This window comes from Aplidium turbinatum, chromosome 1, assembly GCF_918807975.1.
Source record: "Aplidium turbinatum chromosome 1, kaAplTurb1.1, whole genome shotgun sequence".
Lineage (NCBI taxonomy): Eukaryota > Metazoa > Chordata > Ascidiacea > Aplousobranchia > Polyclinidae > Aplidium > Aplidium turbinatum.
In genome coordinates, this window is record NC_137472.1 from 19,190,620 (window position 1) to 19,334,798 (window position 144,179).

Consider the following 144,179-nt stretch of genomic DNA (forward strand, 5'->3'; position numbering starts at 1 on the left):
CTACTGGTACCGGTACCTACTAATCATACTGAGGTGGTTGAACTTGCATTGATGTCTTAATCACTTAGCAGGTAGGAAGCTTTAGATCACTGAATCCAAAAATGGTCACCAACACCTCTTGGAGAACTGTAAACAGGCTTTGGCCACCAGTAAACGTTGGGCAACTGGTTGAGGTCAGAGTAAAAATGCAGAAACGTAGAATGAAAAGACAGAGCCCTTCAACTCTAGGAGTGGCAAAAGAGATAAAGGCTTATACAAAAAAAAAGAATGCAAGATTTTCCAAACAACGAACTACAGGTAACATTCTTTTTTAGCACTTGTCAGTAGTATAATCAAACTAATATTCTATACTTCTCAAAATGTGCTCTTCTAAATTCCAATCTAACTCATTCGCAATTCAGCAATACCCACCATTTTTTTATTGCAAGCAAAAATGTGACGGATTTTGCTGTCTGGGTTTTTCCTTTTTCTAGACCTCTGTTTTTTTCTTTGTGGTGATCAATAAAAATAAACTGAACTGGGTTGGTTGGTCATTCCAATTTCCAATCCACCCAGTCCAATAAAAGCCATTAAAATTAGTGTTGCCAGATGTTGTTTAATTTTGAGCACAAATACCACTAAAGATATTTCAAAATTTACCAATCGTTTTCAAGTTGAAATCAGCTCCAAAGTGCGCAATAATTTTAAAACCCACACAAAGAAAAATAAATAAAAGCAAAAACTTTGAATACTTAAAGTTGACTTCATGAAAGTTGATTTGAAATTTGGTGAGACTAAACGAAATAACCAGTCTATAATCCGCCGCTAAAACTTTTTCGCCACTCACAAATGCAAATTTTTCAAAATTTCCCGAGACTGGGTAAAGAGAATAGCCCAATTCCGTAGAAATTCTTAGACCTGGCTACTTTACTTAAATATAACCAATGGTTGTTGTGAAGAACATTAAATTATAAAAACATTTGGCATCCTTAAAAAACTAAGTCAACCGGAACTCACGGAAAACGATCCTTAATGTGCACCCAAGCGTAAAACACTTTTTTATGTTTCTGCACAGTGACAAGTTCAAATTTGGGGTGAACGACAAGAGAGAAGAAGTTCTTTTATTTTGCATCATCAGCACATGTGAAAAAAAACAAAACAATACAAGGTTATAATGGGAGCTAGGTTGTTTGCTGATGATGATGGGAATGGCAGAAGGACCGAACTGGTCATCAAGTCTGCCACACCCGTGGGGCCGTGTGGTGTCACAGCTTATTTGACATGGAACAGTGACGGAGTTGAAATATACAACATAAAAAACAATATACATACGACATTTAACAGTACAATAGGAAAACAGGAATACAGAAATGATGCAGAAATACAAAATGGCATATAGCCTACATACAACACAAAACACAGCATACTGGTAAGACAAAAACGAACATACAGTAGGCTGAAAGTGAGAAAAACTAACTGGAAAAGGTGATCAGGTACTATGACACTTCCTCAAATGGGCGATCAACCTATCACAGAAAGCAATCATTTAGAAAATAAATCAATAGTTTTTTTTACAAGTCTAAACCTTAAACCATTTGACCAGGTTAACACTCAGAATAGAATTTCAAAAAAAAAATTAATATAATTTATGTTGTGGAACCGGTTTTCTTCCATTAGGAGTCGTCAGCACAACTGAATCGAAACAAAAACATTACAGTAGCAGAGAAATATCAGCACAACTATTTCAAAAAATTTTATTTACATATTAAATAAATAAAAAGTCACTGAATGTTCAAAACCTTCCCTTTGCTTTATTCTTTTTTTCTTCATAGTATTGCTAAATATGCCAAATACAGAAAATATTGCAACAATCAAATACGGTAACTTGCTAAAACTGTCCCTACACGCAGCAGTAAAAAGTAGAATAACTGAGATGAATTTTACAAGTACGATTAAGAGATGCTTATGAGGGTAAAATCTAGAACAAACTCTTCTATTACATCATCATGCTGAACTTGCAAGATGCAAACAGTTTAGCAATCAATGCGGCAGAAATAGGTGACAAGGGATGGAAAAACTAGAAAAACCAATCTATGATCAAAAGTGAGAAAAATTAACTGGAAATTTCTTAATCGTACTTGTAAAATTCATCTCAATTAATCTACATTTTACTGCTGCGTGTAGGGACAGTTTTAGCAAGTTACCGTATTTGATTGTTGCAATATTTTCTGTATTTGGCCTATTTAGCAATAGCCTACTATGAAGAAAAAAAAGAAATGAAAAAGAATAAAGCAAAGAAATGAAGGTTTTGAATATTCAATGACTTTTATTTATTTATTTAATAAGTAAAAAAAATTTTTTGGAATAGTTGTGCTGATATTTCTCTGCTACTGTAATGTTTTTGTTTCGATTCAGTTGTGCTGACGACTCCTAATGGAAGAAAACCGGTTCCACAACATAAATTATATTAATTATTTTTTTGAAATTCTATTGTGAGTGTTAACCTGGTCAAATGGTTTAAGGTTTAGACTTGTAAAAAAAGCTATTGATTTACTTTCTACAGTAGGCTAATTAGCGAGATACGGTGAGAATACGTAAAAACAGTTTGATGGTATTATGTAGCCTACTAGTTACTTATAGCCAGTGTTGGGCGCGATAACTCATTTTTCAGTTAAGCGATAACGATAATCGATAAACAATAAATCAAAAAAAAGTTAAGCGATAACGATAAACGATAAATTATCGCCGATAATGTCCGATAGCGATAACAATTTTTTTTTCTTGATTAGCGCTGCCCCATCCCATGCAGCACGAACTGTTTTCATCAACATGACGAAAAATCGAACATAATATAGCCTACTGTAAAGGGACAAAACTTTTGTAAGTTATGCATGAATAGAATCGCAACAGCGGTAGTGGGTATCGAATCTTCAACCTCTTCATCCAGAATCAAACCATTGAGGTAACCGCCGTGCTTATAATTATATACCGTCAGATACCAGTTGGATGCTTTTATCAATTGAGTTACATTGCCGCTTACGTGCAGTAGGCAAAATTATTAAATCAAATGAAAATACCTTAAAAAAATCCAAACTTTGTATTTTGCTTTCTGCTTAAAGGGCTGTTTACAGCAAAGTCAGCAATAATTGAAAAAATTCCAAAAAACGCAAAATGCTTGAAAATTTATTAGTAATCTCAGGCGTTATTGGTACCGTAGTAAAAATGTGCATACTGTGAAATCCATCAAGCTTGTCAAATTAGTCGTGTTTGTTGAAGAACAATAACATAGGCATACCAAGCCGAGCAACGTGATCAAGTTCAACATCTTCAAGTTTATTACATTTACAAAACACAAAACTACGCAACAAATTAAGTATTGCACGTTTTCGACATCACAAGATGTCCTCTTCAGGAATAATATACATAGCCTACATGATACATCTTAACTACATCTGAATAAAATAAAATGGTTAACTAAATCTATAAACAGAAAAAGACAAAAACTGCACAATACTTCTGACTAGCTCAAACTCAACGATATTGTTTATAGATTTAGTTAACTATTTTATTTTATTCAGATGTAGTTAAGATGTATCATGTATGTATATTATTCCTGAAGAGAACATCTTGTGATGTCGAAAACGTTCGATACTTAATTTGTTGCGTAGTTTTGTGTTTTGTAAATGTAATAAACTTGAAGATGTTAAACTTGATCACGTTGCTCGGCTTCGTATGCCTATGATTCAACAAGACAAACTCTCTACCGAAGCTCTAACAATAACATAATTATCACAATTTACTGATAATTTCAGATAATTTTTTTTGTTTTCTTTGTGAACACCATCATTAACCACTTCCCATCGGCGGTTTCGCTTACGTCATGGTGCCATCCGAACGGCGTTTTTTTTTGTTTTTTTTTGCAAAATTTTTCGCCGGCGTTTCGGCTGTAATATGGGCTTGTTAACTCATTTTAAACTACTCCAAATGGCATATCTTCTTCTTCAAACCGTAAATCAGCTTCTTTTACATAGATTCAACGTATTCAGGCCTTCAATAAATGTAAAATGACTTGTTCAAAAACCCTTGTGATGAAACAAATCTTGACCTGCTTTTGAAACTCCTTAAAAGGCAAATGAACTCATGCGAAACGTATTCAGCTTCGGCAATTCATTGGGCATGGAGTAATCAGCAGTTTTTACATGAATTCAACGTGTCCAGGCCTTGAATCAACGTGAAAAGACTCATTGAATAGCCAGTTTGAACTGAATTTCTCAAACCTGCTTGTAAACAGACCAGCTTTTTCCTTACGAAGCAAAACTATAACGATGATTTATTGAAGCCAAACTATTTCTGATAGATAACAGAAGCTTTAGGGTATTCACCGAAACGATACAAGTTGTATACGACCGTACACGTTGTTCCAAAGCTAAGCAACAAAAATTTGCGTGTATACACGCTTGCCGTGTGGCGCAGCATAAAGCGCGCGCGTCTATACACGCTTGCCGAGCGGAAGTGGTTAAAGCAATGGCAGAACGCTGAGATGTTGAGATAAGAATTACACTATAGGCACTGTATTAGTGGGAATAAAAATATTTGATTGAGGTAGGCTATGTTGCATAGGTAAATGAGAAAAGTATACTGTATTTAGCTTAATTTTACCACGCAACTCGATGCGCCAATTGTCATGCAAAAACTACTACAAGATGCACAAAATGTGATGTCAGTCTGCATGTCAAATGCTTCAAGCAATATCATATTCCGCAATGACTTGTTTCAGTGATGTTGTGTTACTTTGCTAATTTTCATCTTCATATTTTTTGAACTTTCATTTCAATAAAATGCTCGATGACAATAATGACATGACAAGACATGAACAAGACATATCCCATTTATCACTTTGAGCGATAAGTAAAACGTAATAACGCTTAGGCCTACGCATTACGCACAAGAAATTGTGAAATTCGATAACGGATTTGCCTACAGAGTCTTATATATAGGACGGCTTTTTCCTCAAAAAGTACAAACACAATTAGGAAAAAAATAATTGTGATATGTTTTTTAGGTCATAATTATGCAATAACTTATTTAAATTTTCCGAATTTTTTTTTAAGTACTTTCACTTTCGGCACAAATGGGTTAACTTTTTAAGTAAAATGGCACTTACGCATTTGGTTATTATTTTTGGATTAAAGTTATATCGCCAAGCTAGAAAAAAATCGATCTTACAGTCTATAACCGATCTTGTGTTGTTATTGTGTGTGAATTTTGTCTTAACTGAGTTTGTGACGTAACCGCACGTCTCAAGGCAAGTTCTTGCAATTTTAGTTAATCTACTCATCTAAAGATTTAATGCGCTTAAAACAGTAAGTTTCATGTTTTGACGAGAGAGATTTTATTTTTTAAGACAATTACTAAAAACTAACACTTCCAACGAAAAAAGAAAACACAAGCATAACATAGTTGATCGTGAGGTGGCGCGAAAGACCATGTTTCCGATGAAAAAGCGGCCTCGTATTGCGACACTTTCACAAACCCAGGGATATCTATAACTACGGGATTGGAAACTCTGTGGAACTGAAAACCATTTTATACACCAGTAGGGTCATTTTTCTTTGTGCGCTGCTGTGACAAATAATCACATAAATTGACCTCAAAGGGTAGCAAGTAGTAGGCTAAACGAACAACCAAAAGTGTAATCATCAATTCACCTGTAAATTGTAAGGTCTGCTTGCCTGGTTTGTTTATTTGTTTGTATTCCATTAGTGCAGTTATGTTGTATTTTGTTTGCTGCTTAAAAAATTTCCAGAATGACTATTGGTTTTAGTTCTGATGACATCGTAAACGGATTGGTTTCGTACTGGATCGATCAGTGAACAAGTTGATGATACAACAGCATATTTTACTGATTGCTTGAACACTCCTCATTTAGGCTACTTCTGATCCGATCTGCAGTATGCTAAAGAACAACAGTAGGCTGTTTTTGGACTCGTTGCATTCATTCATTTTTTTGGATTCATCGTTTTTTTCTAGCAGCGTAAATGTACTTTTATACATCAATTAAGTTTCATGTGAGTGTACATTTTGTATTATTATTGCAAAATCTAACTTTGTAGGCTATATCTTTTAGTCGGTATTTTATTTTGTTAATCTTTCTGTAGTCCTAGTAATGTGATGACCCTACTGATGTATAGCACTGGATAGAGTTTCCAATCCCGTAGTTATAGATATCCCTGCACAAACCACTTGCCAATTTCTTTCGCTTCGCTTCAAAGGAATCTGTACCGCCTGTGCGCTTACATTTTAGTTGTAAAATTCACTCCAGATTGCCGATTGCAGCAAAACAACAAGAGACTTGTTGCATGCATTTTATTGCATTGCAATTTGCAACTCTAAAAATTATTGTGTTGTCAGGGCCGTCGCTGCAGGGGGCGTGCCCCCTCCCCTGACAACGACCTGTGCACACACACTTCAGGCACTGAAGAAGAACTGGTTTTAAATTTAGTTTCATTAACTAGGTGCCTAGTAAAAATATTACTTTTCATGGTCTTTCCACTTATGTGTTAATCCAAAATAAAATTTATCGGCGATTAATTATCGGCGATAATCAAATATTGCCTTTGGCGATAACGATAAACGATAACTGAAAAAATAATTGAGCGATAACGATAAGCGATAAACATTTATAGCCGATAATTATCGCCGATAATGCCCATCACTGCTTATAGCCATACATTAAGTGCAGTTTCAATTTTTTAGAAAACATGCTAATTGTTTGAACTTTTCTTAGCTGTTCCTGTTGCGGACAATCTCTGTACAAATCAAACGTCACATAAAACCGTTGTCTATCACCTTTGTCACACCTGTGAAACATTACATAATCGCTAAATCTTGAATTACGAGATATGGTGTAAGCCAAAGCCAACAGGTGTTTGAATAGCTTCATAATGCTTATCATTATTACGTCACAGAAGATGCTTACGTGCGTTTGGAAGATTGCAATCTATCTATTCTTGTCATTCTTAAAATTGTTGCTTGAAAAGTTAGTCGCATATTAAAACGGTTTTGTTTGTGCTTATACCAACTGTAGAAATCCTGTCTACAGAGACTATTTGAAATGAGCGCTAGCAAACTTGTATAAAAATGCAGTGTATGAATGGGAGCTAGCAAATATGTGCAACAAAGGCAAAAACTTGGTCACCCAGATATTACATGGCCAAGAAGCATAAAAGGAAGAAAGTACACAAACAAAAATGAAAAACAAAAGGTTGAAACCTAGGCAAATACCAAATCACCAGGTGACATCAAACAGGAATCAGAGAACAATAGCCAACAATGGCGTTTATGACAAATTAACTGTGTCTTTCAACATGTGATCAAAAACTGATTTAAATTTATCAATGTTCCAGTGTTGAAACATAAAAAACAATATTAATAGATTAAAACACACATTTACTTACGGTGCTCTTTCCATGGCCGACAAAAATCAAAAACTAAATTTATCGAAATCTACAAGGCGTCAGGCGTGCCTTGCAGAAGGCGGTAGATAGCACCAACAAAACAAAAAAGGGAGCAAATGAAACTGGCCGCTACACCCGCCCCAATGTAACCATGCCATCCAATGGTTATATTAAAGTCAAAGTACACGCACAGAAGTATGGCCAACATCCAAAAAAAAGGATTACAAAAAACAAAACAAGAAACATTAATGTAAGATGACGAGACAGGTTCTGGCGTTACGACTGTCTGATTGAAGACACACAAGATCAAAACAGGCCAACAACACAAAAGTTTGGAATACAATAAAAACGCATGCACACGCATAATAGAAAACAGCGATGAATAACAACAATTTGTCGTACAATAGTCTTTTACTCCACGGCCTCCAACAGGCAGAGTTTTCGCACATCTCGATAGTAAGTCGAACTTGCAGTTTTAATCTTTACAGTCCGCACCGTACCGTGCTCGTCGGGGTAAGCTTCGATGACACGCGCTTTGGGCCACAGTCCTCTATTCAACGACTCGTCGACCATCAAGACTAAATCATCATTACGAAGATTCCTGGCAGGTTGGAGCCAACGCTGTCGGACTTGTGGTGTTGGCAGGTAACTCTTCACCCATCGATTCCAGAACTGACTGGCGAGGTAGTTCACCAGTCGCCAGGACCTCTTGTAGCCATCTGACTTCAGAAATTCGTCTGGTGGTAGAGAATTGTCTATCTTCCCAAGCAAAATGGCGTTTGGCGTCCATGTCGTCCCAGTCGGAACTCACTGGTGTCAAGGGCCGCCCGTTGAGAATTCGCTCCACTTCGGTAACAAACGTCAAAAGTTCTTCATCATCTAAAGCCTTTTCATCAGTTAATGCACATAGGATTTTACGAACCGATGTTATCATTCTCTCCCATACGCCATCTTGATGACTCGCGGCTGGAGTGTTAAACTTCCATTCGATCCCACGGCAACTCAGCTTGTTGGCAATTAGGTTTGCATTCATCTTCTTCAGACCTTCTTTGAGCAAGCGGTCAGCGCCAACAAAGTTGCTGCCATTGTCACTGACAACCTGATTTGGAGTACCACGGCGACAGGTAAACCTTTGCAAGGCTTGAAGAAAGAAAGCAGTTTCAAGAGAATGAGAGATTTCTAAGTGAATGGCTCTAGTGGCCAGACAGGAGAAAACACAGATGTAACGTTTAACCATGCTTCGACCAAGTTTGACGAGGATAGGCCCCATGTAATCTACCCCAGTGCACGAAAATGCCGCATTCCCGAGAGCTACACGGAACTCAGGAAGGGGTGCCATTAGTTGTTGGCCACGAGAGGCGCCAATGCTGCGACATTTTAAGCATATCCTTAAAAACTTTTTACTGAAGAGTGGCCCTTAACAATCCACAATTTTTCACGGGTGGCATTAACCGTACCTGTTACTGGCGTAGACCCTATATGGTCTCGCCCTCTGCTAATTCAGAAATTTCACATAGAAGCAGTAACGCTAGAAACCTGAGATTTCTTGACTTTTACTTTTTTTTCTTGCTCCAACTTTTAATTCCGATTATGTGGGTATCGGATAATTGTGAAGTTCACAATAAACCTTTTGTCACAGCCAGTTATGAAGTGCAAAAAAATTGCTGATATTCAATAGCTTGATTGACAGTTTACTATTAGCGTGCGGTTTCATTTTGTGTTTGTCGGCGGCGTTAAAATTCCATTTTGTACCCAGGCAGCAAAATCCGTCATTTTTACATTGATTCAATGTCGATTTTGCTGTCTGGGTAGGGAGTTGCGATCTGACGCGATATGAGTCATTCTTTGCTGGCAGACAATAATTAGGAAGGTAATTTGTTATTTGCACAAATTGCTTTATAGTGCAAAAAGTGCATGGAATACTGCTTGCACAGAAACAGAAAAAAAAATTGATGAAATTCTGTGTTCAATGCAAGAAGACTTTCAAAATAAAATGTGAACTGAGAAATTTGACCAAGAAATGGCGAAAATAGGTCAAAAACCGAGTCTTTATCACCTTTTCTACCTAAAATACACAATCACGAATATATTTTGTGAAATAAATTGATTGAAGTGATAGATAAGGCGTTTGACCAACGGCATACTTTTTCCCGTTGTTATTTGATATAAGCCGACGGAGTAATTAGCAATGAGAGAGACGTAGACCTGATGGTCTCGGCCAGTAATTCTTGCCGCCAAAAGGAAGCAGTAACAGATACGGTTAAGTGTGTGTAATGTGCCACAGTGTCCTTCCCTACGATGGAAAAAAATCCTCAATGAGGCCTGTGACATGATGATTACAAGGCAAGATAATGGGGTGCCTCAATTCCAAGCAAAAAAGTGATCTCTGCAGACGACCCCCACACGTAAAATGCCATGCACAATGATGGGACAAAGCTTGCGCAGAGGGGGGAACTTAAGGTTCACTGCAGGGGTATGACTTGAAGAAGCATTAAAGGTCCCGTGATCAGGCAGCTGCGCCATCTCTCTAGCAAAGGTCTGCTTCTGCACAAGCTTCACCATGTCGTCTCCTGCCTCGTCTAGCTCCTGGGCAGTCAAGTTTGCTTTCCTTGGTTCCTTAAAGGTACTTCCCTTGACCTTAGATTTCAAGAATTGCTTGAAACATCGCATCCAAGCCACAGCTCTTGGCGAAGATATGAGGAGAAGTCATGCAACAGGCGATCTAGCACGGTGGTATGATCGTCAGACTGCATGGTTAATGCATCGATGCGATACTGCTTTTTCAACTCGGGATCACTGCTTGCCACAGAAGGCATCGGATTGGGAAAAGAAGGCCAGTCAGTTTCAGTCATTTAAAAAAATGCTGGACCCGTAAACCAGTTTTTAGCTTTGTCAACTAAGTCCGGCATGATACCCCTAGAAGCCAGGTCACTTGGATTGTCTGTGGTATTGACATACTGCCACTGAGAAGGTTCTGACCCAGAGTGGATGGCAGCAATTCTGTTAGCAAGAAACACCTGAAACCTAGTTGAAGTATTTTGAATGTACTGCAGCACCGAAGTTGAATCTGTCCAAAAGGTTGTGGTACTGATCACTACATCAAGCTCTTTCCTGAGAAAAGTAGCAAGTTTTACTCCAACCACAGCAGCAGTGAGCTCCAACCGAGGAATGGTCTGAGACTTTAAAGAGGCTACTCTCGACTTTCCCGTAAGAAAGGAAACCTGCACATTGCCACAACTGTCAACCACTCGCAAGTAAGCCACTGCGCCATAACCTGTCTGACTCGCATCACAAAAACAGTGTAATTGAGCATTGTCAACTGCTAAACTGGTATTGCAGAGGCAGCGTTGGATTGAGATGCTCTCCAACTGAGGGAGGCGACTCAGCCATTGTTTCCAGATTTTATGCTGATTTGACGGAATAGTCTCATTCCAACCCAGCCCATCAGCACACAACTTTTGCATGAGTACCTTCACAGGGATGACAAAGGGCTGCACGATGCCTAACGGATCATACAATTGGCTAACCATCGATAGAATTCCACGACGGGTGGCCGGGCGTGGCTGAATGTTGACTTTAATGACAAGACTGTCTGTCTGGGTGTTCCAGTGCACGCCCAAGGTCTTCTCGTCCTCTGTTGCCTCCAAGTCCAAGTTGATGCTGGCTGATGAACAGTGCTTATTTGGAAAGGCCTCTAGTACCTTACTCGAATTGCTTTGCAGTTTTACAAGATCAAAACCAGCACACTTTAATAAGGCTCGCAACTGAGTTACAATCAGTAGGAAGAAAGTACACAAACAAAAATGAAAAACAAAAGGTTCAAACCTAGGCAAATACCAAATCACCAGGTGACACCAAACAGGAATCAGAGAACAATAGCCAACAATGGCGTTGATGACAAATTAACTGTGTCTTTCAGCATGTGATCAAAAACTGATTTAAATTTAACAATGTTCCAGTGTTGAAACATAAAAAACAATATTAATAGATTAAAACACACATTTACTTACGGTGCTCTTTCCATGGCCGACAAAAATCAAAAAACTAAATTTATCGAAATCTACAAGGCGTCAGGCGTGCCTTGCAGAAGGCGGTAGAGAGCACCAACAAAACAAAAAAGGAAGCAAATGAAACTGGCCGCTACACCAACTAGACGAAATTTCCGTCTTTATCTCAGTAATTTGTATTGTAGTGACAAGTTTCAGTGGATACGGTGTTGTCCGCATTTTTCGACAGCCTTGAGGCTATTTTTACAGAAATACAATTCTTGAATAGACGTTTTCAGAAGAGTGTTTCTTTCGGTCATTGCATACAGACGAACGGATCCGAGAAGTTTATGTTACAAATTTCCCACGAAGAGATTATGGTTTACCGTTGTGACCAGTTCCGGTAATTTGTTCCAAGTGTTTATTCCAAGAAATTTAATTGAACATTGGCCAAGCTTTGTATAGGCTATGCATTCTTCTCACGATTAAGCGACTTCTCACGTCTCACCCTGGCCTGTGATTAACATTTGCCCCAAAGACAGTGGCGTACGCAAGATTTTCTCAAGGGCAAAAGGAAACGAGTTGAAATTCTTTTTGCATTGAAACGGTAAGAAGCTGCAGGAGCATTTTTGTTACACATTACAGTGATCGCTAGTTAAATAAACAAACAAACAAACAAACTAAAAATTGACACTTGACGCCATTTTATAAAGCTACACTACAATAAAACAAAAAACGGTAGCCTACTGTTTTTTTCACGTTTACAACACTGTTTTATCACACGGACAGCGGGAACTGTACCGGGATGCTTTGCGAATGGATGTTCACTTTTTGTTCACACACAGCATACAAGTAGGCTAGGCTATTTAACCGCAAAACAGCAGAGGATTTTTTTCTGTTTTTTCGGCGATTGAACGACTTAAAATTAATTTAAGTTTTGCACTAGCCTACTTTTGAGAAAATAGAATTGGTCTACCACAGTTAAAAGGTGACAGCAATCAAAAGATGTAGCTACAAGAGATGCATTATAACATGAAGGTAGAGGCTTGTTTGCTGGAGTTTACACTGGTTGAACTTGTTGGGTTGCCAAACAAAAAATAATGATTACGAAACATTGCAAACTTGAGACATAAATGAAAATCGTCTAATTGGCCACACATTATTAAAAATCCGAAGCTTTCCTCGGGCCAACAAAGTTTGAGCTCGCTGGCCGCATTTTCCCCGCAGGTCACATTTCGCACACCCTTGGTCTAATGCATGGTAATGTTAGGTTAGACCAGGGGTCCGCAAATACTTGTTGGGGCGACCCAAAAAACAATCGTTCGAAATCTTCGCCACTCAAACGTTTCAGAAGCATATAGGCCTAGCCTACTGTAATTTTGCGCAAAATCCTTTGCAATTTAATATCAATTCCAACACGGTCGTCCCCGCTTATTAAGTCCACTTCGGGACCGGGCGATTTTGGGCTGATTAAGCGGGACAATTTTCTACCTATCTTCAGTAATTCCGGAATGGAACAAATTTCGTCGTCGTCGTGTAAGCTTATGGGGCCGAGGGTCTATTCTTTTACCACCCCAGACTCACAATTTTTCCGGACTACACTGGAAAGCTACTATAGAGAGCAGCCAGTCTTTGATTTCATCATTCACCATTCACCTTTCACCTTCCACTCCGTTAGGTGGCTTGAAGATGGTACAGTCATTTCTGATGTGGTCTGCGGTCTGTTCCTCGGCACCACATTTAGGCTACAGGAGGAAGGAGAGACCATTCCCCATTGGTGCATGGGTGAGCCGAAAAGCCCGAACGAAGACGGCTGAGGCGCACCCATGCGTGTTTTTGTAGTGTCATGCCCATGGGGCATGTGTCGGCGTCGGAGATGAACGAATGGAGTCTGGTGGTAGCTACTTGACTTCCATTCAGCATTCCGTTTATGGTCCGCCCAAATAGCCGAAGAGATATCTTGTTCATCAGCTTTGTTGATCAGAAGTTGAGCGGCTGGCACGAATGGTTGTCTTGATTTCAGTCGACTGGATGTTCGTTTTGGGGAGCAGAGATCTTGTGGTGGAGAAGATAGTTAGGCTCCAGTGCCCGCCGGCCGAGAGACAGAGTGGATTCTTCGCGACGAAGCTTAGTAGGTTGGATAACAGCGATAATGGGAAAATTGTCCAATATGTCCAATGGTGTGGGACGCAGGCATCCGGTCACTTTGCGCACGGCGCTGTATATGGCACTGTCGATGTTGTGGCAGTGAACAGAGCACTGCAGCACAAAATAGGTGCACAGCACTCTTCTGAAGAGTAGACAAGGGCTTTTTCTTCTTGCATTTGAAAGAATTTTTCTTGTTGGACACCGGGGCCTAGAAGAAAAGTTTTACCACCCGTTTTACCACCCCGGGTACCCTGAGTTGCGGTCTCTGATTGTTGCCATTCGCTTCATAAATTTGAATTACCAGGACTCACCACAAGAAGCTAAGGCTGCTATAGACAGTGTCAGCCCTCGTCCTCCAGCTGGAGTCTACCAGGCGCTTGTGCAGCGCAGCGCTGAATGTTAGTTTCTTGCGCAGTGACACCAAATGGTGGTGGTATGTAAGCGATTTGTCTTGTGTCACCACAAGATATTTTGGTTCGGGACAGAAGACAGAAGTTTTCCATTGTTCTGAACATGTAGCTCACTATCAGTTTCCGATTGTGTAGATGGAAAGCTGCTGTCACAGTTTTGCTTTCACTGAGTTTCAGCCGTCAGTTCTGGACAGGCCCGCAACCAGGGGGGGGGCATTGGGGGCATTTGCCCCCCCCGAAATTTTTTGAAAAAATTTTAAGCGTTCTATGCAGTATGAAATGTAGGCTACTATGAATAGTACGTCGTACACGTAAAGCCATACTATCGAAACCGAAAGTAGGCTACGCTGGTTGGAAGCCATGCTAACGATTTTGTTCGATAAACTATAGGCTGGCATCCTCATTATCTGTTACTCAAATTCCAGGCGCGGAATTGGTGTTAAACAAAATTGCCAAATCAAGTAGAAAGTTAGACATTATGCTCTAAATTAAAATGTCATTTTGCATTTGCAAAGTCAACTTCTTTGGGCCTACAAACATAAAAGCTTGTTGAGCCAACAAAATGTTTCAGGATTGTAATTTGTAATTACCGTGTTGAGTTTATTCATATGTACGGTATCTGTTTGTTTATGTTGATGTAAATATATGTTATTGATTAATTTATGACTCCAGTCGTGCCAATGCAGTTCGTAGCCTACAGATGTTGTATTTTATTTGCAACCGACTGAACACATTACTGTAGCCTATTATCGTAATTTTCTTCCTCGGGTAGTCATAGCTAAATGAGAAAAGGTTACAAAGGCTAGTTTGCTTTAATGCTGTAGCCTACTAAACAAAAACGTGATTGACATAAGTTATGACCATTGAACCGTAATATGGTAGTGTCACACATAGGCGTAGCCAGGGGGGGCGAAAGGGGCCATGCCCCCCCCAAATTTTCAAAGTTTGAGTTCCGAAGTTGAACCCTTTGTTGAAATATATAATATAATTTGTAGAAATTTATATCGTTTTTCAAGACATCTGGCTATTAACACCCCCCAGGACTTGTTTTAGGCACACAGAAAGACACTAATAAATTTTGTAAATCGTAAATCGCGCAAAATTTACGCGATTTACGCTTCTTTTAACTAATCTGTTGAAGCAATTTCAGAATCGCTTAGGCTACCGTACTCTGTTGGGTTTTTGTGTAGCTGAGTTTTTTGTGTTCTCTAATTTTAGCCGCAGTTTTTGCCCGTTCGTGTTTAACAGCTACCTTTAATAAATTAATAGCTGTTTATGTGCTAATAAATTTGATACAAATATTACCCTGAAAGTGTTTCCAGAAAGCGCTATAATCCATTATTTGAGTGTAATTTTGCAAAATTTTTCCGGGGGAGCATGCCCCCGGACCCCCATAGAATACGCATGCCTTCGGCACGCTCTAACCCCTCACCAGCTTTATTGCTTCCCTTGCCCCACCAGGATACGTCACTGCACATCAGGTGGCAATGTTTTAAATCAAACACTTTGTTGTTCTCTTCAATTCATCAAATATTTGGCCGCCCCAAAATTTTTTTTCTGGCTATGCCACTGGTGTCACACACTCTTTTCCCTTATCAATGGGCGTGGACATTAACATAAAAATGTCACAATGCATCATTTTAATGTTTGTTCTTTGATAAAAATTAAATGCCCCCCCCGAAAATATTTGCTGGTTGCGGGCCTGGTTCTGGAGATAAGCTGAGAGAGTTTTCATGTCCTGGCTCAAGGTGTTTTCTAGGCTTTATAACTGTGAGCTTAATAAGCAGGAAGTTAATAAGCAGGGACTAATGTTGCCTACTACAATCGAAAGTATAAATTTTCTTGTACAAAATTGTACAAAACTCAGCACATCAAAGATTATATGATTGTATTTTTTTTTACCATACAAGTTCTATTTATAGTAAGTTTAAACCGTTTTGCGACCCACTGTGGATGGTCTCGCGACCCAATTTGGCTTGCGACCCACTATTTGTGGATCCCTGGGTTAGACAACAGACTCGGTTACATGTTGCTGCAGTCCAGTAGTAAATCGAAACAATCGACAATCAATTGGAGTGTTTGAGTTTACTACTAGTCCTAAGACCTAAGGTATCAATTGAATAAGTCTGTTGTGGAAAACCGATGAAATATAGACTCAGTGGAATATCAAAATAATTTAGAAAGGTAGGCAGAAGAAAAAAATGTGACAATAAGGCCAGGGGCGGATTAGCAAACTGAACCGGCGCAGGAATTTACAAACAAAAGTGGTCCACTTTCATCAAACCAAATCTTGTAGTTCATAAGACAAAGTTACATTGTTCATATTAGGGGAGACTCGGGTAAGTTGGCCCAGCAAAATGAAAAATTAAATTTGTGAGCTAATCACAAAACATATGTTAAAGCGAATGCTATTGAAGAGTAAAGAATTTATCACTCTAGAAGTGGACATATTCTTGCATCAAACAAACATTCTTAGGTATATAATTTTTCAAGTTTTCCGAAAAAAATAAAATGGACCATCTTGCCTTCCTGTGCGGGTAATTTGGCCCACCATGGAAGGTAAGTTGGCCACGTGGGCAACATGTCCATCTATGGTATATTAAATAGTGGAAAAGTTCTCTTTCTCCCCAATTTTATTTTCTTTCTAATTATTTCTTGGTTTTATAGAGGCATACATAGCCTACATTGTATGCATTCATGTATGGTTTATAATATAATCTACTATTAGGCTATAACTTAATTACTTAATGCTGTATTTTACCTCAGTAAACTTTTTTTTACATGAGTAGCCTACACCAAATATGCTTTCGAAAATAACAAAGGTTGTATCAAACATCATGTAGTTGGAACGGCATGCCTTTATTCCTAACGATTTGGTAACCTTAACGATACTGATAGGCAGGACCTTGTTTGCAATATAGGCTACAAACCCCATTTTTGCATGGGTAGGTTACCAATATCAGAACATTTTTTAATGTATCTCTGAAACGAGGTACCTTTTAGACCGTCGCTTGAGAAGTGGTTGATACACATTTCCGCGATTGGTTTTCTTGATTACTTACCATTATTCTATTATTAGCCTACCATATGGGTTATTAGGTTAGGAATAAGTTGTCGCAATTTGTGGCATAAAAACGATGTAAGGAAGTGTATTGTTGTTATTGATCGTTTAAAGCCGATGTAAAACCGGGATTTACTGACTTTGGATACTTGATGATAGGCTACTTCAATCTTGCAAAAATAAGTCATCGTATTAATTATTATTATTCCATTATCATTTCATATAATACCTCATGAAGGCAAGTTGGCCATGGTGGCCAACATACCCACTCACGATATGGGCCAACTTCCCTGCATGGCAACCATATTGTAAAAACTAAAATTTATGTCAAACTATCGAGCTTTTAACAACGGTTTCACCGTCAAAGTGAGCCTTAATAACCACTCTAGCGCTGCACTCACTAAATAATAACCTTTCTCATATAGTAAGAAAAAACTCACTCGACATCTAAAAAATTCTAAAATCCAAAAATTTTAAAAATCATAATTTTTCATACAAAAATTGTGCTTACATGTTTATACTGCTTGCTAGAGCCTCCCAACCTGGTGATAAGGTAGTTTCAACAGCACTTTCTCAGTATGCGTACGATACGAAACAATAACTATTGTAGTTAAAAAATTATTTAGAGTGGGCCAAACTTGCCTATTGGGCCAACTTACCTGAGTCTCCCCTACATATTTTATAAACCATTTAGAAAAAATAGTTTGCAGACTTTTCAGCACCTGAAGATAATCTGAGAGAGACACGTCTTAGCCTAAATGATTGGGTCACGTCGTAAGCAGAGACGAAGATTATGTCTTAAGAAGAATGAAATAATTGGAAGTTGGGAAACGAAATCTGGGAAAGCTGACAATAAGATGGATGGATTGTGTGGCAGAAAATATGGAAACAGTAGAAATAAAAAAAAAAAGATGCTAGCCTACTGACCATTAGATGTGGTGGACTGCAATCTGCACCGGCGATCCCACTTAAAGTATAAATGAAGTCAGAAGAAGTCTGTAGGTTAATATCTTATGCAAAACAAAACAATTTTTAACTTCATCTTTGTCGTGTGAGTCTTTCGGTCCGAGGGTCTATCTCTCTACATCTCTAGATTTACGTTGTTCCTTGACGCACTGGAAGGATACTAAAGCGCAGCCAGTTAATGATTTCATCATCCAAGATGGGCAGACCTTCCACTCCATTAAGTGGCTTAAAGGTTGTCCAGTAATTAATGATGTGGTCTGCGATCTATTCCTTGGCACCACATTTACAGGAGGAAGAGGAAGAAGCCATGCCTTATTGGTGCATGGTTGAGCCGAAAAATCCCGACGCCCGTGCGAAAACATTTGAGGCGCACCCACGCCCTTTATTGTAGTGTCAGTCTGATGGAGTGTGTGTCGGCGTCGGGGATGAACGAACGGAGTCTGGTGGTACTTGACTTTAATTAAAAATTCTATTTATGGTCTACCCAATTAGCCATAGAGATGTCTTGCTCATCAGCTTTGTGGATCAGAAGTTGAGCGGCTGACACAAATGGGTGTCTTGATTTCAGTCGTCTGGAGTGCTCCCTTGGAGGAGCCGATATATTAGAATGGAGGGAATGTTTGGGCTCCAATGGCGTTCAACCGAGAGAAAGAGTGGTTTCTTCGCGACGAAGCTTAGCAGGTTGTATACTAACAAGGATAGGAAGACTACCGAATGGTGTGAGACACAGGTATCCGGTCACTGTTCGTAGAGCGCTGTTGATGGGAGTGTCAATGTTGTGACAGTGAGGACTGTGGCACCAAACAGGTGTAGGCTACAGTACTCTGCTGAAAAGTAGACAAGGGCTAAGTCTGCTAGTATACACAAAGTGTCAGCTCTCGGTCCCAGCTCGAGCCTGCCAAGCGCTTGTGTAGCGTAGTGCGTGATGTCAGCTTTTTGCGCAGTGACACAAAATGGTGGCGTTATGTGAGCGATCTGTCTAGCGTCACTTTAAGATATTTTAGTTTGGAGCAGAAGGACAGAAATTTTCCATTGTTCCGGATATTTACTGTAGCTCACGATCAGTTTTCCGATTGCGTCGATGGAAAGCTGCTGCTGCAGTTTTGGTTTCACTGAGTTTCAGTTGCCATTTGCGTAGATAATCTGGGATTTTCTACCTAGAAGACACACAAAAATTGTAACTTATGTTATGCAACACTACAGTCTTCGCGTTTAAGCTCTCGATATCGTTCGCTCATCAATACTCATGTCATTTGAAATTCTGAAAATTTGAAATGTTAGAATGCTTTGTTTGACGCAAATAAAAACAAGTGAGTCGAAACTGCCGTCGCTTTGCTGATGCTAACAGTCAAGCTGAAATTCTGAAGCTAAGATGTGATGAAAAATCATCTATTCTGTAAACAAATTGCTGCACAGAAAAGGTTGAAATAAAAAAGGCTTCCTAATACACGTTCAGCCACTCATCTCAACGAAAGAGGAAGCAATAAGTCTTTGCCTGCGCAATGAAACAAAAAACTCGAAAATGACCAATTTTATACTGATGAAGATTATATTATCAGAGTCATTCCTCCCAGGAGCAAACGCCGCTTGGGCAAAGGGAAAAATATTAAATCGACTCCCAAAAAGTGACAACCAGTGTTGTCAGTATTAGGCTAAATCTGCAATGGTAAAGGGAGACAACACAGGCGACAACACCGGCCCATGCATTTATGGCACCAAGCCTTAAACAACGGACCATCTTCTTGTGTGCTGCTTATCACACAGGGCAGTAATAATGGAACTTTTTAGTATACTACTTCGTCACAAAAGAATGTGTCAATCTGTGAGATATCAATCAAATTCAGAAAACGCGTCAAAGTAAGCTGCTTTTTTAAACAACGTCCCTACGGTATCTTGTTTACTGAAAGTTCTTTCATAACCCACTTGTTTAATGGGAAGAGTAAGAGTTACTTTGTATGCCTACTGCCTAGTAGCCTATAACTTACGAGAAAATAACTTAGCCTACAATATATAGGCCTACTATGCTTATAACCGATTACTAGGCTTATGCCGATTGAGCACTTTACTGGAAGCATCTTGCTGTGCATTGCGCAAAGCTCACTGCTTGCAGTTTGAGCACTTTGGCAGGGTTGGAGGTAGTACTATTTCCGTGGCCATACCCAGTGTATCTACTGCACCGAGAACTTGAGGAGGCCGGAAAGCCGTAACGGCGTGCACTGTCTGCAGTTACTACATAATTATATAGCCTACAGTACACTACACATATCCAAACGTTCAAACAGAACCACATTAAAAAGTTCAACCGGCCCACATGGAAACTTCCCGAATTATTGGTGGGTTAATCCGTCCCTGAATAAGGCATTGTGTACCGGTATGCAAAAAATTGAACAACTTTTCTAAAATCCGCATATCATGTTTGTTCAGTAGCAAGGACGCGTTTCCCTTTGTCAGCCTAGCGCTTTATTCTCACCATTATCTGCAACAGACGACACAATTGCTATTTTAAAAGTAGATTACTTTAAATTGGTTTCCATATGCCATCCAGATGGCAATTGCCAAAGTGCAGCAGATAGCCTACAAACATGTGACGCCTGATAACTTATATGAAGTAGCCAGCCACAGTCTCTTCTTCCAATAGCGTAGTGATATCAGCCACGCCTTGATCAATGTCTTTAAAAAAAAATTATAAGCTGTATTTATCGTAAAAAATATAAAATCATGTTTTAGATAGAATTTACACGCAATGCTAGTTGTTGATATTGTCTTATTTTGACAAGAAAATATTGAAACAAAAAGCTACCGTCCGGTCAACGAGTCACCTCGGAGACCTTTGGAGGTGCAGAACTGTTCAATAAAGAAAATCTTGAAGCAATGTAAATTTGCAACAATGATTCACATACAATTGACATTGTTGTCTCTTTGCAAGGGTGAAGGGTATGTAACTGACAAGCTCCATAATTATATGGAGATTATTTTGGTCTGGAAGCAGGCGAAGCAGCTTTCAAAATATGGGCGTGGTAATGTACTGTATTATAGTATCGTAGGCAGCTAAAAGGTCGAGGGGGAGAAAGCGTCTGCCCTCTTTTTAGCTTTAAAGCAGTCCTCAACCTCTTGATTTTGGAGAATGACCTAATCCACAGTGGATTTTCTTTGTTGAAACCCAACTTACTTATTCGCAAAGGAAGAGTCGATGATAGGGTTAACGAGTTAGAGCAGGGGTGTCCAACCTTTTGGGCCAAAGGGCCACATGCAGTTTACGAATGATTGCGCGGGCCACTTGAGTATTTACTGCTAATATGTAATCTTAAAATGACTGTCTTATAATTTCTAATTAAAACTCTCACACCAAAATTCTAATCTTAGAAATGTCTATTATTTTTATTTTACAGCTATAAGAACAATAGACAAACCAAGATATAGTAAAGTCAACAAAGTTTTTATTACAGGTCGACATTTCCATGTGAAGTTTGGCACTGTTTTTCTCTAACAAGTTTGGCCATATGCGGTGAAATGGACGATTTAGCAATGCAAAGCGAGTTTTCCATATATAGCTCTCAGAAATAAGTGATCACTCAGGGGATTTGACATGGTTCATCCGCGAAAAAACTTACTCGCAAAAATAGGCTATGTGCTGCCGAATAATGATATCACGAAAACTGCCAATCTATAGATTCTCTGATATTTTTCTTAAGAGACAATTTTTTGTAAAATTCTAGAAATAGAAAGTTTTGAACTTCTCCCTTTAAAACAAGAAATATTACTGATTAACTGACTCTTGAACCACGAGTACGATTGTGTGGAAAAAGGTGGACGTAACAGTGGAAAATGTGATGCATAGTTATCATCGATGCATAGTTGACATCGTGATGCAGTAAAATTAACTTGAACAGTTGCGCTCCCCTGCATTAGGGATTATACAATAATAGACAAAGAAAGCAAACAATAAATGCCAATTTCTCGAAATGTAAGTTCGCCATAAATTACGTAGACGATTGAGTTGATTATATATGTCATTTCGAAAAATATTACACGGGCCACTCAGAACCTTCTCGTGGGCCACATGTGGCCCGCGGGCCACGGGTTGGACACCCCTGAGTTAGACCAAGCGCTCTTGGATTTTTTTAAAGTCCAAACAGCATAAAAAAAGTTTTTTTTGTTTGTTGTGGACATCTAGTATTTATCTGATTTTGGTCTGGAAATGTATAGACTTTTTTTCCAAACTTCTTTCTTCTTCTACAACTAACAATAAGCCGATCTATTATCCTGAACTCATGTTACATGCGATCAACGATTACATTCGTTTTTTCTTTCGTAAACCTTGTGTTGTTTACAGCCTGCTAACACGATCTCTAACTAAGCGTAAGCACTAGGGTGTACCATTTTTCAAAAAGTTTTTAGAAATCAGTGCGGCTATGTATTACGGGTTTCCACTTTTGTTATAAAGTATTTTGGTGGGGTTTCAGAATTTTCCCGCTTCAACTGTGGTTCTGCCGCCATTTTGAAAAAATGGCGACCAGATAAAATATCATGAAAATCTACAGCCTTAAACTGGCGCAAAGTGATCATGTAATATGTCGATTACAGGGTTTTTGGGGTCACAGAACACGAATCTGAAGTCAAAAACGCTCTACGACAACAATTTTGAAAAGTGAATTTTGACATATAGATGTGACCACACTGTTTTGGACTGCAGCATCTTATCGTCATTTTAACCTTGAAATGTATGTATTGTATGCAAAAACTTTTCTAGTCAGTGTGATTATATCAATTAGTATGAGGGAAAAATGAACATGTACTTTCTCGTGTAGGCCTACTTCAGATCCAATAAAAATCTACTAACTTAACTAGTCTACAGTAGCCTGTATATTAGTTGCTAACCTATACCTACTTACTAACTAATGGGCAGCAACAGAGTACCCCATGGCAGACCAAAAGGTTCGAAAAACAGAAGTAAACTCTCCAAACTGGGTAAATGCCTTAGCCTACTTCTGCACGACGAAGATCATCATTAGCTACAGTGACTCGAAGAGTAGCTAGTGATCCTACCCAAGTTACAAGATTCAGATCAGTTATGCCACTGAACGAGACGGCCGGTGAAGCATACCGGTCATTGGCACAAACACCAAAAATAAAGTACTTCCTCATTGGGAACACTAGCGAAGACTAGGTGTTTCTAAGCTTCCTAAAAGCTCTGACGTTCTAGCTAGGCTGTTGTTCCTCAGAGACGAAAGTCACAGAACGATCAACCAATCCATCGTGATAACAAGGTAGGAAATTTGCCAGGTACGGAAACATCATTTTGGCCTGGGTTTGGTATTTGGTAAGAAGAACGAGAAGCAATCTGGAACAGAGAAGGAATCATGTAAAATTATTGCTAAAAAAGCGGATATAGACCGGCATCTGAGGAATTTGTATGAAACTTGGTATCAACTAGCTAGAACTTGATTCCAGGCGTGAGAGGAATAATAGCGATTCATTTAAAAAAAAGTTAGCGTGATATGGAAGAAAAGCTCAAGGATGCTCTGAATATAATATAATATGTAAGACTACCTCACAGTCATTTCTCATGCATTCTGGTATCATTGACTGGGAGACAGATCTGGAACATCTGAAAAATCAGCTCCAGCGAGATCAATTAGCTTGCGCATTGTGCACAGATGCTCTGCAGAGGAGAAAGGACTTAGCTAGAGAAAAACGACACAGTACAGCTGGTGAAAGGAAATAGAAAGAGGATTTTGCTGACAATCTTAACTCTTTCGCGACCACGGACGTATACACACGTCTTGAGATTTTAGCCGTGATGACCAAGGACGTATCCATACGTCCAAGTTTAAAAGGTGTTTCAAGCCAAAAAACTGTAAATGATGGCAGATCCATCCATAGTCTTTACCTGTCCTTATTCATTCTGCTGCATCTCCCAAAGCATTGTGCGCAGAAACGAAGTAAAATTTTTCTCATGTACAGAATTGTTTTGGCATTCGATTAAACTACATATATTTTCATATTATTGTATCATGCTTGGGTAGTAAAGATTATAATGAAGTACACTTTTCTGCCAATTTTTAATCTTTTTAGAAATTAGAAAAAATACCGTTTGGAAAGTTGCTAGTTGTACATTGAATGTTTTAAATTTTATTGCAAAACTTTTCATCTTCGGATAGCTGAAGATGTATGCTTCCATTTGATGTCAAGATTGTGCGTCTACGTCGATCACATGAGATATTATTACGGCGTAAATACAACAGGTTTTTGTGAAAAATGTCTGGTTATTTAGATTTGGAAATAATGATTTGGAAATAATTCACTGGGACGGTAAGATTCGGAAAATGAGAGGATATGTTTCATCAGAACGGTTAACTGTGTAAATGTGTCTGGCGTTAGTTTTGATGATGAAGGTAACGCAGAAATGAAGCACCTGCTGGGAGTGCCTGAGATACCAGACGGCACCGAATCATCTCAGGAACAGGCCGTAATAAAATTGGTGGAAGACTGGAGAGTAAAAGGTGCCATTGGTGGTATGTTGTTGATACGACTGCAGCCAATCCAGGGAAGTGGCAAGTTGCTTGTACAATGTACTGTACATTGCTGTAGGCAACGATTTGGAAAGCAATTTGGAACTTACTGATCAAGATTGGCTGAAAATGCCAGTATCAGAATGGAAAAATTTCTAAAATTTATAAAAAACTAAACAAATTCGCTTTGAACGTAAGGGTGGTAAGTGTGGTCAACGATATTGCGGAACGCGGGATTAAGCTATTCACTGATTTTATTGACAGGTGTTCTGACGAGCTCTTGCTTGTTGTACGGCAAGTACTTGCTTGTTGTTGTCTGGCAAGTACGTACTTGCTTGTTGTCTGGCAAGCTCTTGCTTGTTGTACAAAGGCACAAAGAACAGTTCTCAGATTACAAAAAGCTACGTTTGCCAAACTCAATTGTTGAAGAAATTCGTCTAGAATTTAGTGACTTGGGTGTTTGCGTAACTCTGGTATTGTGTTGATGAAATACTGGGGATTGAAATCAATCAGGACTGAACCATAAGGAATAGCATACAGAAGAAACAGGGATGGATCATGTCTGCGGAGAGTAATTAACTCAATTTGTTTGTAAATGAATCGTGTTGTTATTTCAAAAGCTTGACAAAAGTTCAGGATCATTCATTCCGGCGTGAGGTATTCTTGGTCAGGTTGTGTCCATGTCTGTAAAATTTCACCATAAATTTCAAGGGGTAAAATTTCACTTTGCAAAATTGTTTCCGTAGAACGTTTTTGACTTCAGATTCGTGTTCTGTGACCCCAAAAACCCTGTAATCGACATATTACATGATCACTTTGCGCCAGTTTAGGGCTTTAGATTTTCATGGTATCTGATCCGGCGCCATTTTTTTAAAACGGCGGCAGAACCACAGTTTAGGCGGGAAAATTCTGAAACTCCACCAAAATACTTTTTAACAAAAGTGGAAACCCGTAATACATAGCCGCACTGATTTCTAAAAACGTTTTGAAAAATGGTACACCCTAGTAAGCACCCTACCACAGTGCAACCTTTCAAAGATTTGGATTTAATAAGCAGGCCCGTTGAGAGGATAATCTGGGCCTGGTACCAATGAAATCTTCGGGCCCTAAATGAAGAAACTCGTAGAAAAATGCATTATATCCAAAGAATACGTGTTTTTTTCATGTTTTTGGGGATCTTGAAAAGGTTATGGGCCCCTAAAATCATCGCGTGCCCGGATCCAAAGTAACCACTTCAGAACTTTCCTGTCAACACTGCTACTAATAAGCTGTCACTTCAAACAATGCCATTTTAACTGCGCTTGTGCAAAAAGTAAATAATCAAAAAATTTGCAATTACCAACGACCAAAATAAAACTGACTGAAATAATTTTCATGAAAGAAATGAAAAACAATGATACTATTTACAAACATTCTCGTCATACTAAAGCCAATCGTCGATTTATCTCTTTACTGATTCTCTCAGTAAAGATATCGGTAGTTTTAGGTTAAAAATGCTTTTTGAAAGTAGGCTAAATATAACTTGTGTTCATGACCGGATTCTTTCAAGCAATTGGAAAAAGGTTTCAAAATGCGTTCTATAAAAAAGGAATGTGGTAAACATAAAAATGATGTTCGCTAAGCTTTGTCATCGCTAAATATTTCATTAAATTGTGTAAAAAAAAAAAAAAAATCGAGAAAGTAAAAATATGCTTGGCAACTTTTTATTGATGATATTTTTCTGCCAATTAACCTTTGAGGAAAAGCAAGTCATCAGATCGTTATTATTTCCAGCGCTAATTATGTTCTTCCTGGAATATACTTGGCTTAGTACAGCTAGCGAAATCCATTCTTTTAACATTAGTTCAAGATCTGTAAACGTTGTTCAAAATGATGTGTACCTGGTTGGTTGGTTTTAAATCTTTATCCTCGGACTGACAAAGCCTTGATTGGTTATTCCTGGTAATTTCGCATACTTGTAGAGGCTCTTGACACAGGGCCGGTTACCGAGATTGGCAGAGTGAAGTTTCCGATTGTTGAAGTGTTGTTGCCGGGGAATTATTCCATTTACTAGGTGCCGCTAAATGGAGAGCAGTCTTGAAGTGCGTTACTCAAGCGCACAGCCCGAGACTCGAACCAGCGCCGCGCGATCTTGAGCCGGACGCGAAACAACTGAGCTAACGGGACGGTTCAGCTCATCTACTTTTCATTATGTCAATGCAAATAAATATTTTATTGAGAGCCCAAAGGTAGTCTGCTTTTCTTGTTTTGCACATAAGTTTCTGTGTGTATGATGCAGAAGGAAAATAATGGTGGTTACCGATTACATTTTATAGCCATAGAAAGTGTATGATAAAAGAGTTGTCCTGCAAGAGTCATTCGCACAGTTTTACTTGAAAAAGAACTTAAAATCTTCTGAAGAGTTGCATCGGAAAGTATCGTTCACTGTGCAAATAATGACTTCCGCTTGGGCGACGTTGATAGCTGGGTACAACTAAGGCACCTGCAGCTTATAAGGCGTAAGCAGGCCCGCTAATTTTCAAACCTTAATATTTTTCTAAATACTGCATAATTTTGAACGAAACTTGGAATGAGGATACTTTGGGTCTATCTAAACAACATATCTATGAAACAAGTTTCTAAGTAAAAGGGGTTGTAAAATATTAAAAAATAAAAAAAATTTCAAGTGGGCCTTATTACAATAGATGCACGTGTTGTGAATAAGGCCCGGTTTGAATTAGCACCAAAAGTGATGGAAAAGGTGTATTTTCACTATAACAACACCACAACACAAATTCTAATCGACAACACAGGCACATAACTAATAATTAAATACACAGAGACAACTATTCCCTCCCCCGCCCCATGCTCCATTTTTTAAAAAGCGACATGGTGTTTTTAGATATGGTAGGAATGATAAAGTATTTTGATTCTGAAATTATGATATTTCCATTGCAATAACAAATTGTATTAATGGTGTAACAAGAATTGTTTAGGTCACTCAAGTCTTTAACCCTCACTTTCTTAACCAGGGGTGCACAACGTTACCCCAGGGGCCCATGGGCCTCATTACCAAAATTAGCCTAGTCTGATCATCATTATCAGTCTTGCTTTAATTAGAAAAAAAGTTCAAATTTATTGGTTTTACTGCATCAGCATGCACATTATCTTTCACATAAAATGCAAAAAAACGGAAGTCAAAGCGGTTTGTTAACTGCAGAACAGTCTAAAATATGTGAAAATTAATAAAACCACTCAATTTCAGTCCCCTCAAACTTCAACTTTTTGTAACTCAAAAAGTTCTCAACTTTAGTCTGTGAAACTTTACCAGTTAGTCTCAATTCACCATAGCAGCAATCAGAGCTTCCAATTTTCTTTAAAAGATTTGTAACAACGGAGATCCAGGAGGTGGGCCTTATTACTGGCAGGCCTTATTAGCTGCAGGTGCCTTATTGGATACATGAGTTGGCTGGTAAGTTTTTTTTGTGATGTGGCTTAGTTTATTGAAACATTTTAAAGATTGAACTTTCTTAGTGATATTTTCATCCTTATCCTGAATGCCAACAAGATATTACCGGCTTTGTATGTTTGAGAGCGTGCGTCATTGAATGCGTCAATAGTTGTAGAAATGAGCGCATAAATCTTAGGCTACATTCTTTTCATATTATGTTGAAATGACTCTTTTGTGTTAAGATCCAAGAACAGAAAACTGGCTTTTAGTGAAATCGCCATGGAACCCAGTTTTATTGACTGCATGTTACTTGTACTTGTGCATAAATGCCAAAGCCTTGACTTCAAAAATGCCAACTTACCAACTGCGATCACTCATCATCTTTTACAATGCTACATTGGTAGTTTTATCGAGCTACATGTCTATAGAGGTAAGGAACATTTGTGTATGGAGTCGCAACCGTTGAAACGACCTCCATATTTATTGTCTAAATGATTATGGGTCTAAATAAATATGGGTATAAATGTCAAGTCCGTTGGTTAAAACGGAGAGAATTGTATTTTTAAATTTGTAGTTCTGACGGATTTCTATGAAGAATCTAATTCATCAGTATAGTAGCCTAACCCATGTCTTCGTATTTTTATATTTGGTATCATTTGATGTGGAATCAGTACAAAGGCCAAATTAAAATATAAACTTTTATTTTGACCTAAAAACGAGTGGCAAAAATGAAAACAGATATGAAACTGCGGCATAATTTTTGGTTATAGATAATCTAAATGTAATGCTTTACTATTTTTCACAATTTATCGAATAATAATAATCATAATTAATCATCTAATAACCATTACCATAATCTAAGTAATCTATGCTTACGATTACATAAACAATGCGGACTATTCGCTTTATTACAGTTAGTTTCGAATCCCTGGTTTCGATTAATGATTTGCAACTATGCCATATCTACAGGGCCGGATTAACCATCAGGCTAATAAGGCTATAGCCTTAGGCCCTGGAAAAATTCGGTCCTCAATTTTTGTAGGGCTGATAGTGATACAGATCCAGTACCAGAACAGTTTTTGCTCAAAAACGAATGACTGAGTTGAGTCAATACATATGAACAGCCCATTGCCAAAACCACGTAGGCGCCACTTTTACCGAAATTGAATTTAGAGCAGGGCTTTTCAAACTGGGGGTCGCGAGCCGTTTTCAGAGGTTCGCGAGGCGCTTGAAATTCCAGAGTATTGTTTTCAATTCTTAACAATGGCGTGGCCTTAACAACACGTGTACTACTTCTCTAGAGCACAGTACCTAAACCTTTGGACCAACCAATACGGCACACCGTACAAAAAGTAGCCTATAACTAACTCGGGAATTTCAATAAAAAATGTGTGTGGGTACAATTGTACCCATATCGCCTGTTAGCGGTGTAATATTATGCATTCGGAAGAAGGTTAATGACAATTGTATAACAACAGAGTTGTAATACTTCATCAACTAAATGCAGTGAGTTTTGATTTTGAAAGATATGAGTCCTGAGGTTGGTTCATCGCAACTAAGGTTAGACGCAATCTTTGTCAAAATGAAGCAATTTGTTTCTTGGTCTTTTGAGATTTGGTTTGAAATAATACACAATACAATTTTCACTAAAAAATTGTACTGGCAAGAAAAAAAGAGGGTTTTAATGAGATAAACAAACTTATTTCGCCTCAAAAGATTTTATCTCTTGATGCTGCAAACTCTTGTAATCCGAATAATCACTAGCTTTAGTTTGTTTTGACAAGATGAGGCCATGCAGATTAAATCTTATCACGTTCGAGAAGCGGTTTAAAAAATCATGCATTTCAAGATTTTTGTGTGTTCTCTTTCCGTTTTGAACGCTTAACAAAACGAAAAAAAACTCAGATTACAAACCAAAAAATCAACATTTACTTGTTTTGAACTGCTCTAGTAGTAATTGAAAGAAGTTTAGAAAACTGCAGCCTACTGTGTTTTATCGACGTGGTTTCAACACGTCAACTGCGGTACAGTATATAATTTGATGATTGAGATGACTAAATGATTGCTGCAAAAGTGTTTTCTTGTTTTATAGTTAAGTTGTTTTTTTTTAACTAATTTGATCTCTTTTCAGTGTATATATTTGGGGCAATCAATTCATTCGTACAGTAATGTATACTTACTACTGTTTGAGTGCGTGTGGACCTTGGATTCAGAAATATTTGTGGTGGAAGAAATATCTCACTGTGCTTCAACTTGTAAGTTTACAATAGAATTGATTATTTTTTGTATTTGTAGAATTGGGCTACTAGCTTAAGCTTCTTGCCTAGGCTATCAGATAACATTTCAGGTAAGACTTTGCAGTATAGGCTAACACTGGCCAACAAAAATAATTTCCTAAAAGCCACAAAATGTGAAAGTTTAGGGGTATTTCGAGACTCCTGATTTCGAAAATGCATTTTTTTCAAATTGGATCTAGTTTTGAGATATAGCAAAATATTTTTTTTTTTTTCAGTTTCTAGTTACCCATAGACTTAACGTCGTGTTTAATTATACAGACAAGGCCGTGTGAGCACCATGTCGGGCCCCTCGAAATTCACTAGTGGGCCCTTATGTTTAGTGATGGCTCATAAAAATAGCCAAGAAATCGTGAAGTTATGGCGCAAACAGTTTCAATGTAAGGAAAAGAATTCACATTGATAATTTCAGCAAGTCGTAAACAGCCGTGAACTTTCCTGGGTCGAGCGGCATGGGGGACGATTAACACAGCCCTGCTCTCAGCTTTGGTCTTAATGTCTTTCGGCATACCGGCATAAACAGTGTTAATCAAAAATTTCTCAAAACGATTTATTGTATTTCACTTTAAATTGGAAAGTAGCTGGTAGAAGAAGTGCAACTGAACAAAAAGTAGCGCTCATTTGCTACCTTTACATTGGGGAAAAAGTAGCGTCACTACTGCAGCCACTGCTCTAACACAAATGAGAGATGCGCTAGCAGTAGTGCTACAAAAGTAGCGCACTACAGATCACCTTTGGTCAAATGTCAATATGACCACGCTTTGCCATTTGAAACATTTACGCTCAAAGTAAGAGCATGAGAAACTATGGAAATTATGCCCAGAAAAAAAAACAGCTTGAGCAAGGTGAAAAGAACATTCTGATCTTGTCACAAAAACAATACTCAATAAATCATTTACAAACTAGTTGCGTACCGGCACCGGTATGCATACCACAGTTTGAGTCGCACTGGACTACATAATCCCCGCAAATAAAACACTGTAGAAAAAAGTCAAAAGTAGGTCATATTACCAGTGAGCAATCGTGACGACACACCGTAAGGTGTTACCAACATTTCTGTTAACACCTAGACGATACAGTAGCATACTAGTGCAACAGTCTACTACTACTTTCCCGCTGCCTTTGGAGGATCTTCACACCGCCCAAGGGGGCTGTGATTTCCACTTTAAACACTCTCGAAGGACTCGTATTTGACTAACCATTTTCTTGACATGAAAATGGTTACCTATTATTTCTACTCGAAAATGGGCGTAATCTTGATCTTGAAGATCACAATGTGATCTTGAAGATCAAGATTGTAACCCAATCTTGTGTGTGTGATACAAAGTGTTTTATTATCTCTAAGTTTTTATAAATCAATACTTTTGAAAATACTTCTATTTCTACATGTACTGTACAGCAGCCTAGTTGATAAATTTATAAAAAATTGTTCATATAGATATAGACTATTTCATTTGAATAAGAACACTCTGAAGATCGCACAAAGGGTGAAACAAATTTTAAGTTTGTTATTGATTGCATACTTATGAAAATTGCTATACATACATCACATATTATGCTTTATACACTTTTTTTTTCAGAGCCAATTCGTTATTTTGTTCTTCTTCTGCATACAAAGTGTCACGACTGACTGTAAATTTTCCAAAGGATATGCTGTGTAATGGTCGGATATGCAGTTACTCTGCTAATTTTATTTCTCAACTTTTACTTCAAATCTTATAGGCTTAAGAAAGATTTAAAATCACAGCATCAAATTGACTGCGTTCAAAATGAAGTGAAAAAAGAAAATTAATATCTATTGAACTGGATTGAGGCTAAAGGCTAAAGTTCCTCTACTTTCAGTAGTGGTTTTTACTTGTAAGAGATGATAGAATTACAGCAGTTGATTACAAAATTGTCTATAAAGCTTTAATAACTGTTTATACCTTAATAATATAAGTTGTTACCTACTTTTAGGGCTGTTTGAAACCTATTAACCCAAACTTGAAAATGTTAAAATCAATTTGTTTCCTTTTGTAGTGTTGCTCTTTTATCTGCAATAGATTACGTAACCCGAACCGAAACATAGAGTCGTCTTCGTCTTGGAGACTTTGACACTTGCACAATTCAAAGTGTAAATTCGTCCTTTACAAAAGTTACATTTATGAAATATTTATTTTTCCACTGTGGTTTTTGTCTATCAATATTTTTATAATTTTCTTTATGAAATAGGCTACTTCTCTAAAAATTATTGATCATTGATTATTATAATGCCAAGCACAAATATTCTGCTATGAGCCATAAGGATTTATTTTGACCATCATTTTTAAATGTAAAATCTACAGTTTTTCCTTTCTTCAAGAAAGAGATTTTTAATCTATTATAACTAACGATTTATTTAAACGGAGTTAGCATTCAAAACAAGACTATGCAAGATTTATTTCCACACGTTTTCTCATTTTATACATTTCATTTTTGATGTCTTTATTGCCAAAAATTTCACCAGATAAATTTACGATTGTTCGTGAAAGCTATTGAATGGAGATGGATATGAAAGCAACTTTAATGAAAATCATGTTCTGGGAATATAGTGTGCCACATATTGAAATATTGATATGTACACAATAAGCTACTTTGTCATTTGAATGTTTGTTTGATTTTTGAAAATTTTTCAACTTTTTGATTGATTGTATATCAGACATTTTAAACACATCATGTTTTATTGTTGTGCTTTCTATAAAACCTTTATGTAGTAGTATAATTGATATTTGTAGGCTATAAAAAGCCGTTGCCAAATGCAAAAATTGCAATAGTACACCCAAGAGATAAGTTTATAATTTATTTCTACAAAAATTGAATGGAAGATGAGTTACTGATATTCCAAATTCCCATTTTCTTTCTTATCTCACTTGATATGAGAATTGTATTGTAAGTTTTACAATGTGCTGTTTGGAAATTTATTCATGGGTTTATTAAAGGAAGATTGATACACGGTATTATTTGATGGTTTGATGGTTGGTTTCAGGTGGGCTTAAAACTATAAGAATATATACAAGGCCGTGTTAACCGCCCCCCCATACCCCAAGGCCAGATGGGCTCTCAGCTTTTTAAAGGCTCACCTATTTTTCAGTCTGTTTAATGCTTTTCTATTATTAAAGAAACAGTTGCAACAGAAGCTTAACACGGCCTTGAACATGTATTTGACAAGACATTGAATGGTATCCTGCAAGAAAAGAAATGAAAATTGGCTTCCATATGCCTACTCTAAATCAAGGCTTGATAAGTTTAAATAAATAGAAAAGATTCAAAAGCTCATAAAAGTTAGTTATTGAACTCTCTGGATGAAAACACGTACTGTTATTGCTAGGAAGTTAAATAACCTCACAACATCCGATGCTGTCTTTTTTTTATTATACATCTTAGAGTACGGACGTTAGTTCTGTTCAGACATCATTTTTTGAAAAATAAAAGTTTGACAGTTTGTTTATAAATTATGATTCTCTTCACTTAATCATTCCTTGAATAATTTTAATGGTAAGCTTTGAAGACCAATCGAATTTTCCAATAGTTGCATTCCTGTCGTCGATGATATACAACATTTCAAAAGATGATAACCACATGAAGATGCTCTAAAGTCGTTGTTCATTGAACTTGATTGGATTAGAGTTTATTTCGAGATTCAAACACATTTTTAGTACATTCGGTGGAAACCTATCAGGTCAAAATATATAATTTGTTTGGTTTTATTCAGTGAACATCCCAACTCAACGTGAGCCGGTTTACCAGCTTGTGGAGGTGCACAACCTGTAGGCTTGGGTACAAAACCAACCTCAAGCAACTGGTGTCTTCATAAAACCACTCTAAAAATAAAGATCTTCGTTGGATACTGATCGTGCTCCAAACCTCTATACTTGTTTGCTGAATCTTTACGTTTAGTTTGTTAGATGTAGAGCTGAATTAAAGAGCTAGTTTAAAGCCTGAAGCACAGCATGCAATAAATTGTTTCTTTTTTGCCATTTTATCAATGACTCTCAATTATATAACTTTTACTAGTCACTCCTATACATAGAATGGAACTGTTCACCGGGCATTATAAATTATAGATTACTATTTTGCGTTCTTCCGGTGACTGTAGACCAGTGATTCCCAACCGCGGCTCTTAGAGCCGCATGCGGTTCCAAGCTAGCCTTCTTGCGGCTCTCATTGACCCCTGAAAATCCCACAAAAAAAATATAAAAAAATCTATTTATAATAACTAGGGCGATTATTTTATGACTTGTCAAAATTGTTTGCGAAGTCAAAATTGTTTACAAACTGTATTGTTGTTGTGTCGTAGAGGTTGCATTGTCAGTGAAATTTTCATTTTACATCTTACACAGTGATGTCAGGTTGTTTTTTTGAAAACAAGAAAGTGAATCTAAGAAACAAGCCCAAAACAGGCAAATCAACACAAAGACAAGCCCAATAATTTGCAACCAATACCAATTAGCACAAAGCACGCTTAAAGCACACATAGGCTATCCGCTAAAGCACACGTTAATTACTTGAGTGTTTTCATGCAGCTCCATACGTACTCTGAAGTTTGAAATTCGGCCCCGACACCAAAAAAAGTTGGGAACCACTGCTGTAGACCATACACGAGACTATCACAAGATGTTGAAATGATAACCTAGCTTTTTATTTCCGACGTTTCGTCAGTCAGCACGACTGACTTTATCAAGGGAGCTGAAACAGGTAAAACTACATTGTTTAGCAGTAAATGGCACAACCAACACACAAGCATATTAAACGAATTAAAGCAGTGGTTCTTAACCGAGGGGCGTGAAGCATCTCTCAGGGGGCGCGCGAGCTCTACAATAATTTCAATTTTTTTAAATTACTTTAATATCCTACGACCTATGCTGTTCGTCATATTTTGTATTTTATCTTATTTTATATTGTATTCAGTAATTCTTGCTTTATTAGTTAGACCAGAACTTTACAAAACTATTTTGCGCTGAACTCCTTCAGATTTATCAAATTTTCTCGACGCTGCTTCATTTTTACTTTTTTGTTCAAATTCCTTTTTTACAGTTTTATTTACTTAATGCCTTACTTAATATTAGCGGTACTATAATGGCCTGTTTTATTTACTTAATGTTGGCCTGTTTTATTTATTTACTTTGTTTTATTTACTTAAATCATTTTACATGTTTTATTTACTGTTTTACTTAATGCTCGATTGCTTTTTTACACTTTTATTTAATGCTCGATCACCTTATCAGGTCACAAGAGTGCTTAGCTCACTCAGTGGCCTATCGCCAGCCTAGTTGCAGTCACGTGGTACTATTCACAGAAACAGGCTGAGAGTTGAAGGAGACTTACGTTGTTCACTCTCTGAAGTTAAACCTCGCATTAAAAATCTACTCGCTAAGAAGCAGTGTCAAGTATCTCACTGATGTGTACAATAAACAGACAAAAATGCAATTTTTTTGTATGATACTTATTTAAAATGTAGGGGGGGCGAGGCACATGACCATTATTGAAGGGGGGTTTGATAGAAAAAAGGTTAAGAACCACTGAATTAAAGGATACAAAGTTTAAAAACGCACAAAAACTTTGTATCTTATCTTTGTATTCTTTAATTAGTTTAATATGCTTCTGTGTTGGTTGTGCCATTTGGTGGTAAACAATGTAGTTTTACCTGTTTTAGCCCCCTTGATAAAGTTAGTTATGCTGAGTTGCGAAACGTTTCGGATATAAAAAGCTTGTGATAGTCTAGTCTGCGGTCACCAGAAGAACGCAAGATATTAATCTCAATCCTATGTCAGCTTTTATATAGCCTACCACGTTGTGAAGCTGAACAGACGCATAGCTGGAGGGAATTCGATGAAATAAGCATGCTGCAAAAACGCGAAAGATGTTTCGAAAACATTTAATGTTACGAATAGGCCTACTATGGGACACGAAATTTTATTCAAATTAATTTGACTTTAGTAAAAACAATTTTTTTCCTTGCTTATATGGTGTAGCTTCCACATGGGCAACAGTTATAGGTCTATTAGGCTACACTACTGTGCTTTTTACTATGTGCATTAAGTGAAGCTGCACTAAAATAAACTTCATGGTTGATTGATCAGACTGGCTAGTGGCAAATTTCAGTACACATTACATTAATTTCAAAACACCAGCCCGTTAGCTCAGTGGTTACGCGCCTGGCTCAAGATCACGCGGCGCAAGTTCAACTCTCGTGGTGTGCACTTGAGCAACGTACTTTCAAGACTGCTCTCCATTCAGCGGCACCCAGTGAATGAAATAATTCTTGGGCAACAACACTTCAACAATCGGAAAACTTCACTCTGCTAATCTCGGTACCCGGCCCTGCGTCAAGGGCCTCTACAAGTCTACAAGTTAGCGAAACTACCAGGAATAACCAATCAAGGCTATGTTAGTCCGAGGACAAAAATTTAAAACCAACCAACCAACCATTACCAATTGTTTGTGTTCATCTCCGGTAAAAATATAAACCCCACGAATAACTAACTACTACACTTATTTACCATTCCAACATTTGTTAACTTCCCAAGTGAATTTATAAAGTACGAACTAAGGGACAACGAGTAGTACAGTGTGGATGAAAGACATGGCTGCTTACACAACTGCAACATGATACATTTAAGGATGAAATGTCTAGCCTGATGTTAATTCTTGATTAAAAGAACAGGGTTGAGTGCCTTAACTGAAGAAGTCATCTATGCAATGAATATGGAATATCCTTTTAAACCACTATATATATTTCACTTTGCATTGTACCGTATTTACTTTGCTGTATAAATAATTGATTGGGATGTTTCTCTACCGATCAAAACCTTATTTGCCCGAAACGGATTTGAGCAGAGCTTTGAAAAACGTGTTGGCTGTAGTGGTTTCTTGAAAATCTTCACTTTTGCAGCCGATTACGTATGATCAATTTAACGTTTTAAGACGTTAAAAAGAGAAAATTGTAATTTTGTTGTTCATAAACAGCTTCCTACAGGTCAAACCTTACTCATCAATATTAATGAAGTGTTTTCCATCAAAACGCGCCATTCACAATATATTATTTAGGCTTTCGGTGACATATTCAATACGTGAGATTTATCGTGTGGTTGAAAATATAATAAACAAACTCGGAAAATTGGGAAAGATTGTAGTCAAGGTTTATTTTTGCCAGGTGGGTTAGCGTGATGTGGTTGTTGCATTGTCCGGTTAATCAACTGAAGAATAAGTGAGAATCGAAATTGGCGGAATGTCGAAATCAAAAACTTTATTTTTTTTCTTTTCAAAATCATTACGACTTTTTACAAAAGCAGTCAGTTTTTAACATTTCCAACTGCCGTTTTGCTGGAGATTTATCGCAGCCACAAAGCATAGTAAGGCAAAAAGAATGGTTGATGCGACAGGAAGCTGTGTATACCAAAAATATTTAGTTCATGCATTCTTAAAAAGTGCCACGACAGTCAAATAGTTACAGTAGATGAGTAGTCAGCAGCATTTTTCTTAGGTTTGTCTTTCAGACGATCGTCTTCATTTCTTGAAAATAACAGTAAATCAACACAATATATAACGCACCATACCTACGGCAGAGACATTGCTGCAACAAACTTCAATAGCAATAACAATACCAGTTGATTAAAGAAAGAAACAAATAACAAGTTAAAGGTACATGAAAAAACTGATATGACGAAACAAACGGAACAATTCATTTACAAACTAACAATGTTCGGTAACTAAATAAAAGAACAATGATCCATCATTATAGCCTACGTTATACGCACAAACAATGAGTGCATAAAACAAATTAGGTTGTCACACGTTTAGAGAATATTTTTTTACGTATAATTGACATTCCCCAATGATATTGCTGGTGACTTCTTATTTTTCTTTGCGACCCTCTTTTGAGCTGCTGACTGCCTTTACTGCAGGCCTTTGAATAAGCAGCAGTGTTTTCTACTGTAGGCCTATGATGATAAATTCTCTACTCGTATTGTGTTTTGTGTGTCAACATTTTGTTTCTTTCTCACATCTAAGCTGTTTTATTGTAATTTTTAGCAAACTCATAATAGGCCTCTAAATTTTATGCGATTTTTATTTATTTTATTTTTTCTTGGTACCATTATCAATTCTGGATGCATTTACAGTTTTTTTTTCTTTTTTAAGTTTGCCATCAATTGGCTGGGCTACTTCCTATTGTATTCTTACGTAGTGGATGTTTGTAGAATAAACACCTTGTTTCGACTAAACATGTGGTAGGCTAATATATTTTTTTAACCGATCGTTTCAATACTTTACTTTTGCAGCAACATTTCTATTTTTTAATGCGCATACCAGAAAACTTAAATGTTCTCTAATTGCGCAAAGTTTCAGCAATGATGTAACAGACCTATATCAACGTAAATTTGTATCAGAGAATATCTACTGAAGGCTGCTAAATTTACTGGTAGAAAGTTTTAAGTTATAAGGATGATGGCCAAAAGTCCATTCACGATATCGAGAATAGTTGAAGTATCAAGAGAAGCAACAAGAAAACAGGTAACGTTAAAGTCTTTTTTCACTTGATCAGGTAATTTTTTTTGTTATTATAAAAAGGTTTAAAACGCGCATGCATCGCACATGCATTATCACCATGGTTGGTGACCAGTGCAGTGCTTCCACTTTTACAAAGCTAGATTACCACTTGTATTACCACATTTGTCCTCAGATTACCACATTTTTTACTGTGATTTTTTACCCGATCTTAACCGTATTTCGACTTACTTTTACATTAACACAGTGGCTATTTTTACCCACTTGTTGCCATAGTTACTATCAGGTGTTGTCAGAGTTAGAATTAAAGTTAGTAAGGGTTAAGGTAAGACTTGGAAATAAGGTTAGGGTTTTGATCTTTACCCAGAACTAAAAATTTTTCTAAAATGCAAGTTTTTGTTTTCAACAGCTTTAAACTTTTCTCAAATTACGACAGAATTCCTTATCCGGCAACGCTATTATTTGGTTATATTTACACTAGGCTATATAGTGTAAGATAAGGCCTAAAACAACTACCGTACTCAGTTTATTAACAGAACGTCCGAATTAAGAAAGAAAAGTACCAGTAGCTAAGCCAAGAATTTTGAAAGGGGGGGTTTTGACGCCCGCCGGCCTCTTCGCCAAAGGCGACACCCAGAGGCGGGGGGTTTGGGGGCCTCTCCAGAAAATTTTGAAAAATTACTTTAAATTTGGTGCATTCTGAGAGCATTTTCAACAAAAATGTGGGTATAAATATTCCTGTAAAATGATGCTGTCTGGTGGCATAGCAAAAGAATAAGATCATGTTTTCTTGGGCATTTTTCGATAATAAAGCTAATCTCTATGTTTTCTTGTTGCTAATTCCTGGCTGAGATATTTGAATGTTTAGCATTCGAAAAACTCGCTCTTTTAATGCAGTTTCGTTTAAAATTAGGCAAACTTTGTTTTAGAGACTAAAAGCATCATTCTCAATATCGTGACGTCACACGCGTGCCAAAGGGGGGGTTGTAACCTCCCCCCTGGCTACGCCACTGCAAAGTACTGTACTTGACACCACAGCTAGAATCGGAAAGACATATTGACAATGAATATGATCACATGGTCACCTTACCTTCAAAGTCAAAAGTCAGGACGCATTCCAAAATCAAACCGAAAACAGCGGAACACGCTAGTCACATGCTATTATAAGTAGTTTTTTGCATATCTGTTCGATTTTGGAGGACAACAGTTTAAATGCTCTTATTTATTGATAGTATTTTATGTCAAATTTTCAAAATTTATAATTTCCGCATTTCCACACAAAATTTCCATATTACCACATTTTTACCACAAACTTTTCATTACCACATTTTTACCACAAGCATGATGAAAATTCCACAATTGTGGTAATTACCACAAAAGTGGAAGCGCTGGACCAGTGACAGCCACAAACCAATGCAAAATAAACTACTGCGTAGTGTTGCCAGATCATGAATTAAAAAAGTATGACTACTACAGTCGCATTTTTAGATAAAAAGACTATACAAAAACGATGCATTTGCATTATTTTGGGGTTTGGAATTGATTAATAATACAATAAAAAAATGTACAAAATATTTGGTGCCATAATGCTTTATTACGATAATTAATCATCTTAAAAATGTATTGTTATAGTGTGTTGAAGCAAATTGTTTGCAATGTGGTTGATGAATTTCATTTTTCATATTAATTAAGTTTTTCAATTTTTTTGCCTTTGTAAAAGAAAAATACTGTTTTTCGCTTTTTTTTTGTGCAGAATAAATTAGTAGCCTATCTATATCGAAAAAACAAGATCACGGAACTATTCCGGTATCATTTTTCAAATTTGCTTCATTTCTTTCAATTATAAAAAAGTAAAATCAATATATAAAATAAACTAAAACTATCCCCCACCATCGTTTTACAAAGTTTTTACAAGTTGTGTTTGACAGCTACCATCATTTATACTTTATCCAAAATAACTTTCGGCAATTATTTGGAAGCGTATGTGCTGCAAATCAATTGCTTAGTATTTCAAAGGCCAGAGGTAGTCCCTTTGGCGCGTACATAAAAGTGCATTTTGTTATCACTATAAGATACGGTATTTTCAGCTTAGTTATTGATGGGGTAGTTTGGACAGTTCAATTGACTCACCTATGAAAACCAGTTAGCATTGAAAGACAGCACAAAAAATGGTTAAAAAAATTTATTTCGTTTCTTATTTAGATTGTCTTTGATTTAACTTTTTTTCGTTTTTCTTGTACAGTAGTTTTGTGTTGTTTAAGGCTATAGCCTACACCTTGTTCGCAAAGCTTTAAAATCGCAGCCGTTTTCCTTGACTTCAACGACATAGCTCCGACATGCTTTTATGGCAAACTTAATAAAAGTTTACTGAGATTTTGTTTCAACCTTTCAATATTTATAGATTACTACGCATGGTTGCCTGAGAAATCTTAACTGTAGCTGTAAACAGCAGAAGGTCATCGAGTGGTGTATGGTTTCACCAAATATTCCATTGTATTTCGTGGAGCCATCTCTGCACACCTTTCGTATTTGCGTAAACCAAAATTTTTCTGGTTTTCTGTTTTTTGATGTAACAAACTCAACAGACAAACAATAGTCTAGGTAAGAAAACTAAAATATTGTTACCTAACCTAACCCACAGCCGTCTACCCCAGGCGCTGAATGCACCCTAACAGCATGAGCGGGCAACGAGAAACTGCATAGAGTTTTACCAATAGGGAGTGTATGTCAACGACAAGACCTGCAAGGTTCCATGTTCGGTAAATCAACTGAAATCGTCCTAGCAAAGCGAGCGAGAAAATTTTAGCAAAAATGGAAATAAAATACATTATTAAATGTTTAAAATTACAAGCCGAAAACTCTGCACGAACTAAACATGCGTGGGTCCCTAGACAGATGTGGACTTTCAGTCTCACACGAAATTTCGGGAAGCAATAACTAGGCCTACTGACTAGGCCTAGTGCAATTTAAGCCATTAATTATTGAGCTTCTGTAGCAGCTTTTTCTTTTTTAAAGAGCCCAAAAACATTAAACATGCTATAATTAGTGGACCCCTAAATGGCCGTGCCCTCCCCCGGCTGTTTGGCACTGCGGGCGGTTAACAAGGCCCTGAGTATTGTACTATGTTGTGAAAATGATGATGATGTAAATGATGACATGTAGGTTTACATTAATCAACTTCATTACTGTCATTATGTAGCCTAAGCCAAAACAAGCGGAAAGGTTTTTACTGGGCTTTCATTCGTAGACTACAACAATAATAATAATTCAAGATTAGAAGATGTAGTGAATTTAGGTAGATTTAAGTCAAATGTCTTGCTCTCATTTCGGTCTCCCCCAAAGATTTTCGGACGAAAGAAGTAGGGTAATGTTCGTTTTGGCTTATGTGACAGTCACTTTTTTCTCACTTATCGATGTGCCTGCAACCTGGTTCGAACAAGACATTTGAAACATACAGTCCCGATCTGAAAGTTGCATGACAGTGACGTAGCACTGCATTTACACTTTACAATGATAATTTTTTTACAAAATGCTGCCCCATTTAAACGATCTTTCTCTCAATGGTAAGCTTTCAAAAGTTTCTCACACTATGAAAAAGTAAGCTTTCTAATTCAAGAAGTAAGCTAATAACCGACACACATAAAATACAATAAAAGTACAACTAATGCAAGAGAAATAATCTCCCCTTTGGTGTTTATATGGCATATTGAATACCACATTAGGAAACATCATATGGTGGTATGATGATGACGAGGATGCATCTACCATTGAAGAACGTCAAGAAGCGTAGAAGATGATGAAAGCAATATATAAAAATCAAGTGATTCTAATTGAATAAGGATCTTCTGATGATCCTCCTTTTAGGGTGAAACAGGCTGTAAAGGTTTTAAAGAATGATAACTAGATTTGTTTTAAAAATCAAGTGGGTGCCGATCAGTAAATCAAAGCAAAAATCCTTCGACTATTGAGGGAAACAACAAAGCCATGTTGTTACGGACAAGAGTGATACCAACACCAGTCACGCCTCTGACGATGAACTTTTTGGTGTGTTGGACTGTTGGTGTCATTGCATGAAACGTTGGTACGGAAAGAAAAGTCAATTGTTTTATTCGTGTTCAAGGTGATTGTGACGTCACAAAGAGCTTCCTGTGTCAGATTAAGTTAAGCCAAAAGTAGCGGTAGAAGTAGCGGCAGCGCGGGCTACTTCAGCCCGAGTAGCGATAGCGTGCTACTTTTGAAGTAGCCGATGCCCACCTCTGGAATCCATACAGAACAATTGATTATGTTGTACGTCTTGGCCGTGAATTACGTAAATTTCCTAGAATATTTTAACTGCAAATTTGAACTTTCTCTTACACATTTCCATTTTGCGGCATGATAATGTACAATAAACATCCAGTTTAAAAATTAAAATTCATATTTTAAAATAACAAAATGCCAATACATCTAAATTGAATAAACACAACTACGAGATTGGTGTACTGTAGAAAAGAGGCCTGACTGATGGTCTCGCAAAAAGTTTAAACTGTTCCTGCGACGTCATGAAATGTTGCGATAGACTTTCCCCACAACGTATTTTGCAAATGACTTGGCTCTGTTGTTACAAAACAAAGCAGAAGTTTCCCTATTCTGATATCTGACATACTGCTTTACCTTTGCAAGCTCTTGCGGTACGCTTGGAAGTGTGAAGGTGAGAAAGTTTTTTGAAAGACAGGAGATTTTCTCAATTTTAGTGAGATAGGCTTAAAAACGAAACAAAACATATAAACATTTCAATTTGTGTCTTCTTGCTATTTTTTGCATCCTACAATACAATAACTCTGTTAAGAACAACACTTCTATTACTTTTTTTCTCATCATGAACCAGTTGATTGTAGAAAAATCAAACGCTTCCAACCATTTGCAGCATTGTCACACGAGGTTTGGTTCCAACTTTCCCTGACCTTAAATTTACTCTGAGAGACATCTAATTACTAAAGCAATGTAACCTGTCACTTGTGTCAACATTTTGATCGACTGCTTGCACTGCTTTTTAATACAGAGGAAGTTGATTTGACTTGAATTCAACAATAAAAGCGCCAACAAACTTGTGCTTTGCCAATTCTATGCTACAGTTTAGTTCAAGCGACACTCTTCATTAAAATGTCGGGAACGGCAGAGAATCTATCTTTGAGACGAAAAATTAAGCATAGAAGAAACAGTTCATTGCTTAGAGGCTTAACGTTAGCTTTCGACACTAATAATTTAAATAGAGACAGCAGAATTGAAGCAACAAAACGCTGCAGATATGGAAGTGAAGGAAGCTTAATTTGCAGAGTAAGTAATCAGCTATTATGCATTTTTAAGGTTTTCATTTTATTCTATTATTTTATATCGACAGTATTTCTTGGAAAATACTTGCAGTTTCAATCAGTTTCACTCCGCTTATTTTCGAGATTGAATTGACCAAAACCAAACGACCAGCCGGTTTTGAATGATTGTGGCTTAATGTTGAATTGCAGTAGTCGACTTATGTGAGGTATAGCGCAATCATTACGATATCATCAGACAAGAACTTAAACTTTGCTTCATTCCTTGTTATTTGAAGAACTAAAATAAAAAGTTTTTTTTTTGTTTTCTCAACCAAAAGACAAAGAAATCAAAACATTTTTACAAGCATCTAACTTTTGGCACCATGCTATTTCTTGTGTTGAGATAAGACTTGTGATTCATAAATAAATCCTTTAGGATTTAAGAGCGCCCATTTCTTTACACGATAGCTCAAGCATTAAAAATTACAGGCTTTGCAAGATATAATGTAGGCCACTGTAAAGCTTATAGTAGATATTGACTTGATTCATTAAAAGTATACTTGGCCTACCCTTCTGAATTTTAGCAAGACAGGTTACGACGTGCCTCTAAACAGCAATCTTTAATCTGCATTGGAAATGTAACTTCTGTTTTGTAAAATGTTTTCTATCTGTAACAATCATGTTGATTAGGCTTAATATAGAAAATTGTGTTAGTATGATCAAGAAAGTAAACGCTCCATCACCAAATAAAATTTATTTTTCTTAAATTAAACATTTTTAGAGAAAATCAAGTACGACTGCTATCAGAGGTGAGGAGTACTAAAATAGCTTTTGTATTGGATTACTTTCGAAAGTACCGACACTTATACCTGAAGGAAGTTTATTTTGGAACACAGTACTGAGTTATTTATAGGCTCCTTTGGCAAAATCAAAACTTTTTTTCATTAAGACAGATTTTCTTTGTATTAACTTTCTTCCTCTTGATTATGAGCAACATCTCAAGCAAAATCTCCCGACTGCTGCAACCAGTGCACTGTCTCAGTGTTTTTGGAATCCATGTCCTGTAGGCTAAGTCAAAAATTTATGTCAAAAATGTTATTTTGGCAGCACAGAAGTTTGACATTTATTGTTCTGTTTCTGTTTACGAGTTCATTTTGAGACTTGCTCTGTGTCTGAATCTGTCGTTGTCTTATGCTATGCTTCATAATTTGTATGGTAAAAAACCTTCATACAATAGAGAAAAATCAACTGTGTGTTTCCCAATTACGCCGGAGACTAAAGTTAGTTGGCCCAATTAGTTTTAAAAAGGTAGAACTGCAGCTTGTTGAAAGAAAATGAACACTACAAAATAAAAATATTCTCAATTGAATAATTGCGAGTTTTTTCTACATTTGTAATTTTGACATACTATTGCGTTCAATCCAACTGTATGCAGCAAATTGCTAATGGAGTAGAAATTATTTTAACTCTTTCAAAGAGTGGGCTTCTGCAATGCCAATGGCAGGCCATGAATAGTTTTCACAAGATCGTTCAGCAAGTTTTTTATTTTATGAGTGAGTTCGTATGAAAACACAGTGAGAAGCTAGAATCACTGCGAGTATACGTCATTATATTGCCGTTGTCATCGTTCGTTACTTTCAAAGACATATCCTTTGTGATCTTTTAAAAAAATTATCCTGATGAAATTCCAAAAAGTGTGTCGACACCGAGCACCGTTAAAGTAATTGGTACTTGTTATAATGCGAACCAAAAACCGATATCGAGTTACTTTCAAAGCATCGATGCGAGGTAAACTGTAACCTAATTGCAGTATACGAGAGTTTCTGAATGGAGTCTTTGAAACATTTTTTTATGAATGAAAGGAAAAAAGTCATGCTTATTATGTTTTACTGCTCCTTTTATGCTGGTGTGTTACCAGATTTTATTTGCTGCTACTTTTTTGAAGGTTAAACGAATCGAAGCACTTTAAAATTGAAAAAAAGCAAACAAATTCTATCGAAACAAAAGAAAATTTCGCTGAAGTGTTTTTGCACTCAACTTGATTAGATCTGAACGTAGCCAAATGATTCGATGCCTGTCGTTCAAATAAGCCTTGATATTTGCAGAAAATAAGATGAAAGTAGCACAATGACAAGGGGTCTCATTTAGCCTGCCTGCTTGTGTGAACTGTACTATTGTGAGTGCCGTACATCCATGTGATAAACATATTGTCTTCATTTGATTACTCCGGTTTTATCATCAGGCTTTCATTGACGCTTTTTACAGTTGCTTACCGTTTTGTTAGTAACATAGCACATACCTTCCTTAAAGTATTCCTACTTTTCTATATATACCATGCGCTTTAACAAACGATTTTTCAATATACAGTACTACAGTAGTTTATAAAAATGTTTGGCTTATACTTTTTCATTTCAGGTTAGACTAGTTTATATTCAAGGCAAATGTACAACAAGATTCAAATGACCTTGGTTTTGTTTGAACTTTGTCGTAGTCTACATTTGTCTTGAATAATATAGAATTTCCAGGTTTCGCATCCTTTGGATTCGTGATTGGGCTTCTCTCTCGCACTGGCTTAACTAAGCATGCAGTTGTTCTCTAATATATTGAATTGCCTACCCCATTTTTTATAGACCAGTTTATTCTGTTTTAATGGTATTCTGACAAATGAGAAAATTTTCCCATTTTGTGAATTTGCGCAAGGGATACATTTCTTTACAAGTTAAGCTTTCTTATAGCAAAGTGATATAAATAGTTTTTATAATATCCAGGCTTATTGGTAGTTCAAGACTTCGATGAGAAAGCTTAAAACGTAGGCCACCTTTGTGTCCACCATCAAGCGTTGTTTCGAAATTATTCCTTTCAAAGTTATCCAGCTTACCTTCTTTGCTGTTGGTATCATTTTGTTCTGGTAGACACAATAATCAATTTTGTAATTATCAAACAATTAAAGTTGAAAGATTTGTGCGAAAAGTGTCCCATTACTGTTTAGAAGTGAAATTTAAGTAATTTAATTACATCATTATTAGATTCTCTTTTCATAAAATGAAGCGACTCGTCAATTGAATCATTAGTATGCTGGATTAAATATTTAACAAGCTTTAATTTAGAGTAAAGATTGTAAATATTTTGTAATGGAAAAAAGTAAGCCAAATCATTTGACTTTTTCAGGAAACATCTCCAATACAGACGACGCGACAACTGCCAGCTATTATTCCACTTCCAGTTTTTAGGTATACAGGACCAGCTTCTCCCCCCATATTTGATACTGTGGACAGTCAGCCAGGGTTTACACCGACTAGCTCAAGGAGAAATACGCTGGCCAGCATAATCCTTGGTAAAAAATCTCCTATACGGTCTAAAAGTTTTGGCCAGTACTCTGATCAAACTCTTAAGAAATGTGAGTACATACTGTATAAGTCAGGAATGGTATTGCCTTTTAGGCTACTGGCCTTTTAACATTTGCCGCGTTTAAAATTTACAGTGTATTAGACGAAGTTACTGTCAAATAGCATTTTTAAATGTACAGGACCAGAATTGGAAGTAATGTATTGCAAGTTGTAAAACTATAAGTTGTGCGGAAATGAGTATTGGGGCCTTCTGACCTGATTCTGCATACGTTTGAGAATTTTTTTTTTTATAGATTTTTGTATAAGTTAGCTTGCCTTCTCTAATTTGAATCATTCACAAAGTTTAACTTACTGACCTATTTTGGTTTTTAATAAATTTTCTGGTTTGGGCAAAATATGTATGCCCTATGTGCAATTTTCATTTAGATTGCAAGGGTGAAACAGGAATAAATGTCTTAGATTAGAAAAGTGACAGGGGTATGATATTTCTCTAGAATGTGAAGAGACGGTATTTGACGTAATGTGGTCATTCAGGTTTTTAAAAGACAAAACATGAAGGATAAAGTACTATCATAAAAAAGCGAAAAAAATGAAGCCGACTGATTACATCATAATGTACAGTAAAAGCCAACAAGTTACCGTGAGTTATACCAACAACAGAAAGGAGAATGCTTTGTCACAGGAGTGTAATTAAAACACTATACAGCAGCTTTACAAGAAAGATGATAACGTTTAAATAGTTTGGTATTATTTTAACTATTTGTTAGATATATACGATTTGTCTAAAGCGGCTGTGTAGAAGATTTCTCTTAATTGTGCATTGTTGATTTTGTCTCAGGCTGGTGTTCTCTTATCGCTCGGTGGCTAGGAGTTTTTTTTAAAGAAATTTTAGTTACTGCAACTACTGTAATAACACGATTACAAAATTAAACTATACAAACAATCTAGTTATATTAAACAAACAATATGAGACTAACATTATTTAAACCGTACATTGCGTGTTAATTTATTTGAACAAAAATTCTCGACATAGGACATCAATTCTAAATTTTTACTTTTTCTTTACTCAGATAGGGACGTCAGCTTCAATATAGTTTTGTTTACTGTTGTGGAAAAAGCTAGGTCGAGCTACAGGTTTCAGGAAAATCCAAAAGTAATTTGCTGTTGACAATTCAACACTTACTTTGTTTTACCATTTATAACTACACCAGGTTTTATCTAAATGACTGAAGTTGAAATGAATTAATTCTACCGAAGCTCTATCTGAAATGAATTACATACCGATGTCTTTTATAAGAATCAATGCCGTTACAATTATTTGTACTTTTTCCATTAACCCTATCTGTAGCGACACGGGGTTTTATGAGGACGCCCCACTCTAGTAGTGAAATATTTTACAGAAGGAAATATGCTAGAAATGTGAAATTTCTTGGCTTTTAGTTTTTATTCTTTGCGAATTTTTTAAACCTACACTGGTCATTTTTCTACCTTCCTGCTTTTCACAATAAGCGTTTCGTCTTAGGTAGCTAGACATTTTCGTGCAATGGTAGCTACACAATTATACATATGTTAATGTTATTGCAATATAAATATTAGTGCAATTGCTTTGAAATGTAAAAACGTTCAAAAATGTCTCATAGTTATGAGCAAAAGTAATTTTTGTTTAGTTTAGCATTAATTCAAAAATTTCAATTTTGAAGCTATTTTTGGAAAATTAAAATAAAAACCGACTTTCTGACGTTTTATTTTCATCCCAAACAATTCATTTCAATAAATTTGTTGAATAAAATTTTTATTTCTATACGCACAATACACATGGCTATTATCTTGTAAAATATTTTGGTTCTGTGATTTTCATAGGTCCCGTTATTAGCGATTAATTAGCAAGGGGCTGAGATAGTCGTGACGTGCTTTTCGCGTGCTAAAACAGCTCGTATTGAGATAGGGTTAACTTTCTTGGTGTCTTTGTTTTACTTTGTCCGTAAATCGTACGAAAGTTATTCCAAGCTTCCAGATTCAAAGCTTTGAGCACAAGTGCCCGTCGTGCCTGTTGTTGTGTGTATGCGTGTGTGTGTTATTTTGACTATCAAAACTGTCAAAAGTTATGAAATATTTATACGGTTTATATTTTCAACCTTTTGATACAAAACACTTAGTCTTTTCATTGCTCCAGTTAAAGATTAGCAATTGATGAGGTCATTTTTTTGCAATTTATTACTACTCTATATATACTGTATATATTAATAATATTTGTATCTGGGTACTGTGTCGCTCCATGCGCCTAAACGCACTGGGTGTTAGTTTACAAAAGATACCATATGCTATTATTATTAGAAACTTGCAGGAAAGAAGAACAACATTATGTGTGACATCAGCAGTTTAGACAGTTTGGTACAATACTAAAACTAGTTATCAATACGAGCTCATCAGTTTTTAGACTTTATACAGTAGATCGATTAGTGTTTTCGTAACGGTCTTACAGCGATCTCAATATCGTGTATCTAAGCAACCCAATGATATTGTAAGGATGATTTGCAATGTTTTTAAAAATGATTATCTGATCACAGAAAAAACATGGTGGAGATTACACCTAAATTGCGTCTAGAAATTGTATCTGAAGGCAAACCGTTGAAAGGACTAAAAAGTAAAATAAGAAACCAGTAGGCAAAATATATACTATATTTAAGCTGAGGCTTTTAAGATTTAAAAAAGACATCGCAGTAGTGATTCTTGATGAGGCTGTTTGTAGCGTACTTCGTGGAAAAAAACAACTTTATTTCATGTTTGCAGTAACCTACATTTGTTGTTAGGTGATAGTAAAGTGGTTTTCTTGCAATCTTTTAAAAGTTTAGAAATTCGTAACTGTGGTAACGATAAAGCCTGATGGATGTCCAAAAGTATTACGTACTACGAAGGAATACTATACAGTAGCTTGTGTTTTGATACTTTACTACACCATCCATTTACCAACTGTTTTGATATCTATCATTATCAACACATATTGAAATAAGTTAATAAAAGATGATAAACATAATAAGTTTGTAAAGAACTCTACTCTTCTTATTTCATTTGTTGGTATTATATCTTCCCTTTGCACATTTACCTGGTGTAGCATGTCTTAATAAGTATTTCAAAATCAGTTATTTTGGTTAGTTTATTGATAATATTATAAGAACATTTTTAAATCTTTTTTAGGCAAACTACCGTAAGTATACAGCAGCATAAGTATTCCAAGAGTATTCTGTAATGGAGCACAATGAAATATATCGATCATAGATTTGTAGTGTTTTTTGTTGTTGATGTTTTTTATTGACCTGCTTTACTTTTTCAGGTAGATTCAATTGCTTCCTATTAAAAGAGCTTTGTGTAGCCTACCGTACAATAGTGTTTCTCAACTTTTTACGTGCAATCACGGGCGCCGATCCCTATAGGACAGTGGGGACATGTCCCCACCATCTTTTTACATGTCCCCACCATCTTTTTACATGTCCCCATCATCTTTTTACATTATTTTTGTAACGTAAAGGGAAAATATTACCCGAATGTCACAAATTTACCAGTCCAACGTTTAAAATATATTGAAAGGAGGGGACAACATTTTTGTTTTATGCGAGGAAGCCCCAACCGTAGTAGAAATGTTTTATTAAGCAGAGAAACCCTGGTGTAACTCGCAAATTGTATTTAATTTGGTTACGCCAGTGCCACACAGTGCAGAGTTTTAGAATTACTTTGAAAGAGTCGTACAAGCATGTAGTGCAGTAAGTGTAGCTTGTGTTACTTTTGTATAAGAAAAAAGCTATTTTTTAAGTTATTATTACATTGAGGTTAAGAGCTGCTGAAATGTCTTTACCGGTTTGGCAAAAAATTGTATATAGGAAAATCAGCAGTTGGAAGGCTGGCAGGCAGCTTTTTTTCGATTGAAAAAACTCTTACCCTACCCAATTTTTAAAAGACTTGTCACGTTCCAAATCGTCTTCAGTATGGACATGGCCATGGTCAACCTCCTAAACTTCAAGATCGATCGGTCAGAGTATTTTGCAGTCATTGACAGCTCGCAGCAAAATCTTACTGACTAGGCATATTTCAAGTCGACCGATCTTGAGCACGACAAAATTCTACAAGAATCACTCTTTAGTGGAAAGCTACAGCCTACAATCACATTTGGTAGACGATTATCTTCAGTTCTTTGACACAGAGTCCCTTGCACAAGATTTTCGAATGATATTCAAGAAGATACCATCCGCTGTTCGGCAAATGTTTCCGCAAGTGGAACTTTTGCTCATATCACCAGCCCGCTCGTGTTCAGCTGAACGCTCATTTTCAACTTTGCGACGTATCAAAACTTTGTTACGATCTACCATGACACAGAAACGGCCAAATCATGCAATGGTCTGCTATGTGCACAATAAAGTTTTGAATTCGATCAACCTTCATTACAAGCCAAGGATCAACCAAGGACTTCGTTTTTAATTCGCCGGAGACTCGTTGCCGAGTTGCAGTGTTTGGACTTCTGCTGTCCAATGCTGACACTGACAATTAAAATACATCGCATTAGACTTGTAGCCTATCTACTGTAGGCCTATTTGTTTGTTTGTTGAACAGACCCCAATCTTTCAGCTCGCTTCGCTCGTCTGCCCTTTCTTTCCTAGTAAATGTCCCCACCAATCTTAGAGAGCGATCGGCGCCCATGCGTGCAATTATGAGACTGCGTTTGGCTCACTGCGTGCATTCCAGCTAACCGCTGTACTTATCCACCTACTGTGTAGATCCAGACCTGGTAAAAAGAAATTCCCTTCCATGTGCTAGTGTCTTGTCAGTCTTAGATAACTGCAACTCGGCGCGTAAGACATCTTCATCTGGTAAGTGTGTGATAGATTGATTATTGTTCCAAATATAACAGTTTGCAAACTTGAGAAAAATGCTGGAACTAAGCTTCGGTTGCAGAAACCAAACTTATATTTCAGCAATCGAAAAACGTCTCTACATTTAAGCCTATATAATGCTTCTGTAGTGGGAAAGAATAAGTAGTGAGAGTCGAAAATAAGAACTCCTCAATTGATGAATCATTTTTTCTTTTACACAGCATATGAAAGTTGCGGATAAAATCTACTCTAAAGTGACATTTTCTGGATAGCTTCTTGCAGTGCAACAAAAACTACGCTTGCATTGTGGCACTTCTGCTGAAAGGAGCAGTGTATCTAAGCATTTAACTTCGGTTAATATTAACAAAACATAAGCTATTTTAATACATATTTTGTATTGCTATGCACTGAACATTGAATATTCTCAAGTGTATTACGAATTTCGATGGATTATGTTTCCTACAAAAAAGTTGGTAATATAGGCCTACAAGCAAGTCTATAAAATAACAGAAAATTTGTAAAAATGATAAAAGAGTAATACATGCTTTACAGAACAAAAATAATAGTAGGCCTACGTGAAAAAAATGAGTGATCACGTTCTTTTGATGCTGATGAATTTATTTAACTTTCAAAACTTGTTCAAGGCAAATGCATCATGCAAGTAACCGATAATACATTTGAAGTTCATTAATAATAACAGTCTACGCTTAAATATCGTGCGCATCTGCTGTATCTTCTTTCACTGATGAGTATCCCCATTTTATTGTTTATTTACTTTAACTCAAAAATTAATAACGTGTTATTATAATTAATGTTATCATGTTGGTGTTATTTTTGTTGTTGGTATTAGTATTGTTACTTCAATACTAAATTTTCTGTACTCTAATCAAAACAAAAAGAGCCCAAAATATATATACTCCAACAGCGGTTCTCAATCTGGGTCACGCTTCTTCTTCTTCTTCGTCGTATGAGCTGTTCTTCTGGACTATATGTTTGGGCATGATGTCATCAGCCACTCGACAGTTTCGTCATCCAGGGCCTTCAGTCCAAGCGCTCCATGTGGTGGTTGATGGATTGGGCAGTCATGGACGACATGATCTACTGTCTGGTCTGTGGCGCCACACTCGCATCCCGGTGAGGGAGCCAGGCCCCATTTGCACATGTCTGAACGAAAGCGACCGACGCCGGTTCGTAGGCGGTTAAGCCGGACCCACGCAAGTCTTGCGAGGGACATTCCCGGAGGGTGGGGATCGGCGTCGGGTAGGAAATCACGGAGTCGGGAGGTGTTGTTTTGCCACTCCATGTTCCATGTGTAGTTCGTCCAGTGTGCCGCACTTATTCCAAGATCTTCAACGTTGTTCAGAAGCTGTCGTGCGGCGGGCACAAATGGGCGTCTTGATTTCAGTCGCTGCTGTCCTCCAGGTAGGCGCTGGAATGTACTGTGGAGGAGGTGGTCGGGGTCCAGTGCGCGACGAGCAAGGGAAATCATGGCTCCTTTACGGCGAAGCTCAGCAGGTTGGATGCCTGCAAGGATGGGAAGGCAGTCCGTTGGAGTGGGACGCAGGCATCCAGTCACAGTGCGTAGTGCGTCATTGATGGCGGTGTCAATGTGGCGGGTGTGAGAGCTGCGGCACCACACTGGTGCGCAGTACTCAGCGGTAGAATGGACAAGGGCCAAGGTAGCTGTGCGAAGGGTTTTCGCATCAGCTCCCCAGCCGGAACCCGCCAGCCGCCTCAAAAGTGCAACGCGCGCAGATAGTTTTTTGCGCAGTGACTCCAGGTGTCGTCGGTACGTGAGTGACCTGTCCAGGGTTACGCCGAGGTAGGTGGGTTCGGCGCAGTAGGGGAGGTGTTCGTCATCGGTGGTAATGTTGATCTCACGTTTTGCTTCCTTGTTGTTTAGGTGGAAGGCCGCCGACACTGTCTTTGCCTTGCTGAGCTGTAGCTTCCATTTCTGGAGATATGTTGATATAGTTGACATGTCCTGGCTTAGGTTCCTCTCCATTGACTGCCAATCTCCGGCTGGATGCAGGAGAGCCAGATCGTCTGCATAAGCATACTTCCTGGAGATGGTGTCAGGCAGGTCATAGATGTAAGTGTTAAAGAGGAGGGGAGCCAGGACAGAGCCCTGTGGGACGCCGTTCCTGAGTCGACGTAGTCTACTTCGTCGGCCGCTACCGGTGGAAAGGGTAAAGCTGCGGTTTTGCACAAGTTCCATAATCATATGGACCATGTGCCTGTCAGGAAGGAGACGGAGTAGTTTGCAGGTAAGGCCGCTGTGCCATACAGTGTCGTAGGCAGCCGTGAGATCGACAAACACGGCGCCAGCCTTCTTTTTTGCCGAGAAGCTGTCCTCGATGTCTTGGGTCATCAGGGTGACCTGGTCTACAGTTGATCTTCCGTGGCGAAAGCCGGCTTGTTCCCGAGGGAGCTGAGGGTCTATTATCGGTTCGACACGGGCGTAGATAAGTCTTTCGAGTATCTTGAAGGGGATACAGAGCAGAGAGATGGGGCGGTAGCTCTTCGGATCCCCTGGGGGCTTCTTCGGCTTTGGGACTGCAACCACTAGGGCTCTTCTCCAGATTCTTGGGATGCGCAGGTGACGCAAGCAGCAGGAAAGGAATTCTTTTAACCAGGACCTCATAGAGGGGGCAGCTTGGAGTATTAGTTCCGGGCATAGGTGGTCAAGGCCCGGGGATTTGCCTGGCTTTAGGTGCTGGAGGGCGGAGGCAAATTCTTCTGGGGTAAACTCACCAGAGATGTTGCCCTCGACAGGTGTTGGGACCTTCCAGAGGTCCGTCATTTCCTTGAGGACGGACTTGTCTGATTCACGGTCTCTCGTTCTGTGCACTCCATTTTTCACAAGTTGTGAGGCGATGGCATTTGCTGAAATGGGGCATTGGCGACGAGAGGCACGTGATCTGCCAGTGAGGTTGTTGAGTGTACTCCAAGCTGTGCGGCTGGAGTGCGTGAAGTCGATTGAGTCTATGGCTTCTGTCCAGCGCTTCTTCCTCTTTGAATCCAATCTTGCCAGCAGGGCTGTTGCTGAGTTGGTGGTGGCGGTACCCTGGGGGGAACGGAGGAAGTCGCGGTAAAGCCTGTCGCACTCCACATCCCAGCAAGGTATGTAGTTTTTCCGTCGACCTCGCGGGATGGAGTCTTTTGCCGCAGATATGATTGCATCACAGAAGTCCTGGTAGGCTTCATCCACTTTGATGGTGTGTGGGGATGGGAGGTACTGCGTAGCTTCGTTTGTGAGGAAGCTGTAGTATTCCCAGTCGGCCTTTCTGAAGTTCCATCGCTTGACAGGCTTGCTCGGAATAGGTGTGGCAAGCAAGGGGGCCGTGATTAGCGAGGGTCGGTGTTGAGACCTTGGGAACTTCTCTAACACACGTCTGTCCGGCTGGCGATCATCGGGGTCATCACTTGCGAAAGCCAGGTCTGGGTTCGTGCCAGTGTTCCAACGACCGGAGTGGAAGCTCGGTGCGCCCTTAGGATCGTGTAAGAGGGCGAGGTTGTTGTTGGTTGCCCAAGCGGCCAGACTATCTCCGTCGTTGTTGATGGAGTTGTATCCCCAGTCAGTGTGGTGGCAGTTAAAATCGCCAGCATAGAGGCTGGGGTGGGGGAACACTGGGATGGCTGTTGATGTTATCCGCGAAGGTGGGGGCTTGTAGACATTGACGATGTTGTAGCCTGCTACATCTACACAAAGCCACTCGATCTCCGATTGAGCTTGGGATTGGTCAACCAAGGACCAGCTCAGCCGGTCATGGACAAACGTGGCGAGGCCGTGTTTCCTGCTGCAGGTTGCGCCTGCGAGTGTGAAGTTGGTTATTACCAACTTATCCACAGATGTACAGTGAGTCTCCTGGAGGAGGATGATGAGGGCTTGATGCTTGGTGGCCAGGTGCTCGATGATGTTGAGCTTGCTGGCCGTGATGCCCTCGGTGTTCAGCTGCAGTACGGTGGGTCGTCGGTACTTTTCGACAGTGCGAGCACTGCCGTGCCCTGAAAAGGGCATTTTCCTACCCACCCTGCGCTGAACAGTCTCATTAGCTCTTGTTTGACAAGCTTCGTTTCGCATACGTATTTTGTATAATTTCGTATGTTACTGACGGGGGGGACCACGTGAAGGTGCTTGTCTTCCTCACGCTGATCCCAAGGGATTCGTGAAAGTTCCCAAATTACCGCGTGATTGCTAAATTATGACATTTTGAAGTTGGTATTGCTTTATTTGTGTATTACATTTTGCAGTGATTCACAATCTGGAATCGCGACGTCCCAGTGCGTTGTTTGAAAATTTCAAAATGTGTAGCACAAAGATTCGGTTTCCTCACTAAAAACATTTATATCAAAAAATTAAATCTTTTATATGTATGGCTACGTATGTTCAACTTAATTTGTTTGAGACAGCAGATTGTTGATCAATGCTTAATTTAGATATGCAAACGTCAGCCAGCATTTCATTAGCACACACAGTTTTGCTATGACTTTGATTAGTGACTACAACAAAAGATTGATTACAAGTGAGAAAAGGAAGAAATTCTTTGTAAAGGCCTCAAAATTCTACAAATCTTCAAAAAAATTATTGAAAAACGTTAGTGCAAGTGTAAATCAGGATAAAGATTCCTGTTTTTTTTTCCGTTCTGCCAACATAGGCCTACAGCTTATAACAATAACTTCGTCAATGTCATGTATTGTCATGAGTGCGTCGCGAGTTCAACAAGTTTTTCTAATTGTGTCGCTTCGATACATTTGTTTCCGTTAGGAGACGCAATGTATTAAAGTTTCAGATGAAATATTTTTTAGGGGTCAGCGACCGCTTTGAGAGCACTAAATGGAGTACGCCATAACAAAAAAGTTGAAGACTAGTGCACTAAACTCATGTTCAGCAAGCAAAAGTTTCAAACATTTCATCTTCAGTGCTATAAATGAATTTAATATCTGCATTAGGGTGGGCCAAAAAAACCGACTTTGGAATTTCGTTCCAATAAATTGGAAAAAGTTGCCATTTTCTATATGATTAGCGATGGTAAAAAAAATTTTTTAATTGAAAAACTTTTAAGGGTCCCGCAAACGCCTCAAAGTGCCCCAGTTTTGTCAAATTTCGCAAAAAAACGACATAAAACGCCAATAAGACCTTCTAAATTACCACCAATCTTCCTCATATTTGATACGCGTATGAAGCAACTGGATGCGCAGCATATTAAAAAAATTTGATGAACATGGCTCAAATACCTTGTGAGATATTCATGTGGAGAAGATGTTGGAATATTGAAAATTTCAACCACATGGTGGCGCTGTAGTTTTATACTTACTTTAGTAACTGGCGACACACTGAAGCTAGCGACACATTCAAGGTATCAATGGAAAGGTAATTAGCAAGGCTAAGCGATCATGTATTAAACTTGGCCAAACTAATATTTGATGACGTCACAATGAAGTCATACTATTTAAAATTGTCTTTCTGCAATTAATCAAATAAAATGTATTCAAAAAAACTATGGCTAATTGACGAATCACCTTTGCTAAATCTCAACGCTGGTGTCCATAGACTTGGATTTATTGGAAAGTATCCTCCATGTGGGAAAGAAGTCTTGCTTCAGTTCCATGGTTATCACACAATTAAGCAAGAAGAATCTAAAGGTACTTCCCCGAAACGAGAAGCAATAATTCTAGTTGTCGAAGATATTAAACAATGGTGGAAGAAAACAGGAATCGGTCTTAAAACCACAGATGCTATAACTTACATGGTCAAGAAGTTGACAGACCCGTATGAAAATTTGAAAAAATGCAAACCCAGAGAAGGAAAAGAAAGAGAAACAGAAAGAAATTTTTAGATGATCTGCAAGATACGCTATGGGTTGTTAAGAAAAACGTAGAAGACGATTTGAGAACGTCTACCAACCCTAAGAAAAAGGAGGACTAGCATTATCTTGAAGCAATCCGGGGTAAAAATCGAAAAGCCACTTTGGGTTCTTTAAATATTCAAGACCAAATAAAAATGAAAAGAAAGAAATCGAGACAAGATCAAGGTATAAAACGTAAACTTAAAGATGCTTTAGATACACCACTTCCGCAAGATTTGTTGCAATCCAGTACTTCTTCAGAAAAAAGTGAAGAAGATCTGGATCAAATTTATGTGGGGGAATTGTCGGCAAAAACAAGCAAGACAACGGAAACCAAGAAAAAGCAAGTTCTTAGACCCCAAGTTTGCAGCCTGGCAGGCAAATATTCTTTGTCGAACAGGCAAGTGTTTGAAATGTAAGTGCCGCGACGGCAGAAAATAGTCTTAATAACAAAATCCTCTCTGTAAATACTGTACGCCAAAAGCGGATGAAATTTTCTACTGAAGCAGAAAGAAATCTCTTAGCTAATGAATTTGCTGCAGCTACTGGTTTTTTCACACTTCACTGGGACGGAAAAATATTCAAAGCTCTCACTCACTGTGCTGACAAGGAGCAAGGAGGAGCGAGTGGCCGTGCTACCAACCACTTTTGAGGGAGACGAGATATTACTCGGAAGAATACCTGCGAAAAATGGATCTGCAGCTGAAGAGCACTCCCAAATTCTTAATCTGCTAATAGAAAAGGGCATAGATCTAAACAAAATAATCGCATGCGTATTTGACACTACCGCGGTTAATAGCCTACTGGTGTAAAATTTGGCATTGTGAAACGCTTGGAAACTTCCTTATCCCATGCACTGTTGGAATTAGCCTGCCGGCATCATGTTTACGAATTGCTTTGTGGTGCAGCAAGTGAATCCGTCCTCGGAAAATTGTCTACAACTATAAGAAGAAGACCACAGCACCTTATGAACCACTTTTTAAAAAGCTGTGTTCTGCTTGGAATGATATTAATACAGATACACAAAATCTCGAACTCTTGGATAAGAAGAAACTTTCACGCACTTTATTCCGCCACATTGAAGAAGTTAAACAAATTTTGAAAAGTTGGTTGAAAAATGTCACAGTGTTAAGGCATAATTATTTAGAAATGGCCCAACTTTGCTACGTGTATCTTGGTGCCATTTAAGCTGCGGACACCGTCTGCCAACCATCATGCAAGATGGGTGTCTAAAGTTCTCTACGTTATGAAGTTAGCAATGCTTAAGCCATATTTTGCCCATGACATAGACTCCGGAGTTTGACAACATTCTACAGCGTTTACTATGCCACAGCGTGGCTAACATGCATGTTTGCTTCCAAAGCTCCCTCAAATGACTTGGCTTTCATCAAAGCACTAGAGGAAATCTGCAGTGCTAAAGGAATATTGCCCTATGAGTTTTTAAAGATTGTCCAACCTGCTCTAGATAAGATTCAAGATACACTTGGTACTTGAGTGAACGGCTGGTAGGTCTTGCTCTTTTCGATACGGTACATCAGTGGATAACTCAACCAAAGAAGCAATGCGCTCAGCTTCGTTGAAATACAAAGGAAAACCTCTTTAAAAATGTCAGGAGAGGCCACAATGCTCTTCATTCTCCAATAAGCAATTGAAAGATTTTGTTGGGGCCGACACATATAGACTTTTTGATCTTCTACACTTCCTTGAAGAGTTGCTAAAACTGTCAGCGTTTAAATGGCCTGAATCACCAGACTATCAATATACCGTATCTGTTGTCAAGAATCTGTCAGTGGTAAATGATTGTGCCGAAAGAGCACTTGGCATAGCAACATCTCTTCATGGTCCTACAAAGCCAAAAAATGAAAAGCAGCTACAAGCAACATATAAAGTGATTGATGCAGTTAGAAAATGCCAACGATCTGCAGCTACTGCATCTGAACGAGTAGGCCTAACCAAAAAAACTTTGGCTGATTTCTTGACTTATAGTGTTGTGCATTAGTATCATTTACTGTCTGTATAAGTGTATAATTACAAACCACGTACTTCCGATTACCTGCATCCAAAAGAAAATGTTACTTTAAACTGGGAAGAAAATATCACTAATTAAAAGTTGAACTTTAAGAATTCGATATACTGTAAAAGGCAAATGAATCGTTCATATACTCAATTTCCAATATATTACGTCATAATGACGTCATCAAACATTGTCATGACCAAGTTCTATGCACAATCGCTTAGCCGTGCTATTTACCTTTTCATTGATACCTTGTATATGTTGGTAGCTTTAGTGTGTCACCAGTTATTAAAGAAAATATAAAATTATAGCGCCACCATGTGGTTGAAATTTTCAAAACTTTAAACATGAATATCTCACTAAGTATTTCAGCCATGTTAATCAATTTTTTTTTACATGTTGTGTATCAAGTTGCTCCATATATTTGTCAAGTATAAGAAAGATTGGCGATAATTTAGATGGTATAATTGGCGTTTTAAGTCGTTTTTTTGCGAAATTTAACAAAATTGAAGCACTTTGGGGCGTTTGCGGGACCCTAAAAACTTCTTTATTCAAAAAAATTTTTTTGCCATTGTTAACCATATAGAAAATGGCAACTTTTACCAATTTATTGAAGCGATTTAAAGATAAATTTGAAAAACGCTCAATTTTGGCCCACCCTAATCTGCATTTTGGGCTCTTTATTGTTTGGTTAAACACTAACCGAGGTTAGAGTAACAAGGCGTTCCGACCATTTTGCTCCTAAATTTTGTGTATTTAAAAAAATTGTTTTCCTCTTGATTGACCGCAACCACGTCGTAATTTGTACAACCAAACACCAACTTCTTTAATCTTCAGATCAACAATTGGTCGCTTTTATTTTGATTCAACGAGTACAAATGCTGAATCAAAGTAAAAAAAAGATTGATTTGCTGTCTGGGTTTTGTATAGCCGACCTTGGGTAGCTAATGTGGCCAATGTTATTAGGAATACACAAAACGCTTACAAAGCCGGAAGTTTCTCAAAGATCTAAAGACATTTCTCAACTGACTGTAAACAACGAGATCAAACCGCCTTCACAGAGCAGCATCAAATCGACAAACAAAATGTCTCAGAAGGAGAATGGTGGTGGTTCAACAAAAGCAAGGTCAGTGTAATCAACAAATTATGCAATGATGAATAACCGGAGTTGACTGTGATAAATGGTAGGCAGCTTTTTCAACCGGTAGTGCTGTACCTACGCCGTACTGCATAGTGTCGACAAACAAGTGTTATATTTTTTGTGCTCGTCATGATCGCCCATAGGGCTTGGATGTGCTCCATATACAGTTTTGTGCTCCATATACAGAGATATCTTCTTTTGGATGATGGTATGCTTGGCGACATTACTCATGGTGAAAAAACTTGGTTCTCCTTTGTCCGCCGGAGAATTGATTGTAAAGGATCATGTCCTTTGTTAATATGATGTCCGCGTTGGTTAGGCCAGAGATTGTTTTTTCAGGCGCGCTCCCATATTCCTAGCGCAAAGGAGCACTCGGTAAGGACGTGGGCCACGTTGCCATCAGGTTTTCTGCAGAATTTGCAATTTTTTATTCTATCGATCTTCAAGTTCTCCCCATTTGTATCCTGCACGAGCATTTGATAGGACGTGAAAAATACGTAAGGTGACAGGAGGAATTTAATTTTCTTGTTGTTCAGAAGAATTTCGTTCCAAGGATCTGTTTTTCTTGTAAGTCAATCTTGTGGATCTTCTTTTCATTTTGGGTTTTCAGATGAAGATAAATGTTTTTATAGGAAGTGTTTTCCCAATCGTGTTTCAAGCCTTTGAGTTTGCAAAATGACTTGAAGATGTCAGCATACATTTCGTTTGGGTAAGGGGCATGCTGAACGCTGTTGGAAAACAAAAGAGGATTTATGTGCCTCATTTTGTAGCTCAAATTGAACAAGGCCTATGCATGACGGATTTCGGTGGCGTCTTCTATGCGAAGGAGATGGAGAATTCTGTCGATGCGGCTTGTTTAAAATTTTGATTGGATGTCCAGTATTGTCCACCTTGTTGATGCCCCCATCTTCAACGGCAAGAAATGTTTTGCTTTTTTTGAGTTGTTCGAATGGTGAGGGATACCAGAAGAAGTTGAAGAGGATTTTGTTGAGGTCTTTGATGTGTTGTTGTGTTGGCATCAGCACTCTACTCTAATGCAAAGTAACGGGTACCATGAGAGAGTTGATGATGAAAATCTTTCCATAGAGGGAGAGTTTTCGAGATTTATGGATGTTGACGATCGTCTGAGTTTTTCTTGTGGCCGTCTGCCAGTTCATTTTATCTAGTTCTGTTTTGTGTTTTCTTAGCCAAATGCCCAGGATTTAGATGTTGTTTAAGATCGAAGCTTGAGGAAAAAGCTGTTGAGCTTACTGGGCCAGATCAGATTTGAGAGCCAGGATCTGGGTCTTTCTCCAGTTCGCTTTCTGGTCGGACACAGCGAGAAGAACACAATAAACATAGCCAGGTAAAAGACTTTAAAGCACCGGCATGCCACGCGAAGAGCGGCGTGATTATGGGGTGGCCACCCAGAAGGGAAGTCCACCAGCTTAGGTCGCGGGGCCAAGCTGGAGAGTCTAGGTACCTGTGAAAGGAAAGCGTGGATCGAAAATTTTATATGACTCCCTTGCAAAATTTAGAATGGCGGAGCGGGCCAGAAGGCAGGCTTAGTTTTCCGCAAACGCAAAAAAGGTCGGCCCACGACGGGCCGGGCGGCCTGTTGTGTAGCGCGACTGGTACCGACAAAAGTTTTAAAGCGCCCATGTTTCCATCACGTGACCATAACACGTGACAGGTACGTTTGACCTCTATACCCGGCTTGCCCATAGGCAGAACGGATAAACTTTGGGGTCTCCCACGAGGAAGAGAAGCTTAGCTACAAGGAAAATTTAAATACTTGTGGGGGACAAAAATTAAATAAAATCTGGATCAAAGGTTCAATTAATTGGTGTAAAAAAGGTAGGTGGGAATATATTGTATACTTTACCTACAGAAACAGTGTTGAACCAACGTGCACAAAGTTAAACCAAGGAACACGAATGTGCATTGGCCAAACGTTGGGGAAGTTTCGCCCAGCTGGGTCAGGAGTACTAGCAATCGAAATGCAGATATGACGAGGCTACGTTACGAGGACAAATATAGAATTCTGGCATGAAACTTTGAAGGCTGCATCGAGTTGATCGGGAAATCATGTTTATCGATGTGTTAAAGCAACGCGAGGTTGATTCGAGCCGGCAAGAGCAGCATATCAGGACAAGGTATAGTGTGGGATATACCAAAATACTTGAAGATGAGAATACAGATCCACTGTTGTTAATGATATTACGTAATTGATAGATAATATGAATCCATTCACAATATGCAATAAATATTTTGTATATTTTTTATTGATGATGATTGTATTCTTCATTGGGCTACAGCTTGCTGATGAAACGACAATTGTTTATAGGTAAATTGATAATAGAACTATGGATTTAACATACTATGACGTCACACAATTACTGGCAGGTTGTAAATTTTTCTGTCTTGCGCGCTCGGATACTTACTGCAAAGCTTCTGCTGTTGGGGAATTGAGCTTCTGATCACTGGAGTCGTCTTTTCTATGACTTTGCCCCCCCATGAGTGAGCTCGGAGTTCCAAGCTTTCCACAAACAGAGGAAACCCTCGATTGAGAGCATTTTTCTAGCCACCTCTGCTACCTCTCGAGCAAGAACATCCAAGGCTGTCAGACTCAGAGCCCGAAAGCTCAACAGAGCATAGCTCCCGAAGAAGCCTACGACGAACGGAAGTAAAGGACGTCACTGCAAAGGCGCTTCCTGTCTTCCTTTATGTTTGTACATAACTCGCCGTACTTGTCGTGTTTCTTGTCGGCGGCTTTTCGAAGGAAATCCGCGCCTCAGTCGAACGGGCAAGAGACGTCACATACAACCGTATTGCAGGACAATGTTAAGGCGCAGATCAACACCGCCCGCTTTCAAACGTCTTCCTCCAGTGCTTCCATTATTTTGCCGTTGCTCGGATAAAGCAAGGCGTTCCGGCTTCATCAACTTGCTCATTTCAGTTAATTAAATTGAGACGACCATTTATTAGGTTTTGATGAGCTAAGACAAAAAAAGTACAAAGTAAGTCAGTCTCACACGATCAAGACTTAACCTTATCTGTAGTGACACGGGGTTTTATAAGGACGCCCCACTCTAGTAGTGAAATATTTCACAAAAGGAAATATGCTAGAAATGTGAAATTTCCTGACTCTAATTTTTATTCTTTGCGAATTTTCTAAACCTATAAACTGGTCATTTTTCTACTTTCCCGCCCTTCACAATAAGCATTTCGTCTCAGGTGGCTAGACATTTTCATGCAATTCTAGTTATGTATATGTTAATGTTAGTGCAATGTGTATGTTAGTGCAATTACTTTGAAACGTAAAAACGCCCAAAAATGCCTTATATTTATGAGCAAAAGTAATATTTTGTTTAGTTTAGCATTACTCTATGTTATAATTTAAAAGTTTCAATTTTGAAGCTATTTTTTGGAAATTAGAATAAAAGCCGACTTACTGACGTTTCTTCATCTCAAACACTTTATTTCAATAAATTTGTTGGGTACAATTTTTATTTCTATACGCACAATACACATGGCTATTATCTTGTAAAGTCTTTTGGTTCTGTGATTTTTATAGCTCCCATTAGGGTATTTTCATAGCTCCTGATTAATTAGCACGAGGCTAAGATAGCCCATGACGTACTTTCTGCGTACGAAAACAGCTCGTACTAAGATAGGTAAAGCAACAAAAAGTCCCTTTAACCCACTGTGAGAAAAGCTTTCATGGGCTTGCTGAGACTGAGTGAGCCGAGAGGCGCAAACAGAGTAAACAAAAACAAAGTGCGCCGAGCAGAGAAACCATAATGTAGAAACATATGTAAAATAAACGTAAATTTACAACATTGATATTGGAGATGAATTAATATCGGTATTGTGCAATGGTGTGATGATGTGAAATATTTATGTTTTATGTTAAGATAACGTTCAATTGCATTTTTATTTGTATATATGTTCTGCCTATCCTGGTCTTACTGTTGTGGTTTGTGCACGTGAACAGTTTTTTAGTTTTTAGTACGGAAATATGTTTTTTGTTGGAAGATTCGAATCGTTGTCAAGCTTTATTGTTGCCTCCTTGATGAGGTATGACTGCTGTCATAAATCGAACTACTGTCTTCATTACAATAAGACTATACCTGCTGTTACTTAGCCTTATAATGGCTGCCATGGCACAAACATATCACCAGTCACCGTTTGCTAACGTTCAATCTGATTGGTTGGCTGTATGAACAAAATGAGATCATAATTTCATTGCAAATACTTTTCCTCCGCATCTGCGTGTATTTATACTACTGTAGCCTATGCCTTTTATTTTTGTATTTTTTTTGTGTGATTTGAATATGGACATTCTTGTCTGATGCAAATAAATAAAAATAATAACTTTCGAATAAGCATTGAAGCATTTGGGTCAAACAAAACAAGCTAAGACCAAATGAAATTGTTAAAAAGTAAACAATTATGATAAATGTCCAAACTTTTCAGTATTCATGTGATAACTATGCTTTCAATACTGCTTTGTTTTTTATTTGTAATAAATAATATATAGGTTTGTCAGGGATTGTAACAGAATTTGTAATTAAAATTTTTTTAGATCAGAAAGCTCAAAATCCTTAGAGCGTCGTAACAACAACAGAGTCATCATAAGAATGATAAACAACGACGGTAAGTCAAAAGATCTCATTTGAAGTCCATCATTTTGTTAATTTACAACAATACTGTACATTGCAAATATTTGAAAGTGTAAAAATATGACCCCATACATGTGGGCTATCAGTTACAAATATCTTATATCTAACTTAAGTTTGTCTTTATAATAATAATTAGCAAATAAGCTTATTTTTATATAAAAAGTTTTGGTAGGGGAAACTTGATACAAAACCAAAAAATTCTAAATAATTTTATCCCGAACCTACCGTAAGTGACACGTTTCAGTTTATGTCACGACAAGGATGGATGGAATTGCTATCATAGCAATGAAGTCAATTGCTTTACCATTACCAGCTGATAGGTTCGCCACAACAATGACTTACGATCGCAGTCTCTTGATATCTTGCAAGAGCAGTTAGGCTACAAACTTTAGAGTAAATTCTCTCCAGCAGTGTTGGTATATGTAGTTTGTTTTGATGTAGATTTGTTTTGGTTTTATGTTGGTTGTGTGCGTGCCGAACGTTTACAGCTAAATTTATGAAACATATAGGTTGATAACATGAAGCTATGTAGTCTGCAATTAGGCTAATTTAAAAAACAGTAATACAATTTAGTACGTAATAGAAACTAAGCCTCTTTCATCTATATTTTTTTAGAGTTGGAAAATCAAATAGAGAAAAAAAATTCACTTTGAAATTGGGAAACCAAATTCTTGATCAAGTGGTTGTAGATCATAACAGATTGGACTGCTTCTGTAAACTCAACTTTCCTTTCCTGATAGTGTAATGTTAAATGCAAACATTAGATACTGTTCAATGTCATTCTGTGAAAGAAGTAATAAAATATGCGTTTATTTACTGATGTGCTTTGAAACCGATGTGTCAATTTTATTTTTTTAAAGTAGGCCGACTGTAATTATGTAAGATTTTGCTTCAAACGAGATATGTCGTAAAGCCAAGTCTGCAGGGCTATGACTTAATTTACTTCACCTTCTCTTTTGAACACACATTCAACGAAAAAACGTGTTCTTCGTTTTAACCCTATTTCCTGTGACGTTTTTTGGCCAGTTTACCTGTGGACTGGGGGGAGATCAGTTCGACACTAGCGCTTTGAGCTCGTGTAACTTAAAAACTGATGCAATCAGAGAATGCAAGTTTGCGGTTGGTGGGGTTATTACAAAGGCCAATCTTTTGTCACGGAAATATATTCAAAAACAGAAAGGCACAAGAGCTGTTGACTGGTAGATTACGTTACGATACGTTACAAAAACAAGGCATTGAATTCATTTTTTCAAGCCGACAAACAACTCTGCTCCAAATGACATAAACGTTCAAAGTTTTTGAGAAAAACATGTAGGCCTACAGACTAGGTAAAGGTAAAGATTCAATGCTGATACAATATGTGATTGTGCAATGTTTGTCTAAGCACAATAATTTAGCTGCGCGTGTTTTTTCTACAAAAAACAGAACAGTTTATATAGCCGATATCAAGTTCTTTTCAGTATCCTTCAATCTATCGCCTTTATAAAAAAAATTCAACAACATCCATAAATATTTCTGTGAATGTGACTGCACCCGTACATGCAGAAGTTCATTGGCGGGTCAAGAACTCGCTCTTTGTTGGTTTCCGACAAGAAATCAACAAAAAAATTACCACATCAGTTGGTTTGTTTTATGAGATAAACCGAGTTTTGTCAAGAATTTTCCTACTGCTCCTAATGTTGTTGTTCTTCTTTTATTGTCGCACTTGATTCCAACCATTGACTGCCTCTTGTATGAAAAGTTTCCAAGATTCTCTGTTGTTTGCTTTGTGTATTAGGTGTATGTTGGTGTTAGTTTTGTCAGTTTATTGGTTTAAGTGGGTTAATCTTTGTCTGCCTTGGGCACGTTTCCCTTCAATTTTGCCTGTGAGAGAGAGATGATCTAATTTTCCTTTTCGCAGCTGGTGTCCTAAAAATTGAAGTTGTTTTTCTTTGATATTTTTTAGTAGATTGTTTGTTTGTTTGACTTGATTTAAAACAGTTTGGTTGCTTTTTTGTCAGTCCAGAAAATCCTCTGCATTTTTCGGAATGCCCACATTTCAAACCCATTTATTCTTTTATTAATTGATTTGGTAATTGTCCAGGTTTCTGAATTATATTTAAAAATTGGATAAATGTAACACTTCAATACTCTGAATCTGGTTGCGAAAGATAGGTTCTTGTTGCATAATATTGTTTTTATTTGCTGGAAAGAGGTTTTTGCTTGAGCAATACGTATATTGAACTCCTTATCATCTTTGGCGTCCCAGTTTATTGTTGTCCCAAGATATCGAAAACTTTTACTTGCTTTATAGTTGCTCCATTCATTTTAATTTGACAGTTTGGAATTTCGATTTCTTTTTTTTTGTGATTACCATCGTTTCCGTTTTCTTTTCATTCATTTCAATTCCAAATTCTTTTCTTCTTTTATTTACTTTGTTCAACAAATTTTTGCTCCTTGTTACAAATTAGAAACAAAATGAACAATGTAAAATGACATCTTTTTCAGCTTGGCTTATTGTATGCTCTCTGATAATTTCAAACAAAGTCAGATGCAATTAAAAGATTAATCAAAGCAACTCAAAACTCGAGTTTGCAAACAAAAAGCGGAATCATTATGGTTGAATGCTTTACAGCAAAGCCAATTCATGAGATATCTGAGTCGCAGTTTTACGCACGGCGGCGCTTAGTAATCCAATTAATCTGTAGCCTATAATTTGAAAACAAAAGAACTAGCTAGTGTCAAACTAAAATATCGAGTATGATATGAAAGCCCCCACTACCCCCCCCACAGGATAAACGGTTAAATTTTTACCAAAACAAGAAGATATATATTTAAGACTGTTTTGCAACTTTATTTAGAAGAATTGAACAATCACGAATTGGACTTACTGCACCATTCTGCAGATGGAAACCTTGATGCCTTAAAAAAAATGTTTCAGCAGCAATCTTACTACTTATTTCACTTGGATGTAAATTGTGTTGACTCCTTGGACCGCACCGCTCTAAGTCTGGCCACTTTAAATCGACATTTGGACATAGTAAAGTTTCTATTGAGTGAAGAAATCCGTAAGTCATATCAGAGTTTTTTTTTTCTTTTAATATGTGCATTTGTTCATTTTGATGAACCGTGTACAAGTCATCATCCTAAGCAAGGTCAGATATTTGACCTAAAAAGGTATCGAGAATGGCGTAACAACAAGTTTAGTTTCTTTGCTTTTGCCTACATTTCGTCGATTAAAACTTTTTGTGTTTCTAGTTAAAACATGTAGACTGCTTGTACTTGTTAGTGTAAAATTCATCAAATTCAAAACCAGAATCAAATTTAATGAGTTGATCGTTTACACTCCGATTGATAAACACTGATTTTTGCTGGTTTTATATAGCTGGCGAAGGATTTTTTAGACTACTTAGTGCGTGGAGCATTTACCTTTTATATTTAAAGCATAAATTATTTCCTTCATTACCTGTAGCCTAAGGCTAAGCAATTAAGCATAAGGTAGCTTACTTTTATTAACTTATTAGCAATAATAACAAAGTAACAAAGTCGTTTAACATTGTGGATATTGTTTCAGAGGGCATTGTCCTTGGAGATGCTTTGTTCTATGCCATCCAGTGTGAATTTTACGAGGCGATTAAATTATTGCTTGAAAAAGACCCACAAACTGCACTTCAAATCCACCCAGGAACAACCTCACCTTTTGAACCGGGATTAACACCATTTATGTTGGCTGCTCATATTAATAACTACAAAATACTGTCAATCTTGTACAAGTAAGGAAGTCTGCAAACTTCCTGTCTCAGAAAACTATTGATGATGTTTTGACAGCATATTGAAATTTTTTTAAACAGGAGACTGTGCCAATAATAATTCTATTACAACTTGTTGACAACAATCTGTTGATTTCCTTATCGTCATGAACTAAAAAAAGTTCAACTTTAAATCTTGTTTTTAATAAAACTTATTTTTATCCAACTAATGACATTCTACAATGCATTGTTTGCTTGTGGATTGTGGACAAACAATGTCCAAACAAATAATGTTCTACAAAATATAACCATGATAATAACAGCATAGAAACTCTTTTATTAACGAACTCGAACTTCTCATTTTTAAGCACGGTATGAATAGCGTGGTACAGAAAAATTTCTGTTAGACTCAAAGTAATAGTTGTGTGTAATTTTAATGGAGACTACAATATATTTGCAAAATAATGTTTGTTTTAAACATGTCTGGAATGGAGAAGTAGGCTATTATTGCTAAACTCTGTATTATATATTTATAAATTGAAGAGCTGAGTTTCAAACTACTTAGCCTAAGTCATATTTTGTGAAAAATAAGTTACTACCAAAATTGTGTTGCACGATGGTCAATGCCTATCCCAGCCCAAAGAATTGATTTAAAATTCGACTTAATTTCGTTATAACAGACGCTGGTGTTAGCATTGAATAAAAGATTTAACAACGTGGAAAAAAGTTTAACTTGCTTTTTTCAAAAGTATATTTTAAGCTTCAGTGGTTTCTTAGTTATGGTTTTCAATAATTAGTCTTTCAAGCACAATCAATACCAACGATTATTTAACAAGGGATCAAACTCAAGCAATAAGCTACTCAATCGTTTATAATACCGAAAGTAGCAGTAGTTTTTTTCGATCGTTGTTTGTACTCTACACTTTCTTCTAGATATTCTCACCGCTTAACATTCAGCGACAATAAGTCACTACTTGATGAAGGTTTTGATCCTTATTCCTGGGATGCAGTAATGGAACGACTTCTTCACTTCCGAGCTAGGGCAAGTCCGGCATTCATGCTCTTGATGTACAAGTAAGAATTATTTTCTATAGCAAGAACTTGCTTAAAGATAGAGGAAAATATTTAGTTTTTCTTCTTTACATTGTTAGCTATCTTCATTTCAAAGAATGGCGATATCAATAATATTTTGAATGTTGTGACATTAATTCAATGTTTCACAATTTTCCAGTCTTTATAAAATATTGTAAAGCTAATCCCATTTTTCCTTTGACCCTCCAAGCTAAAGAAAATAGTATATCAACCGGCATGTGATGTTTGTGTCTTAGTTGGCTAGGCAGTAAGCACATAATTATGTTATCCCCATTTTACAAAAACTGTTATTCAGCTTGTTGAGTACCGTACCGAAAGCATCAATCTAACTATGTTAAATAATACATTTATTTAAGTAAATCTCATTCTTATTTCAATACAAATTTAAAAAAAAATTACGGCTTTTATTTTTTAGTGAAAAAGGTATGTCATGGGACCCATTGAACACAGCCATGGATCTGTTTGGTGAGTTGCACGAGTTGGCAAGGAGAGAGCGAGAAGTGGACGAAGCGTATCTGACAATGGCAGAAAGATGTGAAACCTTTGCCATGGACCTGTTACAGGTTTCAAAAGATTAAGTTTTTAATAAAGCACATCAAATATTAAACTGAATTTAATTTATTTTAGTATTTTGTTAGTATGATTTTAATACCAGTTTGACAAATATTTTTTTTTTAGAAGTTGTAACAAGTTAACTTTTTATTTTTAAATAATTGTTGACATTTGTTCCTTTTTGTTTGGTTTTGTACATAATTGGATGATCTCCCAACGACACACCGGTAATCTACCTCAAATCCTACATAAACACCTACTGTAGTTAAAATTATGATGCTGGCACAGAAAACCTATCCTGCCCTAACTATACTGAATCTGTAGTGCCAGTCAACTCTCAACACTATGTCTGCCTTCCCCATCTAACTACGCTAAAACAATAAAATACACCAGTATCTCAGCTTTACTACACACGAGGTCAGTTGTCGTTTGTATCAGCCACAGCATTGTTTAGTTTCACAGTTGGACAATTACCGTTAGTAAAAATTTACAACAAGGGATGTACTGTAGTTCTTGACAAACATTATACCACATTGCAAAAAGTTTATTTTGTTTAAAATCTCAATTTGTTTTTTATTGCGATGAAGCTTCAGCTTTAAGTTGGCTGTAGAGAAACATCACTCACCTCTTCCCAGTGATGTAGGCTAATAAATTTGGTGGGCGTAGTTTCTGAAAAAAGGCAGAAGATGACCATTTTACTTTTCTAAAGCTTAGCATAATGAAAAATTTATCTCCTTATTCCTCGAAGCTTTTTAACAGGGTGTGGAGCTGTAAGTTTCATGCAACATATCATGTTTCATTTATGTTTACAATTCGGAATTGTCATTTTCATGAACTTGCAGGAAGTGCGTTCTGCTCATGAACTGGCAGATTTTATGAGGTACGATTTGGAGGAAGACAACGTAGGAGAAATAGACGAAACCAATTCTGATGACATCACTCCACAAGGAAGACAAAAAATTCGGAATTATTTAAAACCAATCGAAAAAGTATGAATTGCATTTTCTACAGACTGTACTTATGTGTCATTTGAATGAAGGTCTCTGAAAAACTAAAACAGATTAGAGCATGTTTCCTGATGTCAAGCCAATTTTACTTGAACACATTTAGCATGGTTAGACCTAAGATTTAAAATTTTGACGCTATCTTTACTGTATGGTTTTGCACCTTAGGCTGTCAAGTATGAGATGAAAGATTTTGTTACATCGGATAACTCCCAACTGGCACTAATTTACATCCAAAAAGGAAGCATGTTCAGGCGTCTGAAGGGAGCCAAAGCGACATTTGTTCAGGTAAAAATAAAAAAATTAATCAAGTTTACATCTATGAAGAAACAACTGCCTGCAACTGAATAGAAAGTTTTATATGCACGTTATTCTTTGCGTCTTTTGCATAGTAAAAGTAAAATCTTAATGTGTTGCTGAAACAGTTCACAAGCAGGCTGTGTAGCTTATTCATTTCGTTTGATTGCTTGAACCTTTATCCTCGGACTGGAAAAGCTTCTTTGAGAGCTTAATCCTAGCAGTTTTGCATACTTGCAGAAGCTTTGAACCATAGACCCATAGGCCTACCCGGTCATCGAGATTGACAGAGTGAAGTTTCCGATTGTTGAAGTGTTGTTGCTGAGGAATTGTTCCTTCCATTAGATGCCGCTAAATAGAGAGCAGTCCTTAACGTGCGTTGCTCAAGTGCACACCCGGAGAATCGAACTAACACCGATTGATCTTGAAGCTTTTTCGTTCACAAAGTCACGCGCAAACCAACAGACATATTGAGGCAGACATTTTTTTTTTGCTTTAAATAGCTTCGCTTTTGTATGTTCCACAGTGTTGAACGCAAGACGTACTCAATGTAAGAAATAAAATGAAGATTTCTGTTACAACCAAACACTTCTCAACTTTATGTATGTGGGTGCATTGCAACATAATTGTCTTTCTTACCTTGCAACTGTTCAAGACAACGATCACATTCCACTACTTGTAAGACTTAAAAAAAGATTTGCTTACGACACAGTAAGTTCCTTTGCAACAGTAATTGCAAAAGAACAATTATTGTTATTTTACAAACCAAAACAACAAAACTTAAAAATTTTAATAAATATTGAATAATAATAAATAACAATAATTTAATGATAAATATTTAATTAGTTATTTATTTTTCAGATATTTCTTGGCTTTTTATTTCCATTTCTCAGCATTGCTTTTCTTGTAAGTCCCAAGTCAGCAGTTGGAAGGCTCATGCAAAATCCAACAGTCAAATTTTGGTGTTGGCTCGTTTCCGAAGTTGTTTTTGTAATCATGCTTTTGACCAACACGTTACTGATGCAGTTCAATGTCTTTGAAAGTCTTGATGCGGTAAGGATGAAGCCTTTTACTTGTCTGGTAAAGTAAATTTTAGTAAACACAAATTTATCCCGCGTTAAATTCGTCGCGCTGCATGGCTGAATCATGAGATGGTCTGCGCCACGTTTGAAAAGTCGTTGGTTCGGCACCTGAGCGCCTGGCTGTGTCTCGGAAAGACACTAATAATGGCATGCCAAAAAAATGGGAGCTGCCTACTCGATAACTGCATGTCCTTTTGTTGTATTGCGTTTGTAAACTTAGTGTATCGTATGTTGTCGCAGTGGGGCAAAATAAAACATGATTTTATTTAATTTAGCTTCTTCTTCGTTAGAATTTTTGTTTTTCACCACTCCAAGAGGAGAGGCTTTGTCTTCCACCTTTCTTGAGCAATGGTGGTTACTCCGGCTAGTAAGATATGTTTGGGCAGGTATCTAGCAGCCATTGGATTGATTGGTCATCCAGTTCGCGCAGACCATGCACACCATTTGGCGCATAATAATTTTGCTTATATCCCAATTAAATATCCTGTAGTGTTAATAGAATTTATTGTTTTATTATATTATATAAATATATATTCAAGTAATAACTATTCGCAGGCTAAACTTTTCATGTTGCAAAAGTTCATTTTGTGTGTAGACTACTTTTTCTTTTACAATTAAAACTTTTAAATGCTTTTATAAGGAAATGTGTTTTAGATACCGCCATTGTTAATAATCGCATATTTCTGGATTCTGGGAAAGTGCATCCAAGAACTTAGAGAGATATCACATCAGGTTAGCAAAAGAACATTATTTTTGAAATATTTATTTCAACCTTAGGCCAAACATTGCAATTTTTGTTGCAATTACCATTGTTGCAATTTTTTATCGTTCTTAAATCTAAATATTTTTGTGTTATTTTTTAAATTTATCTCAAGTCATTTAAATTTACTGGTTTGTATTTATTGAGCGGTATATTAAAAGTGATTTATGTTCAGGGTCTTAAAGAGTACCTATCTGACATTTGGAATTGGAACGACATGTTCACTATATTATTCTACACGGCGTTTATGGTGCTCCGTCTGGCTCATATAATAAAAGACAGTAAGAATAGCCTATCTTTCATCCTACATAACATACTACAGTAGGCTACATGTGGATAGGATTCCGTGAAGTGTCCACACGATTTCCATACTGACAATTCCAAATAGTAGCACTTATATTTAAGTAATTAAACCCACTAAAATAAAACAAAACTTGCGACTTTGTACGATATGGGGTACAGTAGTTCACCGTGATGCTCTGTCTATATGAAAGATTAATCATAGGTTGGATAATGTCGGATCACGGCTAACCTGGAGATTAAAATTTGTAACTTTCAGAAGATGTATAACTGATTGGAGATGTATAACAAAAAAATAAACAGCATGTCAATCACATTGCTTTAAATTGTTGAACATTTCATGAGAAGGATAGGTATACAAATAATACGTTTGCAACTGTGGGTTAAAAGTAATGCTATGATTACAGAAACATTGGCACGAGGGATCACATACTGGCACGAAGGAATGTTCGACCCCTTACCCCTTTCAGACATCTGCATCTCTGTGTCTTACATTCTCATACACATGAGAATCATGGAACTTTTAAGAGCAGAAAGAACTTTTGGACCATTGCAGGTTAGGTAGGATTGATTTATTGCCCACAACGTAATAAAGTGGTACATTTATTGGTGTTTTTTTCGCTTTGATTTCAAGACAATCTACTATTATCTTTATAGTCCATTTGCATTGGGTTAATAGATTCATAACACAACACGCAAAACAAAACTTTAAACTAAAAGGTAATTCAAACAACCGAGTAAATAGACAATGCTCTTGTAAAGAATGCGAATAGCATCATTGAAATATGACAACTTGACAAGAGGGTCAGAATTGGAGAGTGCATTGATATAGCAATTTTTGAAAAAGTTACATCGATATAAGAAGTTCTATTAGCCTACTAATGTGATGAGTTGTGGCATATTTTGTCGTGTTGATAGCAAAATACTGTTTTCTCCTAATGTAGGCCACAGTATGTTGGTTTTCATGTTGGTACTGGTCCCTTTTGGACAAGCTTAGAATGTGAGATAATGTCAAACCTGATAAGTACGTTGTTAGACCAGGGCGCAGTGCCCAAACGAACTCTGAAATAGGTCATCAATCAAGCTGTCATTGAGTAGTATGTGGGGTGTGGGCACTGCGGCACCTGGCGATGTCCATTATTTAGCAGTGAAATTAACCCGGGACAGAGTTACAAAGGGCAAGTTACATGTATGAGTTAGCGTCTGGATTTCAATTTACAGCTTACGTACCAAACGCTGAATATAACAACGCACTGTTTTAGGTTTTTGCTCAGGGACTGTAAAGTGTTGATAGTCTTGGTATGTGAATGTGAGTGGCTTGTGTACTGTGTAGCGTTACTTTTAAAGTAAGTAAGCTTCGGGTTAGGGACAAAATCTTGTCTTTAGGACTTGTTGGACTGGTGATTCCAACAATTTTTGACGTAGTTGCATTGAAACTTCAGGTAGCATTTTCGGTTTGACAATTGTTATTTTTACCATAAAACAACAACTCTGTCCCAAAACATGCCTGTTTCAATAAAAGCAGATCCTGAAGCATTCCATAAAATTGCTCAAGCATGCTTGCATATACAAAAATACATGCACATGCAGTGATCGGCTTGTAGGGGGCGATTTCAACAAAACACCATGATATTTGGGTCTACATTAATCCGACCTTGCAAAAACACGGTGAATGCAGTTAATTTTCCGTGTTTCTATGGAGCGATCGCTCTAATCGCTTCCCTGGATCCGCCATTGCTATCGGTTCAAATTCTTACAAGACTACAGTGCCCTACATAATATTTGATACATTTCGTGAATCAATACAATGTTTCAGTTTATCTTATCCACTCAATGCAAAACTAGGAAAAACATTTGTCAGACCAAAAATAAAACTCTCAATGGAAATTTAGACGATGGCCGACAAAGCTAAGCTTCACTTACATTACGTTTTTTTTTTCGCTAAAATTTGTAAGCTTGTTGGTTAAGTGGGCAATGCGATGTAAATTATGGATGTAATCCACTGTCCACAAATTACTTCAATATTTCTCGGTCTTTCCTGAAAATACGAAGATGTTTTTTATGTAATTTACGTTAAGACTGCATCTAGTTGCAAAAGGGTATTTTGAATATTCCTTGCAGTGGCTTGGTTTAAAAAGCAGACAAAAATAAGTCAAAGATGATAAAAATCTTTACAAATCCTGTGATTATATCAAGCGAAACAAAATTTTGAAATGCGACTTGTCTTGAACACTATAAGTGAGAATAGTCAGTCGTCTATCTTAAATCAACACTTTTACTTGGTTGAAGATATACCTGTGCTCATCTTTCGACAAGGAAAATGTCTTTCAACGCTCTTTCTGGCCGTTGTTCTACCTATCTGCAACAGTTACTTTGTGACTTTGCATGCTACGATTGTTTTTGGGTAAAACGAGCCGCTATGTAAAAATCAAACTGACCACGCCTTCTCTTGCAGGTTTCCTTGGACCTGATGTTGCACGACACTTTCCGGTTCTTGGTCATTTTTTGCATCGTCTTCCTTGCATTTGGAAGTGGCATAACTGAACTTTACACTCCGTATGCCACTGGAAAAAACTGCACCTGTAACGAAACTCGCTCTTGCAATACAGTAAGTACAATCCACCATGATATTTGAAAACAAAAGAGTGGGTGTATTTGAAAACAGAAGAGTGGTGGGATGGCGCAACGGATAAGGCGTTAGCTTTCCGATTATGCAAACCAGGTTCGACTCCCAGCTTCGGCTGGTTGTTGAAAACACCGCTCACCTCTGCCCAGGGTGTAATAAAATGGGTAGGCGTAGTTGCTGAAGTAAAGGCGGCCGAGAGAAAGAAACTGGCCACCATACTATCCTTAGTGCCGAAGGCTTAGTACAATGAGAACCTTATCTTCTCATACCCAACACTTGAATCAAGTATGGGACCCCCTTTACCTGCGGTGGGATGGCGCAACGGATAAGGTGTTGTTCCAATTATACAAACCTGGTTCGACTCCCGGCTTCGGCTGGTTGTTGAAAAACACCGCTCACCTCTACCCAGGGTGTAATAAAATGGGTAGGCGTAGTTGCTGAAGTAAAGGCGGCCGAGAGAAAGGAACTGGCCACCCTACTCTCCTTAGTGCCGAAGGCTTAGTACAATGAGAACCTTATCTTCTCATACCCAACACTTGAATCAAGTATGGGACCCACCTTTACCTTACCTGCAAACATCTGTCGGATTGTCCCATTATGTAAGAGAAGTTTCATCAAAGAATACAAGCTGTCTGACAAAATATAAAACAAGTGAAAATAAAATATCAGTAGGCCTAACCTCTCAAGCACATGTAAGGGGGTAAAAGGGGGTCCCATACTTGATTCAAGTGTCGGGTATGAGAAGATAAGGTTCTTATTGTACTAAGCCTTCGGCACTAAGGAGAGTAGGGTGGCCAGTTCCTTTCTCTCGGCCGCCTTTACTTCAGCAACTACGCCCACCCAATTTATTACACCCTGGGTAGAGGTGAGCGGTGTTTTTCAACAACCAGCTGAAGCCGGGAGTCGAACCAGGTTTGCATAATTGGAAAGCCAACGCCTTATCCGTTGAGCCATCCCACCAAGCACATGTAGCTCCACACAAAATGAAAATTACCTGAATTAACAATTCTTTTATAACTTATGTGATGAAAGTACCAAAAATACGTACATTTATTGCAGACAGAAGCAAACTGTTTCAAACTTGTCCGTGTAATTTTCTTGTTGAGTCGTTGGCATTTCATAAATTTTGTTAAAATTTGGCAAAATTGTAATTATTATTGTTTATACAGTTCGGTGCGAGTGATCATACAAACCAACTCGGTCATTTTGTTGCATGCGTGACAGTTCTTTAGCTACAGCTTTTGGTAAAAGTAACCTAGAAAAACGAAACACGTGAAGAGACATTCACTCTGGATGGGGACAAACCATGGTCTTCTTTATATAGGTAGGCCTATAGGAGGCCTTGTATACGTGCGATTGGAGGCAATGACTGGAGGCCGAACATGTAATATGTCGCTAGATGTTGTTCTAAACTAACGATGAAGTGTGGTAAGTTAAAGAACAAAGTTTAAGGTTTCAAAACAAACACACAAAAGCTGTGATTTGGTCAAACTTGAGATTGCTGTTTCAGTATGAAAGTGACAAGGTACAGCGATTAAATATAAAACCACATCAGATAGAATATTTAAGCAAACAAAGGAAGCTGCACACTCAGAGTGCACAGATATCCTATTTACTCAGTACAGAACTATCATCAAATCAGACCTACAAATTGATATACCGCTCGGTGGGTATCAAAATCACAAAGATAATTTACATACCAATACTTAACAAGAAAATTAGTTCGGCGCAAAGCAATACAACAAAATGTGCTGTGGCACCGACACTCCGACAAGACAGATTAAAGTCACAGCGTATAATATACAGAAACACCATTGACAAATTACACAATTTTTTTTTACAAACATATCGGTTTGTTATTTTCTTATGCTCTAAATAAAGCTAACTTAAGTAATAACAAAAGTTTCTTAGTGGGCATTGGGCAACACAAGCACCAAAACCACCATACGAACAAAAAGTAATGTTAAAAGAAGTCTAAGCAGAAAGTTTTAAAATCTTTAGTTTTGGCTGTTTAAAAAATTTTGGTGAATACAAATTGCAGTGATTCTTTAAAAAATGTTTGATAATATGCAATAGTGTTTCTGTTGAATATCTGCAAAACTATAATAGTCTGCTACAATTCTTCTTCTTCTTGCTTATGAGGCAGCAATTCAGGCAACATCTCCCAACCAGTGCAATGTCTTCGTATCAGAGTCTATGAGATCCACATGTTCTGCAGGTCGAAACACTGGACAGTGATTTATGATGTGCTGTGCTGTTTGACATTCACCACAAAGACAGGCTGGTGAGTCACACAATCCTCAGGTAAACATATTGTGTTTGAAGCGACCAACACCAATACGGAGGCGATACAGAGTCACCAATTCTTTTCTTGGTAGGTCTGAGCCAGGTAGTACTGTAGTGTCTGGTGTGACTTGGAACTGGTTGGGCCGTGAGATGGTTTCCCAGCAGTCTTTCCATGATTTCATAAGGTCGAAGTGATCTTCATAAAGCGCCACAATGAGTCGAGAAAAAAGGGCGCCTGGAAGGCAGGCGTTGATGTGTGAGCTGTTGTGCGTCAAAGACTACAGTGTGGAGGAGATGGCGATCATTGATCTCTGCCTTTAATGCGAGCCGTGTGATGGAATTCTTTCTGCGTAGTTTTGTTGGGGCGATACCTGAAAGCACTGGTAATAACTCTGTGGGAGTTCGACGCAGGCATCCAGTGATTATGCGCATGATGTCATTAAGGGTGATATCTACTTTTCCTGCATGTGTGCTGCGGCACCAGACTGGAGAAGCATATTCGGCAGCTCTGTACACAAGCGCTAGGGCCCTAGTACACAGTGTTGGGCTTTTGGATCCCCAAGTCGACCCAACTAGACATCTGAGAAGGTTGTTTCTTGCTGATGCTTTGGCACGAACTAAGTCACAGTGTTTTTTATACGTGAGTTGCCGATCCAAGGTCACTTCCAGGTATGTAGGGCAGGGGCATGTCGGATAAGGGTTCCATATAGAGGAACTCGTAACTGGCGGCCAGCTTCCTTGTTGTTGAGTTGGAAAGGTGTGATGGTGGTTTTAGCTGTACTGAGTTTTAGTCTCCAGTCCTTTAGGTATTGTTAGATCAGCTTCATATCCTTGGTGAGGACATCCTCTACCTTAGTCTAACTTTTGTTTGTATACAGCAGGGCCAAATCGTCTGCATAGCTGTACTATGTGGATTTTGTCTGGAGAACGTCGCTAATATAAATATTGAATAACATGGGAGCTAAGCAAGATCCTTGTGAAACTCCATTCCTTAGACGACGGGGTCGGCTCGATTGTTCGTCGCTGGTTTTCAACACAAATGAGCGGTTTGGTATAGCGTTAGCGAGAAAACGAACAAGTTATTTGTCTGGAATCTTTTGTAGAAGTTTAAGCACTAGGCCTTGGTGCCACACTGTGCCATAAGCAGCCGTTAAATCTACTAATATGACACCAGCTTTATTTCCTCTCTCGAAACTATCCTCTATGTCATTAGTCAATTTAGTTGTTTGATCGGTTGTACAACGCCCATGCCGGAAGCCAGCTTGTTCTGAGGAAAGTTGCGGATGAATGATTGGTTCAAGGCGTGTCATAATGAGCCACTTAAGAATCTTGTAGGGGATATAGAGGAAATAGGACGATAGCTCTTAGAGTCGTGCAACGGTTTTTCGGCTTGGATAAGGCAATCACGCTGGCATTCCACCATATCTTAGGAATTGTGTTGCGGTTGAGACAGATCGAATAAAAGTCTTTAAGCCAAGAAAGACATGTAGGTCCGCAGTGTTTTAGAAACTCTGGTGGTATGTGATCGGCTCCTTGTACTTTGCCACATTTCAATTGTTGGATCGTCGTTTGAACCTCTTGGGTAGAAAAAAGGAGCTGACAAAACCCCATCAACACTCGAGGCACTCCAAAGTCTACTACACTCCTGTTTAACTTTAAGTTCGAGTTTCTTGTCAGCACCAGGGAATTTTCTATTAGCTAGAAGTTGATGGGCAATGCTGTTGGTTGATAAAGGGTAGGGTTTAAATGGTTTTGAACTGGGACCAGTGAGACGGTTGAACGTCTTCCATGCCTTCCTACTGTTACAATTGAAAACACATTACACAAGATTTTTCTGGAAACAAAACTTGCAATTTCATGAAATAGAATGTAGTAAAAAAATACCCATTGACAAACACTATCCTCAGGTAAGTTTAAGCCACCTCTGTTTAGTTTATCAGTGAATTTGCCATACTGTTCCAACTTCCATGTACGTCATGCTGTCATTAAAAACAGTGTCATTTCGAGTGACGTATCCAGCAGTATAAACATTAAACAAGCTCATTTTGACAGCATTTGTTAAACTATTTTCCATTTTGTCACGATTTAGAAACACATTCCATGTTTTCACATTCTTGGTGAGGTATTGACACTTTCCGCAAGAATGTGAAACAGTGGTGTCTCACAAACACCAGCTCCAGTGTCAAACAACAACTTAGCTTTCCTTATATTAAATTTTTGTAACACTTGTTGCACATTGATGAAATACGTTTCACCAGAACCTTGGTGTAATTTTGAAAAAGCTTTTTCAATGGGGTCACTATTAAATTTCCCAAAAGTGACATAGTTATGTGCAGTGCTTAACCAATAGGGTAGTGCGGGGAAAGACTAGTCATATTTTGGTATTATTGTGTATATCTTCATATGCAGTTAAAAATGTCTCAATTTTTAGTGTTAAACAGTTATACTAAGGCTTCCTTAAACAAGATAGCAAAAAAAAAGTGAAATTTATTTTTAAGTTATGTTAATACAACATCATTTTTACGACCGAGTCAAATGACTGGTTTTGCCCCTAAGTAAGGGTAAAACAGGTCAGTGTTTTTTTGATGAGAGAAAGAGTATATTTACAAAGTACACCACTGCAGCACATTCGTTCAGAACAGACATCAACAAACATGCTGGATTCCATTTTATGACATTATTTGTTCAATTGCTGTGCCGAATATCCATGGTTCTTCTGGACGACAAAACAAACTGAGCAAGGAAGATTATGACAAAATTTGCCATTTTGTTCAGTAACAATGAGGTCCACATGGTACATTACAGTTGCCAAATGTTAGAATAATTGCTTTTGTGAACAATTGATAGAAACACAATCAAAAATACACTTTAAATGTTTTCTAGTATAGTTCAATATTGTTAGGCTACATTTTTTTTAAATCTTTCATTTGTGATTTTTTGCGTTTTTGTCCAAACTTTGATGCACACTTTCTATAAGAAAACATTGAGAATCATAAATAAATTTTGCTTGGTAGACTTATTATATCTTAGTGAATAAGTGGACAAAATTTCAGTGCAAATTTTCACCAGGGTCATGGGTAACCAAGATAATTAAAAGGACCCCACCTTTTTGCTTTTTTTTCATTTCGACCAACGTTTCACATTAAATAACTCCCAAATCCTTTAATATTTTGTACTGATATTTTCTCAGTTCATAGAGAATCTTATAAACAACATTTCTACCAAATTTCAGCCAAAACCAATCAAAGATGGGGTCTTGGCGAGGTTTTAAAATTTTGGAAAATCTTAGCCGAGAGCTGGAAACGGCCAACTTTGGATGTCTATGACCTTTGACCTTTTAGAGTGACAATATGAACGATGTTGTTTTTTTAATATTTGGCAGAAGTACTATCACCTGTAAAAAATTTGGTTTGTTACCTAATTTGGTTTAGCAGTGATAGGGTCTCAAACATGGCCAAAAATCAAAAAAATCGTGCCCCTTTGGCAGACTCCCACCCCCCCAAACTAAATGCTTCGCTCACACTAGGATAAGCTGATTTTTGATGTACCGTAATAGGCAAATAATACCCTATGAACCAGGTAAGCTTACATGACAGTTTGGTTAAAGAATTTAGCATTTTCACCAATTGAGGCAAAAGTTTGGTACAGCACTTCATGACTGACTTGTGTTGCCCCAACCAAAATAGCCATGACTGAACAAAAATAAATACCCAATAAAACTAATTTCCAAGGAAGAACTACAAGATGAGTAGTTTTGAGACAAATTACAATAATTGTAATTTCGTTTAAAGTAGAAAGTCTTGGTTTAATTAACAATTTTCATAGTGTAATGCTCTGTTTAGTCTAAACCACAAAAAAAGTTAGTCCAAAATATGAAGGTAAAATTTTACACCAACTTACGTTTCGCAGCCTAGACAAAGACAGCAAGCAAAAACTGCACGGCAGTTGCTGTTGTCGCATCACAAAAGAACCACTAAGTGCGCTAAAGCATTTTTTTGAGTGTATCATTTCCAAAAAAAAGTTATGTTTGATTAAAATCAAACTGACCGGTTTTACCCGACGACTTGTTTTGCCCCGAACTACCCTACTTTGCAAGATCAACCAGACATCTGCAAGTTTAAATAAGTGCAGATGCTGTATCATTGGTAAATGATCTCTCTGTTTTACCTTTTTTTGGTTTCTTAGATTCAGCAAAATCAGCTAAATCCAGCAAAAAAGCAAGCTTTCATGATCTGCTGTTTTTAGGAGATCTTGTCCGGTCGCTTGAAATTGTATCTTGATTCAACCTTGTAATATTGACTATACTAAAAAACTTAATCCCAGTCAGCAAGGGTTCGTGGGGCCCACGTGGGATTTCCATGGGCATTCGTGGGCTTGTGGGCTTAAGGTTGGTTTATCTGATGTTTCCGATTAGGCCCCAAGTGCGCGGCCTACTTCATATTTTTTTCTTTACAACCGATTCCCGACATCTTTTATTGAATTTATCTTAATAATGTTATCATATCATGAAAATGTATCTGGGAATTTATTTTCATTTCTTGAAATAAACTTTCTGGGCTTTCTGTGGGCTACCCACCATGATGAAAAATTATAAAATATACGTTCGCACCGGTCCATTATGCTATATTAAAGTGCAATAATCACAAAAATTGAATATATACAACGATACAATGCGACGGCGGTTTACATTTTAATAATGGTTTCATGGTGGGCTGCCCACCCATTAGGCGTAGGTGGGCTGCCCACTTGGGACATTTCTGCAAGCCGTGGACACATAGGTACTGGGGCCCACGCAATACAGTGTGGGTAGCCCATATGCAGCCCAAGTGGGCCCCACGAACCTTTGCTGACTGGGATAAACTTTGATAAAATTAAAAAAAAACAATGTTTCTTCTGCAGAACCAACATGCGAATGAGTTTTTAAAGCTGCATGTGTTTCATCGCAAAATTTGTCGCCCAACCGGTTTTGGACTGACAGCAACATCATTTAGTTTTGAAAGCTTTACAATATTTTCCTTCTCGTGTTCATGAAACTTTTTCAAGTCACTCCATATGGCAATCATTTCCTTGTAATTGCATGTAAATCTTAGTTCTTGAGATGATTCTGTGAACCATTTACTTCGTATAGTTTTCATCAAATGCACAAAATCAAAAAGTAAGTACATATTGTCTGTAATACAGTAGGCCTACACCAAGGCTTTTCAGGGCAAAGGTCAAATTTTTTGAAAAAAAAACAAACTTTGATTGACTCGATTACTATCACAGATTAGTACAATAGGGAAGCCACAAGAACAGCGAATATTTCCCAAAATTGTACAAGCTTCTTGTAATTGAAAATCCGCATCTAAGCAATAAACAGGCAAAATTTTGAGAAGAATTTTTTTTCCGCCAAACAAGCTGCATAACATGAAACCTAAAGCTATAGTCGCATAATTTTCTTGGTTATTAACAGCTTTTCCAAAAATACTTCCACCTTGATATGTAAAAGGCAGGCTTTACATAAATTTCACATTTTAGCCTATTCAGGACACAAACACGACTGACAGACAAACTTTTTATGGTGTGCCTGAGCAGCCTGCTGATACCATAATGGTATCCTTCAAAGGACAAATCTTTTGAAACTTTAAGTAGAAAACGTGCAACACCTAATCTAAACTCTAAACTTTGCACGCAAACTGGTCAGGGGTTGTTTATTTTACAATGGATGAGCTCAAACCAAAATCAACCTCATTTTTCCCAAGTTTATTGACAAGATCTTCAAAAGATAAAATACGGTAATTTTGCAAAAACGTCTCCATTTCATCACCAACAGTATTTCTGCTGCTTGGCATTGACTTTGTTGTTATTCGAGGTTTGCTTGGGGGTGTCAGAACTTGGCTTTAAGGAAGACAATGAAAAACTGTTGGAAGTTATTTTGGTCATTTTCGCCCATTAACAAAGACAGTTTCATAGTCTTTTGGCCAATGCCTTTCACATACTGAAGTGTGTTGTGAACGTGTTATGTTTTCACGTGAAATGCTCTTGATTCACCGATCTCTTCATTTTTCATTTTTTTGGAAGTCTACAGACAGTTTCTTTGTTTTCTTTGTCATAGTTTCCATTGCATCCAGTCATACAACACTCTCGAACCATGTCAAATTACTTGTTGTTACAAAAGCACACTGTTTAAAACTTGACTGTTTTAAAAAATTAGGATAATGGTGCATCTTGAAAGAAAAATCTGCATAGTATTACAACATCGTGTATGTATGAGTGGATGTCATTTGGCATATTTACCTAATTCTGGCTACAATTTATAAATTCTTATTACTATATCATGCCTGCTATAACCAGGAATATAATTCTGCAAGGTAGATATCGACCTTTCATTCAAATATGTGTAGCCTAAACTTTTAAAGTTGTTTCTAAATTTGACGGACTGATGTGCTTCATAGAAATTGAACTACTAAAATAGTCAGATAAATTGCAACTACAAACTAGCTCAGACTTCTATTTTATGCTTAAAAACAATCAACTAAACCATTATATTTGACTGAACATTATGACCGAATAAATTACTTTCTCTTGCAGACTAAAGCGCCTACTACGACATACAGTTTGCACTATGCATGTGGTGCTATTTTTATGCTTTATTATTAATATTAATACCCACATTTGAACATTATTTCAACCAAGCTACTCTTTCGATATTTTCACTGTTGTGGTAATTTTTATTGTTGTGTTTATAAAAACTTTAAAAATATCATGTCAATGATTGCTTATGTAAGAAGTTGCGATATCACCAGTGTGTGTTGTTTGTTTGCAAAGGGCATTGAAAAATGGAAATATCTTATAATGATTAATTTTATTCTCCATTGAGCATGTCTCAATATTCTACTTTTATCGCTTATCTTCATTTAAAAATTTTGCTAGTTTTCGAATATACTATTTGTGCTGTGATGTCTAGAATACCAAGAATCTGAGTTAAAATATCGCTTTACCGGAAATAGTCGTTAAGATTATTGTTTACTAACTACATTTTTCACGTGTTCTTTCCAATTTACTTTAATTTGGAAAGTATCACTAGTTGCATCAACAAACTTTTGTTAACAACAGCTTTTTGTTTTAGTCTCTTCCTTTAGTGCAGGAATGGAAAGTTCCTTTAGAAGAGGGGGGTGAGCTACCACCTTGTGTATCTTGCAAAAGTAAGTAAATGTTGGAAGTAGAGTCTCTTTGATCATCACCCTGTAGTAATTTACTTCTTTCGAGCGTCGTAGCCTACTGTAGCAGGACTCTCACCACTCGGCTATGCAGTCGACAACCTGACTTGACCATTTGTCATGAGTGTGAACCACTTGATTGCCTGACTTAATACTTACTTCTAAATATCTAAGTGATCTACTTTTTGAGTTGTTAGTAGATCTACGATCGTGGTAATCTTATTTTGATAATTTTGAAGCACTGTGATGATGTGATTGTTAAATTTTCGTCCTAATTGATGGATGCAATTCATCATTGATGATTAAAAACTTGTAACTAAATTGATAATATTTCTACAGTCCTTTCATGTTTTAATTTTTCTTTAGTGCTTTTTGCTTCATAATAATTAACTTTTTTAAGGTAGTCAAAGCAGTTTTTGACTGATTGCTTGAATCTTCATCCTCGGAGTGAGAAAGTTTTTTGAGATGTTAATCCTGGCAATTTTGCATACTTTTAAAGGCTCTGAACCACTGACGCATGCCCGCTCACCAATGTATGCCCATTGAAGTTTCCGATTGTTGAAGTGTTGTCTGTGGATTCTTCTGTTCACTTGTATCCGCTAAATAGATAACAGTATTTGAAATGCTATGCGCGCACGCCACGACAGTCGGACTAGCGCCGCTTGCTCTTCCAGTTTCTTCGAAAAGTCAGGCGCTTAACTAACCGCTTTGCTTTAGGAACTGATGCAGCTGCTCTAACTACAACTGTTTAATGCCAACTGCTAAGCGCTTAAAGTCGGCTGCATAGCCGAGTAGTAAGAGCCCTGGAACGGCAGTCGAAAGGGTGCCGGTTCGACACCGCTCAAGAGCATGCAGCTGTGTCTTTGGCAGGACATTTAAAGGCATTGCTGAAGGTGGACACGAAAATTGGCTTTCTTGCCTTCCCGTCCACTTAATCTAAATCTTCAACCACTGGGTGTAAGCCTGGATACGACAAACGCTTAAAGCTTTTAGAGTCTTAGACGAAACTGAGTGACCGTGATATTATTGAGTTATCCCTTGCTAAACCAATTTTCCACCATAAAAGCAAGCTTAAAATTAATTGTTCTGTAAATCGTTAAATGTTCGTTCTGTCTGTTCTGTAAATCGTTGTATAAAGTGAAGTAAATGTAAGATTTTTTGATATATTTTTAAATAATTCTCAACTAAGGAATAGGATTCAAAAAGTTTTATCCGCGTATGTCTTTTTCGAAAAATTGGGGCCCTTTATATTGTGTCCTACCGCTTTCTTTCACAGAATTTGATTTCAAAGAACAGCAAATGACCAACTTTCTTGATGCCCTCGTTGGGCTGTTTTGGACAATGTTTGGGTATGGGTTTCCGCAAACGTGGTACCCCATTGGAAACTGCCCTGAAAAGTATCTAGTACAAGAAGTGGTTAGTCATGAAATTGAATGTTTCATTTTCATGTTGAGTTAGTGAACATGTGGCATTGTTTAGTGCTTGGTTGGATTAGTAGATAAAGTGCATGTTAGAATGCTTGTCATAACATTATAACCCTTCTACGACTTTTTGTTTCATCAAAAGTATCACCTAACTGGTCTCACTGATCCGATGCAATGCTTTGTCAAGAGTGACAGACCCATTGTCTCAGGGGGCCACCAAATAATATACTTTTGCACTTCAGTAACAACCTGTTTACCATGCTGCTTCAGAGTTTCTGCACAAAGCTGCTTCAGTTCTTTAACTTGTTGAGATTTTGGACTTTATTTAGGAAGTCTGTTGAAGTTAACCACCTTTTAATATCGGTGCAGTGAAAATACACACTGTGTTGTGATAAGTCTGCTTGCCAATGAGGGGCTCAGAATTATTCTGGCCCAAGGGCCTACAAAGAGCTTAACATAACAATGAACTGATACATCAGTAGCAAGCAAAACCTAATTACTGTATTACAACAGGGTCGCTGAAAAAGTATAATAGATCAAAAAATCTGTCACAGCATTATCTTAAAAGTCACCGTTTTTCTTAGTTGTTGTGTCCGGTACGAAGGCCTAGTAGCCTACAAGCGAACCCACAAGATAATGCTTTTATACAATCTTCATTTACTTGTTTCAACTTACAGTCAAAATGGAATATACTTATTATGTATTGAAATTTACCATTGCCGTCACAACGTAGAATTAATGAAAAGTATCCTTATTTCCCTTACGGACTAACAAAGCGAGAAATATGACCCTTCTTGATAGGCAGGAATACTACAATGAGTAAATAGAAGATATTCTTGATGTAAACATTGTAACAGATGAAATACAGCAGACCAAAAATGCTTCTCATGCTACTATAGTCAATGGCTCCAATTCCTTTGGATTTGCTCGTTTTTATTCTCAAATCGTTCTTGTGCGTTCAATCCCTAGTTCATTAGCGTGCTTGACACTTGACAGCGTGAGCATACTTTCATTTATAAAGCAAGCAACGTTTTAACAACATTTCATTTTTGAATAAAACGTTTAAATAAAACACATTTTCTGCTACGTTTTAGTCAACAACAAAAAATAAATTCAATGCAAAAGAATACAACAGTCACAGTGACCGGCTAGATTGAGGCTGCCACTATTTTCTGATATCTAGCTTAGACTTTAAATTTGAAACCAAGCTTGTTTGAAACCCCAATAAAAGGTAACCTGAGACTTTGAAACGTGTTGTTGATCTGCAAAATGATGAAAAGAGATTCTTTTAAAAGGAACAATTAATCAATCATTGAAAAACGCATTATACTAGATTGAAATAATCTTCTATCGATAATAATTTGTATATGCTTAATGTAGACTCCATTGGGGTTGGCCAATAGGTTTGATTGAATGGGTCACAAAATAAGAGAAATAGATTAGGTCCTCTTTCCAGTGAGTGACATTCTCTAGGAAGCAATTTATTTTTAACTAAATGTAAGTGTTTTAAAAGTATTTCCATACCCAGATCCGGTTTCTTTAGAATAACAATCTCCAGATGCCATTTCTTCTGGAGCATCTTGGAAAATGATGCGAAGAACTAACGCTCTTTATATGTTTTTTTTTATTCGATTTTGTAGAACTCAAGCTGATGTTTGTATGTGTGACTTATTTTTAAATTAATTTTTCGAAAATATAATATAGAAAAAAATGTTTATCTTTGATTTTTACGTGCTAAAACATGCTAAATAGTTGTAGTTTATTATAGTAACTATTAAGAATAACCAATCAAGGCTTTGTCAGCCCGAGGACAAAGATTTAAAACCAATCAACCAACTACTATGAGTTAGTGAATGTAAATACACAGCAGGCTGCTGTTCAAATGTTTTCCTAGTTTCATTACATCTATAAAGTGGTTCTAACAAGTACCTTCATAAAAAGTGGATTGAAAAATTGCGCTGAAGTTTACTCTTTCCTTTTGTTGTGTGCAATACGTCACAGCACAGTCTGTGAAACAAACTTCCACTTTTGTACAATGTGGTATGTTTTTCTTTGTTACTTCTATTCTAAAGGGTAATTCAAGTAAACTTCTCGGCTTCACTTTGCAGAGCGTTTGCTGCAATCCAAAAACTTAGACTACAAAGCTACAATATACCGTAAAAGTTCACATTGGTTCATGCAGGCGTTCTGATAAAGTTGTTATATGAAGCACTGCACTTTTTATGTGATTTCTACTTTACGTAAGAAGAATACAATAAAAAACGAAGTGTTTCGCTTAATGTAGCTGACTAGCTTATTTTTCTAAATCGAATTTTGGAAGAAAAAAAACAACAACAATGCAAAAAAAGAAAAAAGTATCAAAACACTTGTACTTAGTAGAGCGAAACAAGTCAACCAATTGATTTGCTACCGACAAATAAGAATAAGGGATTGGTTCGAATGTTCAACTCTTTGTGGACAGTAAACATCATGAAATTCATATAGCCTTTCAGAGATAGTTTACAGTAGCTTAAAAAAATCACTACTTTATCAAACATGAATTTTAAATTATAAATTCAGAAAATATGCAATTGTATGGTTTAGAATTAGAACAAGAAGCCCAACAACCAACAGCTCTTCTTGATGCTTGTGTTGGGTTATTTTGGACCATGTTTGGTTATGGTGAACCTCAGGGTTGGTATCCGATATCAAATTGCCCAGCTGATTACCTGCTTCAAGAACTGGTTAGTTAAAAACGCTTAATCAATCTGAAAAGAATTGTCTATGGACGTTGTTGATTCACGACCTTGCTGTTTTTGTTGTATTTTGAAGCGTGCGTTATCACAGCTTGCTATATGGTATGTGCTTCCAGCGAGAAGCATGTGTTGCTTTGCAATGCATAATTTTTAGTTTGCCGGTGGGAATTCATTCAACTGAGTTCACCAATATGCCTACAACCTTTTTGGCATAAAAGAAACCACTTTAAAACTTCTTCATATTATATTTTGCGCTGTAAACGTAAAGTTAAGAAATGCCGCATCAGATGTGCATATTTTCGAACATGTAAGTTACGCAACAAAGATACAGTGTTTTCGTTATACTGTACTTAGAAGACATTTGATAAATCACCTGTTGATTGCAATAATATACAGAATCATATCTTGCACAAAACGTGCATTTGCTATCTTAAAAAAAAACACATCTTCAACTTATATCTTTCTTGTTTTGCAAGAATAGTTCTTTACATCAGCATACAACATCAGCATACAACAGTCCATATAGAGTAGAGAGCTGAAGATTTGTGAATGGGACTTTTTCCTGCAAGAAGCAAACAAAGTGATATTGAATGAATACTACTGACTCACATGGCCGTCGAGAGGATATTTGAGCCCGGTACCAATGAGACCTTAAGCTCCAAATCAAAGAAACTCTAAGAAAGACGCACTGTATTGAAAGAATAGGCTACGCTGGAGGTTTTTACAGTAAAATTCTTGGGACCCTTGAAAAAAAAACGAACCTCTAAAATCACCCCGGGCCCAGATATAAAAGTACCCAAAAAATGCAAGAAACGATCATAGGGTGGACATTTGCAACAACACATCATCTTCTTACATAACCAAAGTACGACACAATAGCCTATCCCAGTGGTTCTCAAACTTTTTCAGTTTGTGGCACATTAGAAAAAATATGAAACGCACGCGGCACACTTACAAAAGAAGAAAAGTTGCTTTAAAAAAATATTTTCACGTGTCAATGCGATGGATGTGCTTATTACCAATATAAGCATCGATTGAAACGAGGTTGCATTGTTGACAAACATATATCCGAATTTCATGGTCAATTTCAAGCAGTCTCTCTCGTTTACAGCTTTTAATTTCAGTCAAAACAGAAAAGCCATGTTCACATAGCCATGAAGATGCAAATGGCAATATAATTTTGATTGCTTTTGCACAGATCATGAAATAGAATTTGGAAGCAGACAGCCAAAGCGTATCCCAGTTTTTTTGTGGAAACAGCGTTTGAAAAAATGGGTCGTTGCGTAAATCAATGAGCTGTTCTTCTTCTGCAGAAAGATTGCTTCCAAATGGTGGGAAGTAATGTTAGCAATAGCACTAACACAGCAGCCCAATAGTGACGTGGCAATTACCCTGCTGTATCGGCAATGCCATAATTGGTTTCATCGTCACATGTGCTTATTTATCATCTATTGAAGGAGTTAAAGCGCTTTTAAGTCGCATGCTTGTCTGAATGGCTTATTTTAAATATTTACACAGTTCTTTTCCAAAATTTCAAAAAGATTCGCGGCACACTTGAGAAATCTGTGGCGGCACACTAGTGTGCCGCGGCACACAGTTTGAGAATCACTGGCCTATCCGCTAAATAACTACTCAAAAGTCACAATAACACAATAAAGAAGACGGCACGTCCGATAAAAGCATTTGTTTGCATTTGAAAAGCTTTGTTCTGCAGCACATCATCATAGAAGCTTGTAGCTTTACTGCATCATCAGCATGCCGAGATTTCTACACTACAGTATAAACAAACTAGTGTCAGCCTGACCGTGATATAATATGAAGCGCTTTAATGTAGCATGTTGCAAAACTCACCAAAATAAAATCAATTTATTGTTTAAGTAAACAACTCTCAGCTGATGAAATCAGCCATGGTTGGTGTACATTGCATGACATGTTTTCGTTGTGGTGGCTGTTCTTGTTTGGATTCCAACAGTTAGTCGTCAAATTGGATAGCTTTTAAGCTTTTATTGCTGCTAACTTAACCATTTTACCGTGAAAACTTTGCATGAACGCACCAGTTGTAAAAACATTGGTGCAAAATCTTTGTTCCATTTTGGTTTTGAATTTTATAATGACACACAGATTACTCACCAAGAAACTCTTTTGCATGAAATAGACTGAATGTTTAACATGATACGATACTGCAATACTAACCTTATGCTGTGTTTTATGTGAATATTCCCAAGGGTTTACGAATATGAAATGTTTGCTGTAGGCTGTAGCCTACTGCATTTGTATTCAACAGGCAAACCTGTTTTTGTTTCTAAAGATTCCGTTTTGATTGTTTTAGTTTATAGGCCTACCAAGACACATTGATTGTAACTTATGCTACTGTCCTTATAAGTATGAAAATTCTAAATTTAATTTTTAGTTTGATTTACCTTGAACAGACATAACTCAGCAACAACACTACATTTAACATTATAAAAACAAAAAACAAAAAGCGAACGTTTTCGGCTAGTCATATGGACTAATATGACTAGCCGAAAACGTTCGCTTTTTGTTTTTTGTTTTTATAATGTTAAATGTAGTGTTGTTGCTGAGTTATGTCTGTTTATGGTTTAAAAGAGTTACCTCTCTACCCAAATTGATTTAACTTGTGTCAATAAAGAAATATATGCTACTAAATTAACTACATTTTTCCGCATTATGTAAAGTGTAAACTATTTAGTGATCATCGCATATTTAGGCAGGAGGAATCATCATTGGGACCTACCACTTTGCTGCCATTATAGTTTTGGTAAACATGCTGATTGCTATGATGAGTAATAGTTTTCAGAAAACACATGACGACTCTGAACGTGAGTGGAAATTCCACAGGTAAAAATCCTTGTTTAGTTCTCGCTTGCACTTGAAGTAGACTATAGGCCAATATTGTAGGGTAACTTTTTTGTGTTACTTTTAGATAATGAGCAATTTTTTTGGTAAACTCGCAACCAAACTGGACGTAGATCAAGCAAACTTAATAGTCGCATTTAAATAAAGGGCTACAAAATAGCCTGCTCATTAATTGTCATTTCGTGAAACACAAATATTAATTTACGTTTTTCCTTTTTTATGGTTAACATTGAAGTTTGCTGCGATACTTTTCCTTTTACTGAGTTTCAGTTTCCATTTTGACAGGCATCCTGGTAATGTTGCCATGTCTTGGCGCATTGTCCTCTACAAGGTTATAGACAGTACACAGATTGTGACGTGTGAGGTATGGTAGATCGCAGATCGCGAATATAAATCTTGAAAAGGCGAGGTGCCGACTAATTCTTGTACGATACTGTTTTTGAGGTTTCTCAGATTAAGTTTTCTGCTTGTGATAGTAAAGATAAAGCTCTTATTGCTGACAGGTTCTGCTACCATATGACCGTATGCAGGTGTACACTTGAAAGCCAGGTCTCAGTGATGCATACTATCAATATCACAGCCTTCCCATAGGTTGCTGTTAGGCCGAGATACACAGCCTCTGTTTCTTTTTTTGTAAAAAAGTAAGAAAACAAAAAATTTCCCAAAATCCTGAATAAGTAGGCTGTACTGAACTGTTTGGATGCGAGTAATGACTTCATGTATCGTCGACTTTTGCGCCGAAACTCAGCTTATAATATTTTGAAGCAATAGGACGACAATAAGTTTGACATGGCGTAGATCAATCTATCACCTTGAATAGAGTGCAGAACTAACGAGAGGGGTTGTTGTAACCTTTTAGATTTCTTAACATTCATAAATACTTTATGCGGCTTAACAATTGCGACGACTACGGATCAACTTAATACTTTGAAAATCTGTTAGTAGCGCAGACAAGAAAAAGCATGTATGATATTCCATGTTGGGTCAGAATTTTTTCGATATTTCAAGATAGCAGAAGGCGATGATTACCACTGATGATAGATAATAATTCACTATGATCTTCTGTTCAGTGGATTATTCTATAAGTTGAACTGTTTTATACCAACAAACCGGTCAAATGCACTTTCGCTTATCACAAAAATAAAATATCTTCTGAGGTGTCAAACCCAAAACAACGCATGATATGAACGACTCGGTTACATGTCTTGTAATACAAACGAATTTATTTCCACACGAGTCAGTTCAATTATAAACAATTCATTCATAAATCATATCAATTGTTTATGATTGAACTGACTCGTGTGAAAATAAATTCGTTTGTATTCACTTGTGAAATTAATCCCATTTTTATTATATGAGATGGGATTATGGAAGAATAGACAGCTATTGATAGTGGCATCTAGATCTGCACTTAAGATTGTTCGAAGTGTTCACTCTGTGCAATTTGATAATAAAAGATTGTTAGACTGGATTGTTTCTAAGTCACTCTCCATTCCTCTTTCAATTCCATCCAGCAGAGGCATGACAGTTACAGCCTAGATCTTGTTAAACCTTCAATGTAGAAAATTATTTTTTATCGTTTCAGGATGTGATTAAAGTCATTATTTAATTGCGTGCTGGCTTCTTTCATTCAAGTACAGCTTTCTAATCCATACCCTCCTGCTACTTGTGTTTCTCGGCAGTAGAATGCAGCAACAATTGATACAGTGTTTGCAACAACTCAGATACATGTTTTACCGATAAATCTGGCCTCGACAGTATCGTACCACTAATTCACGCCACAGCTTTTGTGACAGTAAATTATTTATGAACTCCTTAGAAAGAAAAGAACGAAACTAGCTGTTTCTAGCACAAACTTACCGCAAAAACGGTGTCCGACAAATTGTTCGTAAGCAATTGTTCGTAAAACAATTGTTCGTAAAATTAATTCTTCGTAAAACAATTCTTCCTAAAGCATTTTTTCGTGCATGCAGTTAAAATTTGATGTATATGAAGAAATGCTTTAAGAAGAATTGTTTTACGGATTTCATTTTACGAAAAACAGTTTACGAACAATTGTTTCACGAACAATTGCTTTACGAACAGTTGCTCACGAACAATTTGCCTATAACCGCAAAAACAATGAAGATAGTTGTGTTTTACTTCCATGTTTTTATAACTTGACACACATTGAAAACACGCCTTATGAATAATCTATATATTTTTGTATATAACCCATTTAGAACACAGCTATGGCTGAAGTTTATTCGAAACGAGATTAACCGTCCTCCACCTATGAATCTCATTCCTCGTTGGAAAGTCGTAAAAAGAGCAGTTCGCTGGATCATTAAGCCATTCAAAGGTTTGTGCTGTTCATCTGATCCCAACCATGAAAGATATTCAAGGGAAGTGGAGCACCATATGACTTTAGTGAGTAGCTCAACACAGTATAAATAGAGATTTGAAGCTAAAATTATTGCACTTTTATTTTTTCCTGTCTGGGCAGAAGCGGATGAAAACGAACATTAAGGGGCACATGATGAATCAGGGAACGTTCTTCCTGGCTATAAGCACAAGGCTGAGCACTCACTAGGAGAGCGAGCAGTTACAATTCGCCAACCATAACGGTGTAGCTTCTACGCTAGTCATTTAGACACCATCCGATCAACAATATGTTCCTGTATGTCCTCCTGTTGATTCAATTCTACGGACTGTAAAAAAAGCTTGCTTAAGTTATGTTGTGTAGTCCCATTCCAACATTGTAGTAGTTTGTTAGCGTACAATATGTTCAAAGGTGGGCACCCGCTACTTTTAAAGTAGCGCGCTACTCGCTACCGCTACTTGGATCAAAATAGCGCGCGCTACTGCTACCCGCTACCAATTTACAAAAGTAGCGCGCTACCCGCTACTCGGACCAAAGTAGCGCGCGCTACCGCTACTTTTTCCGCTACTTTTGTCTAAAATGACATTAGGAAACACTCTTCAATGAATTTTATCATTCGTTTACTCTATCATTTTAACGTCGTTATAGAAAACACATTCTAAAGGAAATTTATTGTTATGCATATTTCAAAAGCACGAGCATTTCAAAATGAGAGTCACTATAAGTCCTGCCCGCTTTGGCTTAAGCACATCTTTTCCAACAGAGAAAAGTCTCTCCACCGCAGCACTGGAAGAAATGGGGGTGCTGTATTTAATGAACAGATGTTTTAACTGGGTATTCGAAAAGCTCAAGTACTTGTTCCTGTCCAAAGGCGTCCACAATTGCTGTTTCCTTCTGCACCGACGTTTCACGGGATGGCGCCAACACACCAAAAATTCATCCTTGGAGTCATGACTGGTGTTGGTGTCACTCTTCTCGGTATCAACCTGGCTTGATGTTTCCCGCAACAGTCGAATTACATCTGTCTTGTAGTCGAATTACATCTGTCTTGTAGTCGAAGTACAACAGTCGAATTACATCCGAAAGACCAAAACTTTGCAACCAAACCGATTATATAGCTGCTTGACCACGCCGGTTTTGCCAAAAAAACGAGTATTTTTTATTTTAAATTAAAAAGTAGCGGGTAGCGGGAGTGCGACTAAAAAAAAGTAGCGCCTTTCCCGCTACCCTTGTTTTGAAAAAAAATAGCGCCGCTACTCCAACTAAAAAGTAGCGCGCTACTGCCCACCTCTGAATATGTTCAACATGAAACCACAATAATGGATTGCAGTGATACTGTTGCTAGCAAGTGGCTATTTTTTCACATTTATGGCTGTATGGTGGGTATGCTATGTATAATCTAGCATTCTTAACCTAATAACCGAATTGTTTACCAATGACAGTGATATTAATTTGTATAGAGAAGAAGAGGTGCTGGAACCAGTGATCAAATGTCGGCATCTCTTTTTGAAGGGGAATCAAAGTACAGTAAAGTCTTACGTCTAGTTGTGTTAAGATACGTAAAGCAAAAAGTGCTGCATGGAGAAATGGTCATTTGAAGAAGAAAAAATACACCAACTTTACAATATTGTAGTCGTTCGTTTCTCGGCAGCCGATTTGTAGCAAGAATTGACAGCGATAGACACGTGTTTCGCCCATGAGGCTGGGCTCATCAGTATCGCACCGTATTCTTCACAATTGTAGTCGTTCGGTAGGATATTCTATCCCTGATGAAGGAGAGCCAATAAACAGTAGCAAAGTATAGATTCAAATGTGTGGTATTGTAACATTTTTGTGTCAATGCAAACGTGACATGTACAGTATTTACATAAAATGTACCTTGTGTCCTAATCTGTAATTAGCTGCTTCAGCTAAATTTTGCGTCATTGTTTTGTTGTCAAAGCATTTTGTCTCTGTATGTCTGCGTTGCAAACGCGCTTACGTCAAATCTAGAGACAAAATTTTTAAAACGTTTAAGAAGTGATAGTATAAAAACACTCCACTAACTTATTCGATGCGTTGCAAGCCCGCTAGCTTTCTAAAATAATAGCAATTGTGATAAATTCCTTTAAGAGTTTTGGTAGACTATTGCAAGTCCCCACTCATTGTAGTGTAAATGATTTAAACCCGGTAAACAGAACCCGCCTTTTTTAACTGTTTGAAGGTTGGGGGGGGGGCTGTCAATTCAACTTTTTTGCATCAACAGTTGTATCTCTAAAACCACTGAGGCTGCGACTATGAGATTTCTTGACTTTTCCTAACTTTCATTCACCTCTATTGAGCTGAAATTTTGAGCGAATAAAGGTTATAAATTGAGAGATATAAGGCATTTCTCAGCACATCCTCTGAAATATTTCATATTCTATTGTTCAAAATTTTCCCACCAGCTGGATGAAAGTAATTAATTTGGCCCATGTCTCGTTAATCCTAACTGCTTCACAGCGTGAAGGAAATTGACAGTAGGCCTATGCGTGGACCTTTTGTTCTCACCACGGCTTATAAGCGACGTCGATACAAGAAAAGCTTCAACTTTGATACGATGAGTTACCGTCGCTTGCGGTTGAAATTGCGTAAAATTAAACACAAGACTTGGTGCCAATGCATCTAGAGCGAGAATAGTTTTTCGCAGACAATTATGTCCTTTCAATCAAACAAAGCATAGGCTACAACGTTATTGCCTACTATAGAAGCTGCTCTGTAACATATTATGATTTTGGTTTCAAATCTTTCCTTTTGTCCGACACACTATCAAAAGCAGAAAAGGCGTCGATGTTCCCAAAGCTTCTCACATATACTTGTAAACATTTATTTCCAAGTCGACATGTAAAGATTTGAAATGCAATACGCTTCTCATTTGTGTAGGATAAACCAGAACATTACGCTTTTGTGAAAAGGACGATCGTTCCACCACGTTTATACGTGATGCAGCTTAGTTGAATCAATATATTCGAGGCTTCTTGTACCAGGTTCACTGTCACTGATAAACTAAACCGCGATGCAGTACCTCGCAAAGCAATTGTAGCGTAACATTTCCATGTGCTATAACTCGTCATAAATTGTGAAAACTTGTGTATTTACTTGTCAAGTTGTCTCATGTGAAATATAAGTTTGCATAGCAATGTCACAATGAAATCTTATCTCCGTTTACCAAACTAAAGATATGAACTTATGCGACGTCTTGCAACGTTGAATCGACGGAAAGGCGGGTAACTGCCAAACTGAACTGAGAATGCATGAAAGAAATCGTTTATTATCGAATGGACGTGACGTCAGAAAACGATGAATCGACATAGGCTAGCGGCGAGAGATATTTTAGTTAGATAATGACACGCGGCAGCGCGTTTACATTGAATAAAAATACCTTTATTTTATCCATTTCTATTTCCATTCTTCCTAGTTTCGTCTCACAATAACAAACAAATGAAGTTACGCATATTTACTAAATTATTCAATAAACAATAATGCATCATCCAGCATTATGTCAGCGCTGATTGACTAGACATATTCACGAGTTGTGTGAGAATTGTATTCGATTAATCGCATTATTTATTGTAGGTAACACCTGCAAAAATTCAAGTAACTGCAGACTCTGCCTTCATAAGTGTAGTTTAGAAGTAGCCATCTCATATTGAGCCAATCCAATCAATGTAAAATAGAACGCTTTTACTTGATAGCGCGTGTGATATATAGGTTTTATCTAACAACTACTTTCAGTTACATTGAAAGTGAATGAGTAAGCATTATGCAGTCTGTGACAAGGACTGGAAATGTATAATCAGAAAATATAATATCATAAAGTATATTGCGTTATGTACATCTAGTAATTTTTATGAACATGGTATCATTTTGCAGGCAGGCGTTTTTATAGAGATACAAACTTATTCCATAGTTTGATTTATGGCACTTATCCAACTGTTTCATAATGCGAATAGCTGTTTTAGTTGAATTTAGAAAAAAATATAACTTATAACCGCAGACAGATGCAACTTTTTTCATGCTTTAGGCAATCGGCAGTACGGTGAACTATAGTGGTACATAACATAACCCATATGCGGGGTAATCGCAAGGGTCAACCCAAGTAATGGAAAGGTTCTTTTTGAATTATGGTGATGGAATTCTTGTAATGCTATTGAACTTCATCTTTTTATGAAAAACTTATATTGTTTGCATTTGCAAGAAATATCAAACTTTTGGATTTTTTTTATCACTGAACTGTCCGTTAGTAGAATGTTTCTTTATTATCTTAGTTAGGCCTATTGGTAAGTCAGGAAAGTATTTGTTGATGTGACATATGAGGATATTGTAAGAGACCGAGTTATTTTGTAAATAGTATTTGATTTTTGGACACCATCAAAATTTTCTCACAATACACAAATGCGCATCGAGATATAGTGCTCACAGTTTGGAAAAGTTGGATTGTGATAATTACAACTTGCCTGAGTAGGCCTACAGCAAGGGACAATCAAAATAGATGAAACCGCATTCATGGTAATATAGACGTTTTGCAAACTGCTCTTTTCGTTTTCAATATAATAACAAGAATGACAGCTTATTTTCACTAAACATATAAACAAATATCAAAAATTATGCATGAACAGTGCATCTATATTTTTCGGTTTAGGTTCAACAATGCATTCTAGCCGTCAAAATGATGGAATATTTGGTAATTTTGTTGAGACATACCATTGCCCAATCGTTGAATTTACATCAGAGATAATTTTATTAGATAGATTATCAGTTTCATGCACATGGTTTCATTCAGCGTTATAATGTTGTTTTTCAAGCCACGTGGCGTTCATGGTCATAACGCAACATTGCAGAAACAGCCAATATTGATACCAGGTAGGCCTACTAATTATTACGCCGCTTTCGTCGAATCTACGTCGCTAAACGACGATATTGTGCAAACGCCTGTTGGATTTCCCTTCTACGTGTAGTTTATCATAAACGTGAAGCATTGCTCAAAAAGCTAATCTGAATCACCATAGATAACCATAGCATTCATATAGTTTCATCATCAGTAAATATGTAAAGTGCACTTCACAATTTTTAACAACGGTCTGACAATTTATTATATTGCAAAGTTTTGATTTATTCTCGATTTTTATAATTCTGTGTAACAGTTTTTTTCTAACTAGTTTCTATGGGACTAACAATTTGTTTCATTATACATTTTCTTTAGTATTTCAACGCCATTATTAAAAAAATTACGTCCTTTTCACTTTTAAATAAAACATGGCAAGGCAAGGATTCAGTGCTGAAGAAATATTGCAACATGTTTTACTGGATTCTGACGACGAAAGCCAGGCGGATGATTTGGAGGATTTATGGCACTCCGATTCAGATGAAGAAGCGGATTCTTCTCCGTCAACTTCCGCAACAGCGATTCCGATCGAGATTGACGACCAGTTACCTTCCATGGGCGATGTTCAACCGGAGTTTGCGCCATCAGGACGGATTATAACATCGAAAAGACTGGTGAACAGTATAGATTCCTATCTCGACATGAACAACTACGATGCTGTTGAGTTTTCCTGACACACTGAAGTCTTATACAACTTTTGTAGAAAAGCCAATGAACAGACAAGAGGGCGGCGTCAGCATTACTTGGTCTAATGCGAGACCGGTGCACAATGGGAGAAGGGGCCGGGCTAACATTATATCTGGCCCGATTGGTGTTAGAGGAGAAGCCAAAGAAGCCAAGACCCCTCGGCAAGCATGGGAACTATTTTTTTCTTTAAACATTTTGAACATTATTGTTCAAGAAACAAATAGAAAAATTGCCACACTCATTTCTCAATTGCCAGAGAGAATTTTAGATGACAGCAGGTACTGCTATTTTGGCCCAACCAACAACGAGGAGATGCTGGCCTTTGTTGAATTGGAGTATTTTCGGGGGCTTTTAGGACAGGCTGGTCATTCCACGGATGTATTGTTCAATCAACTGCAAGGACATCCCGTGTTTAGTGCAACAATGAGCAAGAACCGCTTTAAATTTTTATTTTCGAACATTTCGTTCGACGACCAAAATACTAGGCCGCAACGTTGGAAGAATGACCGGTTGGCCGCATTTCGAGTCGTTTTCGAAATGTTTAACAAAAACTGCGGCAAACATGTCATTCCAGGTGACTACTTGTCGTTGGACAAAACGCTATACCCCATGAGGACACAAATTGCCTTCAAGCAATATAATCCAAACAAGCCTGCGAAATATGGCCTTCTGTTCAAGTCGGTAAACGCCAGCAGATTCCCATACACATTTGCGGCATCGGTCTATTCAGGTAAACCGAAGGAAGAGCCATTTAATTTTTACGTTCGTGGAACAGAAGAACTGGTAAAAGGAATGGTGATGAGCCTGGAACAACACGGTGACCTTCAAGGTCGGAATATTTTGTATGACCGCTTTTACACCTCCATACCACTCGCGCAGTGGTTGCTTGACAGGGGTATAACGTCAGCTGGAACCCTCAACGCTATACGTAGAGGAATACCCCTGGAAGTGAAGCAAGTGAGTGGTAGGGAGAAATCTTCGTACGAAATTTATTGGCAGACGAGTGAGGCTGATCTCAGCCTACATTCTTATGTAGTAAAAACGAAGAATTCTGGCATGCGGAATGTGTTGATGTTGACGACCATGCAACCTCTATTGGGGATTACCAAGGATGACGGCAAAAAGAAGCCAGGCTTGTATAAGCTTTACGACTTCACAAAGGGTGGCACCGATATCATCGACCAAAGGATGGGTTGGTTCATTCACGTGCAAAGCGAAGTCCCCACGGTGGACAACTACTGCGTTTGCTTATTGAGAAGGTGCCAAAGCCACAAAAAATAAACTACCAAAAAACCGTGGCCAATGTCAATGCTGTGAAAAGCCTTTATGCCCTGCACATTCCATACGAGTATGTCAAGTTTGCTTTTGCGCAGAATAAACTATTTGAATGATTGCGGTTTTATAAACTTTGGCTTCAACCACAGCCTAAATAAAACGCGGAGCTCAATGAGAGATTTTCCTTTTTTCCTTTTATTAGACAGATAGCTATTTTTACGTTGATTCAACATATCAAGACGTTGAATACTTGTAAACATGTGCGGTTTTGCAATTAGATTGCTTATCAAAATCATCTATCCTTTTTTATAAAAAGTGGGTCATAAAACTAATCGTAATACTCGATGTAAAATTCAGCATTTTTATATGCTGAAACAGTATTGTATTCATATTTTATAAATCCATTTTCTATTTAGAAAATATCAATATAATGCGGTTTGAGCATAGCTGAATTTTAGCACGGATACAACGACTGATTTTATGACTTTTATACAAACAAGGACAGAAGAGAAGTAATCTAATTGCAAACCCGCGCATGTTTACATCGTCTTGCAATGTTGAATCCACGTCGAAATGATTGTATTAGCGTTGTATTCAATTTCTCGTATTATCGAACTGTAAATGTGCAGCCACTTGTAATTTCAATGTGCCTCATTGCATATTCTTAAATATTTCTGAATTTGTGTGTACATAACCTGACAGAACACAGGTTGCTTTACCATTGAATCAAGTTGAAAAACGTTGCTGCAAGAGCCTTGTGCCAATTGCTGCAGTCCGGTATTGCTGTAACCAAATCAAAATACTTATCAATATTTTGCTGCCAAACTGACATTTTTATCGCATAAACGCCCATTAGGCAAAAAAAAAAAAGGCAGCAAATTCTTTGTAAAGTATTTCTCCAGGTTCACAATGATTTGACGCATAATAAATACTACTTTGAATAAATCTAAATATTGTTTGGATTTTAGTGTGTGGCATATGAATCTTAGAGAGCTTATTGAATCCACAAGAAAATGACCCGAGGCATTACAGATTTTCCTTTTGATGAAAAGCGTTGTGACGTTCTGTTAATTAATGAACCGTAACTGTTTTATTTTGAATTTCTTTCTGACTTCTGTTTATGTAAAGCATCATCGACTTTATCGGGTAATCTTACTCCTAGTACTAGCCTTGTATGTAGCCGAGTTCACATTGAACTTACATTGAGAGACGCTGTTGCAACTACAATACATTGCATTTAAACCGCTTTTTTTGTTGCATGATCTTCCATTCGTTTCGTGGATTACATAATAGTATTTGATAAACGCCACCCTGCTTCTTCAGCTGGTCTACATTTGTTAATAAAGCGTAGGAGTTGCTGTTCTTGGAGCCGAGGTCACAAGATCATAATCCAAATTGGTGTGACACGCGTTCAGAAATCTCATTACTGCATGTAATTGATGAAGCATTGTTCTTTTAGTCAAGAAGCGAGCTTTATTTTGAGCGTGGGAAAAGTTATTATTTTGCATGAAAAATATAGATTCAAATTGAGATTATGTAAAAAAAATTTAATCACAACATGGCAATGCATGTTCTTCATTACTCTACCAAAAAATAATGTGTAAACTCACGCGACAATTGCTTTAATCGCAAAATAATCCAAAAGTCATAAGTCACCTCAACATTTCAACGTCTATGAGCAGTTCTAAAATTCACATAGGTTTAATTTTCGGATATGCTCAGCGTGAATAATTTTACAAAGTGAATCCCAAAGTTTGAAGCCGTACCTTAAAAAATAACAGAGATATCACTCCTAAAGCATAAGAAGAATCGACAGCCCCCCCCCAAACTGAGCAAGACTCCAGGGAGCCCAACCTCGTAAGGGTTAAACTGATTCAGTGTAGCCTATGCAAATCCGGGTCCGTTTCTAAGGGGGTTCAAAGTTTTAGATTGTGATCTTACAGCTAGCAACAATGCGTATCATTTTTCAGTGAGAATAAAGAATTTCACAACCGTTTAATTAAAAATCATTTTAGAGGTAGGCCAATAGACAAATTGTGTTCGGCAGTAGGCCTATGTTATCCTTTTTAATGTGAAATTGGCGTAACTTGCTTCTGTTGACTCATTTTAGCTGCACTTTCACAAGCTTAGCAGGTATTCTTTGTTTCATGCATCAGTTTGTTTTTATTTCTGACAGCGAAATAACAACGCAGTGAAAGCAATACATTCCAATTTAGAAGATTTTTTTTTTTTTTGGGAAAGCTGCCAAGTGATATAGTCTTCAAGTTCAGCAGCCCTCTCAGCCTTGCTGATGAGAAACAGTTAACTTACAGGTATTTACAATAGGCCTAATATTACATTATCTTGTAGGCTAACAAATCGAACTGAAATTTATGAAGTAACAAAAACAATAAAATTAACATGCAGCATAGGTCTGGCAAGGACTCTAGTATAAATCTAATGTTTGGTAGTCACAATCAACGACTAAATACGGACTATAAGCAAATATCCGAATATTCCACATAAGTCCACATATTCCACATAGTCTTTGTTGCAACCTTTTCTAGCATTGCCTATGCAATTAAAACTCTTTTATATTGTCTACTAAATGTGTAGAATGATTTTTTTTCATGTCTTGCGGTTTGAGTGCCATATTTTAACTTCACTGCACTTGATGCTTAGTTGAAGTTTTATAGAAACCAGGGATACCTACTAGTTTAGGTATCCCTGATAGAAACATACAAAGAAACAACTTCAATGTTAGTATTGATTGAATTCTAGTTGGGCAATAATAAATATTTATTGCTTTTTTTTAAAGCGGTTAGAGAAAGTACAAGGTAAAATATTATGATTGTGCTCCAACATTAATTTAGCAACTTCTAGTTTTCATACGCCTTTAACTCTAAAACATTTTGAAAATATTTATTTTCCGAAGCAATTTAGGCATGACCTACTTTTTGATAAGTCATTTTATGGTGAAACCAAAGTGGATGTATTGCTTTACCAAGAATTTTTATTCATGCTATTTGGTCACAGCGATAAACCATATATCTTCGTGGGAAAGTTGTAGGATAAAATTCCCTAATCCTTCGTCTGTATGCGATGACCGAAAGAAAACACAGTTCTGAAAAAGTTCTTTCACGAAGTGTATTTCAAGAGAGCACAGCAACACGGGCTGTTAAAAATAGCACGCAACACGGTACGCACTAACGCACAAAACAACTTGTCATCAACAAGACAGATTTCTAGATAAATAACGGAAATTTCATCTAGCTAGTACGCAAAGCAGAACTGTTTAATATCTGACTAGCTTTCTCATCGACAATCTACAGAATGACGAAACTCATTGCCACATTTCAAACGCACACAACTCGCCTCTGTGACGTAATAGTGAAATACTTTGTTGAGTAATTTCTCACGACGTGAATCTGTCTGATGCAATATTTCCTAATTCACACGAGTTAAATCTGGATGATGCAATATTTCTTAATTCAAGATGATGTAAGAGTACCTCGTTTACAGAAATATTCCCTGACGTAGACGCCAGGTAAATTATGACATTAAAGGTTTTATGTTTTGTCTGGAGAACTATTGTCCGTAACACTATTATCAATTGTTATATTTGTTCATTTTTGCAATAGAATTACAAAATTAGTGACATACTTACCAAGGACGTACGATTATCCAAATTACCCTCATTGTGTTATGCAAGAAAGAACACAATCAGTACCGCTTTTAAAGTCTTTGATACGACCGGCCTAGAATTAATCTCAGATCTACCAGCAGTAGAGCTACAGGTGATAACCACTCGGCCAATGAGCTGATACCGTCAGAATAACGTAATGATAATAATGTTACGGTTTTACTTATTGTCGCTCTAGAACAGCTAAGGTCCTTTAGCGGCAGGGCTCGGTTTTAATTTTATATCAGGGTCACAATGTAACATGTAATCACATTATTACTCTACTTATTCTCACTGCGTTATGCAAGAAACAATACAATCGGTACCGTTTTTAAAGTCTTCAGTTTGGCTGACCTGGAATTTATTTCAGATCTATTAACACTAGAGCCAAAGGGGATAACCACTCGGCCACTGAGCTGGTTAGGATAAAGTAAACCTAAATGTGATGAAATGCTGTGTTGAACTATTTATAGATAGATAGAATGAAGAAAACAAAAAGTAACTTTTGATCAACGTATAGTAATTTTAGATGAAGGAAGAAACTTTGAAGAATTCTGTTTGGCGGCATAAGTCTGGATCCGCAATTAATGAATAGTTTTTCCAGTGCTGCAAGGTGAAATAAAGAATGGTTTTTAGCAAGAATGGAAAACATTTCGATTCGAAAGTTTAATACACATTGTTCATTTTCCAGCAGGTGTTGTACAATTGCTTGATATACGTTGTATAGTTACTTGATATACTTTGTTATAAACAATTTTGCAGTTAGGCTACTTTTGCCTTCTTATTTCCATCTATCTGTAAATACCTCAACGCACTTTCTACTGATCATATCACAAATGCAGAAGCTTTAGACCAGGTACATGAAGATAAGGAACTATATTGTACAACATAACAAAGGCAACTCAAATTTCTCGGTTACATCATCAAAAAAGAAGAATTTGAAAATCTCTGTCTAAGGCTTTAAGCGGTCGCCTTCTCGGGAGACGTGCTCGTAGCAGACAACAAACAACATTTGTATCTAATTTTCAACGAACTACAGTGAACTACTGTATATCAATCAGCCAAACAAGAACACTTTGGGACACTGCACGACAAAGGGAACATTGGAAAAATTTACTAACTGCTGAGCATCTAGTTCATCAAAGGCCGCATCGGCTATGATACTGTAGTAGTATAGGCTATAGGCTAGGTTTACTTTGTTTTGACAAGCTCTTGAAGAGAGTGAGAGGAAAAGAACTGCAGCTGAGAGCTGTGAAACAACTATCAACTTTATTCCATTTCGACTGTAAAGTTGAAGCAATTAAATGAAAGTGACATAATAGTGTAATGTTCTAAGTTCGCTAGTAGCCTATCAGATCTTCGCACCAGACACAAAAATGGCGACTTTCCAGTTAATGCCTCGAAATAGTTTCTGATATATGACACTTTTTCAGACATTCCGTTTTAATAACTTGTTTACCAGCTCATTGATTGCTACTGATTTGTCCAGCCATTGAGGCCAGACAAGAAATATTTTTGATGAAACACCAATTGTTTAAGTTTTGTCAGACTGCCCTTTTTTACTTCTCTAAGAGGTGGCATAGATACAATTTCACCACATAGGCCCCTACATTTTCTATTGAAATTTCCAAATTAGTTATATTTTTTGTATGGTTTGTCGTATTTATTGGTGGTCAAAGCGTTCAAATACTGAGCTCTTGGGAAGTATCACATGTGTTTTAAGGCCACCTAGATAGACAGTGGATAACGCTATGTCAGTGGTTCCTAACCTTTTTTTGGCTGTTACCCTAATATCCACCCTGAAGTGAGCCAATTACCCCCACGATCAATTTTCAAAAACAAAGGTGTTTATTGCTATGTATTTCAAAGGGCTAACTATGACAATCAAAATGCAATACAATACTGAATACAAGATAACAATGCGTGGTAAACATTCAATGCGAAGTTCGGGCCTTGACTTCAGCCGCCAGCTTTGTGATCCTGGGCTTTGTGGTAAGCTACTGAGGACAATTCTTGTGTTGCTTTCGACATCCTGGCGATTGGGCTTCTTTGCCTTCATTCCCAAGACAGTTAAAAATCCTTGTTCACAGCGATACGTTGTTGAAAAAGATGTCAGGATATTTAATGCCTGTGTTGCTAATGTTGTTGCGTTCTGAAGTCTGCTAAACCAGAAGGGTTCTAAGCCTTTCCAATTGAAATCAAGTTTCAACGCTTTGTTCATTCGAAGAGTGATAAGTTCTTCTTTGGCCGGAAAGTTGTCATTATCCACCTGCCTGTGATCACATGTGAATGGCTCAGTGGACCATTGGGGACTAGCCGTGTTCAAATTCGGAAAGTAGTTGTCCATCTTCTTGGCTAGCTGGCCTAAGTGGTCAGCTATGTCCTCCTTCAACGCCGCTGTCAACTCAAGTCCATTGTCTTCGAGATACATGTCAAGCATCTGAAACTGTTCTTCTTCCAACTCGCTTGTTCCACAATTTAACCTTTACGATAAATACTGCTCCGGCTACTTTGGTGTCGATCACAGTTACATTCTTGCCTTGAATTGAAAGATTGCCTTTGTTCGATTCACCAAAGATATCAGCCAGGTAGCTCAGTTGGGAAATCCACTGTTGGTTAGAGAAGTATTCAGCCAAGTCGGACTTCTTTTCTATCAGAAAAACATGGACAGCCTCACAAAGTTCGACCAGGCGAGTAATTCTTTGCCATGAGACAGCCATCGTACTTCTGTGTGGTACAGTAATGCTTCGTATATTTCTTCCATCTATCTTCTTGCACAGTTCCTTGTAAAGACGACTGTTCAATTCCTTCGCTTTTATAAAGTTTACAACCTTCGATCTCGTTACCCCGCGAAATCAGGCAAATTACCCCCCGGGGGTAATTTACCCCAAGGTTGGGAACCACTGCGCTATGTGTTATGTTATCTGTTTCCTCAATTATACTCAAACAAACAGCTTTCTTTGTCGTTGTAGGCTATGCTATTTGGTGGTTTGAAAGTTGCAGAGTTAGTGAGTAGACAACTTTCGAGGACTAATTGGACAGCTATAATGAGTCAGCCATTGTAGCTGTGTACACACTAGTACTAGGCAATGCTTCTATTAGGCCTATGTTTGGTCCCAGGACAGTAGTTTTCAAAATTCACATTAAACTGTCATCTAAAGCAGCTAAATATGTGTTTTTCTGAGCTTGTGATGCATCTAACGTGATCAGTTTTATATTTCAAAACTAGTAGATAATCCCCCACTCCCACAAATCAATGTTGGTTAAAAAACAGTTCTGGAACTGGTCTGTTTGTATGAAGGCTCTGGAAGAAATGTCACCACCAATATATTTTTTTTATACGTATGGAGCTCACTGAAATATTGAACATTTTGGACATGACTTTAGCTGGAACATTCAGAAAAAAAATGTTCTTGCCAAACAATATGCAGCCTGTCAACGAAAAGACTGTTTACTCGACCAATTTCTCCGACCATCCGGATGCAACAGTCCCTTCATACGTCCCAAGGGAAAAAAACAAATCAGTTGTACTTCTATCATCCATGCACATGACTGGAGAAGTCAAAGCAACATAAGCAAACCAAAGATCATATAGTATTGTAATAAAACCAAAGGTGAAATGGTCACTATATGGTGGATAAGTACTGTAAGCCTGCATTGTAAATCGGCGGACATCGGCTCTCTCTGGCTAAAGATCGTTTATCATCTAACAGGGATGGCGAACCACTGACCCGCGGGTCACGAAGTGACCCATCACAGATTTTCAGTGACCCACTTGTCTTGTTTTAAATCATAAAATTTAAACAAATATTTCAGCAAAAAATAAATGTTTCACTAAATATTTGTAATAAGGCCCCACCCTATTTTAATCTAGTAACCATACCGAATTGCCATATAGCAGTCTGACACAACTTAAGTTGTGGTAATGTTTTACAGCGATTTGTTGAATTGTTGGAAGAAGTAGTCTACAACTTTTTTTTAGCTGAAAAAGATCAAAAATATCCAGAGTTAAGCGAAAGTAGGCTACTTGGTTGAATGATTTAGGCTACATTTTTTCGCTGATTTCACAATGCATTAGGCCTACAATAAGTTAAATACTAAATTGCAAGGCTGTGGAAAAATTGTATTATCCATGTTTGGGCACATTAAAGCATTTGAGAAGAACCTCGCTACTTTTTCTGTAGACCTTGAACAAGGCCAGCTGAAATATTTTCCTCAGTTGTTGAAGCACTTTACCAGCACCAATTTAACTTATGAACAAAAGCAAACTGCACTCAACAAGTATGTTTTAGCCTACTGACGAAAGAGGCCAAAAATGTAATGTCAGAAAGGTTTACCCAGATCCGAAAGCTAGATAGGCTACTACATTGCAGTTCATTCTTTTCCCGCATGCAATTCAATTTGAAAATCTTGAATTATCAAACTTTGAATGACTTCGTCTTTACAACTTGGAAATGGAAATGATAAACTTTCAAGAAAGTGCAGTTTGGAAAACAAAATTTGTAGACTTAAATCATCTCCTACAAAAAATTGAAATGAAAACGGATATGAATGGTTGTGACTTTCCTGCTGTTGAAAACCATGCTGAAAATACAATTCTTACAGAGTTGAACTCCCTGCCAAATTCGTTTGAAACTATGAAAAGATTTGCGGTAGCTCTGATAACGTTGTTTGGTTCTTCATATTCGTGCGAATCTTTATTTTCGCACATGAATTTTTATACAATCAAGCACACGGAATCGTCTCAGCTCAGCTATGAGTGCTGCATGTGTCAAGCTAAAAACTACGGATTACCAACCAAGGATAATAAGACTTGCAGAGAAGATTCAGCAGCAAGTTTCGCATTAACATGTAATTAAATGTATGACCCACTTTTGCTTTTACAAGGATTAAGGTCTCTTTTGTGACCCATGCACTAAAAAAGGTTCGCCATCCCTGATCTATGGAGACCACAACCAGAGTTTAGAAAAAAATACCAACAGAGAATTTTTTTGAAATAGCTTGCAAAACAGATATGTTAGCCTTTGGTGGAAGCACTCTGCTTACCATATGGTGATGAGAAGTCGTTTTCCGCATGCTGCAGAAGAAATGGTTCTGGTACGGCCCATTACGACACCGCCAGAAGAGGAAGCAATTATCTTCAAAAAACCCGATAGAACCCGAGTAGTTACACCGATTATTAGCAATTGCCTGGTCTGCAGAAACCAGAAACACAACCGGCTTATATTCAGGAAGAGCTGAATGGATTGCGTTAAGTCTGTGTATAACAAACACTCTGTAACAAAAAAAGAGTATTACTTTTGACACCACCTAAAACCACCTCGACAAAGCCTTCTGTCATAATTTGGTTTCAATTGAATCATTTGCGTACGCTGCTTCATTTAACAGTAAAGAAAATGTCTTTGTTTTTTTTTTATTCTGACGTCAGTTTGATACAAAATGTGCAAGAGTACAATTATTGTCAACATGCCGCTTGTTAAGGGTGTAAAAACAACTCGATTCTCAATTTCAGTAACTACAAACAATTTTTTTACTAAAATTTAGTATGCATACTAACATAGAAATATCAGAAAATTTCAAGTCTCTAAGCCTAAGGTTTCAAGAAAAAAGTTAATCGTATTTTAGAATAATTAAGTTGAAATCGGTAGCCTAGAGTTGTCCCGTGCAGCCGAACGAAGGCTAAAAGTTAAATGTTATGACAATCATTCTAACATGCACATTATCTACCAATTCAACCAAGCATTAAGCAATTACACATATTTTATTAACTCATTATCATGAAAATTAAACATTTCATTTCGTAAGTAACCACTTTTTGTAGCCTACTGTAGATACTTTTCAAGGCAGTTTCCAACGAGGTACCACGCATATTGTGCAGTATGAAAACTCAACATTGAAAAATTTACCGAACAAATTTTAAGCTTGCTCTTTATGATGAAAAAATAAATGATTTAGCAAAGGATAACTCAGCAATCTTTCGGTCACTCATTTTACACTGCAAGAATGTTGAGTGTTAAATATGAGTAGTAGAGTATGATGCTCTCGATATCTGCTGGCAGTACGAAAAAGCAGTGCTCCGGCAGTGCTAAAAAGCGGAGTCTTGGCAGAGCAGTCTGGCAGAGCCTTGGCAGAGCAGTCTGGCAGAGTCTTAGCCTCTGTCCTGGCAGTATTTCTTGTTTGTTTATTTTATGAGAAAAGCAGTGCTCTGGCACTGCCCTGGTAGTTGTCTTGTTTGTTTATTTTATGAGGAAAACAGCCCCCTTACAATGCTACGTCTGCCAGTACAGAGCAAGAAGCAGTGTGGCAAAACAGTAAAAACTGGGTATTATTTCTTGTTTGTTTATTTTATGTGAAGTTGATATTATTTCTTGTTGGTTTTATTTAATGCGAAATTGTTATTATTTATTTCTTGTTTGTTTATTTTATGAGGAACACAACCCCCTTACAATGGTACATCTGCCAGTACAGAGCAAGAAGCAGTGTGAAAAAACAGTGAAAGCTGAGTATTGTTTCTTGTTTGTTTATTTAATGTGAAGTTGATATTATTTATATCTTGTTTGTTTATTTTATGCGAAATTATTATTATTTATTTCTTGTTTGTTTATTTTATGAGGAAAACAGTCCCCTTACAATGGTACATCTGCCAGTACAGAGCAAGAAGCAGTGTGAAAAAACAGTGAAAGCTGGGTATCATTTCTTGTTTGTTTATTTTATGTGAAATTGATATTAATTCTTATTTGTTTATATGATGAGACAAGCTGAGTCCTAACAGAGCAAGAGTCCTGACAATGTCCTTAGCGTCTGGTAGCAGTGTAGAAAAGTAGTAAAAGCTGAGTATTATTTCTTGTTTGTGTATTTTATGTGAAATTGAAATGATTTATATCTTGTTTGTTTTATTTTGTGAGAAAGACAGTCACCATACAGTGCTACGTCTGGTAGTACACAGCAAGAAGCAGGGTAACTAAACAGAGCAGTGTAGCCAAACAGAGCAGTGTAGCCAAACAAAACAGTGTCTTAAAAGCTGAGCAATGACATTATATTAGTTCCACCGCGTCATCGTTCATCGGTGTCACAACCGTTGCGTAATCTTAATTCGTCTAGAAAATTAAAAAAAGAAGTCGGTACTTTCCCTACTCATAATTTTGTAGGAAATCTGTTGTTAATTACTTTCTTGCCTAGGTATGTTCACAGTTGCCTCAAATTATATTACAATACTGATTTTAATTCATACTCTTTAACCTTAGAAGATTAGTTGAACTAAAGTTTTATTTTAGTTTTATAAAAAAATTATCATCTAAGGTACATTTGTTAGGTAACAGCTTTTTGGTTGGTTTAAGTTTATCGTAATCCAAGGTTTTAAAGGGTTCCTTAGTCACTTATCATTTAGTTTTGGGATTCATTATTATCTGTAACCTTTCGCAGTTGCCTCAAACTATATTGCAACTCTGATATTAATTCATACTCTTTAATTTTTATCCTTTTATGTCCAACAGTTTAACCCAAAGACTTAACAAATCCTGTATTCTTTCACCTTGTTTTAGTTTATATACTTGTATTGGTAAACCTCCATTAGGTCTTCGTTTAGTGAAGGTTAGCGCAACAACGGCTTTCGTTAAAAGCTTGATACCAATTGTTTGTAACTGCAGTAAACCCTGAAATTGTTACAACCCAAGGTTTGCAAAAGTGATAACTTTGTCGCAATGACGTAAGTTTAAGTTTGTAGTTTTATTTGTATTTTTGGAAATAACTTTTTTGTCTTACTGTATGATACTAACAACAACTAAGCACTGACATGATAATATAACAACACGACTTGGTAAACGATCACTCTCTTTTACAATAGCACCTAGCCTCCAAGACATTTTGTTTTTTGTAAGAACACGCTATCACACCAACAAAACATACCATAAGTCTACAAAAATTCATGTATTCTGAGTTTTTTTTTTTTTTCTTATGAAGTTGTTCGGTTCAGATTTTGTAAGATACTTGCCTATCAAGTTTCCTCAGGTGTGATTCTACATGAGGTGATCACAAGAGATGTGTTTGAAATTACCAGGTGAGACACTATTGATCTATGACATACTCAAGTGATTGTTACCAATAAGGTTTTTAGATAAACTATTGAGTGTTGTAGTCATTTCAATTTTTATTTTAAACTATTTGTAATGATAAAGAGACAAGATTTTCTAAATATGAGAAACAAACGCAAGTTTAGACAACTACTTTTGTATAAAAGAGACACACAAATGAACACCTAACACAATACTCATACTACATGGCCGATACATGATGATGAGAGCAAACAATCAATTTTTAGCACAACGTTTACAACGCATAACTTGTCAAACAGAGGGAAGCAAAAAGAATAACGTAGGAGCTATAGCAACTGAAAGTTTCTGTTTTACAACAAAACACAGAGTTGTCCTGCAAATAATTTTTTTTTTTTTAATTTATAAGAAATTTTATAAGTTTTAGTCTGTAATTTTATTGAGTAGACCTTTGTAAGTTTTAGTTTGCGATTTTGTAAAACAAAAGATGAAATGTGCGGGCATATGTTGAGAGGATCGTCAGACCAGCTGCATCAATTGGTTGTTGAAGGTGTGGTGGAGGGAAAGTGATGTAAGGGGAGAAGGAGACGAATTTGGAGAGCTGTTGTACACCTTGTCAAGCATGGAGAAGCTAAAAGAATAACAAAGGTACTAACAACTGAAAGTTTCTTTTTTGTAACAAAACACATATTGTCCTTTGCTTCAGTTTATCTTTTAGTTCAATTTTGTAGAATAAAATATGAAATTTAAAAGACATATCTTGAGACCATTGTCAGATCAGGTACATCAATTGTTTGTTGAAGGTAAGGTGAACAAAAAAGATGCAAGGGAAAACGGAGACAAACTTGGAGAGGTGTTGTACAAATGTGAGCTGACTTGTCAAGCATCGAGAAGCAAAAAGAATAACAAAGATACTAACAACTAAACGTTTTTTTTTTTTTCAGTTCAATTTTGTGAAACAAAAGATGAAATTTGGGAGACGTGTTGAGACGATTGTCAGACATCACTTGGGTGTTGAAGGTAAGGTCGTCGTCATCGTTCGTATGAAGCAAAAAGTTTATGGTCAGCCGAAAGGAAGGACTTGGACCCAACTTTTCGTCAGATCGTCAAGTGTGCGGATGACTGTTATTCCGTTGGGAGGGGAATAGATGTGACACCCAAAGATGATGTGGTTGGCTGTTTGCTCCGTCGTACTGCGCTGACACACAGCAGAGTCCCTCATATCCCAGGTTATCAAGCAAGCATTGAAGTGCCAACTCCCGTTCTTAATCGTAAGGTAAGGTGAACGAAAAAGATGCAAGGGAAAACGGAGACGAACTTGGAGAGGTGTTGTACAACTTGTCAAGCATCGAGAAGCAAAAAGAATAGCGTAAGAACTAACAGCTGGAAATTTCTGTTTTATAGCAAAGCACAGAGTTGTCCTCCAAATATATTTTCTTTTCCAAATTTATAAGAAATTTTATAAGTTTTAGTCTGTAATTTTATTGAGTAGACGTTTATAAGTTTTAGTTTGCGATTTTGTAAAACAAAAGATGAAATGTGCGGGCATATGTTGAGAGGATCGTCAGACCAGCTGCATCAATTGGTTGTTGAAGGTGTGGTGGAGGGAAAGTGATGTAAGGGGAGAAGGAGACGGACTTGGAGAGATGTTGTACACCAGTGACTGGCTTGTCAAACTTCGAGAAAAAAAAAAAATAGTAGTACAAGCGTGACGTGTGGAAGCAAGTGACAACCAACCTTCGATTCAAAGACAACACATCACGATGGAAAGTGATAACAAGGTTTATTAAATAGACCGGACAAGGAGAGGGTATAAGGTGTCGGTCTTAAAAACCAATTGGTCGTCCGCGTGGATTCGAATCTCACATCCAGCATTGATCACCATTCTTTTTCACTTCATTTAAAAAACTTTTATTCTTAAAAAGCTTGAAATAAATGCTTTGCTGCCAAGATAAAATAGTTAAAGAATTTTGCTTCCAAGTTTCATTATTTAAGAATATTGTGCCCATTATATCTAGCTTAAAAATCCACTTAAAGCAAAATGCAATACCGTTACCAATAAAATTTGGAGAAAACTTATACATGTCATTAATTATAGATCACAAGCTATTTTAAGAAAGTAAGGATTTACCTCATGTTAACTTTCATTAAGAACAGTCCCTACACCACTCAGAAGTTACCTTTCATTCATGCAGGCTAGCCTATATATCAAATGATATTTTACGCATACAAAGAAAACTGAACAAGAAACTAACATGTTTAGAATTACCGATGTTTATGGAAGGCGATACGAAACCGACAAAATTATGGTTGTCACACGAAAATTAACAACTTTCTCTTTAACTATTATTCGATAATATGGTTTTGGCAACCCTCTTGTGACCGTAATTATTTTGACTTTTGTATGATTGTAGCAGCATTAATCTATTTTTCGTTTGAAAATGTAGATATTGAAAAGACTCAGTTTAAAATGGTGTACCCATACCTTTCAAATAACTTGAAATCTTGAGTTGTGTTATATTTGTTCTTCAGGGTTTCAACGTTAAAACTTGACAACAATTTAGGTGTACACATTAATTATATTTCATTTGCAGATAATAACAAAAAATAAAAAACCTGGGTTTTCCACACAACTGTTTGAGAGTTATCCAAAGAAACATGCTAATTGAAACTTTGATATTCAAACTTTTTCTCTGGAAGAGTCGAACAAGGAAATCGAGTGGCTTTACTAAAAATGGTAGCGTAACAATGAAATCAAGCCGAAGAATCAAGCAACAACTCAGCCAAATGCCTTGAAAGCAAAAATTACAAAACACAGTAATTTCCAGGTGGGCTATTGATGAAACCTAGAATTCATCAAAAATATTTGTGAAGAACCACAAGAGTTTTGCCGTGAAGTTTAACCATATAGCTAAGCGTAACATCGAAGAACTGTAACTCGAGATTATTTTCCCATTTACTCGCTTGTCTCAACTCAAGATATTCAAATACTACTAGTGCCTGGATCCGCATATTTTTGCTACATTTTCCACTGCAGTTGCTGTCAAGACCAAGTAGGCTGCAGGCTGTAAGTTGAAAACTGGCTACCATTCGTTGGGCTATTTCTGGAGTTAAACTTTGTAGTAGGCCTAATAGTAATTATCTGGTTTCCGAAAAACAATTTTAACTACAGTTTCTCAATAAAGCGTAGGCTACCATGCTACCATAATTAATAAATAAACAAAATTACTTTTAGTGATACGCTTGTTCAAAGTTGGAGGTGGACGCAAAACGCATGTCATCCATGCTAAAAGGGGCGTGTCAAAAAGAAGGTTAAGAGCCATTGGGTTAAATTGTATTTGGAACTAACATCGTGGTGATTTTATTTTAAATTTTTTCAAGCACTCCTATCATGTCATTGTCAAATTTTGGTCTTAATTTATGGACGTAAGTTATCATTGAAAGTTGAAAACTTGTAATAAAATTGATTATACTTCTACAGTCATTTTTTTAGCTTGTTGCCTTCAGTGATTTTTTTGCATATTAGTAGTAGAGTATGATCCTCTCGATATCTGCTGGCAGTACGAAAAAGCAGTGCTCCGGCAGTGCTAAAAAGCAGAGTCTTGGCAGAGCAGTCTGGCAGAGCCTTGGCAGAGCAGTCTGGCAGAGTCTTAGTCTCTGTCCTGGCAGTATTTCTTGTTTGTTTATTTTATGAGAAAAGCAGTGCTCTGGCACTGCCCTGGTAGTTGTAGTATTTGTATTCAAGCCTGTTTTTTATCAACACACGGTGAGACTGCTGGTTTAAAAGCTATGATAACATGTATGAGATTGTCATGTCTAACAAAACATTTAAAGTTACACAAAAATATTAAAATAGTTACCAAAGAATACAGTGACATTCACCGAAATCTAAAAAACTTTGTTATGGCATAAAGTTAAAATAATGTTGCAACCAATGCGAATACAAAGCATGTTCAGACTTGTTTCAAAAAGTAGGTTGTTGTGTCGAGTGTAACAGCACAGATGATGTTTTATGATCGGAAAAGAACGTGGAAGGTTTTTGATCAGATTGCATGTCCTTACACAGATAGTTGAAAAGAGCTCCAAATTTGTAAAGTTAATTGACCACTTTGATAACTACGTTCAGCACACCCTTTATTAGTTTGTTTCGTGCTGTGTTCTGTGTTGATTGACAGTAACTAGTTGACAATAGTTATTGTTACAAACAAACGTCACATAAAACCGTTCAACCGTTAAAGTCTAATAAACCTGGCGTCTAAAGTCATAGAACAAATCTGAGAATCATCATCATCGGCGTATGAGCAGGTCTTTTCCAAGCTAGATTGGAGGGCAGGAAGTCATCAGCCACTCGACAGTCTCGTCGTCCAGGGTCCTCAGTCCATGTGCACCGTGTGGAGGCGGTGGGTTGGGCAGTGGTTAATGACATGGTCCGCGGTCTGTTCTGTGGCGTCACACTCGAATTATGATGGAGGAGCCAGGCCCCACTTGTGCATGTCCGAACGAAATTGGCCGATGCCAGTTCGCAGGCGGTTAAGCCTGACCATGGATATCTAAATAGTAGTGCCTAACCTACGCAAGCCTTGCGAGAGACATCCCTGGTGGACGGGGATCGGCGTCGGGTATGAAGTCACGGAGCGTCGAGGTATGGTTTTGCCACTCCGTGTTCCACATGTGGTTCGTCCAGTGTTGCGCACTTAACCCAAGTTCTTCTGCATTCTTAAGCAGTTGTGCGGCAGGCACAAAGGAGCGTCTTAATTTCAGTCGCTGCTTTGAAGGTGGTGGTCGCTTGAGTGCTGCGTGGAGGGGATGGTCGGGGTCCAGGGCGCGGCGAGCGAGAGAAATCGTGGCTCCTTCATGACATAGCTCAGCAGGTTGAATTCCTGCTAGGATGGGTAGGTAGTCCGTAGGGGTGGGACGCAGGTATCCAGTCACAGTACGCAGGGCGTCGTTGATGGCGGTGTCAATCTGGTGGGTGTGCCACCAGGCTGGTGCGCAGTACTCAGCGGTGGAATGAACAAGGGCTAGGGTGGCTGTGCGACGTGTTTTGACACCAGCTCCCCAGCCGGAATCCGCCAGTCGCCTCAGAAGTGCGACGTGTGTTGATAGTTTTTTTGTGCAGTGACTCCAGGTGTCGGCGGTACGTGAGTGACCTGTCCTAGGTTATGCCGAGATAGGTAGTTTCGGTACAGTAGGGCAGACGTGCCCCATCAATGTTGATGTTTATCTCACGCTGTGCTTCTCAATATTGTTAAAGTGGAAGGCCGCGGACACTGTTTTTGCCTTGCTGAGCTGTAACTTCCATTTCTGAAGGCATGCTGAAAGTGTTTGCATGTCTTGGCTGAGGTTCCTCTCTACTGACTGCCAATTTTCCGCTGAGTGCAGGAGTGCCAGGTCGTCTGCGTAAGCATATTTCCTGGAAATGATAGGGGGGGTGGCAGGTCGTATGTATATACGTTGAACAGGAGAGGAGACAAGAGGCCTTGTGGGACGACGTTTTTAAGTCGGCGTAGTCTGCTTCGACGACCGCTACCGGTTGTGAGGGTGAAGCTGCGGTTTTGCACAAGTTCCATCATCATGTAGATCATGTGTCTGTAAGGGAGCAGACGAAGTAACTTGTAGGTAAGGCCGCTATGCCATACGGTATCATAGCCAGCCGTGAGATCAACAAACACGGCGCCAGCCTTCTTCTTAGCCGAAAAGCTATCTTCAATATCTTAGGTCATACAGTAAGTGCGACCTGATCTACGGTTGATCGTCCGTGTCGAAAGCCAGCTTGCTCACGGGGGAGCTGCGGATCTATTATTGGTTCGACACGGGCGTAGATGAGTCTCTCGAGGATCTTGAAGGGGATGCAGAGCAGTGAGATTGGGCGTTAGCTCTTCGGGTCCCCTGGGGGCTTCTTCGGCTTAGGAACTGCAACCACAAGGGCTCTTCTCCAGATTCTTAGAATTCTCAGATGGCGCAAGCAGCAGAAAAGGAAGTCTTTTAACCAGGACTTTAAGGGGGCGGCAACATGGAGTATCAACTCTGGGCATAGGTGGTCAGGGCCCGGGGTTTTACCTGGTTTTATACGCAGGAGGGCGGCGGAAAATTCTTCCGGGGTGAACTCACCCGAGATGTTGTCCCCGTCTGGGGCTGTTACCCTCCAGAGGTCCGTCATTTCTTGTAAGACGGGCCTGTCTGATACACGGTCTCTCGACTTGTATTTCACGTTCTCCACAAGTTGTGAGGCGATGGAATTTGCTGAAACGGGACATTGTTGACGAGAGGCATGTGATCTGCCAGTTAGATTGTTCAATGTACTCCATGCAATGCGGCTGGAGTGCGTGAAGTCGATTTATTCGACGGCTTCTGTCCACCGCTCCTTCGTCTTTGAGTCCAGCCTTTCCAGCAGGGCTGTGGCTGAGCTGTTGGTGTTATTGCCCTGAGGGGCATGGAGGAAGTCGAGGTAGACGCGTTCGCACTCCTTATCCCAGCATGGCATGTAGTTTTTTCGTCGGCCACGGGGATGGAGTGTTTTGCCGCTGATGTTATTGCATCACAAAAGTCCTGGTAGGCTTCTTCCACGTTGTTGGTGTGTGGGGTTGGGAGGTACTGTGTGGCTTCGTTGGTGAAGAGGCTGTAGTATTCTCAGTTAGCCATTCTGAAGTTCCATCGCTTAACAGGCTTGCTCGGGACAGGTATTGTGAGCGTTGGAGCCGTGATGAGCGAGGGTCGGTGTTGGGACCTGGGGAACTTCTCTAGCACACATCTGTCCGGTTGGCAATTATCGGGGTCATCGAAAGCCAGATCGGGGTTTGTACCAGTGTTTCAGCGCCCGGAGAAGAAGCTCGCTGCACCCTTGGGATAGTGCAGTAGGGTGAGGTTATTATTGGCTGACCATGAGGCCAGGTTTTCTCCGTCAGTGTTGGTGGTATTGTATCCCCAGTCAATGTGGTGACAATTAAAGTCGCCAGCATAGAGGCTGGGTTGAGGAAACACTGGGATGGCTGTAGGTGTTAAACGTGAGGGTGGTGGCTTATAGACATTGATGATGTGGTAGCCTGATATGTCTATGCATTGTAGGGTGTACCATTTTGCAAAATTTTTTTAAAAATTAGTGCGGCTATGTATTACGGGTTTCCAACTTTGTTAAAAAGTATTTTGATGGAGTTTCAGAATTTTGTGCTAAAGCTGTGGCTCTGCCGCCATTTTGAAAAAATGGTGGCCAGATAAGATATTATGAAAATCTAGAGCCTTAACCCTTTGAAGGTTGGGGGGAGGTCAATTCAACTTTTTTGTATTAACAGTGTATCTCTAAAACCACTGAGGCTGCGACTACGAGATTTTTTGACTTTTCTTAACTTTTATTCACCTCTATTGAGCTGAAATTTTGAGCGATTAAAGGTTATAAATTGAAAGATATAAGGCATTTATCAGCACATCTCCTGAAATATTTCATATTCTATTGTTCAAAATTTTCCCACCAGCTAGATGAAAGTAATTAATTTGGCTCATGTCTCATTAATCCTAACTGCTTCACAGCGTGAAGGGAATTGGATGTATGTAAAATTATGTAAAAAAAATTTAATCACAACATTGCAATGCATGTTCTTCATTACAGCCTACAGGTTTAACATCTGATGCTTTAACATCTGATCGACTTGGATTGAGCTATGGGCAAGGAACATTGTTCGTGGCTGCTGTGGCTCAAGCGTCCGGCATACAAGTCGAAGATACTAATATCTCAGTCACAACCGCTCAGAGACTGGCTAATAAGACTATGTCCTTTCACTCCCAAAATATCAGAGATGAGTTCCAGGCCTCTGATTTGGCAATAATTCACTGGGGCGGTAAGGTTCTGAAAATGAGAAAAAATGTTTCATCAGAAAGGTGCTGTGTATATGTGTCTGGCGTTAGTTTTGATGACAAAGGTAGCCTAATGCAGAAATGAAGCAGTTCCTAGGGGTGCCTGAGATACCAGACGACACCGGATCATCTCAGGAACAGGCCGTAGTAAAGTTGGTGGAAAACTGGAGAGTGAAAGGTGCCATTGGTGGTATGGTGTTTGATACGACTACAGCCAATTCAGGGAAGTGGCAAGGTGCTTGTACATTGCTGGAGGCAACAATTGGAAAAACATTATTGACCTTACTGATCAAGAGTGGCAACAATTGCCAGTATCAGAATGGAAAATTTATAAGAAACTAAACAAATTCGCTTTGAACGCAAGGGTAGTCAACAATATTGCGGACCGCGGATTAAGCTATTTACTGATTTTGTTGACAGGTGTTCTGACGAGAGCCACCGGCAAGCTCTCTTGCTTGTTGTGCAAAGGCACAGTGAATAGTTTTCAGATTACAAAAGAGCTATCTTAGCCAAACTCAATTGTTGAAGAAATTCGACAAGAATTCAGTAAATTGAGTGTTTGCATAACTCTGGTATTGTGTTGATGAAATATTGGGAATTAAAATCAATCAGGACTGAAACATAAGGAATAGCATGCAGAAGAAACACAGATGGATCATGTCTGAGAGTGATTAACTCAATTTGTTTGTAAATGTAAAATGAATCGTGTTGCTATTTCAAAAGTTTGACAATATTTCAAAATTATTCATTCTAGGGTGAGATATTCTTGGTCACATTGTGTCCATGTCTGTGAAATTTCACCATAAATTTCAAGTGGTAAAATTTTACTTTGCAAAGTTTGTTGTCGTCGAGCGTTTTAGACTTCAGATTTGTGTTCTGTAACCCCAAAAACCCCGTAATCGACATATTACATGATTACATTGCACCAGTTTAAGGCTCTAGATTTTCATGATATCTTATCTGGCCACCATTTTTTTCAAAATGGCGGCAGAGCCACAGTTTTGGAAGGAAAATTCTGAAACTCCACCAAAATAATTTTTAACAAAAGGTGGAAACCCGCAATACATAGCCGCACTAATTTCTAAAAATTTTTTGCAAAATGGTATACCCTACTGCAGGGGTCACCAACTGGCGGCCCGCGGGCCCCATGCGGCCCGCCATGCCGTTATGTGCGGCCCGCGGAAGGTATCAGCGCACAAGTATAACTAAACATACTTTTCTTCAGGAATTAAACAGAATGAAGGCAAAAAATGCTCTCCGGGAAGCATATTTTCTCTTTGCATACGATTCTACCGACTGACCAATCAGATTGTAGTTCTAGGTAGGGGTGGTTTAAAGTTATTCCAATGCAATGTCCAGTCACACTGCCCCAGTGGTTGATTAAAACGTCTGTTTTCGAATTTCGAAATTCTCTGTGAGCATAGGGTTGCTTATTTTAAGTTTGTAAATGTCATGAAAACACTATTGTGCGTTTCACCGTTATTGGGTTTCACGAAAAGGGTTCCTTTATGCAAGTTTTTGAAAGCAAAATAGGTCGGTGTGCCAACTCAATTTATAATAAATTGGGTAAAATATTATATATAAATTTAAAGACTTTTTCTGGTCTTATGAAAATATTTAGCTTAGGCTAGTACTGCAAAATGTTGTTAATCAACAATTCTTGCCGCGCTGATAAGCAGTGTTGTAGCCTACGTTGACGCTGAGGCAAGCGCCGTCAGTTTATTTTTAGTTGACGGAAGTGATAGCGCGTCAACTATTTCGCCAATTTTAAGCGTCACGTGCTATCCTACGTCATTTTTCATTTTCATGGAAAATCTCGTTTCACAATAAGAGTTAAGTTTTGTTTGACGTTTTGACTTTCAGACTGATAGCAATGAACAATCTTTTTCTGTGGCAGCTGTTCGTCAATCCAATTATGCAGCTTCAAGTTTTTTATCTTATCTTGGGTTAATCTGAGTCGAGAAAAAAGGAAATCGTATTTCGCAGTTCGAGACAGTCTCAAAAACCAAACTCGTTAGAAGTCGAATACTTCCGTTTTGTGAGACCTTGGCTAAAATAGCGCTAGAAATTAGCGCTGACGCTGACGCCGTCAATTTCTTTAAGAGCTTACGCAGTACTTTACGCCGTAAAGTTTTTAGGCAATTCGTGCTAACGCTGACGCCGTCAATTTATTTCATTGACGCGTACAGCACTGCTGCTGATAAGCACCGCAAGTGACACTTGTCTAATAATCAAGGAAAGACGGTTTTATAGACTCTCACAAAAAGGATGAAAAACCAATTCATTGCTTTTTTAGAGGGAACACTGTTCATGAGTTACGATAGAAACGCTTTTTCGTTGATTTCCACAAGCATAATTTGAATCATATGGCGCCTGGTTTCTTTCTCCCTGTTATTGGAGCATATATTTTTAGCTGCTGCCCTAATGCATAGCCACTCTATCTCCGATTGGGCATTGGACTGGTCTATTGGCGTCCAGCTCAGTTGCTCATGGACAAACGTGGCGAGGCCGTGTTTCCTGCTGATGGTTGCGCCTGCGAGTGTGAAGTTGGGTAATACCAACTTATCCACAGATGTGCAGTGGGTCTCCTGGAGGAGAATGACGAGGACCTGATGTTTTGTGGTCAGGTACTCGATAATGCTGAGCTTGCTGACCGTAATGCCCTCGGTGTTCAGCTGCAGTACGGTGGGTCGTCTGTACTTTTCGACAGAGGAGCTGCCACGCCCTAAGAAGGGCGTTTCCTTATCCACATTGCGTTGAACGCGGCCTGGTTTGCTCGGGTGTGACAAGCTTCGCTTCGCATATCTTTTTTCTTTCTTGAAGATATGGTACTGACGGAGGGACCATGAGAAGGTGCTTGTTGTTCCCCCCCGAGTGCTTGTTTTTTCCCCCCATCATCTGAGAATGATGAAATGTTGCATCACTCCTTTTTTTACCACCTGTGCAATTACAAAACACTATGTGGACTGTTACGTCATAGATGCCAGTTACTGGTTGTTGAAATGCATCAGCTTCCTCATTTTTAGATCGTCGCTTGAAATAAGGTTGGTCGAATATTAAACTGCTTTGCTCTGTGCGTACCAACTAGACGAAATCTCCGTCTTTTATCCCAGAAATCTGTCCTGCGGTGTCAAGTTTTTTTTAGTGCGTAGTGCATACGTGTTGTGCTATCCCTTTTTTAACATTTCGTGTAGCTTTCCTGTGTCTTGAAATACAATTCGTGAAGAGGCTTCAGAAGTGTGTTTCGCTCGGTGTCATCACATACAGATGAAAGGATTCGAGAATTTCCCACGGAGATATTATGGTCTTCCGCTGTGAACAGTTATTGAGCAGACATATGGCTTGACTTTTGCTTCTAATATCAGTAGGCTATATTTCTATGCTAAGAACAAATTTTTGAAGGATGTTACGTTTTTAAGTGAGTAGGATATCACATCAAATTAGGATAACAGAGACCAAAACAATAGCCTTCTCAAAGAAAACATAAGTTTACTTGAATGGAGATTAAAGAATACTAAATTATAAATTCAATACTGCAAGCTAGAATCTGAGTTCACTAATCTCAAGAAGAATATTAAATTTGATCTGTTTTTCATTTTGAGCAAGCTGACAGTTGTATTATGTCATCTATGGAAATGTTTCTTTCTGCATACCCTAAATCTGGGATTCTCAAATTTTCTGTTCATCGGTACCCTTTGTAGGTTTGCATGTAAGTTAGTCTGAAAATGTTCACAGTTTTACCTGATAAGTCAAATCTGCTCTTCCGCAAAAATTATTTCTATTGAGTGGCTATGCTTACCACGTATGGTAACTATAGTCTGTATTTCTTCATACCAAGCGACCCATTGCAATCTTTCAAAACACAATTAGTAGTTCAAAGTTAATACAAAAAGTGTGTGTTTATGACTAATTAAAATTCAATTAACCGTACAAAATAAATTCGACAAACAAAATCATTCAGAAGGCTGATAACAATATTACATTCAAGCTAATATATGGGAGTATTTAATTCACTTTTCACCAGGTTTTGAGTTTCCGTATGTGCCAATGCAGATGACGCAGAAATGTTACAAGCATATTCGATCCTATCCGCCATCATCTTCAGCTAGGCCTTTCACCTACATGGCGTGAAATTACATGCGAAGAAGTGCAATTACTGTACCAAATTATATCTATGATGAATTGGTACCACAGAAAAACCAAAACCAAAGAAAAACCAAAGAATTTTTTATTGGCCTGTGCAATGAATGTTGTAACCTTCAGAGATGAGAGTCATCCAATCAGAAAAGTAGCGAAAATAAAGAGACAAACTCGAACAAAAACGAAGTCGTTTGTAAAGTGATGCAGATGTCGCTCGATTGCAAGACAATCGCAACCAAGCGAATGACACTGATGAAATAATACAATTGATTACAAACAAGCAAGGAATAAATGAGGGTAGTTGTCGCTTTAACAGTTCATGTCCTTTGCATAAAGTCAAACAATTTGAACACAAACCTGAAGCTAGGATTGAGCAAATACCGGCAAAAAATTATAAAGACTTAATTTGCAATGTAGCAACACTACCTACAATCCTACATGCGTGCAAACTTTCGCACAGCTGCAGCACTACCAGATGGATATGGAATTAAGTAAAAAATTGCTTCTACAGCATCATGAAAAGGAAACAGAAATCTATTATCTATAAGCTATATACTCTAGCTAGAGCGAGCCATAATGCACACTTATTTTTCATTTAAAAAAAAAAAAACAACGAAATAAGAAAGAAGCTACTGCAACAGCTGTTAAGCCAGAAGCTATATAGAATAAGAACAATGGTTAACAGCGGTTAATTCAACAAACGCTTTTTTAATTGCACAGTGAGTTTCGAGTGGGGTGTTTGAAACTAGTTAAATCAGTCCTATTGCATTGGTTTAACGTCTGCAGATGTTATATCATTGCAAAAATCACAGACTTTGCCGACTGAGTTAGCCATTTTACAAAATGCAATAAAAGGGACAAACTTAGCAAACTAAAAATTCATTCTTAGTTTGTAGAACTAACGTAAACAAAAGCAACCTACTGTTCTTGCAAGTCATCTAGCTAAGTCGTTTGCTATATTTCAAAAGAGTGGTTTTCAAACTATATTCGACTACAGCACACCAAAGAGTTTCGGTAGCTACAGCATCAAATTGACTTATTGCGTCAAAGTTTTTTTTCCAACTATTGCACTTTTGCTAATTTTTTGATCATATTTCCTAAATTGAAGAAACTATGCAGGATAGAAGTTATGACATAGCACACAAATGGCTTAGCATAAAAATATTTTAAAATCCACAATATTTTTTTATCAACTTTTCTCACAAATTGTTTGTGTTGGTCTCATTTTTTTTGTTGCTTAACTATTCATAAGGATTATTGTGTCATCTCAAACACCAAAACGCTGGTAAGATTTATTTTTTTTGAAATCGCCAACTCAACTGCAATATTCCACAAGTGGAGGTACAAATGTTGCCAGATATTTTTTTAAACTTTTAGATAAAAATACAATTCTTGCAATTTTAAAGTCGTCGTCTAAAAATTACCCTAAACAATTGATCTAAACTCAATTTAAGAAAATAATTTTGTTATTTATTTATCAAATTATCATAATTTTTTGCATGTTTTTTGTTAAATGCCTAATAATATATTTTTTCAAATGTACAAATTTTTATTCAATCTAAGTTTTGTACATAAATTCACCTTTTTATTGCAAAGTAACACAATTACAAATTGCTTTAACTCAATTTTGAGCAACTTTAAACTTCAAGTTACTTTGAAACGGACAAGCGTTGGTCGACCATTACTTAAAAAGTGCCAAGAATATATTTTATTTTTATTTTTAAAAATATTTCACAGTATTTGTACCTCAATTTGTCCGATATCGCAGCCGAGTTGGTCATCCCATAATTTTACTGGGTAGCCTAACCCAAGTCTTCATATCTTGTCTTGTGGCCTGTTACGAGATGGTATTCATGTGAATTATTATGATTGTAGCCATAAGAAAATATACTGTCCAGCGGCCATTGCTGCTAGAGACCTAAGTTTATTTGGCTTAAAGTTAGACAACAAAGTCCTGTGTAAGAAGTTCACCAGAAAACAACGTTTGAAAAATGAGTTTCAAGTGGTCAAATTTTGTAGATAGTTACAACCATTATCTACACGAGTTAGATGGTAAGTGATATAGTTTTAATTTAGTTGTGCATTTTATGTAAATTAAGTGAGACACTTTTGTATAAATTGCATTGATTCATTCCCTTCGGTATTTCCTATTCTGGCCGGAATAATACTTTATTCTGTCTTATTCGTCTTGCTACTCGATTCATCTCGTCAGTATGTTTTTGTGTTGTGGCATAGTTGCTGAACAGGTTGTGTTTACCTGTTTCAGCCCACTTGATAAAGTAAGTCGTGCCGACTAACGAAAAGTCGGTAATAAAAGCTAGATATCATCCTTAACATCAGGAGGTAACCTAGTAGCCTATAGTCACCAGAAGAACGCAAGTTACTTTAAATGCCTGGTGAACAGTTTCACTCTGTTTTTAGTTTATTCTGTTTTACAAACTGCTTCAGGTTTATTGCAACTTACGTAGGCCTATCTGAGTTTGTTTAATGCAAAAACCCAGTTTTAAAACTTGACTACATTCTTTTAAACGGTAAGCCAACAGCCTCAACAATGTTGAATTTATTTCCAGCAAATATCACAAAATGATCTGTCTTAATGTTGAAATTGTATTGCCAAAAGCCAAAATGCAACCCAGCATCGAAGATAGACTTTGGCGCTGGTTACATACACTCAAGGCAAGATTAGTTCTCATGAGACAAGTGAAAACTCGCACAGCATACAGGCTAAAAAAATATGACTATACGCATAAACTAGTTGTCTCCTACACCAGTGGTTCCCAACCTTTTTAACTTTGCGGCACCCTATCAAAGAGATAAATAGTTTGCGGCACCCTGGCAAAACTGGATCAACTTGACGAGGTTTCTGTATTTCAATAACTGTATGAAATAACACAGAATGAGTTGTACAGTATAGCGCGCGTAAATAAATGTATTTATTCAAAAGTCGGTGTGAAATTTGGGCTTGACTTCTTGCACAAAGTCCCTTAATATCTGGGAGCACATTCGATAAATCCACCCGCATTTCTTCCTCGACTATAAGCGCAGTCGTTCTCGTTTTTTTAGTTTTTATGTCCGTTAATACGGAAAATCCACTCTCACATAGGTGTGACGTGGACAACTGCAGCAAAAGCACAATAGCTTTCTTTCCAACGCAAGAATATTTATTTTGAATTTTTATCCAGAACTCGTCAAATTTTTATCTAACAAAAGTTTCCAATTTTATAATGGTTCCCAAACAATCGTGCAACTTTGTAATCGTGCTGGGTCACACAATCCGATAATCCTTTGTGTGAAATCACTGCAATTTGACTTTGTGCGCAGTGAAACGCAAAATAAAATCATGAAACCGGGCAATAATGATGCGTTTCAAACTCTCATGGAAAGTATAGCAACGAGTGAAAATCTCTTTCACGCTGTTTTTTCTGGACGAGAAAACAAAGGCACCGCGGATCAGAGTTTTAAAACAAATAAATAAATTCCGCACTTAAACGGGATAAAGTTAAAATATAGAATGGGCCACAGTATTGCAATATCTCGCGGCACCCTTGAGTATTGCAATTGGCACCCCAGGGTGCCGCGGCACCTCGGTTGGGAACCACTGTCCTACACAATCGAAAAAAATGTTGAAGTTCAAAGATTCCCAATTTTGATCTTTACAAAGTAACACTTATCCCACTTTTATGAAAATCATTACTTTGTGCTGCTTTTTTATGATGTAGGGTGGTAGCTTTCTCCAACGACCAGCTTTGCATGAAAGCAACAGACCAGGAAATAAATGATCGAAAATTTTTTTTCCAAGTTATAGGCTAAGCAGTTAGGCTACAGTGAGGCTTGAGAGGCTTCAAGAATCAATCTGTAAAGTTTTTTGCGTGGTGCATATGAAAATGTACGTCACAGCAACTCGAAGCATTTTGCAATGCATTTGTTGCCTTGATAAAGTAACTGCTTTTATTAATATAAGTTCATTATTCTTACATCTATTTTTAAATTTTTTTAGTTTTTTCTATTTACTTTTAAACATTGTTTTCTATGTTAAGATCCAAGGACAGCAGATTGGCTTTTTGTACGATCGCCATGGAACCCATTTCTGGTGACTGCATGCTATTTGTACTTCTATTTCAATGCCCGATCTCTGACTTCAAAATTTCCAACTTATCAACTGCGATCATTTATCATTATTTACAATGCCATGTTGGTGGCATTATCAAGCTACATGTCAATAGAGGTAAGAAGGATTTGTCCAGCACCATCATAAAATTTATTTAGTTCAGTTTCATGTATTTTGCAATAAGTATACTTTTACAAATGTTATATCCAAAAGATTTATGTTAAATTTGAGTGCGCAAAACACATGTTTGATAAAATTCATGCATTTCAATTATATTGTACGGTGCTTACATTGAGAACACTTTTTATTGCCTTTATGGTTTTAATCTTGTCCTTTATTAAGAGGGGGGGGGGGAGAACAAGCACCTTCTCGTGGTCCCTCCGTCAGTACCTAATCTCCAAGAAAAAAAGATATGCGAAGCAAAGCTTGTCACACTCGAGCAAACCTGGCCCTGGTTCAGCGCAGGGTGGATAAGGAAACGCCCTTTTCAGGGCGCGGCAGCTCCTCTGTCGAAAAGTACAGACGACCCACCGTCCTGCAGCTGAACACCGAGGGCATTACGGCCAGCAAGCTCAGCATCATCGAGTATCTGGCCACAAAACATCAGGCCCTCGTTATTCTCCTCCACGAAACCCACTGCACATCTGTGGATAAGTTGGTATTACCCAACTTCACACTCGCAGGCGCAACCATCAGCAGGAAACACGGCCTCGCCACGTTTGTCCATGAGCAACTGAACTGGACGCCAATAGACCAGTCCAATGCCCAATCGGAGATAGAGTGACTATGCATATACATATCAGGCTATCACATCATCAATGTCTAGAAGCCACCACCCTCACGCTTAACACCAACAGCCTTACAGTGTTCCCCAACCCAGCCTCTATGCTGGCGATTTTAATTGCCACCACGTTGACTGGGGCTACAACATCACCAACACGGAGGGAGAAAGCCTAGCCTCATGGTCAGCAAATAATAACCTCGCCCTACTTCACGATCCCAAGGGTGCAGCGAGCTTCTTCTCCGGACGCTGGAACACTGGTACAAACCCCTATCTGGCTTTCGCAAGTGATGACCCCGATAATTGCCAACCGGACAGATGTGTGCTAGAGAAGTTCCCCAGGTCCCAACATCGACCCTCTATTATCACGGCTCCAACGCTCATAATGCCTGTCCCGAGCAAGCCTGTTGAGCGATGGAACTTCAGAATGGCTAACTGGGAGTACTATAGCCTCCTCAACCTCACCAATGAAGCCACACAATATCTCCCATCCTCTCACACCAACAACGTGGAAGAAGCCTACCAGGACTTTTGTGATGCAATAACATCAGCGGCAAAACAATCCATTCCCCGCGGCCGACGAAAAACCTATATACCATGCTGGGATAAGGAGTGCAAAAGCCTTTACTCCGACTTCCTCCACGCTGCCCAGGGCAATGACACCAACAGCTCTGCTGGCAATGCTGGACTCAAAGCCGAAAGAGCGGTGGACAGAAGCCGTTGAATCAATTGACTTCACACACTCCAGCCGCATAGCAGAACATTGAACAACCTAACTGGCAGATCACGTGTCTCTGGTCAACAATGTCCCGTTTCAGCAAATTCCATCGCCTCACAACTCGTGAAGAACGGAAAATACAAATCGAAAGACCGTGAATCAGATAGATCCGTCTTACAAGAAATGAAGGACTTCTGGAGGGTAACAACCCCTGACGGGGACAACATCTCGGGTGAGTTCACCCCGGAAGAATTTTCCGCCACCCTCCAGTACATAAAGCCAGGTGAAACCCCGAGCCCTGACCACTTATGCCCAGAGTTGATACTCCATGCTGCTGCCTCTTTAAAGTCCTGGTTAAAAGACTTCCTTTCCTGTTGTTTGCGCCTTCTGAGATTTCCCAGAATCTGGAGAAGAGCCCTTGTGGTTGCAGTTCCTAAGCCGAAGAAGCCCCCAGGGGACCCGAAGAGCTACCGTCCAATCTCACTGCTCTGCATCCCCTTCAAGATCCTCGAGAGACTCATCTACGCCCGTGTCGAACCAATAATAGATCCAAAACTTCCCCGTGAACAAGCTGGCTTCCGACACGGACGATCAACCGTAGATCAGGCCACACTTATGACCCAAGACATTCAGGACAGCTTCTCGGCTAAGAAGAAGGCTGGCGCCGTGTTTGTTGATCTTACGGCTGCCCATGATACCGTATGGCATAGCAGCCTTACCTGCAAGTTACTCCGTCTGCTCCCTGACAGACACATGGTTCACATGATGATGGAACTTGTGCAAAACCGCAGCTTTACCCTCACAACCGGTAGCGATCGTCGAAGCAGACTACGCCGACTTAAAAACGGCGTCCCATAGGGCTCAGTCTTGGCTCCTCTCCTGTTCAACATATACACCTACGTCTTGCCCCTCACCAACTCCAGGAAGTATGCTTACGCAGACGACCTGGCACTCTTGCACTCAGCAGGATACTGGCAGTCAGTGGAGAGGAACCTCAGCCAAGACATGCAAACACTATCAGCATAGCTCCACAAATGGAAGCTACAGCTCAGCAAGTCAAAGACAGTGTCGGCGGCCTTCCACTTTAACAACCGGGAGGCACAGCGTGAGATAAACATCAACATTGATGGGAAACGCCTGCCCTACTGTGCCGAACCTACATACCTCGGCATAATTCTGGACAGGTCACTCACGTATCGCCGGCACTTGGAGTCACTGCGCAAAAAACTATCTACACGCGTCGCACTTTTGAGGCGATTGGCGGGTTCCAGCTGGGGAGCTGGTGCTAAAACTCTTCGTACAGCTACCTTAGCCCTTTTTCATTCCACAGCTGAATACTGCGCGCCGGTCTGGTGTCGTAGTTCTCACACCCACCAGATTGATACCGCCATCAACGACGCCCTGCGTACTGTGACTGGATGCTTGCGCCTCACTACGATGGACTGCCTACCCATCCTAGCAGGCATCCAACCCGCTGAGCTACGACGTAAAGGAGCCACGATTTTTCTCGCTCGCCGCGCTCTGGACCCCGACCATCTCCTCCATGCAACATTCAAGCGACCACCACTTATAAAGCAGCGGCTGAAATCAAGACGCCCCTTTGTGCCTGCCGCACAACAACTACTTAAGGACGCAGAAGAACTTGTTTTAAGTGCGGCACACTGGACGAACCACACGTGGAACACGGAGTGGCAAAATCACACCTCCACGCTCCGTGACTTCATACCCGACGCCGATCCCCGCCTGCGAACTAGCGTCGGTCGCTTTCGTTTCAACATGCACAAGTGGGGCCTGGTTCCTTCATCAGAATGCGAGTGTGGTGCCACGGAACAGACCGCAGACAATGTCATCCACCACTGCCTAACCCACCGGCCTCCACACGGTGCGCATAGTCTGAGGGTCTTGGACGACGAGACTGCTGAGTGGCTGAAGATTTCCTGCCCTCCAATCTAGCCTGGAAAGATCGCTCATACGCCATCATCATTAAAAGCCTGCTGGCCACTGCATTTTGTAGGCCCACTTCTATTTTTTATGGACGTTATACCAGTGACTTCCCAAAAACACCAAAACTTGTCCGCCACACTATGCACTACAGATACTTATTACGTACTATTAAGTGGAAAAAATATCGAGTGGTTAGAAAAAGAAAGAAATTCTAAACTTGCAAAATTGATGAGTGGCTAAGTAGTAATCAAGCTTTCCTTGAATTGTTCAATCACTACTGAGCAACAGAGTAATAAACAAACTTTTCAATTGCAAAGTAGAGTCAGACTTTAATACCGGCATAATTAAAACAAACATCTCTCAAAATACATAATCTAACATTGAGAAGTGGTGTAAGATAATCAGTACCTTTGGTAAGTATATACTGTATAAAACATTTCCTACATCGATACAATTGGCGAGATACCTTGGAATTCTATATTGTTTGCTTGGCTACTGGCTATGACTCAAAAGAAACGTTGTGGTGTATTTTCTATTGTAGACTAGTTGATTGTCGTATGCAGTAAATACGGAATTACTATAATTGGGATACAGTCACAAAAATGTTTCTCAATGATGTGGACGTTAGGTGTTTGGCTCACAATATTATTCCTACGATTACACAAAACTCTAAATTTTGCCTCATCAATGATCTTTTTAGACCTTAACCCTTTGAAGGTTGGGGGGGGGCTGTCAATTCAACTTTTTTTGTATCAACAGTTGTATCTATAAAACCACTAAGGCTGCGGCTACGAGATTTCTTGACTTTTCCTAACTTTTATTCACCTCTATTGAGCTGAAATTTTGAGCGAATAAAGGTTATAAATTGAGAGATATAAGGCATTTCTCAGCACATCTCCTGAAATATTTCATATTCTATTTATATGTTATTTTGCATTATTATATTATTTTGCATGAAAAATATAGATTCAAATTGAGATTATGTAAAAAAAAAAAATTAATCACAACATTTCAACGTATATAAGCAGGTCTAAAATTCATATAGTTTTAATTTTCGGATATGCTCAACGTGAATAATTTTACAAAGTGAATCCCAAATTTTGAAACCGTGCGTTAAAAAATAACAGAGATATCACTCTTAAAGTATAAGAATAATCGACAGCCCCCCCCCCCCCAACCTGAGCAAGACTCCAGGAGCCCAGCATTCTAAGGGTTAATATTAGTAAAACAAGAAAACATCATCAAAACCTTAGTTTGCAAAATTCATGCAGCAACTTGCTTGGTTTGATTTTTGAATCCTTGTCTTCAGACTGACAAAGCCGTGATAGGTTATTCCTGGTAGTTTCACATACTTGTAGAGGTTTTTAATGCATGTCCTGTTACAGAGATTGGCAGAGTGAAGTTTCTAATTGTTGAAGTGTTGTTGCCGGAGAATTATTCCATCCACTAGGTGCCACTGAATGGAGAGCAATCCGGAAATGTGTTGCTCAAGCGCAGACTCCGAGAGCCGAACCAGCGCCGCGTAATCTTGTACCAGGCGCGTAACCACTGAGTTAATGACTAACCTCCACAACAACCTATATCTTGCGTTTTTCAAGACCACCTTGTCAAACTTTAGATTATAAATAATTATTTAATATTTATTATCTACATTCAAATACTAGAAAAGTAGTTAAAGCTGTGTAGTTTCTTTTGTAAATAAATAAATCTCTCGCACATAATCTATATAATCATGTCGAGGGTGCAAATTGTCCACTGAAATTGATGATGTATGATGAAATGATGTATGCCACGTGCTGCATAATAGACAAAGTACAATTTTTGGGTTTTATTTCCACAGTTTATTTTGTCTGCTTATAACTCTGGTTACAGCATGATTTGCCAACCTGTCGATTTTTCTCCAACTCCGCAAGCAATACGGGTGAGTTTTAAAATTGTCCACGACAGTAGTGTCTTCTAACAATTGTTACAAGCAAAAAATGGCAGTTTATAGAAATCATGTTTGGTGTTGTGTGAAACAAACAGCAATCTGCATTGGATTATTTACTCGATCTATCATTTGTGAGACGTTTAACAAATGAGAATACGGCCAGAATAGGCAACTTGATTAATATCTTTTAACTTTAAAGCAATGACAGTGAGTGTGATTACAAATGAAAAACAAGATAAATTCTTTGTAAAAGTTTCGAACCTTCTATTCATTTTCGATAAGATTTATAGAAAAACATTAAATTAGCATATAGATTACCAATTTTTGATCTTGTTTTTTAACGTATAGCTCATAACTTAATTCCAGTTTGTTTTGATTTTTGACCGCCACAATGAAAAACAATTCAAACAGCTACTTTATCTGGCTCAGACTTAGTATAAAATTGGTCAGATCCGTACTCGATGTGGTAAAGATCTAGACCGGATAACTGGCTTTCTGAGAATACATGCCAAACATAACAGAAGTCTAGAAAAAGGTAAAAGCATAAAAGGGAGCACGTTACAACGTGCATGATACGAAAATTTGTTTATTCCGTTTAAAATATGGCACGTGGACAATTTCGTCAATGTCATCGATCGTCATAAGTGCGTTGAGAGTTAAGGAAATTTTTCTAAGGATGTCGCTTCGAAACTTACAAAACATTTGTTTCTGTTAAGAGACGCAATATGGGCCAAATAAAATTTCAGATATAATTTTTGTTACGGGTCCACGACCACTTCGAGGGCACCAAAAGGGGTCCGCCACGACAAGAAGTTTGAGAACCACTGCAATGAATTATACCGCTATTTTAAATGTTCCAAGTTCAGGGAACGATATGTTTATCTAATCTCTAAAAGCAAGCACACAATAATGTGTCATTTTTAAACTTGTTTCTTATATCCCTGTAGCCTAGCCTATAATACGAACGTTGAAAATTAGATTTTTTTGAACCACTGTAATAGAAGTAGAAATTTCGATGTACATGCTTACTGTAGATAGAGTTGAACAAAATATACCAAAGCATAATGACTTTTGAATGTCTCTTGTTGTAGTTATAGCTTTATGCTTTTGCAATAAAACAAAGACTGTACAATATTATTTAACGTACATTTTAAACACGCTTGGACAGCTGTTTTGCAGATATTGTAGAAGTAAAATGCTTTCGGAAAAGTATTTCATCACGATAGATTTCCGTTCAGGGGGACAGCTTAAGGGAAGCAACTGACTTGAAGACTATATCTCACTTCGCTGCTTCCTGTCGTCTGTTGTATCGCATCTGTGATCGCAGTGTACTGTATGTTATCGCATTGGGCGCAAATAAAAACACGGTTATAGGTGAATTGTTCGTAAACAGTTGTTCGTAAAGCAATTTTTCGTAAACAATTGTTCGTAAAATCAATTCTTCGTAAAGCAATTCTTCGTATGCATCAATTCTTCGTATAGGTGAATTATTCGTAAACAGGTGATAGGTGAATTGTTCGTAAACAATTTTTCGCAACAGCAAAGTTTGTCTTGCAATTTCCGATGAAGGTGCGTAATGCAAATTTGTAGCCTACTTCTTGTACTTCTTGTACTCCTTGTACTTCTTCTTTGGAGGGGGTCTTGCCTGGCCACTGACATACTGTTCAATGCGAACCTCATTTAGGTTTTGCTCTCGCTTGATTGCAGATATGAACTTCCAAATATCTGGATGATTTGCAGATACCTGGAACATGAACCCTCTGTGCCATCCTTCAATGCTATTATTAGTTTTGGGAAGGCCACTGAGGACGCCATCATAGCAGTTCCACATTTGAATTGCAAACATTGGAGGACGGCGCCCTTGACGACGATCTGGGCGCCCAACCCAAGTGTCTTCAAAGTAGTCAATTACTGCCTGAGCAACATCTGGTAATACATTCCCATCAATGAGAATGTCAAAGGCCCGGCTGACTTTATCAATAGGCACAAAGGCCAGAGACGACAACATGCGCAGCCTCAGAGCAAACTCTGCACTTGTCTCGTACAGCTCCTTCAGGCCACTTGATTGCGTCTTTCTCCAAATGCACTGGCACAAATGGAAGAAACAGCCACGGTGAGTTGAAAGTGGGTACTCTCTGCTTACTGCATTAACCATGGCCATCTCAAAGTCAGTCATGATTGTCTCTGCAACAGCAGGTAACAACTATGCAGCAGATGAATGTATGTCCTTCTCCTTTCGTCCCCCAGCAGGGCATACACCAGAGGCACTGAAGTGTTTTCCTTCAGTCCGTGTATTGTGTAAATCTGTTCAAACAGTGAAGGCACTGTCTTGAAGGTGCCGTCAGCATACCAGTGCTTTGAACGGGCAAGGAGCTGCAGATTTCTTTCAGTGGCAAAGAGGACCATACGGTTATCTCCAGGCCCAGAATCATCGGCCAAGAATGTTACACCAGCAAACGTTTGCTTGTACTCTAATGGAAGCACAATATCACGGAGAGGATGTGAGATTGCCGGGCCTGCATTTTCCTTCAATCGCACTTGGGTGACTGCCCTTTTCATGCTCTGCACACTTGGCAGTTTTGCTGCCGTGGCTTGACTGAGTCCAATAGTTTTTGCTGAGACGAGTTAACTTGGGGCATCACGACTGTCTTTTGCTGCACAACGAATATTTTCCATAACCTTTGCTGCTTCGACATGACCAGCATCTCCAGCATGATTGTGCTCACCTCTGGATTGTACAATGGCGGCCATAGCAGTTGTTGCTCCTGCAGGACATTTCTTATTTAATGCTCACATTTCCAATAAGTAGTTTCTTGCCCTTGTGCGTTAAGTGCACTATAATCTTTGTAATAAAGCTGGCCACTATACAAAAGTTTTGGCTTTCCTTTTTCGCTGCTCACAAACTGTAATGCCATTCTGAATCAGGGACTCTACACTCTACAAGTACAGCACGTCTTTAAGCACAATTAGCACATCTCCAGCATATAGGCTACCCTAATTGATTGTTTGTAAACAATTGTAACTGTTTTTTTTTTAAAAGCTGTAGCCTAACTTTTATGAACATTTGTTTACGAACAATTAGTATTATGGTCAATTGCATGCCCGAAGAATTGCTTTACGAAAAATTGCTTTACGAACAATTGATTTTACGAACAATTGATTTTACGAACAATTGCTTACGAACAATTGTTTTACGAAAAATTGTTTACGAAAAAAACGTCGGACACCTAAAAACACGATTATTATTATTACTACCGTATTCAGGATCGTTTATTTCTACATCTTTTGCCTCCTAAGTCTCTCCATCTTTTTCATGTAACAATGATAATGCCATAAATTCGATTGGTCTGCTATGCATATCAAACTTAAAATGGTTGTTACCAAAAAATTTGACACAACATGTTCGAGATCCAACCTAAATGCCTGTCAATGCATACATCAGTGATTGATACGAATGTAAGAAATTAATTTTATGTAAACAAAACGAACAAACCAATAAAATTAACTTTGAAAGAAAACTAAATTAGTTACATTTGTGAATTTCACCTATCTCACATCTGTTGCAGTTTATAGAATTCGTTTTAAAAGTTTAGCTTTGGTAGAGAAGTACTTTTTAAAAACCATAGACAGACAATCGATAACAACTTAATAACATTGAATTGCATAATTCAAAATTAATACAGAAATGAAATGGATACATAATTTCAAACGTTTTTGGCAAAACTTTCTGCCCTCTTCAGGAAAATATCTTAATTCTTAATTATATATTAATTCATTTCTGTATTTGTATTTCTAAATTATATATTATATCTTAATTCATTTCTGTATTAATTTTGAATTATGCAATTCAATGTTATTAACCGTATCTGTTACTGGCGTAGACTTTATGGTCTCGCCCTCTGCTGATTCAGCAATTTCACATAGAAGCAGTGACGCTAGAAACCTGAGATTTTTTGACTTTTACTTTTTTTTCTTGCCCCAACTTTTAATCCCGATTATGTTGGTATCGGATGATTGTGAAGTTCACAATAAACCTTTTGTCACAGCCAGTTATGAAATGCAAGATATTTGCTGATATTCAATAGCTTGATTGACAGTTTACTATTAGCGTGCGGTTTCACTTTGTGTTTGTTATTCATTACGTGACGGCGCTAAAATTCCATTCTATACCCAAGCAGCAAAATCCGTCATTTTTACATTGATTCAACGTCAATTTTGTGGTCTGGGTAAGGAGTTGGTCTTTGACGCGATATGAGTCATTCTTTGCTGGCAGACAATAATTAGGAAGGTAATTTGTTATTTGAGCAAATTTCTTTGTAGTGCAAAAAGTGCATGGAATACTGTTTGCACAGAAACGGAAAAACAAAATTGATGAAATTCTGTGTTCAATGCAAAAAGACTTTCAAAATAAAATGTAAACTGAGAAATCTGACCAAGAAATGGCGAAAATAGGTCAAAAACCGAGTCTTTATCACCTTTTCTACCTAAAATACACAATCACGAATATATTTTGCGAAATAAATTGATTGAAGTGATAGATAAGGCTTTTGACCAACGGCATACTTTTTCCCGGTGTTATTTGATAACTTATAAGCCGACGGAGTAATTAGCAATAAGAGAAACGTAGACCTGATGGTCTCGGCCAGTAACTCTTGACGCCAAAAGGAAGCAGTGACAGATACGGTTAAGTTGTTATCGATTATCTGTCTATGATTTTAAAAGTTATATCTAAAAAGTGAAATTCGTTGAAATCAGCAGAAACATTCCTTTTGTAATTTTAACTATTTCCAAGTGTTTAAGTCTAGTCTAGATTTCAATTTTTTTATTTACGGTAGGCTTATACGTTACATTTCATATCCTATTGCTTCGGAAACATTTATCTTGTAAACCGCCGATTTCCCACAGAGGCCTAATTGACCAAAATGTAAATGAAAAATATATTTTGGTTCATAGATTTATATCAGCCGATCCAATCTTTTTATACTGCAGATGGCAAGCGCAAGTTGGTTTTTCTACTTTTCAAAATACATTGAGCTCATTGAAACTGGATTGTTCGCTTTACGAAAGAAATACAATCAAATTTCCGTCCTTCATGTTTATCATCACACAACCATGATTTGGATTTGCTGGTGGGGTGTAAAATATGCCCCTGGTGGACAAGGTAACCAGTACAGCAAAACAAAGCGTCTTTTAGAAATCAGTGACTAAGATTAATTATAAAAGTGCCCCAATACATAGACCATTTAAAAATTATAGATAGCCTATTGCTTTGTGTTATTTTTCACTATGCAAAGTAAGATTCATAACAACGAAAACAATGCAAGAAAGTGTCTGTAGCTTATAGTAGACGACAGTTTACTTCTTCCTAATCATAATATTATCTTAGTTTTGAAGGCTTGTAACTTTTGACAAATGTCATAATTGTCAAATTTTAATAGTCTTTCTGTTTCCAAGAAGTTATTTGTGTTTATCAATTTTGTTTACATTAAACGTTTGTTTAAAGTTAAACGAAATTGCTTTGACTGCGAAGCGAAATGGTTTAAATATTTGCTATAAACAACTCTAGCAATACTCTAAAGAAGTTTGGAAAATGCTACTCAATTTTATCGACCTAGTTTCTCCCAATGATTCTTTCCACTCTGTTAGGCCTATAGCCTATTTATAAAAGTTAAAGCAATAACTGCTGTGGTCGAGGCAGATATTTGTTTTTTTATACATGCAGAAATGCTTTTTCAAATTGCCTCTGGTTTGTTTAGCATATGCAAATTATTTTCAGGGTACATCTTCGGGGCAATAAATTCATTTGTACACGCAGTAATGTATACTTATTACTGTTTGAGTGCGTTTGGTCCTTGGATACAAAAATACTTGTGGTGGAAGAAATATCTCACTATGCTCCAACTTGTAAGTATGAATAAGGTTTATTGCTTGTAGGCTACAACTGAATTGATTTACTTTCAATATTGTTTTAGTGAAACTACTCAATGGGTATTCCACAACTGCAGATAAACCCTTTCAGTTTGTTTCAAATTTAAAATGTTTTATTCAAAAGAATCGAGTTTATAGAATACCAGATATTTTAACGGCATAATAGTGTTGGTGATTAACCTTAAACATTGTAGGCCTAAGCTATCAGTGAAAACACATTTTGATTTTAAGTCTAAATTACTTGCTTCAGTTGTTGTTTGTTTTCAGAGCCAATTCGTCATATTGTTCTTCTTTTGCATACAAAGTCTTGCAAGCGGCTGCAATTTTTCTAAAGGTCTCTGCACTGCAATGGTTGGATACGCGGTTACTCTGCTAGTATTGTTTCTCAACTTTTATATCAAATCTTATGGAACCAAAAATTCTAAAGTTCAACATGAAATTAATGTAGCCCAAAACGGAGTGAAAAAGATCGATTAATGTCAATTAAAGTACATTGATTTTTATGAAAAGTTGTTTAATATAAGATTACAATGAACTATGTGAGAAATTCAGTTTGAAATTTGTTCTGCATAAAACTGTATTTAAAATTATTCAAATTGTTCGTCATTTAAATTGTGTTGGTAGGCTACATATCGAACAAAACTGATCAGTGCTCACATTTCCATTCTACACCATTCTTCATTTCAACACATTAAAGAACAACTCTAATATTCATGAAAAGTGTAAAAAAAAGTGTAACTATAAAGGTATTTTGTGATATCACTAGTTTCAGTGCTATTGGAAATCATCTTTGATTGTGACTGAACAGCCTAATTTAAAAATTGACTTTATTTTTACTTGGATTTCCTACTTTTAGGCTAAATAATGTTAAAAAATTACTGCAAGGTGGCTTTCCTATGTATTTGCAGCACAATTATTTCACTACCCCTACAGTATATCTTATACAGTAAAGCAAAATTAGGTGAGATTTGTCTACGTTTTTTGATTATAATTTACTGTTTTAAAAACAACATACAAAAAATAAATAAAATTGTTTTGAAATTTCCTGAGAAAAAGTATTGGTAAAACATGTTTGCTAGATGACTGTCCATCCTAATTTTCATTCAGGCAGATCGCTTGTGGCTATCTCAAACAATAAAACGTAATAAAAAACAAACTACCGGCTATCTTGTAAAAATTGCAAAGCAATCGTCGTTTCCCACATGCTGCAGAAGAAGTGGTTCTGGAACGGCCCATTACGACACCGCCAGAAGAGGAAGCAATTATCTTCAAAGAACCTAATAGAAGCCGAGTAGCTACACCGATTATTAGCAATTACTAGGTCTGCAGAGACCAGGAACAAAAGTGGCAAAAATCCAGGAAGGGCTGAATGTATTGCGTTAAGCCTGTGTACGACAAACACTCTGTAACAAAAAAGAGTATTAATTTTTACACTAACTAAAACCACTTCGACAAAGCTTTCTGTCATAATTTAGTTTCAAATGAATCATTTGTGTACGCTGCTTCATTTAACATTATAAAATGTCTTTGTTTTTTATTCTGACGTCATTTGATACAAAAAGTGCAAGGGTAAAATTGTTAACATGCGGCGTGTTAACCCTATTTCCTGTGGGGGGGGGGTCGGTGGGGACTTGCTCCTTTTCAAAGCAATATCATTAAAGAACTACCCGATCCACAGCTTTAAAATTTCTTGACTTTTCCTAAAAATTATTCAAGTATTTATTCCGCTTTAAATGACGTTGCTATTGTCTATAGTTTTAGAGATATGGCATGATTTTCATAACATACTCTGATATTTTAGCTAGCTACTAGCTAGCCCTTTTGTTTTCAAATTATACGGATTAATAGGATTACTGAGCGCCGCCGTGCGTGGAACTGCGACGCAGATATCTCATGAGTTGGCTTTGTTGTAAAGCATTCAACCGTAATGAGTCCGCCTTTTGTTTGCAA

At 37.8% G+C, this 144,179-nt stretch overlaps 4 protein-coding genes across 4 annotated transcripts; 2 read left to right on the plus strand and 2 right to left on the minus strand.

Annotated features, from left to right (window-relative positions):
* Positions 1-8,025: 8,025 nt before the first annotated feature.
* Positions 8,026-8,775, minus strand: LOC145787086 (uncharacterized). Its single transcript, XM_082598839.1, has one exon. The coding sequence runs from the start codon at positions 8,773-8,775 to the stop codon at positions 8,026-8,028; it is 750 nt and encodes a 249-aa protein (XP_082454965.1).
* Positions 8,776-10,288: 1,513 nt separating this feature from the next.
* LOC145787181 (uncharacterized) lies at positions 10,289-11,460 on the minus strand. The gene is made up of 2 exons (XM_082598930.1): positions 11,447-11,460; positions 10,289-11,150 (listed from the first exon to the last, which is right to left on the minus strand). The coding sequence occupies exons 1-2, from the start codon at positions 11,458-11,460 to the stop codon at positions 10,289-10,291; spliced, it is 876 nt and encodes a 291-aa protein (XP_082455056.1).
* Positions 11,461-43,992: 32,532 nt separating this feature from the next.
* On the plus strand, positions 43,993-105,109 carry LOC145769471 (short transient receptor potential channel 5-like). The gene is made up of 22 exons (XM_082581119.1): positions 43,993-44,082; positions 47,226-47,454; positions 52,171-52,263; positions 61,096-61,255; positions 65,838-65,908; positions 68,775-68,981; positions 69,488-69,686; positions 70,596-70,736; positions 71,170-71,317; positions 72,149-72,295; positions 72,479-72,598; positions 73,469-73,660; positions 74,344-74,421; positions 74,625-74,730; positions 75,157-75,305; positions 77,205-77,357; positions 86,770-86,845; positions 88,137-88,276; positions 93,748-93,878; positions 96,119-96,305; positions 97,719-98,461; positions 105,002-105,109. The coding sequence occupies exons 4-21, from the start codon at positions 61,215-61,217 to the stop codon at positions 97,854-97,856; spliced, it is 2,424 nt and encodes an 807-aa protein (XP_082437245.1). The 5' UTR covers positions 43,993-44,082; positions 47,226-47,454; positions 52,171-52,263; positions 61,096-61,214; the 3' UTR covers positions 97,857-98,461; positions 105,002-105,109.
* A 23,591-nt stretch (positions 105,110-128,700) lies between these two features.
* On the plus strand, positions 128,701-143,393 carry LOC145772349 (very long chain fatty acid elongase 4-like). The gene is made up of 6 exons (XM_082584231.1): positions 128,701-128,872; positions 130,858-131,045; positions 136,212-136,292; positions 141,291-141,462; positions 142,078-142,205; positions 142,497-143,393. The coding sequence occupies exons 1-6, from the start codon at positions 128,812-128,814 to the stop codon at positions 142,704-142,706; spliced, it is 840 nt and encodes a 279-aa protein (XP_082440357.1). The 5' UTR covers positions 128,701-128,811; the 3' UTR covers positions 142,707-143,393.
* The last annotated feature ends 786 nt before the right edge of the window (positions 143,394-144,179 follow it).

Coding starts and splice junctions, on each gene's coding strand:
- LOC145772349 (XM_082584231.1), top strand. CDS start 128,812: ATGAGTTTCAAGTGGTCAAATTTTGTAGATAGTTACAACCATTATCTA. Junction 128,873..130,857: donor TTATCTACACGAGTTAGATG/GTAAGTGATATA, acceptor TTCTATGTTAAG/ATCCAAGGACAGCAGATTGG. Junction 142,206..142,496: donor ATCTCACTATGCTCCAACTT/GTAAGTATGAAT, acceptor GTTTGTTTTCAG/AGCCAATTCGTCATATTGTT.
- LOC145769471 (XM_082581119.1), top strand. CDS start 61,215: ATGTCTCAGAAGGAGAATGGTGGTGGTTCAACAAAAGCAAG. Junction 70,737..71,169: donor TTCATGCTCTTGATGTACAA/GTAAGAATTATT, acceptor TTTATTTTTTAG/TGAAAAAGGTATGTCATGGG. Junction 74,731..75,156: donor GGCTCATATAATAAAAGACA/GTAAGAATAGCC, acceptor CTATGATTACAG/AAACATTGGCACGAGGGATC.
- LOC145787086 (XM_082598839.1), bottom strand. CDS start 8,775: ATGGCACCCCTTCCTGAGTTCCGTGTAGCTCTCGGGAATGCGGCATTT.